Source organism: Gossypium hirsutum, chromosome D06 (genome assembly GCF_007990345.1).
Source record: "Gossypium hirsutum isolate 1008001.06 chromosome D06, Gossypium_hirsutum_v2.1, whole genome shotgun sequence".
NCBI classification, from domain to species: domain Eukaryota; kingdom Viridiplantae; phylum Streptophyta; class Magnoliopsida; order Malvales; family Malvaceae; genus Gossypium; species Gossypium hirsutum.
The window spans coordinates 55,748,356-55,892,534 of record NC_053442.1 but is presented as its reverse complement, the minus strand read 5'-3'; the positions used below and the strand labels follow the sequence as shown (position 1 = coordinate 55,892,534).

General features: G+C 33.4%; 7 protein-coding genes, 1 long non-coding RNA gene and 1 pseudogene across 18 annotated transcripts in view; 7 read left to right on the top strand and 2 right to left on the bottom strand.

Annotated features, from left to right (window-relative positions):
• Positions 1 to 1,284: 1,284 nt before the first annotated feature.
• LOC107900414 (uncharacterized) lies at positions 1,285 to 3,085 on the bottom strand. The gene is made up of 2 exons (XR_005914957.1): positions 2,952 to 3,085; positions 1,285 to 2,479 (listed from the first exon to the last, which is right to left on the bottom strand). It is a non-coding gene; the product is annotated as an uncharacterized lncRNA (long non-coding RNA).
• Positions 3,086 to 20,306: 17,221 nt separating this feature from the next.
• On the top strand, positions 20,307 to 21,187 carry LOC107900413 (NDR1/HIN1-like protein 10). Its single transcript, XM_016826023.2, has one exon. It carries the CDS (start codon positions 20,326 to 20,328, stop codon positions 21,019 to 21,021), a length of 696 nt encoding a protein of 231 aa, XP_016681512.2. The 5' UTR covers positions 20,307 to 20,325; the 3' UTR covers positions 21,022 to 21,187.
• A 592-nt stretch (positions 21,188 to 21,779) lies between these two features.
• LOC107900412 (protein NDR1) lies at positions 21,780 to 22,325 on the top strand. Its single transcript, XM_016826022.2, has one exon. The coding sequence runs from the start codon at positions 21,780 to 21,782 to the stop codon at positions 22,323 to 22,325; it is 546 nt and encodes a 181-aa protein (XP_016681511.1).
• Positions 22,326 to 49,911: 27,586 nt separating this feature from the next.
• Positions 49,912 to 70,258, top strand: LOC107901926 (flap endonuclease 1). 11 transcript variants are annotated; one of them, XR_005914953.1, is made up of 10 exons: positions 49,912 to 50,517; positions 50,641 to 50,825; positions 50,914 to 50,985; positions 51,073 to 51,340; positions 67,444 to 67,497; positions 68,713 to 68,833; positions 69,389 to 69,447; positions 69,603 to 69,662; positions 69,804 to 69,844; positions 69,940 to 70,258. XR_005914953.1 is itself a non-coding variant. In XM_041095912.1 (6 exons), exons 3-6 carry the CDS (start codon positions 69,395 to 69,397, stop codon positions 70,077 to 70,079), a joined length of 294 nt encoding a protein of 97 aa, XP_040951846.1. In that variant the 5' UTR covers positions 67,444 to 67,497; positions 68,713 to 68,833; positions 69,389 to 69,394; the 3' UTR covers positions 70,080 to 70,258. The 11 variants fall into 11 exon arrangements, 1 of the variants encoding a protein (XP_040951846.1); XR_005914950.1 differs by having other exon boundaries at positions 49,914 to 50,517; positions 50,906 to 51,340; XR_005914955.1 differs by having other exon boundaries at positions 49,922 to 50,825; positions 50,906 to 50,985.
• Positions 70,259 to 97,098: 26,840 nt separating this feature from the next.
• On the bottom strand, positions 97,099 to 100,033 carry LOC107901924 (probable UDP-3-O-acylglucosamine N-acyltransferase 2, mitochondrial). The gene is made up of 10 exons (XM_016828103.2): positions 99,636 to 100,033; positions 99,310 to 99,520; positions 99,127 to 99,203; positions 98,895 to 98,944; positions 98,465 to 98,529; positions 98,309 to 98,360; positions 98,165 to 98,235; positions 97,953 to 98,019; positions 97,555 to 97,626; positions 97,099 to 97,413 (listed from the first exon to the last, which is right to left on the bottom strand). Exons 1-10 carry the CDS (start codon positions 99,784 to 99,786, stop codon positions 97,345 to 97,347), a joined length of 885 nt encoding a protein of 294 aa, XP_016683592.1. The 5' UTR covers positions 99,787 to 100,033; the 3' UTR covers positions 97,099 to 97,344.
• An 11,003-nt stretch (positions 100,034 to 111,036) lies between these two features.
• On the top strand, positions 111,037 to 113,791 carry LOC107901922 (cysteine-rich receptor-like protein kinase 10). Its single transcript, XM_016828100.2, has 6 exons — positions 111,037 to 112,038; positions 112,131 to 112,330; positions 112,416 to 112,626; positions 112,718 to 112,955; positions 113,082 to 113,232; positions 113,312 to 113,791. The coding sequence occupies exons 1-6, from the start codon at positions 111,123 to 111,125 to the stop codon at positions 113,606 to 113,608; spliced, it is 2,013 nt and encodes a 670-aa protein (XP_016683589.2). The 5' UTR covers positions 111,037 to 111,122; the 3' UTR covers positions 113,609 to 113,791.
• LOC107901923 (thiamine thiazole synthase 2, chloroplastic) lies at positions 113,380 to 115,409 on the top strand. The gene is made up of 2 exons (XM_016828102.2): positions 113,380 to 114,977; positions 115,068 to 115,409. The coding sequence occupies exons 1-2, from the start codon at positions 114,075 to 114,077 to the stop codon at positions 115,233 to 115,235; spliced, it is 1,071 nt and encodes a 356-aa protein (XP_016683591.1). The 5' UTR covers positions 113,380 to 114,074; the 3' UTR covers positions 115,236 to 115,409.
• An 18,522-nt stretch (positions 115,410 to 133,931) lies between these two features.
• On the top strand, positions 133,932 to 136,758 carry LOC107901921 (cysteine-rich receptor-like protein kinase 25; annotated as a pseudogene).
• Positions 136,759 to 137,835: 1,077 nt separating this feature from the next.
• The window catches only part of LOC107901920 (cysteine-rich receptor-like protein kinase 10), an 8,732-nt gene continuing 2,388 nt past the window's right edge, over positions 137,836 to 144,179 (top strand). The window contains exons 1-2 of the mRNA XM_016828099.2: positions 137,836 to 139,587; positions 139,659 to 139,687. Coding sequence (XP_016683588.2) covers positions 138,780 to 139,587; positions 139,659 to 139,687 — 837 coding nt within the window. The 5' untranslated portion in view covers positions 137,836 to 138,779. The remainder of the gene's footprint in view (positions 139,588 to 139,658; positions 139,688 to 144,179) is intronic.

Genomic DNA, 144,179 nt, shown 5'->3' with positions numbered 1-144,179 from the left:
CTTATTTTAAATTCAAATATATAAAATGATAATTACAATTCAAATCAATCATACCTTACTAAGCATGTATCACAAATAAACACATTTCAAAATTCAAACTAATTCAATTTAAACATACATCAAAGCTCAATCGAACATATTCTATAATTAACAAATTCGAACCAAACTTGTATACATCAGAGTCATGTTAAATTATATAATACTTTCAATATTCGATTTCCCTAAATCCATCGTATTAATGACATTTTCATAATTAAATCATATTCAAGCATATATCTTCACTTTTCATATATAGAAAATATGTCCGTACATAATTTCACTATCTAAATATCAAACATTGCATTTCATAACTTCTGTATATGTACATAATGAAACCAATATGTATACAACTTAATGTCCAATCACATTTACAGCATTAGTAACATTATATTATGGTCGTACATACCTTTGATGTCATTATATTATACACATATGACCATTTCAATGAAATCATTCAATCATAAACTATATACGCTCAATACAAATCAACTTATCATTTAATCGACTAATCCAATAAATTTATAAAAGCTAAATTCAAACTTGTATTGCTCACTTGACTATCATTACCTAAATTTGTATGTATCTTATTCATAAATTTTAAATCTACCTTGAAATCATTTATATATATCATTTAAAAGACCAAAAACATGCATATTTATCTATTACAAGTTTGCGCATATGAATACACCATTTTAGCCATATCAAAAAAAAAAATCCATACAATTCATATCATTTTACAAAAATAAAATCGAATATTAAGTCCACTTGCATGAGCAAATCATACCTTTATTAAATACTCCACATTCCTTATTTATTTCATAACAAATTGACATCCATAAATAACCTCATAATTTGTACAAGATATAGCCATTAAATCATAAGTCAAAATATGCCATTTCCGGGTTCACTTAATTACTAAATTACATAACAATACCTTAACAAAGCATATCAAACAAGATTCACATATATTTACTTATAAATAAACCATAGCCGAAACACTAAGACTAAAACCTAACATATCACACATATCATATATATATATAACACATAACCAAGATTAATTAAGCTTGAATATCATTTACCTCATTACCGAAGCACATGACTAAAACACCATAATATATATATACACCATGGTCAATTCAGAGATTAACATATTATACCAAACTCACTTCACTTATATGCTTTAACTAAGCTCACCTATGCCGAATTATTTACCACCTTCTTAACAAAACATATCAAACATAATTCACATAAATAAATATGCCATAGCTGAAATACCAAAATCAACATATCTATCACTTGATCAAAAGTATAAAAACCATGCTTAACAAAATAAATGAGCCATTTTTGCATGGCTCATCTTTACATACCCAAAAATCAAACATATTAACTAGACTATACATGCCATAAGTTTAAATTCAAACTTAGTAAAATACCGAAAACAGTCGATAGTGTGATAGACTTCTCTGACGATTCCCGTGCTCTTAACCAACTTCCAAATCTATAAAATTGAAAGCGATTACACACAGTAAGCTATTAAAGCTTAGTAAGCCATAAGCAAATAAACATTTAATCATTTACATAAATTAAGCTAGACAATTAGTAATAAATCATTATAATTTCACATATAATTCAATTTATCAATATATATATCAAAACTTATAGAATTTGTAATAACTTCCCTCTTTACCGAATAATCAATTGAACATTAATATATCCAATCGTCACTTTCCTCAATGCACATATACATCAAAGGCTGAATACATATATATTCAAATATGCAATCACATAATTCATATTTCACATAACTTCATATCATCAATTCAAGTATACAACTTACCTTATTTTCAAATAGGTAATCAACTATCACATACCTGGTCACTTAGCCTGATTTATACATTCGTACACAACTTATCTTTGCCTGTTGAACCATTCAGAATTAAAAAGGATACTCGGATAGTCGAAAGACTCGTACAATGCCAACGTCCTAGACGTGGTCTTACATGTAATCACATATCGATGCCACTGACCCAGACAGGGTCTTACACGAATCAAATACGATGCCAATGTCCCAGACATGGTCTTACACGTAAACACAAGTCGATGCCAACGTCCCAAACGTGGTCTTACACGATAACACATATCGGAAATCCTATGTCATGACATATGTATCCTATCTATTCCTAAGGTTCGTACGGGCTCTTGGACAACGTATCTCGATCGAATCAAACACGAAATAAAACTTCCTGGCTTATCACACATTCGGCCAATACACATATATATCCACAAAATTCAATTCAACAAATAACATATATATATTTGCAAATTCAACAACATTTATATGCTAATAGACTTACCTCGGATGTCGTCGACTGTTAAATCAGCTACTCGACCACTTTTGTATTTCCCCGATCCAAATCCAATTTCTTTAATTCTTGATCTAAGCATATTCAAATTAAGTTTATTTAAACATAATTCTATTCAATTTAACCTAAAAACACATAAATAGGCAAATTATAATTTTGCCCCTAACATTTCACACTTTTTACAATTTAGTCCTTTTTGCTCAAAACACAAAATACACAAAATTTGACTTCACTCCTTAAGGGCCGAATATTCCTAGTGTCCATACAAGCCCACATATTTCATTTATTTCATATTTTAGTCCCTCAAAAATTTATTTTTACAATTAAACCCTAATTACTCAAATTCATCAAAAATTCAAAGACAAAACATGTTAATCTTTCACATATCTTTCATATTCCATCATCAACTATCACAAAGCTCAAGCATTCATCAATGGCATTTCTCAAAATCATCAACAATTCACAAAATTAAGATATGGGTTTTGAAGTATTCAAAGCAACGATCTCAAAAACGTAAAAATTATCAAAAACCGAACAAAAACCAACCTTGAATTAAGCTTCAAAATGGTCGAATGTTTCAAGCTTTCAAACCTTGTTTTTCTTTTCTACATTCGGTGAAGAAAGATGAACATAAAATGGTGGCTTTTAGTGTTTTGTTTTATTATAACATATATTATTATATTATTATTATTTTAACTTTTATTTATATATATATATAAAAATCACATATCATCATTATGCCATCCACTACCTATTATTATTGGATAAATTACAACATAAGGCCTCAAACTTATAAAGACAACAACAATTAGGCACTTTCTTAATTAACCATCAAATTTTCATTTTACGCGATTAAGCCCTTTTTTTGAAATTAAGCACACAAACATAAAATTAATTCACGAAACTTTCACATATGTAAATTCACACATAATTAACACAGAAAATAATATTAAAATATTTTTCAGACTCGAATTTATGGTCCCTAAACTACTGTTCCGATTAGGGTCAAAATCGGGCTGTTACACAAAGGATCCAATTTGAAGATATCACTTTAATAATTTCTTTCTCAATTGATATTTTAATAATTCAATCTCATTTATATAGATCATGCATATCTAATTTGAAGTAAAATAAAATTTTTAATTATTTATTTTACGTAAAGAAAATCTTCAACCGTTAAATATATACTAATTAATTTCTCATCACATGTGATGCACAAATAGTATTATATAAGTAACATGTTTGGACATATGATATTAAAATGATTATAAAATTTAAACGTAAATTCATAAAAAATTAAAAAGAATTTAGAATTAGTATTGTAACATGAAATAGATATAGTTTATACTGTAATAAACAAATATGATGATATCATTGTTCAATGGGTTTGTTTTTTAGACTTGCAATTTGTTACAAATCATGTTATTATTTAGGGTGTATATATACGGAGGTATTTAAACTTGACAATTTATATTTATTTGATATTTTAAATTTTTTGAATTTAATTATATTTAAATTTGGAAACAGTAAGTTAACTTAATTTTTTTTAAGTACATAACTAACATTGTTACGTTTTTAATTTCAACCAACCATACTATGCCACGTGTATTAAAATATATTTATTTAAATTCTTTTTTATTTTTATTAATTAAAAACTAATTAACATTTTCAATTTTTTTCTTTCCTTTTCAATTTTTCATCCTTCTCCCAAACTCCATCATCATTGTCGTTCACCATCGTCAAAACTTTTGATGTCGACAGTCGTCCTCTTAGTCAGGAGCGAAGTTAGAATTTCTTTTTAGGGGTCGGAATTAAATTGTATATTTTTATGATAGTAAAAATGTAATTTCACCATTTTAATAGTCTATATTTTTATAATTTTTAAATGATTAAATCAAACTTTTATCATTTTTGGAGAGCTGAAGTGTAATTTTACCATTACTAATTTAAAATTTTATAGATTATAAAAAAACCTAAATGAAAAAATTTCTATTTTAAGAAACCGAAACCGGGCTGGGTGGGTTTGTGCCGAAGAGAGTAAATATATGAGTGTAAGAAACCCTATTATTATGTTAAATATAATATCCATAAATTATTAAATTGTGATTATAATTTACATACGATTACAATCACAAATAGAAATATATGCTCAGTAACTAATTCTATGCATTCTGTAAGTCTATTAAGGGGTAGTTGCTGACCATGAGTTTAAAGCTGTTCCATACTCAAGACAAGGATCGAACCCTCGACCATTGATTAAGGTAGGAGAACCCGTTACCATCTCACTTAATTCCCGTGATTAATAATAGAAATATATTTTAATAAGGAAGTAGTAAAACCAATGATATATTAGTGATTAATATAGGTAGTTGAAATTTTTTTAGTCAAAAATATATTTTTTATGTATAATAAATTCATGTGCCAATAAACTAAGCTGTGCATATCAGCTTTAGGTCTTAGACCTTATAATATATATTATATAAATAATATTTAGATTTATATGAGAAAAAAATTAGATTGATTTAAAATTTTATATATATGGTAAGTACAATTATATTAATAAATTCGATAGTTGAATTGAATAAATAAATAGAAAAATCTCATCCCTTATACATTTATTTCTAAAGAAATGGTAAAGATATAGTTGACTTATAATAAAGTAGAAGAGCTTGGCCCATGGAATACCATAACAAATACGTGGAGGCAATGTTTTTGTGGCGTTGGAGAAGGCTGCTGCAAGCTCATGTACTTGGCACTATCCAATAATTTATGTCTATAATCACTCCCTTCAACATATAGTTTTGTCTTAAAATTGATTAGTTTATCCAATAAATTTATAAATAATTAAAGCGTCCAACAGTATCCACATTTAATAATGTGCCTTAATAACAGAGACATTAATGGTTCTAAATTTCTAATCCTCCGTTTCTTTATTGTTCTATCAATGGATCTCAAAGATTCAACTATGAATTTTCTTCTTCTTTTTTTTTGTTTACATCTTTCGATATTCAGTAACCATACGAATTCAATTAAATCCGAACTAAGTCAGTTGAATCTCTCAACAATGGACAATGTTGTTTCAACTTTATGTTCTCTATTTATAAAACCTAAACTCAAAACATCGACCTATTAGGGTTTCAATTTCAAAGGTAGAGAAAGGGACATGTTTTATAGGGGAAGGCTGTTTTCTTTTCTGGGCAATAATAAGGGTACAAAATAAGTAGCTGAGCTGCGCAGTGGTAAAACTTTACCCAGCAGCAAGTAGTTTAAGAATCAAAGGAGTTAATGGGTGGAGGGCTAATTGCTGCAATTTTAAGGTACAATTTCTTAAACAATTAAAGGCTTAAAGTTAGAGTAAAGGCCTAGGTTGGGGCTTTTGTCACATGTAAGGAAAGCAGCATGTTTGCTGTTTGGTTGGCTCGAGTCTGAATCAAGGCCATGGACCAGCCATTAATAAGTCATTTACATTTGAAGTTGATGACGAATGGGCATACTTGATATCCAGACAAAGGATGATTACGTTTTTGTTGGACAAAAGCTTTTGTATTTTTCTTTAAAACGTTTACTCTTTGATTTTCGGTCCCCCCTCTTTCTTGCATTTATCATCCTTGAGTGATCAAACCCAAAACATAAGTCATGAAGTCATAGATATGCTTCTTCTTTTTTTAAGTCATAGATAGTAAAAAGTTAAGGTCTGAAAACAATTTGGATTTTTTTTAGGCTCAGAATAAGTCACTTTTAAAATATCGAAATTATTATGGATAAATTTGTTATATGAATTTTTATTTGTCTAATTATACACATGAAACTTATATTTTCACTCTATTAAGTCATTAGTGACAAAATAATTTAGGTCTTTTTATAAATGGAAACCGTTGTTGACTGATCTGATCGTTAATAGATAGTGCCATGTCTGATGGAAGATAACATGTGACATGCCATGTGGGTAGTATGTCGGCATACGTCGACATATTTACAAAATTAAAAATTTATAATAAAAAAATACTAAAACCATGTGCCCAAATTGAAGTTGGACAAATGGACATTCAAGATCTTTTGAATCTAGACATCCTTTGTCTATGTTGATTTTAAATATGACTATGAATATTATAAATTTTTTTAAAAGAAGTAAAAATCATGCATTTTTATAAACATTATTAAAAATTAGAAATTTTATCACATGTATATGCGTGCGGAAACTATATATTTAAAATATAATGTGTGTTTAAAAATAACACACAATAAATAATAAAACGTATGATTTTGAAACTAACTAACAATAATAACACATGCAATTTGTACTATATTAAAATTATAAAAAAAATTAGATTAAATTGTGAGTAAAACAAAATTTAAGCATATAAATATAAACAAAATTTAAGCATATAAATATATCAGATTAAAATTATTAAATGTACTCTAATTGTTTATTATGGTGTTGTCATCAATCTTGAGTTAATATCAAGCTTACTTGCGACACTAACTCAATCAACGACATAATCTATAAACACGATGGGTGAGAAAAAACATTTTATGTGATTTTTTTAAAAATATTACTCAATAAGAATTATTGATGTGGTAAAGAATTTGTTCATAAATCCATTGAACATGTGTTTGATCTTAGGATATGTCAATTTTAATTATTTTATTTAAAGATTATATAAAAGTATGAAAAAACAAAAATATCATTAAAATAATAATAGTAATCATTTAATAAAAAGGGTAAATTAGTCATTTCTCAACTGAGTTGGTATTTGGTTAACCCGTAACACCAACTCAGTCAAGTGTTTAAATAATGGTATAAATATTGATACACAATTGATGAAGATAATAAAATGTGCATAATAAAATTAAAATATATAATAAATTAAAATAAATTATTGGTTGAGTAGTAAATTTAAAATTTTACTAATTTAATTAACATGAGTTCAAATCCCACCATACGCATATTTTTATTAGTTTTTTTTAAAATAAAAAATAAACTAAAGTACATTTGAGTAATATTACTTATTTTAAAGACTTAATCAGAAATTTGGCTATAAACGTTTACATGTTTTGTCAAAATGACCCTAATTGTATTTTTGAGCTTTTTTGTCCTTCGACCTTTGTTCTTTATTTCAAATTGCTTTTTTTTAACAGATTTGATGAAAGTACTGTTAAAAAAATTAACGGGACGATATGGAATTTCATATGTGGAATATTTTTAATGAGATATAATTTATTACTTAGATAACCCATTAAAATAATTATATGTGAAAAATAATAAAACAAATAATTCATGAAGTTAAAAAAATAACTTTTAATTTAAATAAAATAAACGTAATTATTTAAAAAAGGGTTTTAAAATGATACAACTATTAATGTGATTGTTCCAACCATAGTTAGTATCATTGTCTTACAAGTTAAAATGATAGTGGAGCTCATCATTTTTCGAGCCATTATTCATATAACTAGAATTATGATAACTACAAAAAAAACTTTCTAGTTCACTCAAAAAAGAATGATCATTGTTAAGCTCAAAAATTTAATTTTCACTATCAAAATATATGAAATAACGGTCTTGATTACTATCCCTGATTTTCAGTATTTTCGATTTGATTTATTAACTATTTTTTTGAAACCTATCAGTAAACAAATGTATGCATTCATTTTGAAATTTCTTTTAGATAATTAAGTTTATTTTCTTTAAATTAAGAGTTATTTTTTTTAATTTCATGTATGATTTATTTATTTTATTATTTTTCACATGTAATTATCTTATTGGGTTACTTAAGTAATAAATTACATATCATTAAAAAAATTCCACGTCATCCCGTTAATTTTTTAACGATATTTTTATCAAATCTGTTAAAAAAAGTAATTTGAAAAAAAGAACAAAGGTTGATGACTAAAAAAGACTCAGAAATACATTAGGGTCATTTTGACAAAAAATGTAAACGTTAGTGGACAAATTTATCATTATGCCTATTTCAACTATAAAAAAATATTTTCATAATTTATTAAAATTCGGTTGACTTGTAACCCAATCCAGTATTAAAAAAAAATACAAATACCACTTAAAAGAAAAACCTCCCTTTCTCCATCATCATCGTTGAAATTGGAAAATTAAGCCTAAAAAACCACTAATCAAATTTGTTAAGCTTTCAATCATGATATCTATAATTCATATGAAAAATAAATATGGGGATCTCTTTAAACATTTTTTCTTGCTTCTGAGACACTTTGATGAATATACAATTATTTGAATTACTATATAACTGGTCAAATAACATTAGCTTTATGTTTATTTTAAAAAGTTTAAAAAATTCTATAAGAAGAAAAATGGGATACATGAACAAAATCTAGATAAAATTTTAATTATTTTATTATTTTATACTTTTAAGATTTATTAATTATTCTTTATACATTTTAATATTTTTTTAATAAATTTTATATATTGAACCACATATAAAATGAATATGGACAAATTAGTGTCCAAATTCAAATAAACTTCCAATGTCCACTTGTCCATGTTCATTCTAGATGTGTATTTTTCGTATTTTTTTATTAATTTTCAGATTTTTATTTTTTAAATATATATTGAGATGGCACGCCACATGTTAGATTTTGTCAACCACATCTGTGTTCGTTAACGATCAAACCGGTTAACGACAATTTTGGTTAACCAAAAAGCTTAGTTGAGGACTCAATAGGGTGAGATTTTTTTAAGGCTTAATTTCATATTCATTATTTAAAAAAAACATAAGGTTAAATATGTAATTTTAAAAAAGATAGAGCAACATTTAGTTCTTGAACTTGACAAAATTTTTCAACTTGGGTTTTATACTTTTTTGGTCCATATTAGTCCTAAAACTTGGATTTTATCAAAAGAAATAGTCATTTTTTTAACATCAAGAGGTGATGCCGAGACACAATCTTAAAGTGCACAATTTAATGGAAATAAAAATAGTTAATATTATTATAAATTATCCTTATTTTCTCAACTTCTAATAGTATATACACTAAATTGCTCAATTTATCTTGAGAGGGATTAAATTACTTTTGATCTTATAGTACAAAGATCTCTTAAGTATTTATTTTAATCCCATTTGTCACATCCCAAAATTAGGCCTAAAAGTTTCAATTTAGCAAATTAGGTTTAGATGGTTTGGGCCGAAATTAGTTCTCGATACCAAAGGCTTCATGAGGTTCGGAAAATATTTTTCTAACTGGTTTTTAAAGAGAAACCATTCTTGAAAAGTAATTTAGAGGACTAAATTGTAAAAAGGAAAAAATTGGAAGTATTCATAAAGTTATTATACCTTTGTTTTAAAATCAGATTATTTATCCTAGAACAAAATAGAGTCACTCATGTAATCTCCTTCAAACTCCTGCTATGACTTGAAAATCTTTCACTCACCCAAACACTTTGATAGCCTATAAAAGCAAACTCTTCTATTATGATTGTACTCATCTTTTAAACAGCAAAAACTCTCTCAATGTTTTCAAGAGCCTTCATTGATTTTCAAGTCTATTTCTATCGAGTTTTTATAACAAGTGAACACCAAGTCACCATTCTCTAGTCTGAGGTAAGGTTTTGTTCCCTTTTGAAAACATGTTTTAAACTCATTGAAACAAAGTTGATGCGGAAATCCCGGATCTAGACACAAGAGAAACACAAATTAGAAATAAAACGAGAATAAATAAAATTAGTTAAATAATAATAATAAAAGGATAGATTTGCCCTATGGAACCCTTGGTTAACTTGTAACCAAAAACGCCAATGATTGAGCGGCTCCCTACGAAACCCCTAGAAGAAGAACCTCTAGAAACACCGATGAACAGGAAAGAAATTTGAATATTTGTAACTCCGAAATACCCTCGAAAGTAACAAACTCCAAACTAAATAGCAAGAGAAGAATCACTTTACTCTCAAAAATTTGCCTCACACAAATTTGGAAGAAAACAAATACTCTCTTTTTATTCCCCCAATGTGTAGAAAGCAAGCCTATTTATAGGCAAATTACAAGAGTAATTGAATCCTAATAAAACTCTTTTAAAAGTAATTGAATCCTAATAAAACTCTTTAAAATTATCTAAGAAAATAAATAAATAATAACCTAACCAATAAAATTACTTAACTCATAAGTGATGTGTCCCAACCAATGAGAATTAAGTAAATAATAATAATAAGATACATAAAAGATTAATCCACCAATTCATGGGCTTTCACTATTCCAAGATTGGTCAAGTGAATTACATTCCCGTATTTGTCAACGTCACGAACATGATGACTTAAATTTGTAGCAACAAAGTCTTGGACAAAAGCATTCATCTTTGATTTTAATTGTCGTGCCTTGCTTCGAGTGATTGGATCATTAGGAAAAACAACCCCTTGAGTGTCACCTCCTTGGCTCGTATCATTCTCCCCCTCTTCAAGAAGATTCGTCCTCGAATCTGAACCTATATCATATTCAAAAGGAGAAAGATCAGAAACATTGAAAGTAGCACTAACACTATACTCACCAGGAAGATCAATGCGATAAGCATTGTCATTTATTTTCTCGAGTACTTGGAATGGTCCACCCCCTTGTGCATCAAGTTTATTCTTTCTCTTAGAAGGAAATCGCTCCTTCCTCATATGTACCCATACCCAATCTCCAGGTTCAAACAAGACTTGCTTTCGCCCTTTATTAGCTCGATGTGCATTGGGCTCATTCTTTTTCTCAATGGCTTTACGAGCCTTCTCATGGATCTCTTTCACTAAATCAGCTTTCCTTTCACCATCTAAATTAGCAATCTCATTCAAAGGTAAAGGAAGCAAATCTAAAACAGTAAGTGGATTAAAGCCATATACAATCTTAAAAGGAGTAAAACCTGTGGAAGAATGAACAGAACGATTATAAGCAAACTCAACATAGGGTATCCATTCTTCCCAATATTTAACATTCTTACTTATTATGACTCTAAGCAAAGATCCCAAAACTCGATTTACCGCCTCGGTTTGACCATCAGTTTGAGGGTGGCATGTAGTAGAGTAAAGTAGTTTAGTACCTAACTTACCCCATAACACCTTCCAAAAGTGACTAAGAAATTTTGCATCTCTATCAGAAACAATAATCCTTGGGATTCCATGTAATCTCACAACTTCACGGAAAAATAGATCGGCAACATGGGTTGTATCATCAGTCTTATGGCATGGAATGAAATGAGCCATTTTAGAAAATCGATCCACAACCACAAAGATGCTATCTCGTCCATGCTTTGTCCTTGGTAAACCTATTACAAAATCCATTGAAATGTCAGTCCAAGGTGAACTAGGAACAGGAAGAGGAGTATATAGACCATGAGGCATCATAGTGGATTTAGCTTGTTTACAAGTAATGCAAGTAGAGCAAATTTTCTCAACAACTTTTCGCATGTTAGGCCAATAAAAATGCTCATGTAAAACACCATAAGTCTTAGTGACTCCAAAATGACCCATAAGACCACCACTATGAGCCTCTCGAACCAACAATTCTCGCATTGAACACTTTGGTAAGCATAGTCTATTATTTCGAAAAAAGATAGCCATCATGCTTATAAAATTAGTGAAATACACCATGTTCACATGCATCATAAATGCTTGCAAAATCAGAATTAGTGGCATATAAATCTTTGAGATACTCAAAACCTAATAACTTAGTATGCAAAGTACTAAGTAAAGTGTACCTCCTTGATAGAGCATCAGCCACAATATTATCTTTACCTTTCTTATACCTTATAACAAAAGGAAAAGATTCAGTGAATTCAATCCACCTCGCATGTCGCTTGTTCAACTTACCTTGTCCCTTTAAGTGCTTAAGTGATTCATGGTCAGTGTGAATCACAAACTCCTTTGGTAAAAGGTAATGTTGCCAAACTTCTAATGCCTTTACCAAGGCATACAACTCTTTATCATAGGTCAAATAGTTCAAATGTGCTCCACCAAGTTTCTCACTAAAGTAGGCTAGTGGTTTACTATCTTGCATGAGGACGGCACCTATACCTACACCAGAAGCATCACATTCAATCTCAAAGGTCTTTTCAAAATTAGGTAAAACAAGAATAGGAGCATTACACAATTTATCTTTAAGTTCATTAAATGCTAATTCTTGTTTATCTGTCCAATGAAAAGATACATCCTTTTTAATAAGTGCAGTCAAAGGCGAAGCAATTGTGGAAAAGTTACGAACAAACCTGCAGTAGAAACCGGCTAACACAAGGAAAGACCTTACCTCAGAAACAGTTTTAGGGATAGGCCATTCTTTAATTGCCTTTACTTTCTCTTAATCCACATGGATTCCTGTAGAACTTATCACAAAACCAAAAAAAACAAGCTTATCCATACAAAAGGTGCATTTTTCAAGATTAGCAAAGAGTCGTTCATGCCTTAACACATCCAATACTAATTTAACATGCCCAACATGATCATTCAAAGTTTTGCTATAAATCAGTATGTCATCAAAATACGCAACGACAAATTTTCCTAAAAATGGTCTAAGTATGTGGTTCATTAATCTCATGAATGTGCTAGGAGCATTAGTTAAGCCAAATGGCATGACTAACCACTCATACAGGCCATACTTAGTTTTAAAAGCAGTTTTCCATTCATCACCTTGTTTCATTCTTATTTGATGGTAACCACTTTTTAAGTCAATTTTAGAGAAAATGCATGCACCATTAAGCTCATCCAACATATCATCTAATCGAGGAATTGGATATCGATACTTTACCGTAATCTTGTTGACAGCACGACAATCAACACACATTCTCCAAGAACTATCTTTTTTTGGGACGAGAAATACAGGGACCGCACAAGGGCTTAGACTCTCACGAATCAACCCTTTCTCTAAGAGATCTTCAACTTGCCTTTGCAACTCCTTAGTTTCTTCAGGATTGCTTCGATAGATTGGTCTATTCGGAATACTCGAACCAGGCACAAAAGTCAATTTGATGTTCAATCCCTCATAAAGGAGGTAATCCCTTAGGCATTTTAGAAGGAAATACATCCTCAAAATCCTGCAAAAGATCAACAAAACAACTAGGCAAATATGTATTAGGGTTAGTCGAAACAAAGTTTTCCCTAAACCTAATAATTACAAATGTTTGTTTTGTACAAAGAGCAAATTTGATATCTCGAAACCTAGCGAATAAACTCACTTTCTCATCTCGTGACTTGTGTGTGCAATCACTTACCAATGTTGGGCCTTTAAGTTGGCTTTTAACACTAAGGGCCTCTTTACTCTCAGCCTTTTTCAATGATTTTACCTCACTTCCCTTACCCATCTCACTACCAAGTTTGAGTTGATCATTGTAGACTTCTTGAGGAGGAAGTGGAGCCGAAGTAAACTTCTTTCCAAGGAACACAAAGGTATATTGGTTAAGAAAACCATCATGATTTACTCGTCGATCAAACTGCCATGACTGTCCAAGTAATATGTGCCCAGCTTGCATTGGAACAACATCACACAAAACTTTATCAGAGTATCTACCAATGGAAAATGAAACTAAGCATTGTTTAGATACTTTTACCTCCCCACTATCATTCAACCATTGCAATCGGTATGGCCTTGGATGCTTTACACAAGGTAGGCCAAGTTTCTCAACAAGGGAAGAACTTACCACATTGGTGCAACTTCCACTATCGATGATCAATGAACTAGGTTGTCCACTAATCAAACATCTCGTGTGGAAAATGTTATCTCTTTGTTCGCGCCCTTCCTCTTTAAATTGGACATTTAAAGCCCTTCGAGCAACAAGTGCTTTCTCACCATACTCCAAGTATTCTTCATACTCATCATGAGTATGCACATCATCAGCATCTTCCAAAGGAGGCATCTCATCTTCGTTATCAGACTCAAAATCAACCTCGCCATCTTCTCGAATCACCAATAACTTTTTATTAGGGCATTCTCGAGCATAGTGACCCCTTCTTTGGCATTTGAAGCAGGTAATATCTTTTGGCTGCTTAATGGCACTAGGAGAAGTAGAAGAAGAAGATGGAGCTCGATTAGTAGAAGTAGAACCTTTAAGTGAATTAGGCATACCTATATCTTTAGAGTAAGTTTTAGGCTCATTTGGCTTGAACTGTGCATCTCTCCCATTCCACAATCTATCATCTTGTTTTTGCCAATTTCCTCTCTAAGCAGGATTAGAAACTGAACTAACAACCCTCGTTGTCCCTTTCTTTCGTAATTGCTTTTCAATGGTGAGTGCGGTTTGAAGCATCTCTTCAACATCCATGTAGTGTTGTAACTCAACTCGATTTGCAATCTCAGGCTTTAGGCCGGCAAGGAATCTAGCCATAGTCACCTCAGCCTCTTCAACAAGATTGGCTCTAATCTGAATAGTCTCCATCTCTTTGTAGTAGTCATCCACAGATCTATCTCCTTGAACAAGATGTTGGAGTCTTTGATGGAGTTCTCGATAATAGTATGGTGGAACAAACCGTTTTCGCAAGATGCGCTTCATTTCAACCCAAGTAGTAACAGGTTGCTCTCTATAAAGAATCCTGCTTTTACATAATTGATTCCACCATGTTAGTGCATAATTAATGAACTCAGCGACAGCGTATGTTACCTTTTTCTCATCAGAGTAATTGTAACAAGCAAAGACTGCTTCCATCTTTTCCTCCCAATCAAGGTAAGCATCAGGATCATTCTTCCCTGAGAAAGAAGGAAATTTTGGTTTGGGGGTGTCATTGTTTCATTCCAACCTTTCTCTAGGTACATATTCGGACTCAAAGTCATCATCAAAAACATGGTCCTCCCTTCGTTTAAAAGTTCGATCTCGCAAATTTGATCGGCTTATAAAGGCTTCGTTCAACTTCTTGTAATTATCGGCAATGTATCTCTCTTGAGTTGTAAGTTTTGTATCAAGATACTCCCTTTGCTCTTGTAACATCTGGGTCATGCGATGTTCGAATTGAGTTTGTAACTTTTTCATCTCTTTTTCTAACAACTCGACCGAAGGATCGCTCTCTCTTTTTTGCTCATCCTCTTCATTTTTACTAGTTTGGATCTAGTGAGCGGCATGGTATCTGTGAAAGATCAAACAAACAGGAACAAGAAAGAAAAAATAATAATAACCTCACTCGTTAGCTCTCAAAAGAATAACTCTCTGAATGATTCAAAACTTGTAAATATGTTTGGAGAGGGTTACTAATCAAGATCAAATAACGAAGGTGCAAACTTAAAAGAAACAATGAAGACCCTAATTGCTCTAAGAGGCCAATAAACTTGACGAGGCAATTTGTAATGGAGGCTACATGGATGAAGGAATTGTGCGTGCCTTTAATATCTGCTAACACAAGAAGAAACAAAGTGTTAGAAAGCGTAAGAGAAACAAAAAACGTTAACCTGCAACGATCCCTAACTCTAGAGTCAAAGAAAAGCTTTAATAAGAAGAACACTTAACAAAACTCTACCCAATTTAAAAAAAAAATCGGAAACGTTTGATGTCTTAAGATTTTCAAAAATTGAAGCTTTAATTATACTTGAGTCAAGAAAAGAAGAAGGAAAAGAAATTCAATTTTGGGAAAACTAAAATAAAAATAATAACAATAATAGGAAAAGAAGAAACCTACGTATGAAAGGTAGGCAACTTTTTTTTTGCGGTTTTTTTTGCGCTTTTTGCTTTTTTTTACCTTTTTTTTACGCTTTTTACTTCTTCTTTTTTAAATAAGAGGAGAAAAAAAATTGACGAAACCTATTAGAACTTTTTTTGGTATTTTGACTCGTTTTGGATATGATTTTAGCTTAAAAAATAACACCGAATGGCCTAAAACTAATACCAACTGATGCGGAAATCCCGGATCTAGACACAAGAGAAACACAAATTAGAAATAAAATGAGAATAAATAAAATTAGTTAAATAATAATAATAAAAGGATAGATTTGCCCTATGGAACCCTTGGTTAACTTGTAACAAAAAACGCCAATGATTGAGCAGCTCCCTACGAAACCCCTAGAAGAAGAACCTCTAGAAACACCGATGAACGGGAAAGAAATTTGAATATTTGTAACTCCGAAATACCCTCGAAAGTAACAAACTCCAAACTCAATAGTAAGAGAAGAATCACTCTACTCTCAAAAATTTGCCTCACACAAATTTGGAAGAAAACAAATACTTTCTTTTTATTCCCCCCATTGTGTAAAAAGCAAGTCTATTTATAGGCAAATTACAAGAGTAATTGAATCATAATAAAACTCTTTCAAGAGTAATTGAATCCTAATAAAACTCTTTAAAATTATCTAAGAAAATAAATAAATAATAACCTAACCAATAAAATTACTTAACTCATAAGTGATGTGTCCCAACCAATGAGAATTAAGTAAATAATAATAATAAGATACATAAAAGATTAATCCACCAATTCATGGGCTTTCACTATTCCAAGATTGGTCCAGTGAATTACATTCTCGTATTTGTCAACGTCACGAACATGATGACTTAAATTTGTAGCAACAAAGTATTGGACAAAAGCATTCATCTTTGATTTTAATTGTCGTGCCTTGCTTCGAGTGATTGGATCACTAGGAAAAACAACCCCTTGAGTGTCACCTCCTTGACTCGTATCAAAAGTTCATGTTTTATCTAAAATCGAGGTCATTAATGGTGAAACTTGGATTTCTAAATTAAACCATTGTTTTAAAGTATTTTCCAACTTGTTTTGAAGTGGAGAAACTGATAGTAAGTTATAAGGACAAGTTGGTTTAATAGGTTTCTCGAACTGGCAAAGTATAGGTTTAAACGAACTGTGTTATGTGTTTTGTTTGATTTTTTATGTGTTTAACATGTATGTGTTGTGAATTTTATGTGTGAAATTGTAAACCCAACAAAGCCTTCATCAAGCAAAACAAAGGGTAAGCAGAAGCTTGTATACAAATCTACAAACCCGACAAGTGAGTGTTCTAGGGTCGCCATTAGTATGTGCAAACCATAGTTTTATGGTGAGTTTACCATGTACGAACCATATGTGTTCGCAGTAAGTATGAATATGAATGGATTATGATATGTGAAAGCATGCATTGTGCATTGCGAGCTATATATGACATGTGGATGAGTGAGTATGATAATAACTGCTTATACATGTATATTTGACTTTGTGATCTCTAAAACCATTAGATATCATTGGCATGCCATAGGATTTGTGATTACTCACATATATGCTTCGTGATTTTGGTGAGAGGCCTTGGGGATATGTGAGGTGTTTGGAGAGTGTTTAACTTTATGCTACACTTGGGGAATATGTGGGGTGTGTTTGGAGAGTAATTAGCTTTGTGCCACTCTTATGGGATATGTTCGACTTTTGAGTTTTGGGGTGTGATAGAGATCCGCTTATCCAATGTGTTGTGATTAAGTCAACTCTTATGTTTCAAATTGTCAAACAAATTACTATACACAAATTGTATATATGTATGTGAACCCTTATATGTATGTGAACCATTATATGCATGCGAACCCTCATATGCATGTGAACCCTTATATGTATATGAACCCTTATATATGTATGCGGACCCTTATATGTATGCGAACCCGTTGTGAAGTAAAAGTATGAAAGTAATAGAAAACTCATTGGGTGACTTATGTTTCGTATATGCTATGTGGTTTTTCGGAACATTCACTGAGTTCATAAGAGCTTACACGCTCTTTACTAAACACTGTAGACAGCTAGGTTGCACAGTGTGTAGAGACGAAGCGAGTGATCCAGGCAAGACATAAACACTGAATAGGTGGTACAAATGAACTTAGGACTCAAAGGCAATGTGGGATTCCACTTGGACTTAGAGATATTTTTCTATCTGTTGACTTCGTTGATTATTTTAAGACTTAGTTATTTATGTTTTTTTTATTTCAAGCTTACGGACCAATAAAACTATATATATACCTAAATATTAAGTATGTTAATTCCTTGTTGGTATGAATACAATTTGAAGTCATGTTTGATGTTTCCTTAATTTTACGAGTTCATGTTTAAGTACTTAATTTCCAAACAGAGTATTCGCCATAAGTTAAGAGCAAGAAATGATCAAACTGATTAATTTATATAGATCAGTTCGCCAAAGTAGCTGCGAAGTGACAAAGTTGTCGACCTGTGCAGGATGCAAACCCTAACGTTTGGCGAATTGCTACCTGCGAACCCCTTTGTCTGCTTAAGTTAAGTATTGTGAGTCAATCACATGTTCTTATTGTATTCACATGTTTTGTGCGGTGTGTTGGAGGTTCAATTTGTGCTCGACTAGAGAGTCACTTAGGTGACCAATATGACGTTCCATAACTCGAGTCTGGCGACCGAACGAGATATGGGGTGTTACACTATCCTTAAACTCTAATCCCATATTAATCTTAAATTTAAACCTTAAATTTTATTTTTTACTATTAATGACTCATTTTTATTTAATTAATTAAGACAAATTTTTAGGGTAATTAGAATTAAAATAATGGTAGAGAGAATTGGTTTAATTATAAAGAGTTTAAATGTTTAATATATCAATTAAGGTTTTTTAAAATATATAAAGTGTATGCCTAAAAAATTATTTTAAAAGATTATTATAATACAATTTAAACTCAATACTCAATATAAACAACCATGTACCCTAATATGATCATAAAGAAAACGAAGGAAACAAAAGGGAAGATAGTTGATGGATATGGTAGAATGAATCTCATGACGTGTTAGGGAAGATAGTTGATGGATATGGTAGAATGAATCTCATGACGTGTTTAAAACAGGATCACTTTATTTTTTTTTTCCAATTTAATCACTTTAATTAAAATAATTATATAAATTAATTATCGTGTTAAAAATTTCATCAATCACTAACAAATTTAGGTTATCATAAATCTTCTCTCAATTGAAAACCCTAGCCTTCCCTTTGTGCCACCGCTGCCTTCGCCGCCTAAGCTCCAACATTATCATTCGGCCTCCAATTGTCTTCTCCAACTGCGCTTACTGTCGTTGTCCTCTTCTCTTTATTATTATTATTATTATTTTAAAACCCTCGACCGCCTCTTCCCAGCTTACTGCCGCCACTCGCTGCTTCCTAAACCATCACCACTGTGGTGAACCATCGCCCCACCAAACCCTAAATTAACCCATTGAAGTCCCTGTACCCATTATCATATCCAAACAACAAATCATTGAGCCAATTTGTTTTGAGTCCAGCAATGTTTACAATAAACAATGGGTTCCTTTTTTTTCTCTTCAAAATGGCACTGTTTTTGTCCTCTCTTGGCTTTATTGGAGCTCGATACACCACACTTTATCACTGCCTTTAATGCTTTTATACTCTTTTATGTACTCATTTTTAAGTTCTTTGAAGGTATGAACGACGATCTCCATGGCAAATAATTGCGAATAACCTATTCTTGTTTAACTTCATCAGTGGTGTCAATGGAGATTTTAGTGGAGGAGATGGAGGTGGTGGAAGTGGGAGGGGTCTAGTAGTGGAGAAAGTTCTTGGGACATGGGGATTAGTGCTCATTCTTGTCGTTCTCGGGATTGGCGATAGTATCGACGTTGAAGCAACAGTTACATGGGCATTGGAGAATAAGTTTGGGTTGTTGATGAAACAAGATCGAGGAGGAGGTGGCTGTTGAGGAGATGACGATTGACAGTGCCATTAGTAAAAAGCAAATTTTAACTGTAATGACTAATTCACATTATTAAATTGAAATTTTTTTTAAATTGATACACTCTATTTTAGATTATATATGGGCATAGTTTACCCAAGAATAAATCATTTATGAATATTGAACCATAGGATGGCAAGCCTATTGGTCAATTTATTCCTTCCTTGGCCAATGTAAAAAGACTCCAAATTCTTTAACCTTCCCCTGTCTTCCCCGTCACCTTTGGATCACATAACCACTATTTAAACACCCATTATCCAGACACAAACACTTCCATTATTGTCGAATGTCACCCAACATCTACCTGCGAAATCTTCCAAAAAAAAAAATGTGCGGTTCCAACAAGCAGGCATCCGAACACATCAAACGACAGCACACCATTCCATACTACGCGCAACGGGTTCGTGATAGCTGCACAACTAGGGTGACCAAAATACTATGTGCCATATTTTTATGTCTTATTTTAGTTGTTGGTGTTGTTTTCTTCATTTTATGGCTTAGTTTACGCCCTCATCGTCCAAGGTTTTATATTGTAGACTTTAGTATTCCTGGTTTGGATCAACACTCAGAGTTTGAGAATGCTCAAATAACATTAAATGTCACAGCCAGGAACCCGAACCAACACATTGGAATCTATTACATCTCCATGGTGGGTTCAATTTTTTACGAAGATTCAAACATGGGGTCATCTCCATTGATGGACCCGTTTTACCAGGAACCAAAGACAACTACAATTGTGTACCATACATTCAATGTGGCCACATTGGCGGTAAACAGCCGACGGTGGAAGGAGTTTATGGATAACAGGCAACAAGGGGCGGTGGTTTTTCGTATAGATATAATGGCAGCGATCCGATTTAAGGTTTCTACATGGGGTAGTCAACACCATAAGATGCACGCCAATTGTGATGTTGCAGTTGGTCAAGATGGATCGATATTGCCAGCTTGGAAGAACAAAAAATGTCCAGTTTATTTCACTTGATTCTTGCACGCATACATATATTTATGTCTTTCTTGTTTTCTTTTTATTTTGATTTATTGGAAGGGAAAGTGTAGTTCCGTTGTTGTATAATCATATTCTTATTTTATTTGATTAAATTTCATTGTAACATTATTAGTTATGCTTTATGATTATGGTGATTTTTTTTAATCTTTCAAGTTTAATTTGGATGGGACAAAAATAAAACTGTCAATTCCGTTCTTATTTATGGAGTCATTTTATGGATTGAGTTGATTTCACGAATCAACTCGAAATTAATTCAGCTGTGAAATTATTAAAATACCCTTATTTTTAAAAAATAATTAATATTATTGTAAGGATATTTTTATCTTTTATATAATATACAAATAAAACAATTAAAAAAAACACTATTTGAGATTTAAACTCAAGACCGACAGATCCTTATGAAGGACCTTTATCACCCTACTAATAATCATTTATTGACATATTTTTGTTAATATAAAATATTTTCAATCACAAAAGTTGATCATCATTCTTAAAAAAGAAAGCTTCAAGGTAAACCCTTGTGTAACAATTAGTCTTTGAAGCTTACATGTCACGTAAAGCAAAGTAACTCAAAAAGAAAAGAATACAATTGGTATCTCCCTAATGTACCTCCTTAACTTTATTCTCACTCAAACCACTGTTCCCTACACATAAACCAAATTCCATTACCGGGCTGATCAATCGATTCAATTCGTGTGGAAACCTGTGTTGTTTTTTCATTCTCAAACAATAAAATGTGTGTGACCAAAAACTTCTACTTTTGGATTCTTCAAATTCTTGGCCTGTTAGGCATCCTTGTTCTTTGCCTATGGCTAGCATTGCGTCCGGGAAGCCCCCATTTTACGATCACGAATTTTTCGGTCCCTGCGGTAAATGATAGCAATACATCTGATCATGGGATCATTCAATACCAACTTGATATCAAGAATCCGAACAAAGACTCAGGTATTTACTACGATGATATCTTGCTAATCTTTTATCACGGGGTGAATATAGTGGGGAACAATACTATCCCTTCATTTACTGAAGGGAAGAATCGAAGTCATCAAGTGCTCAACCATTTCGATGTTGACAACCCCTTTTGGGCAGCTCTTCGTAGTGCAATACTGAATGCAACAGCTGAACTAAGAGTGGATTTATCAACTAAGGTCAGATATAAAACATGGCTAATAAAGAGTAGGCACCATGGGTTACACAGGGAAGGACATATACCCATTGGTAAAGATGGCAAGATATCCAACAACAAGAAGAAAGTTAAACTTCGGGATGCATCAAAATGATTCAAAACTTGGGCCTATTAGTACCTTACCTCGGGTTTCCTCATGTATGTCTCTTCTTTTTAATGTATTCACGAGTTTCCCAATATACAAAGTTTTCATAGGTTGATGAATTTAGGTGTTTTGAATGTAATCATCAAACGCAGACATGCAAATAAAACAATATTCTTTTTTTTCTGTCAACATGTACCCGACCTTAAATGTAATATACAAGATCCTTCTTTGTTTATTCCAAAAGAAATGTTTGGAATTTTTACAGCCAATTTTTCTTAGAAATAGGAAAAAGAATAATGAAGCGGTGTAACAAGTATCATATTTATTTATATAATTAATTTTTTAATATATTTTATAATACTTTCAACCCGTTTACTAGCAATGTATGATATAACCTAATATAATAAATCGGCTAGATCAACTCAGCTAAAATCTTACAACAACCGCATCGCATTTATTGATGATGTTAGAACTTATTTTAGACTTTCAACACAAGAATATGCCAAAATTCCATTAGATGTTGGATTCCCTATATAAGGATAGAGTCACCGTATGTTGCGCTGCAATGATGGGTTAGTTTCCATGTTTCTACAGCGACTTATTTCGTAAGAAGAGTCAATTCATTGATATTACACTCTTCATGGTACACATTATTCATCTAAGTTTGGAGATCCAGTTTAAAATTTAAAAATGAATTTTAGTATAAAAATAAACATATTTAAAATAAAGTTTAGATTTCGGTTTTAATATTAAAATTAAGCTTAGTAGATTTTATACTTTTGTAATATATTTTTATATTAAGCTTTTAATAAAATTTTAAAATATAAAATATATTAAGTTGTTTAAATTTAAATTTTTAATAAAATAAAATTCAATTAAATATTAAATCATAAAAATCTTTTTTTTTAAAAATAACACGTGCGGCTTAAAACGAGCTTGAATTAGTCATTTATAATAATAGACGGGCTTGGGTAAACCTTTGAATTCATATTTCGGATCTGATCGAGCTTCAACAAACATAAAATGTATTAATATCATACATAAATCCTGCTTGAACACGACCCATACACACCTAGTTGATATCTTACACCTCGTTAAAGAGCTTCACTTTTACGCTCGTAGATTTAAAAATATTTCATTGTTGATATTATTAACAAGAAAATATACTCTCTTAAATAGAGATTTACCATGTTTACTCTTGGAAATGATAAAAAAGAAAAGAGAGACTAATTTGGAGGGAATTTTTTTTAAAAGAGAAATTTATTAATTCATTCCATTAATGGGATCATACGATTCGGAAAAAAACAATACACACCCATCGAAGGCAATAAAGTACAAGCTCCATCTATACAACAAAAGTTTTAGCTACAATATCAATAGAATATTATGACATTTGATCATTTGTTCTCTCATAACTCAAGTATGACATATTTGGAGTGATTGCAAGCACTTAATATAATAAGAAAATCAACACCAAATGGTCCAAAACGATGGAAAAAATTGGCAAAAGAACTGAGCATCTATCAAACTAGAAAGGATAGACGATAAGACCATCCCTAAAATAATTTGCAAAAGTAAGACTACATGCATAAGTAAGACTAGAAAATGTGTTATAAAAACAGACAGAAATTTCTAAAAGTGAAGGATTATTAAACAATGGAAAGCAAAACTTAAGACAACACGAATTGATTACACAAGCCCAAACCGACTTGTGAAATAATTTATTATTCTGAAATACTCTTTAAACAAAACAGATTAAAAAACCGACGGCGAGCTATCTACCTTTTAAAAAAAATACTAATGATCGATGAAATTTCAATAACGATATCCATCACAAATTGTAGGAATTCCTTAAAGATAAATATTTATTTAATTAACATTCCATTTAAGATAAACTCCAGCTAATTGCTTCACTTGTCACGTCTGTCATAAGTCTTGCTAGCGAAAGTTTCCACAACAATATTAGTCACTTCCTGAAAATAAAAAAGCATGTCCTCAAGTTGAAAATCGGGATAGGCTACTCCAAATTGCACCTATATTTCCCAAGTCGAATCCTCCACTAAAAGCACATATCATTGAACCAAAATTTCCAAGTGTCAATGATTAAGACGGGAACACAACAGTCCACAGGGAGTTCCAATTACCTTGTCATCATCAATGGCAACGTAGCGTTTGGTATATTGCTATGTTATTATTTTAATAAAATCTAATATTTTAGAATGAGAATATAATTATTAAAAAAAAGATTATTTTACAACATTTAGTATATGTTAGAAGATGTTGATTAAAATTTTAAAAAATATATATTATCACGTTTTATTCACTTTATTTTGAATGTAATGATTATTTATGATTTTAACTTTATTAAATAAAAGATTATATTTATGTATTTAATTTTCTAAGTATAATAGTGCATATAAAAAATTAAATATATAAAAATTGAGCAATAGAAAAAATCAAGTGGGAGGAAGGAGGTAGTAGTTTTTTTAATAGGCTAATACTCAAACCAATATAAAATAGGATTAATTTTGTTTTAATATTTTTTTTATCTTTCCAATCTATATGAGAAAGAAACTTTCCTACCTTTTATCATTGAAATCACATTGTTATGTTCATGGAAAGTAACTATCAATGAAAAGTTCGATTCCAAGGAAAGTAAATAAAATTTGACATATCAAACGTTAGAATCACTTTCCAATTGATTAAATTTCTAGGAAAGTGATTATTTTCCATCATACCAAACGCTACCCAAAAATATCATGGAGGCCTTTATACTAAGAGTTAGATTCCAAGGAAAGTAAATAAAATTTTACATACTAAACGTTAGAATCATTTTCCAATTGATTAAATTTCTAGAAAAGTGATTACTTTCCATCATACCAAATGCTACCCAAAAATATCATGGAGGCCTTTATACTAAGAGTTAGATTCCAAGGAAAGTAAATAAAATTTGACATACCAAACGTTAGAATCACTTTCCAATTGATTAAATTTCTAGGAAGGTGATTACTTTCCATCATACTAAATGCTACTCAAAAATATCATGAAGGCCTTTATACTAAGAGTCAAATTGAATTTTGTCCCTTATACTCAAAAATGGGTAAATTGGCCTCTGTACGTTAAGTTAAAGAGCAAATTGGTCATTTTCTAATAAAAAATCATCTATTTCTACTGTTAAACATTGACATGGTTGACGAAATAACCAAACAATTACACATGGTGTACCACGTGTACCTTATGCTAACATACATGAACCAATTTTAAGCAGTAAAAATGGATGAAATTTTTAATAGGACTAATTTTCTCTTTGATCTAATGTACAATATTAACTTATCTTTTTTTCAAGAAAAGAGAAAAAAAATGTAATAAACTCTTAGTATAAAGACTTCTATAATACTTTTACCTTGACCCAACCTTTTATATTACCAAGACCAACCATAATATTTGAAATCAACTTGTAAAAAGATAGACATGTAATTGATAAGTGATAAAAGTAACATATTTTAACACCGTTCTTAATACATTTTTGGATGATTATGTGATTTAAAATGGTGAATTTTATGCTCCTAATCTTTAAAATTCTTGTTTCTATACTTAGGAGAGCATTTGGAAGTAAAAAGAACGAAAAATGAGCGAAAATAAAAAAAAATCACAGCAAGTTTCAGGAGCTACACGGGCTGGGCACACGGGCTACCACATGGCTTACCACACGGCCTTGTGTTAGACCGTGTGGATTTCGCGAATCGCACTCCAAACATGTGGGAAAAACACAATTTTTAGGTTTTTCGGACATTTTAAGACCTATATATGACAAAAATAAGAATAGGGGAGTAAGTCATCATAGAATACTGAAGAAAACAACTCGAAAAACACCATTGATGTCGACTCAGAAGCATATTTCCATCAAGTTTGAAGATCTCCTCTTGATTCTTTTGAAGTTTATTATGGGTTTTTGTTTTGTTTTTTATGGTTATACTGTCTTCTAAATGTTTCTATTTGCCATTATGAATTAATTTTCTAAATACCTAGGGGAGATAACCCTATGATGAATTATGTCTTTTAATTTCTGTTTTACGCAAGAAATATGTAAATCTTATTCTCAATTATGTATACTTAATTCTTGGTTTAATATTTCCGGATTATTAATCCATGTTTGATGTGTTTAAATCAGAGGAGGAAAAATCCCTATTTAATAGTAGATCTAGCATAATTGAGTGGAGTTGCATGTAATACTAGAAATAGGACAACATAAATCTACCGGATTAGAATCAAATCTAATAGGGGGATCCATAGATCCAGTTAATGCAATAATAGGGGTTTTAATTAGAAAGAAATTTTTAATTAATCAACCTAGAGTCAGTTGCTCTTAGTCTCGAAAGAGATTATAACATAATTTAGGGATTTCTACGGATCAAGATACTAAGTGAAGAAATTGTTTAATTCAAATTGATAATGACAGATGAAATCTAGGTGGATTCTTTCCTGGGTATTGTTTTGTTTATTGGTTGTTAATTGTTTATTTTTCTGATTCGTTCTTTGTCGTGTTTATTAGTTAATTAATTTAGTTAATTTTAGTTTTAATTAATCTCTCCAATTTTTCGGTTAAATAATAGAAAGATAATAATTACTAGTACTTTTAGTCATCGTGGGAACAATATCTTTGCTTATCGTAGCTATACTATTAATTGATAGATATACTTGTCTTAGTTAGATTTTTAGTTAATTTATGACTGCAACTAGTAATACCCACAATTTTTAAATGGATATTATTTTAAATTTCCAATTAATTATGTGGTTTATTTGCCCATTTTATATATTTTTTATTGTGGTTTTCGCAATTTGAGAAAAACTAACTCTAGAGAAAATAAAGAATGGTAAAGGAAGGGCAAATCAATCTTAGAATTTAGAGTTTTGATTTAGATTTTTTGAAATCTTTGTGTTTTAATCTATTTTTCATAAAATCTATATATTATTTGGATTAGTTTAATAATTTGCCAAATTTTAATGATTTTCTGATCAGATTCCAATGATATTGTTGGTACAAGTGTAGCATCCATTTTGGTTGAGTAATTTAAGAACAAATAATTTTTGAAGTTTATGATATATAGATGTAACAGTCTATTTTTCATTGGTATTAGAAATAGTGGTTTTGGGGCCACAAATCTGACGAGTAAGTTCGTAAATATTATTATTTAATATTTACGTGTAAAATATGGTATTAAAATAAATTTTGAATTGACAATTTATGCTATTTGAATGAATAATTAGGTTCAAGTGGTATGACCTTAAAGTCAGTGGTTTTAGAAAAAGAGGTATCGGGACCTCGTTTCTGTAAACCATTTGTAAGACCCAAATTCTGCCCAGGCCCGCACAAACAAAAAAATATATAAATCAGATTAAAAAAATAAAAAGTCCAATAAACATAACAGTCCAGTTACAATAGGCCGTATGGCCCAAAATCCAAAGCCCAATAACCTAAACCTAAAATCTAACCCAATCCTAGACCCAATACAATCCTAGACCCAATTAGACCCTAGCCCGATTTGAAGTGGCCCAATTTGAAATCTCCAAAAACCCTAGAACAATCCGTGTCGCAGCTGGGAACTAGGCCTCCACGCATGTTGCACCTCCACATCATCGCGCCTCCATGCACCTGCAAGGGACAAACAAGCAAGCAACAAATTAGAAATAACAACAGCAAAGAAATGAGCAACGATGTATAACAGATTGACAACAAATAATAGTAGTAAATAGGAAGAAAATGTAAAAAAATAGGATTTTTGGTATTTCCATTTTTCTCTGTTTCGACTATAAAAGAGCCGATCAAAATCTGTAAAGGGGGATACGAAATCAATAAAAAAGACTTCAAAAAAAAAAGTTAAGAGGCAAATCAGAATTTTTCTAAAGGTGACTGGAGATTTTTTTCCGTTGCTCTTCTTTTCTGTGATTGATTCATTGTGTGCAAAAAAGGGAAAAGAGAAAGAAAAGGAAGCAAGAAACTTACCTGTGCGAGCACGTCGTCGGAGCTCTGTTTACCCCATCCAAATTGGAGTCAGTCAGAGTTTCGGGTTTTGAGGCGGCGGAGGGAGAAAGAGGTTTAGGTTTTTTTCTGATAATTTAATAAAATTGTAAAGTATTCTGATTTTAAGGTTTTGAGTAGCATTTATATAGGGCATAAAACGACACCGTTTAGGGCCTATGTCAGTGGCTCTAAAACGGTGCCGTATTGGCCTGTGACCCGTATATTAACCCAACCCGAAGAGAGGATTCGCACATTTTGCAGCTATTGGGAAATTTGCGCATTTGGTCCCCCTCTTTTGTAGCGTGTTCAAATCAGTTTTTTTTAAATTGACCCTGCATTTGGTTTTTATTTCATTTCGGCCCAGGTTGAAACGCCGCGTTTTGGAGGGACGAAGATTATTTCCCACTTGGTCCCCCAAGTTATTCGCGCATTACATTCGGCCCCTTTGCTTTATTTTATTTTCATTTTTTCCCTCTGATTTTGTTTTAAATCCAATGTAATCCTCATTAGCTTGATTTAATTTGCTCTTTTTTTAAATTTATTTAAATATTCATTATTCTATTTTTTTAAATGTATTTAATTTTAAATCTAACATTATTTTTATGTTTAAGCTTAATATTATTTTTAAACTTATTATCAATATTATTTTAATTTGTAACATATTATTATTTTAAATTTATCATTAACATTATTTAAATTTATCATGTATTTGTTATTTAAATTCATCATTTATTATTATTTTAAATTTTATATGTATTATTATTCTAAGTTTTCATGTGTAATTACTTTTTTAATTTATCATATATTATTATTTTAATTTCCATCTATTATTTTATATATTTTTTTATGTAATTTCAATATAATTTATATATATTTTTTGGTTTTATTTTATAATACATTTTTTAATTCACTTATATATACTTCTTTGCTTTAAAGATTTATACGATAATATTCTTATATAATACTATTTTTTTAATTTATACTATTTTTTTATTTATACATTTTTTGTACATTATCATTCCATCGCGATTTATTCGCTCAAAAAGTTACGTTTAATATGATTTAAGTTTTGAATTCATTTTATCCAAAAGCTTCCAAGATAGTATAACACTCGGTGTTTGAGATTTTCGAAAAGATCGTACCCTAACTTACGGGGTCTCGAGTTTTCAATAATTTCAAATATACGAACCTTTTTAAAAAACATATTCTTAAAAGTTATCTCGGGAATCAGAAAAGGACCGTATTTCAACTTGCGAGATATGATTTCTTCTTCAAAACCGAGATGATCAAAATTTCTAAAAAATAAATAAATTTTTGGTGTTCATTCTCATGTCGGGATTAAATATATTGTGTCCTAACTCACGGGATATAATTCTTTTTCTCGATTAAAGTGAAATACACCCTTCTTTTAAATTTTAATAAAAAGGATCATATTTTTATATATCTTTTTGAATTCTCAATTTTTCGACATTAAGACATTAATTAATTAATTAAGTACCAATTTTGGGCATGACGAGGGTGCTAATCCTTCCTTGCATGTAACTGACTCCCGAACCCGTTTTTCTTGAATTCCGTAGACCAAAATTAATTCTTTAATAAAATCAAAATGTTTTATCAAAACAATTGGATTGCAAGGTGATCCGATCACACCTCAAAAAATGTCGGTGGTGACTCCCGTTTTTTTCATTTTCATTTTCAAAATAAAAGTCGACACTACATTTTGTTTTCAAAAAGTGGTTTCGACACCAGTATTAAGGTTGTATTAAAGTTTCGTTAAGAAATTTTAATGTTTAGATAGTTAATTAATTAAAAAAAGACTTAAATTGTAAATGATGTAAAGTTTGATCACTATTAGATTTGAATGATTAAATGGCTTAATGAATATAAGTGGGAGCATTAATATGATAAATATACCATTTTTAATTTGTGGGACAGCAAGACAACTTTAAAATTTTGTTTTATTCATGGGTAAATGTTAAAATAATTAAAAAAAGTAATAAAATTAAAGTAAAATAAAAATAAATCACTATCATCTTCTTTAACAAAGTTCTCCACCGGCTGTAGAAAGAAAAACCTCCATGAAAATATTTCAAGGTTCGGCTGTTGAAAGATTTTTGCATGTAAGTCCATTTTGAACATGTTTCTAATAATTTTTATGTTTTTGATATCGTTGCAACTAGGTCTAGCTAGCCAGTACCTTCGCTTTTGAAACTGTTAAAGATTTTGAATTTTTTCATTGATGAATCCTTGTGACTTTAGATTTTAAATGATGAATTTGAAGTGTAATATCCTAATTTTTCCCGGCCCAAATCAAATAAATAAACAAAATATAAAAAATAAAATAAAATAAAATATAAATATAAATAATGAAAACCAAAAAATAATTAAATGTCCAAAAAATAATTAAATGTCCAAAAATGTCCAGTTACAAACCAAAAATTAAAGGCCCAAAATTATACCAAATCCAATTAAAACCGAAACTCATTAAGCCTAATACCCACCAGCCAATAGCCCAAATAAACCAAAACCTAATTCGGCCCAACCTAGCCCAAAACATTCCCCAATCCCCGAAACCCTAGCCTTCAACAACCAGCAACACCGCCGTCTAACCCAGGGCCTCTTCCGCACGTGCGTCTCCTCCAGCTGGCCTCCGTACACGGCACGTCTACCTCCGTACGCCAGCTAGCCTCCGTACCTGCAAGAAGATGAAAACAACGCAGCAGAGAAAACACAAAAATTGTATTTTTGATTCGGCTATAAAAATCAATAGAAAGCCATTGTATTTTTTTAGACACACAGATATTGTATGAAACCCACAAAAAAATCAATACAAAGAAAACGCAAAAAGTTTCCAAAAATAAAAAAGGATAGCTTAGGTGATTCTCCGATTTTTATATCTTTTTTGTTATTCTTCTTTTTTTTCATTTTGGGTTTTGCTTTGAATTGTTTTTTACTTAAAAAAAATTTAAAAGAAGAGAAAGGAAGGAAGTGAGAGGCTTACCTGGTCTCCGTTCGCTCCGTCGTAATCGGGGTCGAGCGAGGCTGAGGGTCCCTTAAGCAGTTGATCCGCAGATGCGGCGAGGGGGGGACATCTCTATTAGTTTTTTTCTTTTCTTTTTTAAAAAAGGGGAGGAGTCTGCTTAGGCTAGGGTTTATTTTAGTTTTTATATGGTGAAAAACGGCGTCGTTTGAGACTGAGTTTGATGGTCTCAAAACGACGTCGTGAGAGGCTGGTATTCGTGCGGTGACCCTACCCGGGGGAAGGATCCGCGCATTTTGTTTGACGGTCTATTTCCTCGCACAGTCCCTCTGCTTTTCAAGCGCACTTCAATCCAATCCTTTTACTTCTTTTTAGATTTAATCTCTCAGTTTATTTTTGTTTCATTTTAATCCGCATTAAAGCTCTGCGTTTTGGGTAAGGGATTATTTCCCTTTTTGATCCCTAATATTACGTGCGCGTTTCAACGCAACCTTTGGACATTCCGAATTGCATTTGTCATCCTTTAAATTTGGTTTTACTTTCGATTTAGTCCCTTTTTTGCCCTTTTTTATTATTATTAAATTATTTTTATTATCCTGGTTATCATCATTATTATTAGTATTATTATTTATATTAGTTTATATATTTATCTACATATTTTTTATGTATGTACATTATTATATAATATTTTATGTGTTGACATTGATATACGATATTATTTTATACATATATGGAATTTATATTAAACCATTTTGATTATATACATGTATATATAACATGTTATTGATTTTATATTATACATACATTTAAAAAAAACCTACTTTAATATTTTTTTAAATTAATATATGTATATGATTTAATGTATTTTGATTTATCTTTTTATAGTATTCATTTTGAATGTTGATGTTGATATCGGCATAATTGAGGTTATTGTTACTATGTTTGTTTGTATTTACCTATTGATTGTTTGTATTCATGGTGTATATTTAAATTTACGAATAATCAATTCGCATTGTACATTATTATTCTATTGCATTTTATTCGATTAAAAGGTTATGTTTCATATCATTTAAGTATCAAAACCAATTTATTCAAAAATCTTCAAAATACTCGGCATTTGGGATCTTCGAAAAGATTGAGCCCTAACGTATTGGGTTCCAATTTTTCCTCATTGAATATAAATAATAGAGAATATGCTTTAATCAAAAACATAAATAAAAAACTCATTCTCGGGAATTCGACACGTTGTATCCTAACGCATTGGATATGACATGTTTTCTCGAGACGAGGATCGTTATAATAAATGGAAATAAAGGCAATATTCGATATTTAGGAATTTTGGTGAAATCGAGCCCTAACTTACTGGGATTTGATTTTCTCATTTGACCCAAATAACCGGATATCCTTCTCAAAGTGCATAGGTTTTAAATATCAAAATATAAACTTATTTTTGAGGATTTGAAATGTTGTACTCTAACTTACTGAGTGTGACAATTTATTTCTTTGAAATAAGTTAGCCTTATCATCCAATTCATTTTATTCAAGATAAAAATATCGTATTTTAAAATCTTTTCAAAATTTCGACGCTAAGACATTAAACAATCAATTCGGTACCATTTTTGGGCGTCACGAGGGTGCTAGCCCTTCCTCGTGCGTAACCGACTCCCGAACCTGTTTTTTCAAAATTCGCAGACCTAAAATTATTTTCAAGGTGATCCAATCACACCAAAATAAAAGATCGGTGGCGACTCCCATTTTCATTTTCAATAAGTCGACAACCCAAATTTTTTATTTTTCAAAAATGATGTCAACAGCTTGGCGACTCCACTGGGGAGTATAAGAGAGTCAGGCCGTAAAATTGATTGTTTTTTGTCTTATTGTCGAAAATTGAAAATTTGATTTGAAAAAATTACGATCCTTTCTTTGCATTTGTTTGTATGATTACTGTAAATTGAGTTTTATACCTTGGCATCATATTGCATAAAGACTGTTAGTCTTACCCTTTTAAGTGTGAGTGAGAAGCTACTCCTTCGTGAGGTTTTCACCTCCGTGCAGGATAGTGGATCACTTTCGGGATACATCCGTACCTATGTCTTCGTGAGATTTTCATCTCCGTGCAGCCATAGGGAAATGTATTCCCCTGAACCGAACTCGGTCTGTATGAGCCTATAATAGGTGAAGATCGAGGAATCCGTTGGTTCGGGTACCTTAACTTTAGAACCAAACTGCATGTAGAAGACCTTAGGAACCTATCCAAAGTAGAGCCCCTCCAAATCTCTAGTGGTTACCCGACTAGGTACTTTTGTTTTCCTTGTCTGCTTCTATTTTGTACTAACCCCTTTTATTGAGTTTTGATTGCATTGCATTTGCATCTTAGGAAAGAGATATTGATTCAAATCTGATTACTAAATTAAAAAGCTTGTCATGGAATATGGATCCCTTGATAAAGTGGAAAACAATACGGCTGCTTGAATATATTCTGAGAAACACAAGAAGAACGATGGAAGAGTTCATGACCTTGCTTCGTGGCCTGAGGATTCAAGGCAATCGTCTAAGAGCCTTCGACGTTCCAACCCCTTAAAGAAGCTGATGAGCCTTATGAAGACGGATAGATGGTGGATCGCGACCAAGATCAAGAAAAGGAGCTAGCAATGACATCTATTGGCGGGATTACCTCAAACGTGCGGATGGAGAAAAAGATTGATATTGTCTCTTGGAATATAAGGGCGAAGCCGTACATGCCTCTGCTTTATGTAAAGGAATTTTCTTTCTAGAAAAGTTTTCTAAATGTAATTGAATCAGATTCAACGTCTCTTTAGGCATTAATTTCATGCATTTGCATTGCATGCATTAAAATCCTTTGAAAGGGTCTAATTGAGAAAATTTATTTCAGCTAATCTGGAAAACCAACCAACCAAACATCCTTATGGTACTCGTTGCAAAACTAAGGAAATGGATCAAAGATTAGAGAAATTGGAGTAAATGCAAAAGGATATGCAAGAATGATTACAAGTACAAATTCAAGAGCGGCTAGATAAAATCCAAAAAGACATGATGGAAAAATTGATCAAGGCTAAAAAAGATGCGATGGTTGAATTGACCTATCTACTGACTAAAGGAGTAAATAAGGGGAAAGGTCCTATGGTAAATGATGAAGAAGAAGACAAGGATAGACCTACCCTCTAGGCTTTATGCCTCTGCATGCACAGGTTTAGACTGAGGTACCTCCGTGCATTTCCTTTGTTTCAATTGGGCCTCAGCGGTTTCAAACCGATGTTTCAATACCAATGAACTTTCTGGCCGGATCAGGTCCTAACCCTGGTGGTAATCCGGTTAATCTTGCCATCTCGGATTTTGATGAAACAGTTGAATGAGGAAAGGCGAACGCGGAATTGCCAAAACCGTGAGAAGATAGGTACAAATGGTTGGAGGAAAAGTTCAAAGCCCTGGAAAGCGCCGATAATCACTATAGAATCGATGCAAAAGGTCTGAGCTTGGTTTCAGACTTACTACTCCCTCACAAGTTCAAGATGCCTGAATTTGAGAAGTATAGTGGGACCAGTTACCTTAAAGCCCATATCACCATGTTCTGTAGGAGAATGACTGAGTATATTAACAATGATCAGCTATTAATACATTGTTTTCAGGATAGCCTCATTGGAACAGCGTCGAAATGGTACAATCAGTTGGGCCGTACTGAGATTGGTTCATTGAGGGACCTAGCACAAGCATTCATGAAACAATACAGTCATATAACAGATATGGTTCCTGATAGAATCATTTTGCAAAACATAGAAAAGAGGCCAAGCGAAAGTTTTAGGCAATATGCACAAAGGTGGAGGGAGGTTGCAGTCGAGGTTCAGCCACCCCTCTTGGAGAAAGAGACGACAATGCTCTTCATCAATACACTAAAGTCCCCGTTCATCACGCATATGTTAGGAAGCGCAACAAAAAGCTTTTTTGACATAGTTATGAATGGTGAAATGATTAAGAATGCTATAAGAACCGAAAAAATTGAGGCGGAAGAGAGTAATAAGAGGTCAACCCCAATGAGAAGAGAAAATAAGGTGAACAACACAGGTTACTCTAAACCAGTTGCTATGAGTCAACCAGGAAAGGTGGCTGATAATCAACAAAATTCATCAAGGCAAGAATCTGGAGTGAAACCAAGTAGTGAGAAGCTCCAGTTCACATCAATTCTAATGTCGTATATGGAGCTATATCAATGCTTATTCGATGCGCACATTGTTGGCCCTTTCTACTTAAAACCCCTATAACCTCCGTACCCTAAGTGGTATGATACGAATGCACAGTGTGATTATCATGCGGGAATCGGGGGACATTTGATAAAAAATTGCACCGTCTTTAAAAAGCTTGTTGAAAGGCTCATTAACATGGGTTTTGTCAAGTTTGATGACTCTGGTGCAGAAAATCTGTTACCCAATCATAATTGATAATGGGGTGAATGCAATGCATGAAGAAGAGTGGGAAATGTTCACATCAACGAAAAGCAACTGAAGGAGGGACCTTGTTAGATATTCGCCCTTATAAATTTGGGAGTGCTCTAAGCAATTAGACTGCGGAAGAAAACCCTGTAGTTTTTAGAACTTATTTAGAGTAATGTTCAGAATATTTTTGTTGTTTTTAGCCTAAAAATGATAGAAATTTCCTTTGTGAAATGGGCTCATAACATTATTATTTTAATGAAATACATCTTTGCAATCATTGCTGAGCCAATATTTTCATTCTTTACAAACAATTTCAGATTCTTTCATTCTTTTGGATTTTCTTATTATTCATTCATTCCTAATCATATGGTACAAACAATTATTCATACATTCTTTTTCATATTCTTTGGTACTTATTATGGGTCCCCAGATATCAATTACGTGAATGACTCTGCTACGGACCCAGATTTTCCTTTTGAGCGGGGCATGTGCTTAGAGGGGTCTCATGACTTTGGGAATGACAAAGATTGTAGCTTATCTCTGGACTTGTTGAGGATAGTTGAACAAGAGGATAGACAGATCCTACCTCACAAGGAATCATCAGAAATTGTGAGCTTAGTGAAGATTAGAATTGACCTGACCGCAAAGATGAAGTGAGACCTCATTAAGTTACCTTTAGAGTTTAAAGATATCTTTGTAGGATCATACCAGGATATGCCCGGGTTAACCGCTAATAATGAAACCTGCACAACAACATAATGTCAGAAATTTACAGTATGAACGATGCAATTCTTTGCCGGGGATATGCCTTTCTCGTTGAGTCAGCATAGCTTTGCCAATTTGAAGTCGAGTTTCCATCCCTTCAAGATGTTTTCTGTCGTTGTTTCACCCCAAGATGCTCTATAAAGGAAATCCGATATTAAAGAAGATTCTTCGAAAGGGATAACAAGGACTTGCCTAATCCCAAGAGTTCAGATCCAAAAAAAATCAAAGTCAAAAGCAGAAAAGAAAAAATTAATCAAAGTCAAAATAAAATATGAAAAAGAGAAAAAAGAAAAAAGGAGAGGCCAAGGCGAAAACCCACAAAGGGCACTTTGTGACCAAAGGTGGTTTTGAGTTGAAAACCCGAAAAGGGCAACTCAAATTTTGAGCAAAATGCGGCATGACCGTTATCATCATCGGAGGTTTCTAAGAGGCATTGCTTCACTATTGAGATCATTGATTACTTCATCAAATGGGTAGAGGCTACTTCGTGCGTCAATATCATCAAATACCGATATAAAATTCCAAGAGGATGGTATTGGAAAATGCATCGAACTTGAATGATAGCACGATAGCTGAGAGCTGTAATCAATTCGAAATCGGACACCACTGTTGGTCACTGTATTGCCAGACAGTGAATTGCAAAAATGACTGAGACTTACAAAGACTGGCATGGGAAATCACCATTTGCCCTCCTTGCTTGCCGAACATCTATCAAGATTTCTATCAGAGTAACGTTGTTCTCTTTGGGTTACGGGATTGAGGTGGTTTTACCTATTGAAATCCCCTCTCTCCGGATATTAGAGTTGGAAGGATCCAATCGCGATGTGATCAATTGGACCTAGGAAAAGGGTTAAAATCTATTCATCAGGGTCGGATGTACCAGAAACAAATGATACGAGCCCATAATAAACAGGGTCATCTCAGAGTATTCCATAAGAGGGCTGGATGTTGAAAAAATCCTTCCTTAACAAAAGGATTCTAAAAGGATATGAATGCTAAGCTGGGGATGTCCCTGTGTTGTAAAGGAGACCTTTTTCAAAGGAGCACTAATCCTGAGAGAGATTGCTAATCCTATAAACTCGGATCCAGTCAAGAAACACTTCGTTTAAAGAGGAAGAAAGGACCAAGGTGAAAACCTGCGAAGGGCACTTTGAGTCAAAAAAAATGAAAAATGAAAACATGAAAATGAAAAATCAAAAATGAAAAAGGAAATGGAGAGGCTAAGGGAAAAACCCGCAAAGGGCACCTTAGGCCAAAGGGGATTTGAGTTGAAAACCCAAAAAAGAAGGCTCAAATATTGATCAGAATGGGGCACGAAGTGATCAGAGCAATTCAAATTTTGATCAGATGGGGACATGTGGTGATCTTGTTATACTTGAATCAACAAGAAAGGGTAGGCGATATCTTGAAGCATTGATCGAGTACTGCAGATCTCTCAAACGCATGTCAAATTCAAAATGGTCTTTAGAAAGTTTGTACAGAGAAGTTCAAGCTGCGATATCTGGGGCACCCAATTCCCATATTATTTATATTAAATTTGTCGCTCTTGGAATACTTTTTTCCTTTTCCAAGATATACATTCCCAATCAATTTCTTTATTATCCTTTTTTATAATTTTTGATAATTTATTCATTTTGAGCTATGCTTAGAACCAACTTTATTCTTATCCATTGTCATGACCCTTTTTGCAAGCATGTTGTATTGGAATAATGATCAATGGACTAATAAAACTTTCACAAAGGAAGTTTTGCATATTACTTTGAAAAGTTTCTAAATAATATGGGAACCTGAAACAGGACTATTATTTAGAACGCACCAAATTTAAAGGTTAGAAATTTGATAAGGAAGAGTCCAAATTTAGATTTTCTCTTTGGATTTTGTTGTCAAATGCATTGATTGACAAGATGCCATAAACGAGCAAGCAATGATCATCAGGCAATAAGAAGAGGTTACCTCGGAGAAGAGAGCCTTCATTTGCACATGAGTCTTTGGTACGACACCCTGAGAATGGTGTAAGAAACCAGAACGATTCAGATCCTGTATCCTTGAATTGTGATAAGAGAGGATTGAGGAAAAGCCACATATTTCTACCCTTGGATTGCAATTGGAGAATGATGGTACAAGTTTTGCACCCCAATGGATTAAACTTGGAGGTTTACAGTGGGGGCAACCTGGCTAAATGCTTTTACAGAAAAGCCAGTCAAGAGAGAAGGCGTTGTAGCACGTCAGTGTTAAAGCCTTAATAAACTTCGAGTAATGACAACCTAAGCGGGATCATTTTTGGAAAAATAAAATTCTGCATTCATTCAAACACCGTTCACACATGTCTAGTTAGGAGCATTTGATTCATTTTGATCATGCCATTCTAATCATTAGGCATAATTAGGTTCATTATACAGGTCATGTTCCCCAGAGAATAGATCAGTGAATATAGTAGAAATTACAGATCTTGTCTCCCTAAGCAGTAGCGGAGCACATCGAAGACGGTAAATCTTATCTTCAAGTGTAAGGAAGCAGATTAAAGCCACAGCAGTGAATCCTACTTCCCTGGCGATGCAGTGGAGCAGATTAAAGCCACATCGGTGAATCTTGCTTCCCCGACATTACAGTTTAAAAGATTAAAGCTACAACAGCAAATCTTACCTTCCAGGCGGTGCAGTGGAACAGATTAAAGCTACAACGGTGAATCTTGTCTCCCTGACATTGCAGTTTAAAAGATTAAAGCTACAGCAGTGAATCTTACCTTCAAGGCGGTGCAGTGGAACAGATTAAAGCCACAACGGTGAATCTTGCCTCCCTGACATTGCAGTTAAAAAGATTAAAGCTACAACAGCGAATCTTACTTCCCCGGCAATGCAGTGAAGCAGATTAAAGCCACAACGGTGAATCTTGCTTTCCCGACATTGCAGTTAAAAGGATTAAAGTCACAACGATGAATCTCACTCTCTCAGCCAGTGCAGTAGAGTAGATTAAAGCCACAACGTTGAATCTTGCTTTTCCGACATTGCAGCTAAAAGGATTAAAGTCACGAAGACGAATCTTACTTCCCCGGCAATGGAGTGAAGCAGATTAAAGCCACAATGGTGAATCTTACTTTCCCGACATTGCAGTTAAAATGATTAAAATCACTCTCTCAGCCAGTGCAGTAGAGCAGATTAAAGCCACAACGGTGAATCTTGCTTTTTCGACATTGCAGCTAAAACAATTAAAGTCAGAACGACGAATCTTACTTTCTCAGGCGGTGCAGTGGAACAGATTGAAGCTACAACAACAAATCTCACTTCCCCGACATCACAATCAAGCAGATTAAGGTTACGAGTTATGAATCCTATCTCACTGATGTTACAGTGGAGTGGATCGAAGCACCAATTCCTATACCTTGAAGATGCAGAGGTTGGAATAAGGCAACTCAAAGAAGAAGAGCACTAAGATCCAGCGTGACCGGGCAAAATTTGGCTATTTTTAGAGTCTTTGCTCCGTTCCCGTTACACAACAACGAGCAAAAAGGGGTAGCTGTAATACCCTAATTTTGCCCGGCCCAAATCAAATAAATAAAAAAATATAAATAATAATAATATAAATAATGAAAACCAAAAAATAATTAAATGTCCAAAAATGTCCAGTTACAAACCAAAAATTAAAGGCCCAAAATTATACCAAACCCAATTAAAACCCAAACTCACTAAGCCTAATACCCACCAGCCAATAGCCCAAATAAACCAAAATCTAATTCGGCCCAACCTAGCCCAAAACATTCCCTAAACCTCGAAACCCTAGCCTTCAACAACCAGCAACATCGCCGTCGAACCCAAGGCCTCTTCCACGCATACGTCTCCTCCTGCTGGCCTCCGTACGCCAGCTAGCCTTCGTACCTTCAAGAAGACGAAAACAACGCAGCAGAGAAAACACAAAAATTGTATTTTTGATTCGGCTATAAAAATCAGTAGAAAGCCATTGTATTTTTTTAGGCACACGGATATTGTATGAAACCCAAAAAAAAAATCAATACAAAGAAAATGCAAAAAGTTTTGAAAAAGAATAAAGGATAGCATAGGTGATTCTCTGATTTTTATATCTTTTTCGTTATTCTTCTTTTTTTCATTTTGGGTTTTGCTTCGAATTGTTTTTTACTTAAAAAAATTTTAAAAGAAGAGAAAGGAAGGAAGTGAGAGGCTTACCTGGTCTCCGTTCGCTCCATCGTAATCGGGGTCGGGCGAGGCTGAGGGTCCCCTGAGCAGTCGATCTGCAGATGCGGCGAGGGGGGACATCTCTATTAGTTTTTTTCTTTTCTTTTTTAAAAAAGTGGAGGAGTCTGCTTAGGCTAGGGTTTATTTTAGTTTTTATATGGTGAAAAATAGCGTCGTTTGAGACCGTGTTTGATGGTTTCAAAACGACGTCGTGAGGGGCTGGTATTCGTGCAGTGACTCGACCCGGGGGAAGGATCCACGCATTTTGTTTGACGGTCTATTTCCTCGCACAGTCCTTCTACTTTTCAAGCGCACTTCAATCCAATCCTTTTACTTCTTTTTAGATTTAATCTCTCAGTTTATTTTTGTTTCATTTTAATCCGCATTAAAGCGTTGCGCTTTGGGCAAGGGATTATTTCCCTTTTTGATCCCTAATATTACATGCGCGTTTCAACGCAACCTTTGGACATTCCGAATTGCATTTGTCATCCTTTAAATTTGGTTTTACTTTCGATTTAGTCCTTTTTTGTCCTTTTTTATTATTATTAAATTATTTTTATTATCCTGGTTATCATCATTATTATTAGTATTATTATTTATATTAGTTTATATATTTATCTACATATTTTTTTATGTATGTACATTATTATATAATATTTTATGTGTTGACATTGATATACGATATTATTTTATACATATATGGAATTTATATTAAACCTTTTTGATTATATACATGTATATATAACATGTTATTGATTTTATATTATACATACATTTAAAAAAACCTACTTTAATATATTTTTTTAAATTAATATATGTATATGATTTAATGTATTTTGATTTATCTTTTTATAGTATTCATTTTGAATGTTGATGTTGATATCGGCATAATTGAGGTTATTGTTACTATGTTTGTTTGTATTTACCTATTGATTGTTTGTATTCATGGTGTATATTTAAATTTACGAATAATCAATTCGCATTGTACATTATTATTCTATTGCATTTTATTCGATTAAAAGGTTATGTTTCATATCATTTAAGTATCAAAACCAATTTATTCAAAAATCTTCAAAATACTCGGCATTTGGGATCTTCGAAAAGATTGAGCCCTAACGTATTGGGTTCCAATTTTCCTCATTGAATCTAAATAATCGAGAATATGCTTTAATCAAAAACATAAATAAAAAACTCATTCTCGGGAATTCGACACGTTGTATCCTAACGCGTTGGATATGACATGTTGTTTTCTCGAGACGAGGATCGTTATAATAAATGAAAATAAATGCAATATTCGATATTTAGGAATTTTGGTGAAATCGAGCCCTAACTTACTGGGATTTGATTTTTTCATTTGACCCAAATAACCGGATATCCTTCTCAAAGTGCATAGGTTTTAAATATCAAAATATAAACTTATTTTTGAGGATTTGAAATGTTGTACTCTAACTTACTGAGTGTGACAATTTATTTCTTTGAAATAAGTGAGCCTTATCGGCCAATTCATTTTATTCAAGATAAAAATATCGTATTTTAAAATCTTTTCAAAATTTCGATGCTAAGACATTAAACAATCAATTCAGTACCATTTTTGGGTGTCACGAGGGTGCTAACCCTTCCTCGTGCGTAACCGACTCCCGAACCTATTTTCTCAAAATTCGCAGACCTAAGATTATTTTCAAGGTGATCCGACCACACCAAAATAAAAGATCTGTGGCGACTCCCATTTTCATTTTCAATAAGTCGACAACCCAAATTTTTGATTTTTCAAAATGGTGTCAACATGAAGTGTTAGTTGTTATTTATAAGTATTTTGTTAAGTGATTTTTAATGAATTTAATGATTATGGGTTAAATTGTTGAAATAGTAAAATTCAATATAAATTGTGTAAAATGAGGAAAGTATAGGCTGTTATAAGATTAAAGGGGATCTGGCTAACATGAATTTTAGCTAAAAATGGTAAATTTTCATGTTTTGGGATTAGGGACTAAATTGTAGAAAAGTAAAATGTTGGGGACAATTTTGTAAAATGTTAAAAAAGACTTAAGTGCGTTAAATGAATTGGTTTTGGCTGTTTAAGTTAATGAATTGAATGAAATTGTTAATTTAGATCAAAGAACGAGTGAAAAATCGAGGAGAAGAGAAAATTACCAAATAACCTTTGTATTTAGTCATTACTGCAATTTAGCCAGGTAAGTCTGTATGAACATTTACTGTGATATTGTTATTTAAATTGAAAGTCATGCTATGTTACTCTTAATGGAAATGGATCGATATAAATAAACGTATCAATATTTGCCGAATTGACAGTTAATGAGTCTCGGTTGAACCTTAGGAATTCGTAGGATACAAATGACATGTCATTAGGGATTTCATGTTTCGGATGCTAGTCTTGAATGCCCTACCGATGGCTGAGGTCCTGCATTTGTTACGGATACTCCACAGCTCATGTGAGCAGCATCGTGTAGCTTACATTCCGACCCACAACTTGTGTAAGCAATGATGTAAATGAAAGGTTATGGATATATGTTTAAGTACACTTCGTGTGAGCTTTCTTGAGTATTCGTTGATATTCTAATTGGTTCAGCGAGCAAGGAAAGGGATTGAAATGGTAAGTTTTCAAATGAAAATATGTTTATGTTCATGAAAAGGCTGTATGAATCAAATGATGTATTTTCTCATAAAATGACTTATCATGTGGTTGATCCCAAAAGAGTTATTTATAAATGCACTAACTTATGTATTAATGGTGATGTTTAGGCTTGTGCCGAGCTTGTGGTTATGGTTTATTTTTATGCTTATGCTTTGTACTATACAAATGAAGCGGGTAAGAAAAGGGAATGAAATGGTAAGTTCATAACTGGGATATAATATGATGATATAACAAGATTGATGGGTTAAATGTTGTACTTATATGTGAGAAATATCCTTATACTATGGATGAATTTACCTATATCATGGATAAATACACTAACTCGTGAATTGATAATGTTGTTTAGGCTTATGTTAAGCATTTGGAATGAAATGGAAAGTAAGTAATGGAATGGCTCATAATCTTATAAAAAGGTTGATGATTGCGTAATATGTCTTATAAAATCCTATTATGTTATGAATGAAAAATATATGTGCTGCTAAAGGACTTACTCATTTGTGAGTTGATGGTTATGTAGTTTTATAAATCTTATGGCATTGGTATAGGTTTATATTTATCCTATAAAGTTTATTATTGAAATAGAATATTATGTTTAAAGTTTATACGATCTTACTAAGCAATCATTTCTTACGTAATTATTTTCCTTTACTTTACAGATTATCGAAAGCTCAACCGGTTGGAAGTTTGTTGGAGATTTATCACACTATCAAAAAGACAATTCGGTAGTTTTTGAGTAATTTGGTTAAGGTTTATAATGGCATGTATAGGACGATTGTAATGGTATTATAGTGCATGTGTTAATGATGTTTTGGTATGTGTAAGCTTTGGAAAGCTATATTGGTTTGGTACATTTTGACATCTAACCAAATTATGTGATGTTGATTACTTTAAAGTGCTTGTTGATATGATTCACTTGGCATGTTGATGATAGTTTGAAAATGGTTACTTATGACATGTTTTAGTTCATAATTGAACTAGGTTATTATGTTTAAAAATGGTTTGAAGGTGATTTAGTAAGTATACGTTATGTAAGATAACTATGTTGGTACATTTGATGCCTTCTTAGTTTGTGTCATTAGTAAGTATACGTTATGTAAGTTAACTATGTGGTATGATTTGTTAGAAGTTGAATTAGGTTTGACGATGGAAATGTGATCAAATAAATGTATGTTTAGGTAAGTTTAAATGTTTGCATTTTGAGGTGCCTTGATTGACATGTTGGTTGATTGATTTGGGACCATTAAATTGATAATTATATAATAGCCCAATTTTTTAGTGGTGTCGAAAATAGTGGTTCGAGGCCACCAAATCCGGCGAGTAAGCTTGTAAATTTATTATTTAATATTTACGAATCAAATATGGTTTTAAAAAGGTTTTTGAATTGGTAATTTGTGTTTTATGATGATTAATTAGGTCAAGTGGTTTTAGAAAGTGAGGTAATGGGACTTCGTTTCTATAAACCGATCCGTAAATATTTTTATAAATATTTACTAAGTGTCATTAAGGTAGTATTAAAGTTTTGATGAAAAATTTTAACGCTTCGATAGCTAATTAATTAAAAATGACTAAATTGAAAATGGTGCAAAACTTGCTAATTATAATAATTAAGTGACTAAATGGCTTAATTAATAAATGAGGGAGGACTAAGAAACAATTATGCCTAAATTAAAAGATGAGGCGGCATAAGGAGAAAAAAGTAATAAAATAAAGCCAATTAATGGCAAATTTGTAATATTGTTGAAATTAAAACAAACAAATTGAAATTGAAGATTCTTCAATTTCGGTTCAAACAGACATAGGGAGAGCTCCTTAAGCTGGTTTTACCTATTTTTGCTTCAAGTGAGTTCAATTTTTACCTGTTTATTGTAATTTTTATGTTTTTAGAATTGTTAAAATTAGGTCCAACTAAACCATACCTTTTTTTTTATTTAGAAGTTGCCATTGATGAATATTAGGTTTTTTTTATGAATAACATATATTTAGAGCTTTGATTTTGTTGTATGATGATTTTAGAAAGTGATTTTGTTAAATATTGATTTTAAGATTAAATTGTGAAAAGGTTAAAATATTAGGGTTTGATAGTTAATTTTTGGTTTATTAAGGGTTGTATGATGGCTTAGAATATTTGGATAGATTACTGATTGAGAAAATTAGTTAATTTGATGATTAACTAGTTAAGGGATTAAATTACAAAAGTTGTAAAAGTTTAGGGTAATTATTTAAATTTGAAAAATAAAAGGGTATTAATTGTGAAATGAATTGGAAATGAAATATATGCTAATGAATGAGTAATTCTATATTTTAGATCAAGATCCCTGCAGATACTCGTGAAAAAAGAAAAATAGCGGAATAGTTCCTAAACTTCTACAATCGATACAATTCATTCCAAGTAAGTTCGTACGGTTAAATTTTAGCATTTGTATAAATTGATGATTGGTATTATGCATTTATTATATTGTTAGAAATGAATTATTATTGGAATTATGATATTGAATTGGATATTTGGATTGAATTGAATGCATGATTTGAGTACATTCGTGATTTGGCGTATGACGGTATTGGAGGATAACAAAAAATTACCCAAGTAAACTGAGGTTCAACATTTGTTGCGAACTCTCATGTTTTACTTTCTGTTCAGCTTTTACGAGCTTTTGTTTAACTCTTACGAGTTTCTGTTCAGCTCTTACGAGCTTCTATTAAACTTTTATGAGTTTCTGTTTAGCTTTTGAGCTTTTGTTGGGGCATTTGGGAGGCCTAGCTCTTATGAGCTTCTGTTAACGATGTACTCATATCCGTAAGTCATTCTTTGATATGAAAAATTTATGGTAAGGTGATTTATTTATCGAATTTGAAAGACATGTTAATTATTTTTGTAGTGATTTGAAGACGAATATATTTATCGATTGAAGTTGTGATCGAGAGGGAGTTGTTGTGAATGATTTTTATTATTTGATTTATTACAATAGGTTCGGGAAGATTTCTGTTTAACTCGTTGAACTTACTAAGCTTCATTAAGCTTATTTCAGTTGTTTAATGTTCTTGTAGACTTTTGAAGGGTTGGACGATCGGATCGACACTCAAGTCACACTATCCAGCTTATTCCGATAGTTTTTGAAACATTCATTATGGTTTATATAGCATGTATAGGCTTTTGTGTGTTTTAGTCAAAACTTGACTTGTGTAAATATTATGATTAATGTTTTGTTTATATAACCAATTTACATATTGGTATGAGAATAAGGTATATTGTGAAATGAGTATGAGTGATATATGTATGTATGGGTTTGAATTGTAGTGTATTTTGGTAATTTGGTTTGATAAATTTATTAGGTAAATTTTAATGTGGTGATAATATATGTTTAAGACTTGATTTTAGTTTATTTTGATTGCCTTATTAAGGCTTGTTGATGTGCAATATGTTGTGTCTAGGTTGGTGTAAAATTTGGGTGAGAAATGTGACTTAGAAAATGGCATATTTTTGTACACACGAGTAGAGACATGAGCGTGTGTCTCAACCGCGAGTGACACACGGCCAAGTGACACGGCCGTGTGTCCCCTGTATCTTTTAAAAATGCGAGTCAGTATGCTCACACGCCCTAGCACACGGGCATGTGACTTGGTCGTGTGACCCAAGTCAGAGAGTTACACGAGTACGGGCACGGGCTGGACACGGCCGTGTGTCCCTATTTCGAATGTCCACATGGCCTGATACACGGGCGTGTCCCTTGACCGTATGAGTCACATGACCGTCTGTCCTCTGCAACTTTGAAAATTTTCAATGTTTCCCGAAAAATTCATTGAGTACCCGATTTAGTCCAGGCTTATTTCTAATGTGTAATTTGGGCCTCAAGGGATTGTATAAGGGACAATATGTTTGATTTTGATTGGTTTCTTATATGAATGTTTTATTATATGAAATGTTTGTTTATTTGTTCTGTAAATTTTGGTAATGCTCTTTAACCCTGTTCTGGCGATGAATACGGGTTAGAGGTGTTACATTAAGTGGTATCAGGGCTACGGTTTAGCTGATTCTCAGACTGAACGTAACATGTGAAATGTCTAGAATTACATTCCATATAAATCTATGATAGTGTGATGTGTATGATCTGATCTAAGCTTTGTTTTCTTATAGATTGTAAAGATGTCATACGGATCTAATCATGCTGACAATGATGAGATTAATAGTAAAACACCGACTTCTGAACATAGAACGAGCAGTAATGTCTCAATTCCTTCGGCTCAGGAACAAGAACTTAAAAATATGTTATTTGGGTATATGAACCAGTGGTTTAGTGAGTTTATGCAAGAAAGAAATTTGGCTTAGCAACCTTTACCCTTTATTGTACCACCTATTGTATCTCCGGTTTCACCTCTACCTTCTCCAGTGATTGAACCTAATAAACGTACTCCAATTGAGAAACTTAAAAAGTGTGGTGCTGAAGAATTTCGAGGCAGATTAGAGGATGATCCGGTTAAAGTTAAGTACTGGCTTCAAAATATAATAAGGGTTTTCGAAGAAATGGCTTACTCTCCTGATGACTTTCTTAAGTGTGTTGTTTTGTTATTAAAAGAGGAAGCATATAGTTGGTGGTCGACGATAGTAGCTATGGTACCAAAGGAGAAAATTTTCTAGGAATTTTTCCAAACCGAGTTTAAAAAGAAATATGTTAGAAAAAGGTATTTGGGCAAGAAAAAGAGAGAATTTCTTGAGTTACGTCGAGGAAATAGATTGGTAGTTGAATATGAGAGAGAATTTGTGGATCTCAGTAAATATGCTCGAGAAATTGTGGCTATTGAAGAAAAAATGTGTATCCGATTTGAAAATGGTTTGAATGATGAAATTCGAATGATGATCGGAGGTAATGAAATACAAGAATTTGTTGTTCTATTTGATCGTGCACAGAAAATGGAAGAAGTGTACAACTGTAAGATGCAACGAGACAAGCGGAATCGAGAATTTCACAAGAGAGGTTTTGGCAACCAATTTTGTCGAAATTGAGGCTTTTGGCAACCAATTTTGCTGGAACAAATTTCTGAAGTTTAGCAATACATATAATCTTTACACAGTCAAAATACCAAATGAATTGCAAGTTTTTAATAGGTCGAAGAGAGCTAAAAGATCTTGAGCGTTTCCTAAATTTTTTATTTCAATTGTTTGGGGTTATTTTCAGCCCATTTAATAGCTTGAAGAGTCTTAAAAACCTGTTTGAACTACAAACCGACAAGAACTACAAACTGCTTACTGGTTGAATTGATTGTTGATCCAATTATTCATATATATGGGCTAAACAAAAAAAAAAAAATCCACCCCAAAAAGAGAAAGTAAATTAAAAATAATAACCATAAAGAAGAAAAAACAAAGTCCTCTCCTAAATCAAAATACAATTTTTTTTTTATCTTTTTTCATTTGCCTCATGACGTCTTCTACCTTGCTTATGCTCCTAAAATAAAAACTATGTTGCTCCTCTCTAATTGTTGCCTTGAAGCTCGTCGTCGTCGACTCAAATTGTTACTGTCGGTGTCATGTTTCTCTGAAGTAACTAAAGAAGATGGAATGTCTTTCGTGTATTTGAAAGAGAATTTTAATGTTCTCTTCCATTTTGTTATTTCAAGGAAAAAAGGATTAATGCATTTTCATTTATTTACTTTTTCTCGGATGAGTTGTATTGTCTTTTACTGTTGGCTTAATTTAATATTTGGTACCCGAACTTGACATTTTTTTCTTAATTTGGTATCTAAACCTGAATTTGGCTATTTTCCCTAATTTAGTACTTAATTTTTTTATTCGATTTGGTACTTGTCAAACGCTTTACAAATTACTCCAACATACAAAAAATATTTTTTTATGAAGTAGAAAAAAATAATAAAGTATGGTCGACATATGACAAATGATATGATATTTTTTTTGTATTTTATATGTTCAATTACTTTTAGTTTTATTTATTTATTTAAGTATTTTATTAATTGAAATTAATGATTTTTTTTAAAATTTGGGGTTTTAAAAAAATTTTTTCTTATTTAATATTAATTCATTAAGCATAACTCAATACCTATTTTTTAACATGAATTTTCTCTAGTAGTGACAATATCTTTGTAGGATAACAAAAAAAAAAACATCGTTTTGCGTAATTTGTATAACATTTAATAAATTTAAGTACCAAATTAAACCTAAAAAAAGGCTTAGGTACCAAATTAAACCTAAAACAAAACTTAAGTACCAAATTAAAAAAAAGTGTCAAGTTCAAGTGCCGAATATTATATTGAACCTTTACTATTCTATTTCTTCTTCTTTTTTTTAAAATTTATACATGTGTTTTATTTCCAAGGTAGAGGAACTTTTCGAGGTAGGGGTTAATGTATATTTATATTGATGTATCAAATGTTTATTTTATTTTATTTTTGATAAAAAGATAGCCAATGCATTAATGAAAGGGAAAATTAAAGGTTAAAACAATAATAAACCTAACACCAAACCCTAGGCCCCCAAACTTTACAGAGAAAGACAGGTGTCGTACACCCTCAAAGTCATTTGGGCAGTGCCTTGGGGGACCCTAAAAACAACTGGACAAAACTTAACAGAGAAGGAAAGCAGAACCAAAATAAATAAAAAAACAAAAAAACATAGAAATAGAAAAAAAAACCTAAAATAAAGACTATTAATCTTCCCTCTAAACCTTTCCCCTTCCTTGCACCGGAGAAAATCCAATTAGAGTGGACTAGTCCATAAGCCCTTAAATCTTTGATTAAATCATTTCCTTTCAACCAAACCTACCATCTACTGAGTTCCTTAGAGTAAAAAAAATCTTCCCTCAGACTTGGAATAAACAAGAACACACACTTCTTATATTCCTTGAAAAACCCTTTTTTCCTTCATGACTAGTTGTTGAATCTCTAAAGGGACCTCCTTCACCCAATAAGTTGATGTGGGAGAAATGTTCACTGCTTATATAATTCTGTTAATTTTTGTTTAGTTTTGAACGTTGGTTTTAATGAAAATGGTGCTTGTAAGGGAGGGTAGTCGACTAAGTGCCAAAAATAGGGAGTTTAGCAATATTAGTGATACAGTGTGTTTAATTCAATTCTATTTTAAACAGCCTGTCAAAACCTGCCCGTTACCCACCCTTTATGAACCAATTAGCTTGAAGGGTGAGATAGTTATGGAAATACACAAGAATTTTATGCTCTTTCTTCTATGAAATTTCATCTTCTTCTTCGATCTTCTCTCCTTTTATTTACTCTTTTTGCTAAGACTTTCTTACTTCATCAAAGGTATCAGAGCCTACACGTTCCTCATGGCCACTGATGGAATCATGACATGCCTTCAAGAGGAGATGGGTCTCCTACAACATGAACTTTCTCAACTTGACAGCAAGATGGAAGTCAAGTTAGACGCCAAGTTGGATGCTCGTTTCAAAGACTTTCGTGAAGATTTTAAGGGTGAAATATGCAGCGAGGTTAGATATGAGTTGCATTCCTTCTTTGATCAATATTTTAGGCAGCCTACCATTGGTATTCAAGGTTTAAATGGCAAAAGGTTGTTAGGTACACCTCCACCAAGGTTTCCACCCAAGGACACAGTAGTTATGTCTACAGCAATCGATGGAGGTCATTTAGGTACTTCTTCTCGTATTGGCGCGATTATTCAATGGGAAGACTCTTTCAGCTACAATGTCCACGGTTTGATGGTACAAACTTTTGTAGTTGGTGAGCTAAGCTAGAACAATTTTTCAAGGCTGAGAATGTGGGAGATCAAGCCAAAGTTCAATTACTCATGTTGAATCTTGATGGTCGAGCACTTGAGTGGCATTATTTCTTTGTACAACGAAATGGTGGACTTCAACATCTCACTTGGGAACAATATGCTCGAGCTTTACAGGACAGGTTTGGGTCTGCTCGATTTTTGGATCCCATGACTAAACTTGTTGCCTTGAAATAGATGAGCACAGTTGAGCAATATCATGACCAATTTGTAAGTCTTCTGAACCAATTGCATCTACCTGAGAGTTATGTGTTGAGTATATTTGTTCATAACCTTAAGTCCGAGATTGGTTAGTAGTTGTAGTTGTTTAAACCAACCAACTTGGAAGAAGGGTTAATTCTAGCTTTGCAAATAGAGGACATTATTAGCACAGGTTCTTCCAAAACTGTTTCTATAACAGGGAATTCAAATTATTCCAAAACTTTGTTTCCTCAGACTAAAACCTCCAATAGTCTTCGTCAAAACGTTGCCTACATAAAGGTACGGGGGCCTAGTAAGCAAGGTTAGACATGAAGGGCCTAAATTTACGTAGAGTCGCTACTAACCAATTAGGGCCAAGTTGGTTAGCCACCTACCGTCTAAAAGTCTATAATTAATACTATGAAAAATCCTAAAAGTCTAGACTCAATCTCATGATAAAATTTCGGGTTCGAGAGTGCGGTTACGTGTGGGGAAGGTTATAGCATCCCCACAACGCCTATTCGGGGATAGTCCTGCGAGGTCTTAAGAGCTAGAATTTTTTTTTATTTAAGCATATTAATGTTTTAATCTAGGCTAAAATCTTATGGAAATCTTAAATAAAAACTCTAAAAAAAAGCCTCCAATCTACTTGTAGCTCGATTAAGATGTGTTCACCAAACTTATCTAATTTGAAACTTAAATTATAGATTTTTACTTTTAACGAGAACCCTAAAGGATACATAAATAATTCTAGTAAAATACCTTCAATTCCTAAAATTAATTCTATTTTAGAATTCTAAAAAAACCTAGAAATTACCAATGAATTAAGAGAAATATTAAAATACATCTACAACTTTTTCGATCTTTTATTATTATTATTATTATTTAAAAGATTTAATTAATAACGTTGAACCTATCAAGATCTTACGAAAGTATCCTATGCCGGGTTTATGATTTATCTTACTTTAAAATTCTTGATCTAAGATTTAAATTCGTCAAAATCCTAAAATAATAAATCTTAAATAACATTTATTAGCTTTCTTAAAAAAGTTTCTAAAATAAAATACTTAGAAACACCTACTCATGATTTACAATTCACCTACAAAAATCTTTAGTTTTAATCTTGAATAAAGCCCTAAAAGATATTTACAAATTAACTTAAGATTCTAATCCTATACGATATTTAAAACTAATTTAAAACCCTAAAAAAATATCTTACATACTATTTAAAATTTTTCTAAGGTAAATGGTAGGTAAGATCTTAAGGGCTAACCTAAATCCAAATGTACAAACCTTATGGTTTCATTAAAATATAACACCTACTTAACTAACTTCATGTCAACAATTATAGGATGGAAAAATGACCTAAAGTTCCCTCTTTTAAAACGAATAGTAATAAAATAGGAAAATTAATTAAATTGGCTAAAGTTAATGAAAATTTAAAACTCTTTCAAAATGACAATAATAAAAAGAAAAATGAAATAAATAAGACATTAACATGATGATGATAATAATAATAATAATAATAACAATAATACACCTCATTCATAATACAATAAAAGACTCAAAGTAACATAAATAAATAATATTAAAATGTATGTAAGGGGAGTGTGTAAAAAAAATATAAATAGACATAAAAATAAATAAAACGAAATAAGAATAAATAAGAATACACAAGTGTGAATAAATAGAAAACATTAAAATAAAGTGCATAATTAACATTAAATATATAATGTATAAATGCAAGTGAAATGGAAGATATAAGTGTAAATTATTTATTAAAGATGGAAACAAAATGACATAGCTTGATTTTAAGACAAAAAGATAAAAAATGTTGAAGACAGAGGACTGATGTAGCAATTTATTTGCTTTTAATTTTTAAATTTTGAATTAAATCGAATGTTTAAATAAATAAAAGGGTTACGGGTGTAAATAGGTCAGTGAGCAAGGGTGGTGCTATAAAAAAGCGATTTTTTTTTAAAATTTAAAAAGTAAGGGGTGAGAATAAATTACTCATTTTTAGCACCTATAAATGAAAAAAAATATTCATTCTTTCATTTTAAACTCATTGTTTTTCAAAAAAAAACATCTTCCTCTTTTTCTTCCAACTTCTATGTTGGCTATGGCTCCACCATCGGAGAGCCGTTGGGCTCTCCGGCCTCGGTGGTGCAGCCGCCACGTACGGTGGCCGGAATTTTTATTTTTTTATTTTTTATTTTTGCAAAATCAAAGTTTTATTTAGAAAAAAAAATTAATTTTCTAAAAAATCAAAACTTTATTTCAAAATAGTTAAAAAAATCAAAACTTTATTTTAAAAATTTAAACGTTCCTCTAAAATGACTTAAAAAAACATATTTTTATTTTTCAAAATCTAAACTTTCTCTTTAAAAAAAAACAATATTTTTCTTAAAGATTAAAACTTTTATTTTGGAGTAGTTGAAAAAAATCAAAATTTTAAACTTTCCTTTAAAATAACTAAAAAACATATTTTTATTTTTCAAAATCTAAATTTTCTCCTTTTAAAAAAAAACACTATTTTTCTTAAAGATTAAAGCTTTTACTTTGAAATAGTTGAAAAAAAATCGAAATTTTGTTTTAAAAATTTAAACTTTCCTTAAAAATAACTAAAAAATACAAATTTTTATTTATTAAAATCTAAACTTTCTCTTTTGTACAAAAAATCAAAACTTTTCCCAAAATTAAGCTTTTTTTTTAAAAAGAAACCTTTATTTTAGAAATGAGAGGGAAAAATGAGATTTTTGGTAGCTCCTAGGGGCGAAAGACCGACGGTCCGGTGACTCCCCTTCATCAGAATCCAAAATTCGATCTCTTATGACATGCCTATGATAAAAATGAAAATAGAAGAAAAGAAAAAAAAATAGAATGCTTGTAGTTGTTGTGTTTTTTTTTACCTTTTCTTTTAAGACAAAAAAATGATGAAAAACTTCATCGTTTTCATTTCATTTCATGTTTATATATTGTTTTTTTAATCTCGCTTATTTGTAAAAAAATGATAATAATAATAATAATTAATAATAATAGTTGTTGTAGTGATGATAATAATAATTTGAGTATTTGACAAGACAAAAAAGGGAAGAAGAAGGAAAAAAGAAAAGAAAAACAAAGGTCTCAAATCCAAAATTGGGTGGGCTTCGAATGGCCAGAGAGAACAAAAATTTAAACGGGCCCAATCGGCCTTGGACAAAAACGGGTGTCTACAATCTTGGGAATGCTATGGTAACCAGGAGCCAACTCCCTGCTTTACCTAGTATCAAAACCCCCATTAAGGCCCTCGCTCAGTCTGAAATGGGTGATAGAAGGAAAAAAAAAGACTGTTTTTGGAGTGCTTCGAAGTATACTCCAGGACACAACTGTGTCAAATCCCAATTATACCAATTGGTAATCGAGGCATCAAGCGAACCATCCATTGAGTTAATCAGTCCTTTTTCAGAGGATTTCCAAGACTGCCCTAAAAAATTGGTCACCTTAAAAGGTGAAGTTGACTCTACGGCACTAGTAGTATCCTTACATGCTCTTAACGGATCTCAGGGTCCTAACACCATACGTTTGGCAGCTCATATTAGACAAATGGAAGTTATTATTCTTGTTGACTCGGGGAGCATGCACAATTTTATCGATTCTCGAATGGTCACTAGGTTGCCTCTTCTAGTGGAACCTTCTTATAAACTCAAAGTCATGGTTGCTAATGGGATCTATTTAGCAACTCAAGGTATCTGTCGATCTGTCAACCTTCTTATAAACACAAGGGTCTACATTTTCCACTGACTTCATAGTTTTACCTATTAGAGGGTGTGATTTAGTTCTTAGAATTCACTGGCTTTTATCTTGGTATCGATTGTATAGAATTTCTCGTCCCCAACAATGCAATTCGAGCATTCAAAATAGACATGTGTTCTTCAAGGAATTCTTCCTGGCCAGCTTCACTTGATATCGGGTGCTCAATTTTCCAAGTGTTTCAGTTTGCTAGGCCAAGGCCCTAGATGTTACTTGCTACTACTACTAAAGCTACATTGTCCTTACCATCTCAGTCTTTGCACCTGGACATTGTGTTGATTTTAGCTGAATTTGATGATGTTTTTCAAGTTCTTAAGGGGTTTCCTCCTGTTCAAATTCAAGGCCACAGAATTCCCTTGCATGATGAGTCTTAGGTGATCAAGGTTAAACCCTATAGGTACCCTGTAGTTAAAAAAAAATGAGATCGAAAGACATGTCCAAAAAATGTTGCAAGCTGGAATCATAAGGGATAGCAACAGTCCATTTGCTTCACCTATTGTTATGGTAAAAAAAAATGAAAGTTGGCGTTTATGTGTGGATTACAGACAGTTTAATCAGCTAATTGTTAAGGAGAAATTTCCAATTCCTATTATTGAGGAGTTACTTGATGAATTGGGGCAAGCTACATATTTTTTAAAATTGGATTTGCATTCGGGCAATCACCAAATTTGCATGTAGGAGGGTGACACTCATAAGAATATGTTTCACACTCACGAGGGTTACTATGAATTCTTGGTCATGCCATTTGGTTTTACCAACGCACCCTCTAGCTTTCAGTCCCTAATAAACAATGTTTTTAAGCCCTTATTGAGGAAGTTAATCTTAGTCTTTTTTTATGAAAATTTGGTTTATTCAACCAATTGGACTAAGCATTTGTGGTATTTGAAGGAAGTTTTGAGCATCCTGAGGCAACAGCTGTTTGCTAAGAAAAGGAAATGTTCCTTTGGTGCTAATTAGGTGGAATACTTGGGACATATCATTTCTGCAGGAGCAATTTAAATGGGTCTTACAAAAATTGAAGGAGTTCTTCAATGGCCTTCTCCAACTTAAATCAAGGATCCACGAGGTGTTTTGGGCCTATCAGGAAATTATAGGAAATTTATAAGATATTATGGAGTCATAGCCAAACCGTTAACATCTTTGCTAAAGAAGGAGGTACCTTGGTAGTGGTCTGACAGTGCTCAGACATCTTTTGATTAGCTCAAGGCAGTAATCACCCAAGCACCGGTTTTGATCTTCCCAAATTTTGATGAAGAATTCTATGTTGAAACAGATGTCTGTGGTCAGGGGATCGGGGTTGTCTTACAACAAAAGAGTCATCCTATTGCCTATTTCAGTAAAGGGTTAGGCATTAGGTAACAAGCCTTGTCTATTTATGACAAGGAGGTGCTAGAAATCTTGCTAGCTTGCAAAAAGTGGCATCCTTATTTGATATGGAGGCATTTTCACATTAAAATCGATCACTAGAGCTTGAGGTTTCACTCGGATAGGCAGGTCATAACCCTTTATCAGCAAAAGTGGGTGGCCAAAATGCTTGACTATGGCTACACCATATCTTATAGACAAGAAGGATAGAACGTGGTAGCTGATGCACTTCCACGACGCTACCATTCCCATGAAGGTCAAATGTTCCAATGCATTGCAAGTGTTTCCTGGTCTGAGATTTGGGGTCAAATTTTGGATGCTTGTTTCACTGACACTCAGTTGCAACAAATTTGTTTAAACTTATAGTAGGCCCCTTAACTCCACTCCAAATAGTCATGGGATGGGAAAATTTTGCGAAGGAAGCACAAAGCAGTGGTAGGGAACAATTTGGAACTCAAAAAGAAGATATTTAATATGTTCCATAGTGAAGTTGTTGGAGGAAACTTTGGGGTCAATGCCACCAAACATAGAATTTCAAGTCTGTTATATTGGAAGGGCCTTTCAAAGGATGTAAAGTAGTGGGTACGAGAATGTGGGGTTTGTCAGAGATATAAGTATGATTCCTTAGCATATTTAGGTTTGCTTCAGCCTCTCCCTATTCATGATCAAGCATGGGTTGCAGTTAGTTTAGATTTTGTTGAAATACTGCCTGTATCTAAGGGAAAAAATACTATCCTTGTTGTGATTGATAGACTCACCAAATATGGACATTTTCTAGCAACGTCTTACCCTTTTACTGCTATTATTGTGGCTCAATTATATTTAAACCAAGTATACAAGTTTCATGAAGTCCCTGAATCTCTCATATATGATCGTGATAAAATTTTTCATTAGCTCCTTCTGGCAAGCCTTATTCAAACACCTAGGGGTTAAGCTACACATGCCCACTGCTTATCACCCCCAGACCAATGGTCAAACTGAGGTGTTAAATCGGTATTTAGAAGGGTACTTGACGCATATGTCAGGGGAATAACCTTTCGAATGGGTTTTATGGCTATCATTAGCAGAATTGTGGTATAATACTACTTTTTACATGACCATCCGACTCACCCCTTAGGAGGCTTTTTATGGCCAGGAACCCCCCATCACATGTCTTATTTAGCTGGTTCTTCTTCGGTGGTTACTGTTAATCGGGGGTTACAACATCGTGAGGCAGCTAGACACATGATGAGATTTCATTTGTAAAGAGCTCAGGACAGAATGAAGTAGTTGGCTGACAAGAGGTGATCGAAATGAGAGTTTCAGGTGGGTGACTTAGTTTACTTGAAACTCAAACCTTACCGTCAACATTCAATTAGAAAATAGGGTAATAAGAAACTATCTTCTCATTATTTTGGACCTTATCTAGTTGTAGCTAAGAGAGGAAAGGTAGCATACAAACTAAGTCTACCTGCGGATGCTCGGATTCACTCTACTTTTCACGTATCCCAACTTAAGGAACACATTGGGTCTGCTCCTTGTTCCCCTACATTACCTCTTGCAGATGCCAAAAGTAACTTGCTCAAGATACCAGTTTTCATTTTGGATCGTAGGACGGTGAAAAAAAGGAAATCATGCAACCAAGGAAATGTTAGTTAAATGGTTGAACATATTCCCTGAGGATTCCACTTGGGAACGTCTGAATGAGCTACAGAAGAAATTTCCATCATTTGATCATTGAGGTCAAGGGTTGTGCTCTGGAAGGGACTACTTGATGTGGCAGAAACGTTCACTACTTTTATAATTATGTTAATTTGTGTTTAGTTTTAAACGTTGGTTTTAATGAAAACGGTGCATGTAAGGGAGGGTAGTTAACTAAGTGCAAAAAATGGGGAGTTTAGCAATATTAGTGATACAGTGCGTTTGAGTCAATTCTATTTTAAACAACCTGTCAAAATCTGCCCGTTACCCACCCTTTATGAACCAATTAGCATGAAGGGTGAGACAGTTATGGAAATACACAATAATTTTATGCTCTTTCTTCTCTGAAATTTCATCTTCTTCTTCGATATTCTCTCTTTCTCTTAACTCTTTCTGCTCAGATTTTCTTACTTCATCATAAGTCGAGAAATCATAATTGTGGCCCTATACTGCCAATCCATGGGCTACGTTGTTTACCGATCAAAGGATATGTCGAAAAGATAAGCTCCTAAATCTTGGGGTTCTTGATTTAATCTATTTTATTATGTTTGCAATCTTTGATCTATCATTACCTTCTAAAAGTAATTTCTTTATAACCGTAAGTGCATCACCCTCCACTCTTACATCCCGAAAGCCTAGTTTCTGTAACACCCTTAACCCGTATCCATTGCCGAATTAGGGTCATGAGGCATTACTAAACAAAAAAAATACAATTTCGAACATTCTCATATTCACACAAATCATAATCGTATATATAAAGCATATAGCTAATTAAATATTAAACACACATTATTAATCATATTGCAAACACGAATCGTACCTCAAGATTCAACCGAATTCATACCATGCGTATAATCAAAATTTTCATACCAATAACATGCCACAAAGCCATAGAATATAAGCTTTATAAACATATAGCATGAATCATATGCTCAACTCTCTAATGGTATTAGAATACCTAATTAGATTAAACATTTTACTTCATAATTCTATACACGCACATATTAAACTAAATAAATCGTATCACAAGGCTTTTTTGGCTATTAGCAAATGCGGCATTAAGTAACTTACCACATGGTCAATCATGCTTTTAATACCATCTATATATATACAAGCATAGTCACCATATCAAAATGAACCATTTTCGAACACCATTAATAAAAACATATCATACCTAGTTCATATGCTAAAATAATGTCTAGACCTCGTCTTTTCAAACATCCAATGAGCCATTAAGAAACTGAACCTAAACAACTAATTATTCAAGCATGAAACATGTGCATACTTATCAAATGGTCAAATATTAACATTTTGTTCATTACAAATTCATATGCATCTCTATAATATTATTAACCATATTCGGTCACAAATAGACAAATCATATTACACCCAATTCACATGCTCCAAACCGATCCAAATTTCATATACTTAACCATTCATCTCATCATCTATTCGGCCAGCAAATTCACTTATAAAATTGTTACCCGTTTCATCATAATAATATTTATCAATTAAACACAATTGACGATTCAAGCATACCTATCTCGCACGCAAATTATCATCTTTAAACCTCATATGCCAACCATTTAAACAACCACCTATTCGGTCATCCATACAACATCCAAAAATTTATACTATTTCCATATTTCAAATCTTAAGCTTAACATACACTACACCAAAACAGGCTTTTAGCAGTACATTTAGTGGCGTTTGGACAAAAAATGCCGGTAAAAATTGAGCATTAGCGGCGCTTTACGGAAATCACCGTTAAAGATCGAGCATTAGGAGCGTTTATTGAGAAAACGCCGCTAATGCTCGGGGCTTTAGCGGCGTTTCTGGAAAAGCGCTGTTAATGTTCGGGGATTTAGCGGCGTTTTTGGAAAAGCGCCGCTAATGATCGGGGCTTTAGCGTCATTTTTGGAAAAGTGCCGCTAATGCTCGAGGCTTTAACGGCGTTTTTGGAAAAGCGCCGCAAAAAATATTTTATCTTAATTGGTTTATTATTTATATTAATTAAATAAAATTCAATTTATTTCTAATTGAATATTTAAAATCTTCAGAAAAAAATAATGATACGTAGTAATAATTTGAAATAAAACACATGGAAAAATTAAAATACTATTATTTAAAATAATTTTAAAGTTTTTTGGGTACATGATTACTGATTGTTTTTTAATTTATATATTAAAAAATTTCTTATATAATCGTAAAAGAGATAGTATTAATTTTAAAATATTGAATTAATTATCACTATAGTTTAGGATTTTTGGTTTAGGGTATATGATTAATAATTTAAGATTTAATGTCGGTTTAGGAGTTACTATTTTAAGGTTAACTTAGGGAGTATATATGGATTTAGGGATTATGGTTTAAGGGTTGAGATTTAATGTTTAGGGGTTAGGGGTTAGACATTAGGGGTTAAGAGTTAGGAATTTAGGGTTTAGGGAATCAAAGGTCAGGTTAGGGTTTTGAGTTTAGATTAATTAGTTTTTTAATTTAAATTTTAAATATATTCTTATATAATTTTAAAAGAGATAATAATAAATTTGTTTAGGGTTTTTGGTTTAGGGTATATGATTAATTTAAGATTTAAAGCTGGTTTAGGATGCACTATTTTAAGGTTTAGGGGGTATAGATTTAGGTATTATGGATTAGGGATTATGGTTTAAGGGTTGGGATTTAAAGTTTAGGGGTTAGGGGTTAAACGTTATGGGTTAAGTGTTAGGGATTTAGAGTTTAAGATTTTAGGAGTCCAGTTAGGGTTTTGGGTTTAGATTAATTGATTTTTTTAATTTATATTTTAAATATGTTCTTATATAATTGTAAAAGAGATAATAATAAATTCGTTTTGACCAAAAACGCCATAAAAATGTATTAAAAGATGTATTATGAGTTGTATAAACGGTGCCGTTTTGTGTTTTTTTAGTGGCGCAGTGATTAAATCGCCGCAAATATGGGTTAGGATTTCTTAAGACGGTGAGGTATTGTACATTTTATTAGTGGCATTTTAGCCATACACGCTACAAGTTTTAGTTATGTTGTTGTGAAACGGGTGCGTTTGGACTCATATTAGTGGGGCTTATTTATAAATGCCACAAATAGGTTCATATTCATACAGTAACTACGTCATTTTTTCACCACATTTGACCGAAACTTAAACCCCAAATATCGTGAGTTATCCCCAAACTCCCATTCTCCCTCAAATCCCTAAAATTTCCCTATTTCCCCAAACTCGATCGGTCGGTCTCCTCTGCTGTATCACGTCTCCGTCGGTCTCCTCTGGCGTTGCTTCTTCTTCTTCCTGTCTTGTTCTGGTTGAGAAGCAGGTGTTCTCCTTGTTTGTCGTTTATAAATATAAGGTACGGCTTAGATTAAAATGAAACCGAACCATTTGTTTTTCATTTCCCATTCTTTGAGTTGGGTGCATGCCTTGATAATTGTTATATAAGTAATGGGTATTTAACAATTTTGATGAAATTAAGATAGTATTACTGCTGGACATTGGAAATTCCTCCCATTGATGCAAGCTTGATATATTCAATTTTGTTTGGCGTTTTTAATGATGGGTTTGCCAGTATCTTACATTCTTTTAGCTTCTTCTTTTTCAGATTGGAAACGCATGGGCCAAAAAATTGTTCTAGCAGGAAGATCTTTTGTTTTGGTGATTTACTATTTTCTAACTCGGGAAATGTCGAGAAAGAGAGAGTTGAGAAGAAATCTATGACATGTCTGCAAGAAGAGCATTTAAGTTAGGTGTAATGTAATTGGTTTTGTCTTTCTCCTAGGACCAGACACCAATAAACACAAAACATCAAACTTAAAACATATCTATGCATGAATGAAGATTGGATGAATAACCATATAACAGAACACAACTACAACCATTGACTAAACTCTAATGAACTTAAGCCAATCCCTTAGTTTAGGATCACTACAAACAATATTGAACTTAAGTATTACTATTCATATTTTTCTTATCTAAAAGAAAGGTTGATATTAAGATTCACATTTTAAGTTTATAATTTTTTTTAAAGATTTGTTAGATTTTACTCTTTAAGTGTTTGTACCTACAAATCAATTGAGTTACATTTTAATTTAAAATTTTTATGATGGATTAACAAGTCAACTCATCCCAATCTTGGCTGTTCCGTTTATGATGTAAATATGGAGATTTTGGACGCTACAAGTGTGAAAATTACATTGTACTTATCATGAACAAATGCCCTGTTTTAAGATACCTAGTCTGTTGAGCTGGAAATATCTCTTGTTGGAATCCCTATAATTAAGGATAGAAATCTGTTGGAATCCCTTGTAAATAGAAACTAATCTCAGTTACTGATTCTTAGGAAATTAGGATTTGTTCCCTTTAAAATAATTATTCCTCTCTTTATAATCTGTAGAAGCAGTAGAATAACATAGAATTTTTTCCTCTGAGTTTTTTCATGGTATCAGAGCTTTAGGATTCATTCGATCCTATTTTTTTCTCTAATTTCCCTTCCTAAAAATTTCTTCGATTTAGTCCTCCAATGGGTGATATCAATTAGAATTTCTCTGAAACTGAGACATCACAAATAACTCAGAATATCAATCAGGGAATCACTCAAGGTGAAATTAATTCCTCCCTTATAATCACCAATCATCGGCTAAATGGGAAGAACTTCTTGCAATGGTCTCAATCGGTTCTTATGGTGATTTATGGTCGTGGCAAATTAGGGTACATCAATGGAGAAATTCCATGACCAACCATAGCTTATCCTACTTATGCCACTTGGGAACTCAACAATTCAATTGTAATGGCTTGGCTAATCAATTCGATGGAAAGCCATATAAGCCGCACCTATCTTTTTTTCAAAACTGCAAAAGACATGTGGGATGCAGTCAAAGAAAACTACTCAGATCTTGGAAACGCCTCCCAAGTATTTGAGATGAAGCTTAAGTTAAAGGATATACGACAAGGAACACTCGAGGTAACTCACTACTACAACAATTTGAAAATTTTGTGGCAAGAACTGGATATGTATTATGAGGCAGATTGGGGTGAAGGCTTAGAACACAATAGGTTTATGACCCATCTCAACAATGAACGTCTTTATGAGTTTTTAGCAGGACTGAACCGTGAGTTAGATGAGGTTCGTGGCCGAATTCTGGGTAGATCACCTCTTCCAACGATCGGTGAAGCATTTACAGAAGTTAGAAGAGAAGAAAATCGTTGTCTTGTCATGATGGGAGATTCAAAGGAAACTAAACCTATGACCCCGATTTCTAACCGTCCTACTGAATCCTCTACTCTCATCTCTAAAGGTCCACAACCACAAAACCAACGTGCTGAAAATGATTCTGGATCAACAAGACCATGGTGTAGTCACTGCAATCGTGTTGGTCATACAAAAGAAAATGGTTCAAACTCCATGGCTATCCTGAAAAAAAACAGAAGGATAATAAGACTGCCATGTTATCCTCCACTACTGCTGATGATGTTCTTGATGTTCGCTTAACCAAGACACAACTTGAGACTCTCCATAAGATACTTGGTACTCCCACTACTCATGGATCTCTAGTAACTCAAGGTACTGCCCTCAACATTGCTTTTGAATCTAATAATCAATCTCCTTGGATACTCGATTTCGGGCGCCTCCGATCACATGAAAGGTGACTCCACGTTGTTTCACACCTACACTCCTTGTCATAACAAATCTCAAATCCGCATAGCTGACGATTCTTACTCACCTGTGACTGAAATAGGAGAAGTACAAATGACAGAGAGTTTTTCTCTCGATAAAGTCCTACATGTCTCAAACTTGTCCTGTAATTTACTTTCAATTAGTAAACTTACTAAGGATGAAAAAGTTCTTGCTGAATTTACTGCAATTGGTTGTGTGATACAGGAACAGAAATTGGGGAGGATGATTGGCACTACTAAAGTTGATGATGGACTATATTTGGAATAAAAACAGTACACAAGGGGGATTGGCTCTATCCACTGCAAAAGAGGACACTATTATGTTATGGCACCGTAGGTTAGGACATCCAAACTTTGTGTATTTGAAAAAACATCTTCCGCTGTTATTTCAAAATAAAAGTATTAATTCCTTGAAGTGTGAAATTTGCCAATTATCTAAACATACCCATGTGCCATACCCATTAAAACCACATATTCAGTCCCAACCTTTTTCGTTAATCCATAGTGACCTATGGGGAGCCAACCGAGTGAAAAATATTACAGGGGCTAGATGGTTTATAACATTCATTGATGATCATACTAGGGTCTGTTCGGTCTATCTACTCAAAGAAAAATTTGAAACACCCAAAGTATTCCAAAATTTTCACTCAATGGTTCGAACCCAATTCAACTCTACCATACATACCCTCCATACCGACAATGGGAAAGAATACTTCAACTCTGTCTTAAGTCCATACCTTTCTAACCAAGGCATTATACACCAAAGCTCTTGTCCTGACACTCCTCAACAAAACGGGATCTCTAAGAGAAAAATCGTCATCTCCTTGATGTGGCTGAAGCCATAATGTTCACTATGAATGTTCCAAAATACTTGTGGGGAGAAGCTGTCCTCACTACCTGTTATCTCATAAACTGAATGCCATCAAAGATCCTCAATTTCCAAACACCTCTAAATACTCTTTTAAAGGCTTTCCCTCTATTTCATGTTCCTAATCTTCCAGCCAAAATATTCGGCTGTAAAGCTTTTGTCCATAACCATCAACAAAATCAATCCAAACTTGATCTCGAGCCCACACCTGCATCTTCATTGGATATTCCCCTACACAAAAAGGCTATAAGTGTTACTCACCAACATTGCGCCGAATGTTTGTCTCTCGGGATGTTACATTCTTTGAAAATGAACAATATTTTGCAGCATCTCATCTTCAGGGGGAGATTTTTAATGAAGATGAGACCCTTAATACTCTCCTCATTATACCTCCTGATCCTACTACTACTATCACAAACAAACCTATCCTAGATTTAGTTGTTGTTTCCCCTGTGCAGCAAGAATTTAACACCGTCCTTCCCAATAACAATACCTCCACCAAAGTACAACAGCCACTTGATCAAGGAAAATAGCAAATACAGGTTTACTCCTAACGAAATCATTCTCCTGAAACTGATACAGCAGTGCCAATTACATCTCCAACCGAGGACAGTTCTGAAACAGAAGTCCCACCTCCGTCACCATCCATCTATCTTCCAATTGCAGTTCGAAAGGGTACAAGGAGCTGCACTCAACATCCTATTTCTCGGTTTGTATCCTATAGAAATTTATCTAAGTCTTACAAAGCTTTTGTGACTAATGTTGGTTCTGTAAAAATTCTAAAAAATATAGAAGAGGCTCTTGAATCAGCTGAGTGGAGACAAGTTGTGATGGAAGAAATGAAGGCCCTCAAAACAATGAAACATGGGAAGTCTCGGATCTGCCTAAAGGGAAAAAAATCGTAGGGTGCAAATGGATTTTCACTACGAAATTTAAACCCGATGGCCGTATTGACCGATACAAAGCTCGACTTATGGCTAAGGGATTCACCCAAACTTATGGTCTCGACTACAACGAGACGTTTGCACCGGTTGCCAAGCTAAACTCCATTCGGGTCCTGCTATCTCTTGCTGCCAACCTTGATTGGCACTTGACTCAATTAGATGTAAAAAATGCTTTTCTCAACGGGGAATTAAATGAGGAGGTGTACATGGATTTCCCACCCGAGTTTGAAGAAAACAATGACCAAGTGTGTAAGTTGAAGAAGTCCTTGTATGGGCTGAAACAATCTCCACGAGCGTGGTTCAACCGATTTGCAAAAGCTATGACTAGCAGAAATTACATTCAAGGATAGGCAGACCACACCATGTTCTACAAACACTCGGAAGAGGGTAAATGCTGCATCCTTATCGTTTATGTTGGCGATGTAATATTAATAGGAAATGACTCGAGCAAAATTTTGAGATTGAAAGAATTTCTTGGTACAGAGTTTGAACTTAAAGACTTGAGGAGTTTTAAATATTTTCTTGGTATGGAGGTAGCAAGGTCGAAAAAAGGTATCTTCATTTCCCAAAGGAAATATGTTCTTGATCTACTGTTGTAAGTTGGTTTGATGGGCAGCAAACCAGCCGAAACTCCTATGGAGTTTAACCTTAAATTGGGAACTGATGAGGATGGAGAAGAAATCGACAGTGGGAGATATCAACGTCTAGTAGGAAGGCTCATCTACCTATCTCACACCCGTCCAGACATAGCCTTCAGTGTGAGTGTTATAAGTCAGTATATGCATGCCCTGAGGGAGAAGCACCTGGAAGCTGCATATAAAATACTAAGATATCTAAAAGGAACTCCTGGTAAAGGCCTGTACTTCAAGAAGACTGTCAACCGAAGCATGAAAGTCTACACTGATGCAGACTGGGCAGGTTCTGTTAATGATAGACACTCTACAAGCGGCTATTGTAGTTATGTTTGGGGTAATCTCGTGACGTGGAAGAGCAAAAAATAGTCTGTGGTAGCACGCAGCAGTGCAGAGGCAGAGTATTGAGCACTATCTCATGGTATATGCGAAGGAGTTTGGATACAAAGACTTATGGGAGAACTAAAAGTGCCTTATACCAGACCTATGAAGATGTACTGTGACAACCAGGCTGCTGTCAGCATAGCACATAATCCTGTGCATCATGATCGGACCAAACATGTGGAAATAGATCGTCACTTTATAAAAGAAAAAATACATTCAGGAGAAGTATGCATCACCTACCTACCTACTAGACAACAAGTTGCAGACATGTTAACTAAAAGTTTGAACAGAAACATGTTTGAAGAACTTATTGGCAAGCTGAGTTTGATTAACATCTACACTCCAGCTTGAGGGGGAGTGTTGGAATCCCTATAATTAAGGATAGAAATCTGTTGGAATCCCTTGTAAATAGAAACCAATCTCAGTTACTGATTCTTAGGAAATTAGGATTTGTTCCGTTTAAAATAATTATTCATCTCTTTATAATCAGTAAACTGAAGCAGTAGAATAACATAGAATTTTTTCCTCTGAGTTTTTTCATCTCTATTTTATGTTTTTCTGTTAAAAATGGTAGCTTTTGCTTAATATGCAGCTTAGGGTTTTAAGTCTAACATTACCTTGTTGAATATAAATTTTGCATGTACGACAGAAGGCTTAGTTATCAAAAGGTTTATGTTGGTACTGTTTTGAGGTTATCTAAAACCATTTTTGATTTGAAAGTTTTTACTTCTGTGATTTTGTTGTAAGGACTCTTTGGAATCTTATTTTTCCACTCAATCTTATAGGTTCATTTGAAGATCAGACATCATCCATGTCGATGACTCTGTGGATCTTGTAAGGTATTTAGAGACTATTAGTGCAGAGTTAAGGTTAAAGGTGTGTTCTTGAATTCTTATGTTCTTGCAATAGGTATTTGGAACTCTGATTTCTATAATACAATTCAAATAGTCTGCTTTTTCATTTGGAGTTGGAAGATTAAGTAACACATTTAATAAGCTTGAAAATGAAATTTAAATTAAAAAGATTAATACATGTAGACATGTATGTTCGTGCACTTGTTGTCTGCACGTGGCTTTGTTTGGATTTTTTTGTATTCCTAATATTTATCATCTCCTTATTCATTATATTTATGGTGGTTTTAATATTTAAAGAAATTTAGCTATATACATATTTGAAATTTAAATTGTGGCACCATCTAAAAGATTTCACTCGGTATACTATTTTCAGCTTGTTACACTTGAAATCCTGCTGTTGATTCATTATGAATTTCCTTTTCGCTTTGATAATATTTTTTTATTCTACTTTTTACTTCAACATTGAAGAACCTCTTTGTTTTTTATAGTTTAATATTTTTTTACTCCTTATCTCTATCTCTTTGATTATCTTGAGACATGTTAAGGTTTTTAACATTTTACTCTCTCTTTGTTTGTCCTGAAACATTTTAAAATTTTAAATAATTTACTATCTCTTTATCAGTCTCGAAACATTTTAAGGTTTTCTTGAAATATTTTGAGGTTTTTTTTATAATTTACTAGGTCTTTGTCTCTGTTTTAATAATTTACTATATCTTTGGTTGTCTTGAAATAATTTACTATCTCTTTGTTTGTTTTGAAATATTTTGAGGGTTTAAATGATTTACTATATCTTTGTCTGTCTTGAAACAATTTAAGGTTTTCTTGAAATATTTTGAGGTTTTAAATAATTTATTATCTCTTTACCTGTCTTGAAACATTTTGAGGTTTTATGGTCTTCGATATTGATATAAATTAAACACCTAAGACTGATTTAAAATCATTAGTTCAAATCCTGAAGACCATGACTTTGGTGATGGTCAAATGTCACTGTTAAAGACAAGCAGTCACCATATATAAGTGTCTATGTTTATCTAATTTATATTTTTTATTGTAATTTTTAAGGACTAGTTTAGCATAGTTAAGGATTCATTTAATCAGATTATCAGGTTTTTTCTTTATGAGCTTATGCTATTGAACTAAACTTGTTTATGGGGTGGGCTATACAAATGCCAAAAAGTGATGTTGCTTGTTATATTACAGGTTAAGGCATGGCTTGCAGATGAAAAAGATGTTCGCCCCATGATTGCTAGTGAATACGTCTCTAATTCCATCAACCTGTGTGTTCTCCCCGTTGTACTTTGGTTGTTATATCCCAATATAGGTATAATCTCATGTAAGCCATTCTGCTCAGAGGATATAACCAGGCATTTCTATTTGCTACATGCAATTTGAATCATGTACCATCTGCTGTATGACATTGCAAACGTTTTTGAGTTGTTTGAGTTAAATAAATTGGACGATTTATGATTATGGATGGTACTGTTTCTCATCTTTTGCATGTTTCTAATTAATTGAAATTGATGTCGTACTTTCATGAATCATGATATCCTAGTTGAATTGTTTAGCAGTGGACTGAAATTGTCTGTCCAGTGGAATTATTAGACGATTGATATGTATAGGGTTAAGCTGTGAAATTCCCATCCCTCATTTTCGGTGCTTAAGGTTTTTAAACGTAATTTTAATATGTTAGCAAATTATTTATTTTGATTATTATGTGAGGTTCGGCAACAAGGTGAATAATTTCTGGGGTTCTCAAATCGTTCGTATATTGTTCCCTCGAAAAGAAAAAAAAAAGAAAGTTTTCTCTTTTACATCCATTTGAGAGCTAAGACTAACTAATAATGTTTTTTTTTTTTTAATTTTGGGTTGACTGTAGATTGTGATGGGTCGTATGGGGACTGAAATGCTCACCAATGAAGCCGGTGAAGTTACCAGGTTTTTAATATATTTTTCTCTTCATTCATTAATTCTTTTTTATCTTACAAAACTATCGTTAGCTGATTCTTATTTTATTTTTTTACCTTTTCAATTACATTTTCATTATTTGGTTCATAAAATGTTTACATGGGTTCTGCTGGCGTAATCCTTAGTCATTTGCAAGGCATGTTTACTCGGACAATTCGGCTTCTTGAAGCTGGGCTTAAACCTGTGTAATGTGTTTCTTTCCCTTTTCTTTTTAGAAGTTAATTAGTCAGTCATTTTAACACAGTTATTTTCTGCCTTACGCTGCCTATACGGTACCACATCCCAATGGCCTTTTATTTGCTAATGCTTGTGGTATTTTCTTTCAGCTATGTTTTTGATGGGCAGCTTCCAGATTTGAAAAAAAGCGGTACTTTATTGCAAATTATTCAAATTATTTTTTGCTGGTTTCCTTCAATATGACTGGAGCTTTTTCATAATTTTTATACTAAATTTGTCATGTAGTTACTCAAAGAAGGCAGATGCTGCTGAGGATTTACAAGAAACCATGGAGATATTTTTCTTTGGTCACACATGGAGTGATAAGTTTTCTTTTGTTGTTTCACCACTACAGAAAATTAAGGTGCTATTGTTTTTATTATTAGACTGGAAATAAGGACGACATTGAAAAATTAAATATGTAGCCAAAATTTTGTCACCTGTCAGTAGTAGATACTCCTAGAGTTCAATTAATTCAAAGCTGCAAGAAAACGAAAGCGTATGTATAATAACCGTATTTGTAGTACTAATTTTTGTTATATAATAATGAAAAGAATATATGTTCTTTTCCCGTGTAATGAAATTTATTTATTTATTTTTTGTTAGGAAATTTAACTGTTTATGTTAATATTATATGCTATATACATTATTTTATATACTTATGATCTATAATTAATTAAATAATATAATCAATTTAAAATAAGATTAAAGTGTAAATTTGTTGCCATATTATAGGTGAATGTTGAAATTTATTACTATAATTTATTTTACTTTTATTGTTAAAAGTAATACATTCAGAATAAAATTTGGCCTTTCTATTTGTTATTATAAAAATTCATTTAATAAAAATATTTTTAATAGGATCATATATTTTATTATAGTACAGGAAGGGTTGTATATGAATGGAAATTGAATCTGCTAAAGTTAATGGCGTTTTTTATAAATGCCGTTAAAGAACGGTACTTTTAGCGGCGTTTATTATAAAAGCGCCGCCAAAGATCATGTTTTATAGCGGCGTTTGTGATAAAAGCGTCGCTAAAAATCATGTTCTATAGAGACGTTTGTGATAAAAGCGCCACTAAAGACCATGATCTTTAGCGGCGTTTGTGAGAGAAGCGCCGCTAAAGATCATGTTCTATAGCGGCGTTTGTGGGAAAAGCGCCGCTAAATGTTAGGACCTATAGCGGCGTTTGTGGGAGAAGCGCCGCAAAAGTTAGCGACGTTGTAAATAGCGGCATTTTTTTGCGGCACTAGTGAAAGCGCTGCAAATACTTTTAGAGGCCCAAAAAAACGCCGCTAAAAGCCTGTTTTGGTGTAGTGATACTATCTCAAAATTATAATATCAATACGACTGTCACTTATAGCTATTCAAATGACCATCCAACTTACTCAACATATAATCATTATTTTCCATCATGAACCGTACCTAAAAACCAACCATTCACTCATAATATATGTGTATATTTTACAATTACAAATAGAATCAACATAACTAATACACAATCAAATATATATATTCATCATCTTACCTTATTAACAAGCCAAATTATACCACATTTCGTACTTCCAAAATGAGCTAACTATAAAGGCAATTATACTTCTTACTACCTTTCCTCATTGTCGAATCATATAACCAACATTAGCATCATGATCAATCCACGACCAAAACACATCCATATATCAAGATTACCAAACACATATATCATGACCAAAATTACTTAAACATTTGAACCTTAGCTTTAAGAACAAGCCATTTTCGCATGGCTAAATATATACAAATTTCAAGACCAACCAAAACAAATGCTAGCCTATACATGCCATATATTCAAAGTTTCAAGCTTTTAAAGTATTGAAATAGAGATCAATAGTATGACGGACTTCCTAGACGATCCCCGAGCTCGTAACTAGCTTTTCAAAAATCTATAAAACAACGAACAAACACACACACAGTAAGCTTAATTTGCCTGGTAAGTCATAAGAAAATAAATTATCAAATTAATATTAGCATAATTATCTCAATATGGCCGAACATGAACAATCTCATGTACATAATAATCACACCTTTAACATGTATAATTCATATCATCATATCAAGTATTATGCTTACCTATTTTCATGAACATTTAATTTCGCACGTACCTGAGCCATTTAAATCGATTTCACATTTGATCTAAACTTAACACTGCCCGCTAAACCATTCGGAATCAATAAGGATACTCGGATAACTCAAAAAGCTCGTACAATGCCTACGTCCCAGATGAGGTCTTACATGTAATCAAATATCGAGGCCACTGTCCCAAACAGGGTCTTACACGTAAATCCCAATTCGATGCCAACATCCCAGACGTGGTCTTACACAAAATCACATATCGAAATCCTATGTCATGACATATGTATCCTAACTAGTCCTATTGTTCGTACGGGGCTTTCGTACGTTGTAATTCGATCGATTCAAGCTCGTAGCTATTTCTCCCGTACTTATATCAATTCGGCTTACACATATAAAGTTACTAAAATTCAATTCGGCACAATTAAATACATTTTCATATGAATTTAACAATAATTATTTACTTATGAACTTACCTCGTACGGACACGAATGGATCGGAACAACTATTCGACAACCTTCGATTTTTCTCGATCCAAATCTGATTTCCTCTTTTCTTGATCTAAATAAATTCAAATTTGGCTATTTAATAACACATCTCATTTAATTCAATCCATAAACACCTAATTAGGGAATTACACTTTAGCCCCCAAATTTTACATTTTTAACATTTTAGTCCTTAATACAAAAATACACCAAATACACAAAATTCATCAAAACCATGCCTTAGCCGAATCTTCCTATGGTCCCTAGCAGCCCATATATTTCATTTATTTCACATTTAAGCCCTTGAATTTTCAAATTCCACAAATAAATCCCTAATTTGGATTTTTATCAAAAATTACTTAATTAAACATGATAATCAAACATCAAACATTTATTTTTCATCATCAAACAACAAATTCATCACATTATCAACAATGGCAAATCTCAAATTCATCATCAGTTCTGAAAATTAAAGTATGAGCTAGGTAATATACAAAGCAACGATCTCAAAAACGTAAAAATTATCGAAAACCAAACAAAATCCATACCTGAATTTGAGCTTCAAAGTGCCGAATCTTTAAAGCTTTCAAATGGTTCTTTTTCTCTTCAATATTCGGCCAAAAGATGAACATGCATGGCCATTTCCTATTTTGTTTTATTTTAATTACATTTTATTATCCATTTACCAATATAACCTTAATGATTTAATAATAAAACCATATAATGCATGCCATTACCGTCCATTCATGTATTCAATGGCTAAATTTCATTTTAAGGACTCCATAATTAATTAATCAAAGCAATTAAGCACTTTAACAATTAGAATGCCACTTTTACAATTTACGCGATTAAGTTCTTTTTATAAAATCGAGCATACAAACGATAAAATTTTCACACAAAATTTTCACACATATAAATTAACATGCTGTAGACACCAAAAATAATATTAAAAATATTTTTAACTCGAATTTGTGGTCCTGAAACCACTGTCCGACTAGGGTCTAAACCAGGCTGTTACAGTTACTCTGCAAAAACAACGACCTGAAGGCAGACCCAAGCTTCAGCAGTGTTAAGATCCCAGACGTTCTCCCATGGATAAGTACAAGCTCCTATTACTAACCCCTCAATATTGCTTATAATAATTCACCCAATGGCCTTTTTTAGTTGTTGCTGAAAAGATGCATCAAAATTGGCTTTGACTAGTTCGCCTTATAGGGGAACCCATTTCTCCTTTTCTTTCATGTGATTAAACTCTGTCATTTCTTCCATCTGCATTATCTGTTAAATAAGCCTTGATGAATCCCTGTTGGTGCAAGAGGCAGCAGCAGCAAGCTTCAGCAGAATGCTTGTTTGGCAAGTCTCGTGACTTGTAGGAGAAACAAAGCAGAAAACTCAAATGGATTTTTAAGCAAAACTAAAAATGGAGAGCATATGGATGAAAACTTGTTGAATTCATTCCTCAAACTTCAAAAATGGCACAAAGCCAATACATAAACAAGTTTACAATCTTGACAAAACAGTAGGTTGACCTAAACTTCACCTACTACCACTAATACACATAGTAACTTGTGCTAATTAGCTTGAACAAATAAACAAAGCTGATTTATCAGCTCAATCAACATCAAAATTACATCAAGCATAAACCTAACATAGTTATAAAGCAACTAAGTTACATTACTCTAACTTAGAATTACAAAATGAAACATAAACAGCTTGCTGACTAGGTGAACCAGCAGCTTCTGCATGTAGTGCCTTTGACAGTCTTGGTTGCTGCATGCTGACCATAACTTCAATACTCCTCCTTGGTTAGCATGTTGCAAACTCCCATATTAGCTCTCAGGTGTTGAAACTTGGAAACACTTAGTGCTTTTGTTAAAATATCAGCAATTTACTCTTCAGAACTGCAATGTATCAGCTTAACAACATGAGCCTGTTCCATTTCTCGAACTGCATGAAGTTTGATGTTGAAGTGCTTGGTCCTTCCATGAAAAACAGGATTCTTTGCAATAGCAACTGCTGATTGGTTGTCACACATTATCTCAGTTGCTTCCTTTTGCTCATGATTGATATCTTTCAAAATTTTTCTAAGCCATATGGCTTGATTGACTGCTGCAGCAGCAGCCACATATTCTGCTTCTGCAGTCGACTGAGCCACTACTCCCTGCTTCTTTGAGCTCCAGCAAATCAGAGCAGAGCCTATGTTGAATGCATAACCTGTAGTGCTCTTCATGTCATCCAAGGAACCAGCCCAATCACTGTCACAATATCCAACTAGCTTCAAGTTCTCAGCCTTGGTAAACTGCATTCCATAGGACAAAGTTCCTTTGATGTATCTCAGAACCCTTTTTGCAGCTCTAAAATGACTTTCATTTGAACAATGCATAAACCTCGAGAGTAGACTCACAGCATACATTATGTCAGGTCTAGTAGCAGTCAAATACAACAAACATCCAACTAGACTTCGATAGGTTGTTTCACAAACCTTTTCATGCTTGTCTTGGCTCGAGAGTTTTTCTCCAACAGCAACTGGTGTGCTGGTTGCTTTGCAATTCTCCATTGAGAATTTGTTGAGAACCTTCATAGCAAAGGTCTTTTGACTTAGCCAAATCCCATTCTTAGCTTGGGTTACTTCCATGCCTAAGAAGTAAGACATCAATCCCAAGTCTGACATTTCAAAGTGCTGTTGCATTTTGACTTTAAAGCTGCTTAGCATCTCATGATCTCCTCCTGTCACCAGTAGGTCATCGACATATATTGAGACAATGAGCTGAGTTTCAGCACTAGTTGATTTAACATACAGAGTTGGCTCGCTAAGACTTCTTTCAAATCCTTGACTGGTCAGATAGCCATCTATTCTGCTATACCAGGCCCTTGGAGCCTGTTTCAAGCCATACAAGGTTTTGTTGAGCTTGTACACCATTTCTTCCTTGCCAGACACCTTGAAACCTTGAGGTTGCTCCACATAAATCTCCTCTTCAAGGAATCCATTCAGAAATGCTGATTTCACATCAAGTTGGTGTATCAGCCACTGTTTTTGTGCTGCTAAGGCAACTAGCAGTCTGATAGTGTCTAGCCTGGCCACTGGTGCAAAGGTTTCCAGGTAGTCTGACCCATACCTTTGACTGAAACCTTTCACAACCAATCTAGCCTTTAACTTGTTTAGGCTACCATCAGCATTGTTCTTTACTCGATAAACCCATTTGACACCAATAATCTTCCTGTTTGTTGGTTTATCAACCAGACTCCAGGTCTGATTTTTTTCAATCATTCTGATTTCTTCAATCATTGCTTGCTTCCAGTCCTCCTGGTTTTCTGCTTCTTCAAAGCAACTTGGTTCAACAGTAGCCACTTGTGCTCTTTCATAAACATCAGCCAGTGATCGAGTGCCTCTGATTGGAACATCATCTACATCCATTTCAGGTGTGTTTTCATCATTTTCAACTTGGTCCACTGCGAGATCTTCAGCCACTGCCTCTGGTTCAGCCTTCTCTCAATTCCAGTGTCCTTTTTCATTGAAAACAACATCCCTGCTAACCAATATCTTGTTTGTAGCAGGTTCTAGGATTCTGTAGCCCTTCTTAACCAAGCTATAGCCGATCAGGATCCCTGCTTGAGCTCTTTTATCTAGCTTGCTTCTCTTCTCAGCTGGAACTTGTGTGTAGCACAGACAACCAAAGGTTCTGAGATGAGCCAGTGATGGCTTAAACCCAAACCAGGCTTCAAATGGAGTCTTCTCAGCCAGAGCCTTGGTTGGGAGCCTGTTTTGGAGATAGACTGCTGTGTTAACAGCTTCAGCCCACAGAGTTTTGGGCAAATTCTTCTCAAACAGAAGACATCTTGCCATGTTCATCAAGCTTCTGTTTTTCCTTTCACTGACCCCATTCTGTTGGGGTGTATACACATTAGTCAACTGGTGTTTGATACCTGCTTCTTCACAGTAGGCTTGGAACTGAGCTGAGGTGTACTCAGTTCCATTATCTGACCTCATTGCTCTAAGTTTGCAACCAGACTCAGTTTCAACAGCAGCTTTATACTTCAGGAACACAGATGGAACTTCTGACTTCTGTTTTAGAAAATAAATCCAGCAGTATCTTGTTAAGTCATCAATAAATAAAATAAAGTACCTGCTTCCTTTGAGAGACTCAGTCTTCATTGGTCCACACACATCTGTATGCACTAGCTGAAGCTTCTCTGATGCTCTCCATGTTGTGCTTGTTGGAAATGGCAATCTTGCCAATTTTCCTTGCTGACATATCTCACAAAGCTCATCATTCTTCACTGAATCGATGAAATTTTCTGCCAGACCTTCATTGACCATGCGGGCTATGGATTTGTAGTTTGCATGTCCAAGCCTCTGGTGCCAGAGTCTCGAGTCATCAGTGGAGGCTATGCAGGCTGAATGTGAGTCATCTGGCCAGTCTACTTCAAAACATTTATCAGTCATGGTGACTGTTATGAGGTTTGATCCACTTGGATCAAAAATTTGACATTCTTTCTCCTTGAAAACAACTGAGTAACCTTTCTCAAGTAGTTGAGTTATACTGAGAAGGTTCCTATCGATTTCAGGTACCAATAGTACATTTGAAATGATTTTGCCACCTGTAGAGGTATGAATCAGCACATCTCCTCTTCCTTCAGCATTGATTAACTGACCATTTCTAATTTTTACTTTGGTTTTGCAGGTTCTGTCCAGGGTTTTGAAGATAGTTACATCTGGTGACATGTGGTTTGTGCACCCACTGTCTAGAAGCCAGCCCTTTGAACCCTTTTTCTGATTTGCTGCACATGACACAGCAAAAACATGTTCTTCTTGATCACTGTTTTCTTCAGCTACTCGAGCTTCTACCTTTTGTTGCTGAAATTGATTCTGTCTTGGTTTGCTTCTATTCTTGCAAACTATTTCAGCATGGCCTTTTTTCTTGCAGTGTTGGCATACTGCATCTGGTCTAAACCAGCATCTATCTTCTGGATGACCAGCTCTTTTACAATGTCTGCAGAGTTGGTCACTGCTCCTAGCAGCATCAGCCTTAGGCCTGTTTTTCCAGAACTTTTTGCCTTTATGAGTTTTGATGCTCGAGGCTTCTTTGGCTTGAAAAGCCCCTTCCTGGTGCTCCTCTTGTCTGCTGGCTCTTCTTTGCTCTTGTGCATACAAGGCATTGATTAGCTCAGTTAAGGAGATAGTTGTCAAGTCCCTTGAGTCTTCTAGGGATGAAATTTTAGCTTCATACCTCTCTGGTAGAGTGGACATGACTTTCTCAACCATTCTAGCTTCACTGAATTGCTCTCCTAGGAGCCTTATGCTGTTTACAACAGCCATAATCCGATCTGAGTACTGCTTAACTGTTTCTTCCTCTTTCATTTTGAGATTTTCGAAATCTCTTCTCAAGTTGAGCAGCTGTTGTTGCCTTGTTTTCTCAGTCCCCTGAAATTCTTCTTTCAGCTTGTCCCAAGCCTCCTTTGGTGTTTCACAGGCCATGATCCTCATAAAGATCACATCTGTCACACAATTCTGTATGCATGACATGGCCTTGTGCCTTTTTGTTCTTTCATCAGTGTGTTGCCTTATTTGAGCAACTGTTGGATTAGCTCGAAGAGGTGCTGGCTCAGCATCTGAGTTGACAACTTCCCATAGGTCGAATACCTGCAGGTAAGTCCTCATCTTAACTGCCCAAATGTTGAAGCCCTCTCCATTGAAGACAGGTGGTGAAGCTGGTGAAAAACCTGATGATGCCATCGTTTTGATGCTGAACTACAACAGGTCCTCTAAGAATACGGCTCTAGATACCAATTGTTGGTGCAAGAGCAGCAGCAGCAAGCTTCAGCAGAATGCTTGTTTGGCAAGTCTCGTGACTTGTAGGAGAAACAAAGCAGAAAACTCAAATGGATTTTTAAGCAAAACTAAAAATGGAGAGCATATGGATGAAAACTTGTTGAATTCATTCCTCAAACTTCAAAAATGGCACAAAGCCAATACATAAACAAGTTTACAATCTTGACAAAACAGTAGGTTGACCTAAACTTCACCTACTACCACTAATACACATAGTAACTTGTGCTAGTTAGCTTGAACAAATAAACAAAGCTGATTTATCAGCTCAATCAACATCAAAATTACATCAAGCATAAACCTAACATAGTTATAAAGCAACTAAGTTACATTACTCTAACTTAGAATTACAAAATGAAACATAAACAACTTGCTGACTAGGTGAACCAGCAGCTTCTGCATGTAGTGCCTTTGACAGTCTTGGTTGCTGCATGCTGACCATAACTTCAATAATCCCACTATATTCTGTGTCGTGTCTTTTACCCCTTTGTGTACAAACTTGTTTCTGCTAAACCATACTACCCAGAATGCTATAGCAATGTTTATACAATCTTCAATTCTTTTGTAAGAAAATTCTGTTACTAACCAATATTTCCAAATTTGCTCTGTGTTTGTGCTCTAGAAAACCACCCGTCTCTTGAAGGACTTGTTTTGTCAGCTTGCAATCTCGAAAACGATGAGCCACTATTTCTTCTTCTTCATTTCCGATTGGACAGACTGCTTTATCTCTTAAGTCTTTTGTACTTTAGATTACTTAGGGTAGGTAAGAAATTGTTAGTTAATTTTTAGAGATTTATACGCATTTTGCTGTGTATCTTAAGGTTTCATATGGTTGTAAAGTAATTTTTCGCATTTACATTCTAAATTATGTCACTATTGCCTAGCAAATTCTGTTCTTCTATAATTAGCCATTTATACCCACTTTTAACTGTATAAGTTCCCAAAATGTCACCTCTCCACACTACCTCGTCTGGCTGTGAGATATTCACTGAAGGAATGGAACGTATCTTTTTTTGCTTGCTCTTTGTTGAACAAGTTGTTGATTTCCTCTACGTTTCAGGTAACCGATTCTTTATTAATTAAATCAAAATTGTTGAGTAGCTTACATTAATATGCTGACACTCTATTTTCCTTCTCCAGGTTTAGGCACCCACACATCATTCCAAATATTAGCCAATTCTCCATTCCCAATTTTCCACCCGGTTCCCATTTCTAGTAGTCTACGAGCTCCCCAAATGTTACGCCAGGTAAATGAAGGGTAAGAACCCAACCTTGCACTCATGAAATCCCCATGTGGGTAATACTTTGTTTTAATCACTTGTGTAAGTAGACTGTCAGGATTGACATTAGCTTCCACCCCTGTTTTGCCAACAGGGCTACATTGAACTTTGATAGATCTCTAAACCCGCTCCCTCCTTGCGCCATTGGGATGCACATATCCCTCTAATTGGTCCAATGAATGCCTCTGTTAGATTTTAAATTGCGCCACCAAAATCTACTCATTAAAGATTCTAACTCACGACCTAAAGTATTTGGTAATAAAAAATATTGAATCGCATAAATTGGAATGGCTTGCAATACTGATTTAATAAAGACCTTTTTCCCACCCATTGATAAATTTCGTATGCTCTAACTCTTTATTTTTCTCAGAAAATTTTCTTTAAATTCAACAAAAGCGTTCTTTTTTCGTCTCCCAACCATAGTTGGTAGGCCAAGATATTTCTTCGGATTATTTGTGATTCGTACCCCTAAAATATTTCCTACCTGGCTCTTGACCCCATTATCAACATTGTTATTGAAATAAATTAACGATTTATCAAAATTCACAAGTTGACCTAAAATGTTTTCATATTCGTTCACCACTGTTTCCATTGTTGCTGCTCTACCTAGTGAAGCTTCCCCAAAGAGAATATTGTCATCTGCAAAAAATAAATGGTTTATTGAAAGACCCCTTTCCTATCTTTTCCCCACCAATTTTTCTGTCCCTTTTAGCGATATTCAGTAATTTCGAGAACCTCTCTGCGCAAATTATGAACAAATAAGGACTTAGAAGATCTCTTTGTCTCAATCCTCTGGTCGGCTTAAAATTTGAACCTTGAATCCCATTAAGCAAAATCGAATAGGAAATACTTTTGATGCAACTCATTATTAGTGATATCTAATCTAAATGTTTATTTATTTTCACATTTGAACCAATTGTACTCGCAGTCGGACTCATCGCATTAATTTAATCGAAAATCAATTATCTAATCAGTTCAATTACCAGTTCAAATGTGAAAAACATTGATAATGATCGCCACGTGACCATAATATCTTAATATGACCAGCGAGATTTCGTTTGTTTTAATTTATAAAATCTTGGTTAAATTTTGATTTGGGAATATCATTATTAAAATTTATGATACTAGGAGGTTTTCTTGATCGCCTCTCAAGTCTTGGTTTAGCTAATCAAGTAAGTGATCAATATTCCTTCTACTTTGAACTCCCAAAAATCATTCTTAAAGTTTTACATTATGTACAATATATATAAATTTTATCCATGCTTTATGAAGATTGGATTAAGCATGCAAGTATGATTCTTAAATTGCCATAATTATATTTTTGTTATTGAAATTCATGCTTTCATACTTAAATTTATTTTCATGATCTATTTTTGAGAAATACATTATTGAATTTGAGTTATTGATATATGTGGTGTTGAATTATGTCTTGGTATATAGAATATGTTTTTAGAAAAATGTTATTGAATTATGTTTTAATATATTGAATAAATTTTTGTACATGTTTAAGACACATTATGGGTAATCTAATTATTTTGTATTTATGAATTTTCTCGTGAACACTATGTTCTGATCCTACCAATAAGGGATAAACTTTGGCCATATAGACATTTTTTATTATTATTAGAAATCGTTTTCAATCGTGCCACTAATTTAGAGTAGGGATTTTTGTTTCAACCCATGCTACTAGGGTAATTATGGTTTTTTTTATATCTGTCACCAAGGTAAAAATGGTCATAATTTGTAAAAGGAGATGAATTACCTATATTTATCTTTATAAATGCTTAGAAATTACGTTTTTATTTCTTTATGTTTATTAGATGAAAATTTATTTTGAAATATGATGAGATTACCCAAAATTTTGTTATACATGTTCTTTAATCAAACATTTTGACCTAAATACTTTTGTGCTTGCTTAACCCAACCGACTAGAAATTAATTAATTATTGAGTAGTTATACTCATGCTTTCCTTTAACATTTTACAGGTTTAGATTTCGATCGTGATTGCGGAAGTCTAGATAGTGACGATTTTATAATTTTTATATTTCTTTAGAGATTTCAAGAAGTTTTAAAATTTTTAAACTTTCAATACTATTAAAGAAGCTTAAGTTATATTTTTGGACTTTATTAGTCTACTACATATCTTGAAACTTTTTTTTTTACAAAAATTATAAAAGTTTAATGAGATTATGACCCTTTGATTTTATATTAAATATTTTATTTTACTTAAATTTTAGTTAATTAGTGATAACATTGCGTATTCATGAGATTATATCATTCGAATGTGCAACATCTGTTATGCCTCGATTCGGGGCATGACAAGACTAATGAAAGACTGTTGGCAATAGGGGTGCAAAAGAAGCCAAATAAGGGAACCAAACTAAATCAACATCCCAATACCCTTTATCATCAGTTGTTTTCATGCATTGCTAGGCTTGTTGTAGTTTTGCATATATGAATCATAAAGCCTCATCATGAGCTATTAATGATTGGTCCACAACATCAACCTTAGACAAACCAACATATATGAGAGCAATTGTGGAGGAGTATAACCATAAATAACTTGAAATTTCATTGTGAAAAATGAATAAAAAAAGTACTAGTGAAGTAAGATCTTGGTTACTAACAATGTGTTCGAGCAACTTATGCAAATGAACCACTTGATAGAAAAAACTGACCTAAAGAAAGAATATCATCAGGATAAGAGAGGGCAATAAAATGAGCATACTTGGAAAAGTAATCAACCACCATGAATAGGAATGTTTTTCCATGTCAATTTAGTAGCATATCAATAAAGTCCATAAAAAGGTCAGCCTAAACTTGATTTGACAGTGATAGGGGTTGAAATAAGCCCATGGACTCAACTATTCAACCTTATTCTGCTGATAAACTTTGCAAGAAATAACATAATTATGGATTACATTCTTTATTCAAGCACAATAAAAATATCAACGGTTGCACTACAAAGTCTTCTTCACTCCCTAATGAGTGATGTCATGGAAACTAGATAAAATGGAATCCACAACATGAGATGTAGGCAAAAGATATGCATGATTCTTGTAGAAAATAAAGTTGTCCTTAATAGCCTAGTCCATACCTAATTGCCCTGATTCTATATTGGACACAATGCCTTGAGGAACCTTTGATTGTTGTATATCCACCCTTATCTCATCAAGTAAGGAAACATGAGACATAGAAATAACATAAATGAACCTAATATTGTCCTCATGCCTTAAATAAAGCATATGTAGTTGCATTCAAGTGCCTAATTTTGTATTCCTCATAAAAGTTAAAACTTATGAGTTTACTAATCCAATGTTTTTACGAGGAAATTGTTAACTTTTGTTCTAACAAATATTTAAGGATGTAAAAATAGAATATCGGTAATGACAATATATCGCAAAGAAAACAAAAATAGAAATAATATAAAGAACACATAGATTTTACATGGAAACCCTTTCGGGAAAAAACCACGGGCAGAGGAGAAGAAAATTCACTATGTCGAATTCGAATTAATTACAAGCGGAGTAGACTATGTCTATTTATAGGCTTGTAAAACCATATTCTAATAGGAGTGAAACACCTTATTCTAATCAATATCAAATAGATGGAGTTTAATAAGATTTAAAAAACCTTATTCTAAAATAAAATAAAAAAAGCATAATTCTATAGGGATTTTACTTTTATTTTATTTTACCACATTATTTTATTTAAATAAGGATTCAGGTCACTTAATTCTAACAATCTCCACATTGACACGAATTCTTAATGAACAAATTCTTCATTGCAAACTCTCAACGAACAAGTTCTCCACCTCTTCCGTAAAACCCCTTAAGGGTTTATCTTTAACAATGAACACCAACCAAGTCTAAGCAATGCTCAAACTTGGTTATAGGAAGTGACTTAATCATCATATCTGCAGGATTTTCATGAGTACTTATTTTGCTCACAACAATATCACCACGAGCAATAATATCACGAACAAAATGATACCAAACATTCATGTATTTTGTTATCTCATGAAACATTTGATCTTTTGTAAGGAAGATGACACTCTGACTGTCACAAAATATTGTATTGATTTGAAGGTATTCATTGAGTTCACTAAAGAGTCCCTTCAACCAAATAGCTTCTTTATAAGCCTAGTAATTGTCATGTACTCAACTTCAGTGGTAGACAAAGCGACTGTGGTTTGCAAAGTGGCTTTCCAACTGATTGCACAACCTCCGATTGTAAAGACATAACCTGTGAGAGATCTTCTTCTATCGAGGTCTCCAGCAAAATCAACATCAACATACCCAATGACTCCATTTCTAGTTCTTTCAAACTGTAAGCAAACATCGATAGTACCTCGTAAGTATCTTAAAACCCACTGAACTGCTTTCTAATGTTCTTTACTGAGATTTGTCATGTATCTGCTAACTGCACTAACTGCATATGATAAATCTGGACGTGAACAAACCATGGCATACATGAGAGATCCCACTGCACTAGAGTATGGAACATGTGACTTGTACTCAATCTCATTATCTGATTATGGAGCAAAGCTGATGAAAGTCTGAAATGGGCTGCTAAAGGAGTATTAACAGGCTTAGCATTTTGCATATTGAATCTGCAAAGAACTTTCTCAATGTACCCCTTCTAACTTAGGTACAATTTACGTGCTTTTCTATCTCTGAAAATCTCCATACCAAGTATCTTCTTTGCTGGTCCCAAATCTTTCATCTCAAATTCTTCACTTAGTTGGGCTTTGACATTTCTTATCTCTCCTTTATATTTTGCTACTATCAACATGTCATTAACATAAAGGAGTAGATACATAAAAGAACCATTACTGTTTTTCTTAAAGTAAACACAACTGTCAAAGCTATTTCTTTTAAAATCATGAGAAGTCATAAAGGAATCAAACCTCTTATACCACTGTCTTGGTGATTATTTCAAATCGTAAAGGGACTTTTTCAACAAGCAAACATAGTCCTCTTTTTCTGAGACTGTAAAACCCTCTGGCTGTTGCATGTAAATATCCTCCTCATGTTCTTCATGCAAAAATACAGTTTTTACATCTAACTGCTCAAGCTCCAAATCATGTATGGCCACAATACTAAGCAAAGCTTGAATCGAACTATACTTCACAACTGGAGAGAACATATCTGTGAAGTCCACTCCTGGAATTTGACTGTAACCCTTTGCAACAAGCCTTGCTTTATATCTAGGTTCTTTAACTCTTGGAGTCCCCTCTTTCTTCTTAAACACCTATTTACAACGAACAACTTTTTTACCTTTAGGAAGTTTCATAAGATCCCATGTTTTATTTTTGTGTAGTGATTCCATCTCCTCTTGCATAACAAGCATCCACATTTAAAGCGTAAGCAATAAATCAGTCTCGACATATTTATTTGGATGTTTAATTTCTCTTTAGTTCTATTTTTGGCGATAGAGTACTATGGTGAAGAAGCAACTCTATTTTGAATTTTTGTACTGGCTTCAATAGTTGACTCTATTGTAGATTCTGTATTAATCTGATGCTCCACTTGCTTTTGATTTTCTTTATTGGGAGAGTCTTTAAGAGATAAGTTAGGTAGCATAACAGTTTCATCAAAAACCACATCTCTGCTAATCACAACTTTTCTATTTTTAGGACACCATAACTTATACCCTTTTACACCAGCTTTATAACCAAGAAAAACACATTTAATGGATCTCGGTTCCAATTTTCCATTATCACCATGAGCATACGTAGGACAAGCAAAGATCTTTAAATTAGAATAGTCAGCAGGATTACCAGACCATACCTCTTGTGGAGTTTTTTTCTCAATGGCAATGGATGGAGATCGGTTGATAAAAAAAATGCAGTAGAGGCTGCTTCGGCCCAAAATGAATTTGGTAAGTTGGCATTTGAATACATACATCGAACCTTCTCCATGATCATTCTGCAACGTCGTTTTGCTATGGAGTATGACGAACTGTCAAGTGTTTCACGATCCCTTTTAACTTGCACAGTTCATTAAACTCATCAGAACAGAACTCTAAGCCATTATCTGTGCGGAGATATTTTATTTGCTTTCCCATCTATTTTTCAATCATGGTTTTCCAAGACTTAAATGCGGAAAGCACATCCCTTTTCTGTTTCAGGAAGAACGCCCACACTTTTCTGGAAAAATCATTAATAAAAGTTAGCATATAATTAGCTCCACCTCTCGAAGGCACTCTGGATGGCCCCCACAGATCAGAATGAATATACTCCAACGTTCTTTTCGTGTTATGGATGCCTCTGGTGAATCAAACTCTCTTTTGCTTCCCAAAAATGTAGTGCTCACAGAACTTCAGTTTGCAAATTCCTTGACTATTAAGAAGTCCTCTTTTGCTCAATTCTGCCATGCTATTCTCACTCATATGCCCTAGGCGCATATGCCAAATTTTAGTAATATCATCATTTGAAAGGAAGAGGATGTGATAGCTACATCACCAGTAACAGTAAAACCCTACAAAACATATAATTTAGCAGTCTTTCTCTGCCCTTTCATCACAACGAGAGAACCTTTGGAAATCTTCAAAACCCCACTTTCAACTGTGTATTTGTACCCTTTTGAATCAAGTGTACTCAACGAAATTAAATTTCTCTTTAATTCTGGAATATGTTATATGTCACTAAGTGTTCTAACAACTCCATCAAACATATTAACTTTAATTGTTCCAACTCTTGTAATTTTACATGAAGCATTATTTCCCATCAAAATAATACCTTTAGATACTGTTTCATAAGTTTTAAAACAATCCCGATTGGGACTCATGTAGAAGGTGCAGCCCGAATCAAGGATTAACTTCTCGCTCACTTTAAAATTGTTGACAAAAGTGACTAGACGTTCACCATCGTTGTAGTCTTCTACAACATCAGCCTTACCAAATTTTTTTTTGTTTTCCATTTTGATTCGCAGCGTCCCTTTTGATCTTGTTCTGTAGCTTATAGCACTCAGATTTAATGTGCCATTTCTTCTTGCAAAAGTTACAAGTTTTACCTCTATTTGAAGGCTTCGATCTACCCTTAGATTTATCGCGAGGATTCCGTTCCTGTGTCCTTCCACGATCATCATCAGCATTCAGATCTTATCTCTCACGAACAATGAGAGCTTCTCCTTGAGAGTCGGTTTTAACCACAAGATGCTTCATCCTATCATACGAGGTTAAAGAATCATAAACCTTAGCAACTGTGAGAGATTCGCGGCTATATAAAATTGTATCTCTAAAGGTTGAATAAGACGGGGGCAACGAACAAAGTAGAATCAACTCTAGATCTTCCTTATCATACTAAACCTCCATGGCCTCCAAATTTGAAAGAATTTTTTTAAATACTGTCAAGTGTTCGAGCATAGACGCACATTCCTCCAAACGATGAGCATAAAGACGCTGCTTCATATGCAACTTACTAGTTAGAGTTTTTGACATACATATTTGTTCCAACCTCTTCCATAATCCAGCGGCGGTCTTCTCATTCATCACATCCTACAAAATTTCGTTAGACAAATGCAGATGTAATTGTGTTAACGCCTTTCGATCCTTGTGTTTCTTCTCTTCCTCTGTCAATGTTGAAAGCATCTTATCTACCCCTAGCAGGGCTTCCTCTAAATCTACCTGTGTAAGAATTGTCTACATCTTTATCTACCACAACGCAAATCTGGTGTTGCGATCTAACAGCAGAATTTCATACTTCAAAAACGCCATTACCGTGATTGAGATGAACAACCCAGATGCTCAGATACCAATTTGTAAAAATAGAATATCAGTAATGACAATATATCACAAAGAAAATAGAAGTAGAAATAAAAATAAAGAACACACAGATTTTACGTGGAAACCCTTTCGGGAAAAAACCATGGACAGAGGAGAAGAAAATTCACTATGTTGAATTCAAATTAATTACAAGAGGAGTAGACTATGTCTATTTATAGGCTTGTAGAACCATATTCTAATAGTAGTGACACACCTTATTCTAATCAATATCAAATAGATAGAGTTTAATAAGGTTTAAAAAACCTTATTCTAAAATAAAATAAAAGAAGCATAATTCTATAGGGATTTTACTTTTATTTTATTTTACCACAATATTTTATTTAAATAAGGATTCGGGTGACTTAATTCTAACAAAAGATGTAGAGGTTGGTTCAAAAAGAAATGAGTATCGTCACAATGAAGGCGCTAATGTTAGATTGCCTTAGTCAACCTGATCAAGTCCCATTCATAAGAAGCTAACTTTAAATGACATTTTGACAAATTTTAGCTGAAAAAGACAACCAAGTGACTTTATTGTTAAAGGACAAGTCCAATTTCACCTCTCAAAACATCACAATCTATCACAAGTTTCTCCTTAAATTTGACATTTGTATCTTTAAAGCAACAATTAAAGCCTTTTTGGAGCGTTAAATGCAACAACACCTTGTATTTGTCCATTAAAAAGCATTTTGTTTGATCATACTAGTCACTAGAGTTGCAACTTGGCCATAATTCATGATGAATTTTCAATAATACCTAACCGAATAAGAAAACCATGTAATGATGTAGTTTACTAGGTTGGGGTCAGGTGGAAATAGCCAAAAATTTTATAGGATCGATAGATGCAACGGTAGTTAAAATGATATGGCCCAAATATGCAACTTGAGTTTCACTAAAGGAGTGTTTAGATTTTTTTTTTTAAAATAATGCATTCATTGAAAATCAAACATAATTTTTAGGTGTAGCAAATGTTCCATATTTTTTTAGTACAAAGAGGATAAAAAAGAATTACAAATGAAGTTCACCTCTACCATAAGCATCAATTTATAGTAATGGGGTAATGCTCAATAGCGAAGAATCTAATAAGACTAGACCAACACTATTGTTCTGCACCATATTTACGAGATGATTTATACATTTGTTGCCTTCTCTAAAGGTATGTTTGACTTCGATAACCCAACCCTCGTTGATTAAGTTCCAACAATCCACGACCAAAGTGCTTAGTGGGTGAGCATTAAAAACAATGTGACATAAGTGCTGCTAAAATATCTCATTCATTAATGCTTGAAACGTAAAGGGCATTGGTAAGCCCAAACGACATGACTAGAAATTCAAAATGGTCATGTTGTATGCGAAGGGCAATCTTTTTAATCCATAAACTTTAGGAAAAATCTAGAACAAAGGTCCAATTTAATGAAAAATTAAGCTTCATAAAGTTCATCCAATGATTGTCTACCATGATCATAAAAAAATTGTATTTGCTGGTCAAACATCTAGAACAAAGGTCTAATTTAATGAAAAATTAAGCTTCATAAAGTTCATCCAATGGTTGTCTACCACGATAATAAAAAAATTGTATTTGATGGTCCTTGCATTGAGATATCTATAATTAAAACAAAATCATCATATGCATCATACTTTTGGACCAATAAAACTAGAGACGAGAAAATGAGATTAGAATGAGTAAACAATTCCTTATTGCAACATATATTCAAATTAGCTTTCAATTTCATCCGTTTTGTAAATATGGATACCAATAAGGTCACTATTCGTCTTGTTTTATGTCGTAAGCGTATGCAGTGATCACAACTCTGCAATAGTGTCAGCCCTTCTGGTTTATGAAATAAATCAATGAATTTTCTCATTAATTAGTCTAATTCCTTCAATAAAGTTAAGGCCTAAAGCCAATGGCATTGTAATTGGTTAAATGCAAGCTACCCATAAAACATTATGAAAGAGTTGTCCATGTTAAAATTTATAGCTTAGGTTTAAAATCTCATATGATTAGCCCCAACATTTGTAGTCATTTGATATTTAAAACAATATCAAAACCATCAAATATAATCACAAAGAAGTCATCAAGAAATGGATGGTTAATAATGAATTTTGCGTAACCCAACATGTGTTGACACTAGAAACTTTCTCTCCTTTTGCCATTGAAATCGATAGATTAGATTGAAGGATGGATGTTGAATCCCAATATGGTAGAAGTAATAGAGCTAATGAAATTGTGGTGCTTCCAAAATCAACCAAACTTAGTAAGGCATGATTATTATCATAGCCTACAATTGCATTGTATTAAACCCTTGTTTCTTTATTATTGTATGTAAAGAGGTGGTTGGTTCTATAAGTTTTCCTTGAATAGGTTGGTCTATTTTGCATTCAATTTCTATTGAAAATAGCTTCTTACATTGATGCCTTTGAACAAATACTTCTTCATAATTATAGCATAATCTCTTGAATTGCATTTTTGTCATTTCTACCCTTATTAATTTCATAATAAATGGAGAAGAAACACTCAAGAATTAGTTGAACTGTGTTTCCTTAGTGACAAATTTTGGAGATGAAGTTGTTGAGTTATTAGATTCGATGACCATCCTGGATGCTGTTTTGAAATTGCAAAGTGAACTCGCAAGAATCTATTTCCTTTTTTTTTTCTCAAAATCCTTGGCCAAGCTTATGGCTTGCACAAGGTTTGTCAACAGCTACACCTCTACATCCAAATTAATGGAGTCAACTAGTCTAGTAGTGAATAAAATACTTGTTAGTCAATTCAAAAAAAAAAAGTCATTGATACTCCTACGCATAACTTGTTTGCCTTAAATTAACAGGTCCTCAAAAATGTTACATCATACTGGAAGGCCAAAATGCAATGTTTAAAACTAAGTAAATTTGTATAAATTGATATCTAACTTTTATTGCTTGATTTTATAATACCATAATTGGGCTTCCCCAAACAAGTGGAAAACTACTAGACTAACTTGATTTGTTATAAATGTTGTTGGTTGGTAAAATAATTTTAACATTGGAGAAAACATATCAAAGGTTCCTCAAACCCATCTTAAATTGGGAAATCTAACTTGGTGAAGTGTGGTATTGTTCTTCCAGTATAGTTGCCACTACCAAGTTCATTATTTGTCATCAAGAATTTTTGTTTGCCTTCAACATGACTAGTTGACCAACACAATATTTATCAATTCCTGTCTTATTATTTGTTACACAATAAATTTGAAAGTTGAAAGAGAACTTTCAATTGGTGTTAGTTGGTGCTTCCTAACTTCCATCCTGACTTCGGATTCCAAGATAGTTGTTTGGATTGAAGCCTCCAATTTCTCACATGTTCTTTTATCACCCATGGTGTTTGGATCTAACGTCAAATTATTAGATTCCCTAGACAAGGATCAAGTCATTAATGATGCACAATTATATCTTGATTGAATTAGGGATTAGCTCCTTATTCTTGTTTTTAGAGAAACTTAATAAGAAAATTCAACTCATCAAAAGAAATTGATACCTTAGACCTTGTTAGAAGAGCTCCATTTGTAACGACCCAAAATCCGTGGGCACCGAAAAAGTGTGTGTATTATCGGGCCTCCGTCTTAGTGAATTGAGTTCGAAAATAATTATTAGAAGTATTTACGAGACTAGTTGTGTGATTAATTAGGTATTAATTAAGTGAATTTAGTCTAATTAAGAATAATTAGGAAAAATGATTAAATTGCAATAGAAGTGAAAGTTTAATTATAGATTAAAAGAAAATAATAGGGACTAAAAATGGCAATTAAGCCATTTACATGAAAAGAGGCGTCATATATGCATTAAATCCAAGATTTTGTTTAAGTTATATATAATTATTATATGTATATAATTATTGTAATTATTTATTCAAATGGTAATTTATATTAATTATATTATTTTATTATGGAATAAATTAAAATTAAGACAAATGTATGGTGAAAAGATGGTACAAGTGTAATAATATATATATACACACTTGTATTATAATTATTATTTACTTAAAATTTAAGTAAAAGATATTAATTAATTAAATAATTATATTATGAGATTTTTATTTGACAAACAAAATAAATAAAGACGAGTGTATGATGATGATTTAATACAGGTGTATTAATAAAATACATACATTTGTAATACTTATAATTAATTAATTAAACATAAAGTAAAATAAAACAAAGCAAAAGAAAAGAAAGAAACCGAATAGAAGGAGACGAAACAGAGAAGAAACAGGGGAGAAAGAAAGAAAGAAAAAGAAAAAGAGAAAGAAAGGAAAAATTTGGGTTTAAGGCTTTAAAGCTTTAAAGGTAAGTTTAATCAAGTCCTTTCCTTTTAAATTTGATATTTTTGGAATCCTAGAGTGAAATACTCTTGGATTTAAGTTGAAATTTTGAAAGTTGATAGATTTTTTTTGAGTAGGGTTTATGCTGAATAAATGATGGAATTGAGGGTTTATTTGATAGAAATTTTAATTGGAATTGAATAAAGGATTGAATTGTAAACTAAACTATAAGTTTTGAATTTTAGGAATTAAATTGAAATAAATTCGAAATTATGAAAATATGATAAAGATTAGATAGTTAAATGTGAGTTTGATAGGAAATTAAGTAGTAAAAAGGTATGAATTGAGAAAGAAAAATATATAGGTTTAGTTAGGATTAAATTAGAATTAAAGTAAAAGTTAGATAAAAATTTCAGTAGTTAAATTATATTGTATTAATGATTATGAAAATTATCTTAATTTTTTTCGTAGCTAATATCGCACCCGAGGCATCCACGAAGAAAGGAAAAGAAAAAGTGGACGAGGAATAGACACGAGAATCACGGTTTGTATCACTATAATTCAAACTTTATTATTATTAAGTATTTAATTTGCTAATTATGTGTGGTAAGTATCTTAAGGTAAGTGTTTAATAAATGATAAATTTATAATATGGTATTGAAATTGAAACTAATACTGAACTGATTTATTGGAATACTGGATATTGTTTTGAGTACTGAGTGAATTGTGAAAATACTGAATATTGTTATATATATATATAATGCATTGAATTGTGAAATTACTGAAGTAATAATTTACTGTAATACTGTGAAACTGATCGAAATAAGGAATTTATAATTGATACTGAACTAAGATGGAAATTGTATTGAAAAGTGAATTAAATACCCTATTAACTAGTTGGGCTAGTCGGATATAGTTGGCATGCCATAGGATATGGAAGAGTACGGGGTATTTACCGGCTTACTGATCAGGCACTTATGTGCCGACTACTATTACTGTTACCGATTCGGCACTTTGTGTGTTGAATATTGTTACTGTTACCAATTCGGCACTTTGTGTGTCGAATACTGTTACTATTACTGTTACCGTTACCAATTCGGCACTTTGTATGTCGAATACTATTACCGTTACTGATTACTGCTACTGGTGTGTTTGGTTGGAATCCGTGTATCCGCCAAGTCCGAGTCAAGTTAATAGGGATAAATGAAATAAATTTACTGATAAAACTAATCTCGAATGATATAGTATATGTGAAAAGTGAAATTTGAAATAAAGAAATAAGAATGATATTTATATATATAATTAATTGATAATATAAAAAGATTGAATTGTTTATTAGTAGTGATAATTGTAATAAAAAGTATGTGTGTGATTTAATGTATTTAATTATAAATTGAATTATAGTGATAACACTGAGTATATGCATACTCAGCGTACGGTTGTTTCCGTGCGCAGATTGTAGAAGTCAAGTACTGAACCAGCATTCAAAGCCAGACCCGACTTCAGCAAACTTTTGGTGAAATATATTTTCTTTTGATAATGTGGCATGTACATAGGATGTGTATAAAGTTTATTATATTTTTAATATAAATGGTTAAAAAAATGTTAGTATTATAAGTTTATGCATTAAAATGAAAGAAGTTTAATTATTTTTATTTAATTTAGTATATTGTTAAATTTAAATTGATATTATGTTGATTAAGTTGATTAGAAGGTATTTGGAATAGAAATTGAGAATGTGAAATGAATTGGTTGAATTGGTTGTGATTGGAAATGATATGGTTTTTAATTGCAGGGGGTTTTATGTGAAAAGAAGCAGAAATGCTGCCGAAATTTGGGTAAAAAAAATTTAGAGTACTTGAACGAGTTTCATTTCACTTTTATTTCACGTTTTGGATTTCAAAAGTTTATTACATGGACTTAGTTATACAATTATATTACGAATGTTATTTTATTATGAATTATCCGCAAATTGTTTGATATGTCTGGTAATGCCTCGTAACCCTGTTCTGGCGACAGTTTGGGGTTAGGGGTGTTACACCATTCTTAATCTTATTAATAAGAAAATTACCTCTGTTAATTAGAGGTTTATAATGTTTCAATTAGAAAATCATGAAAAATTGTAATTCATACCAATATAAGGAGAAAATAAATTTGAAATTTTTATCCATCTACCTTTACATCATCACAAAGGAAAAAATAGAAGACTAAATAATATAAAAAAATATCTTGATCAAATAATATCTAATCAAATCCCTCACTCATGCATTTTAGCACTACATTTCTAGTTGAGGAAAAGATGTCTTCAATTCCCTGCTTTGATATAAGCTCATGGAAACTTGAATTGTTCATCCCTTTCGTTAAGACATTTGCTAATTGAAATTTTGATTAAGCAAATAACATGCATATTATCCCATCATCTAATTTTTCTTAGAAGAAATGTTTATCAATTTCAATATGTTTTGTCCTATCATGTTGTATAGGATTATTTGCAATATTGATAGTTGGTTTATTGTCATTATAGAGCTTCATAAGACCTTTTAATTTGACTCTTGGATCATCTAGAATAATCTATAGCCATAGTAGTTTAAATCAGAATAACCCTAAATTTTGATTTCTCATATGACCTTAACACAATATTTTGTTTCTTGCTCCTTCATGTTACTAGATTACCTCCAAGAAAAGTATAATACCCTAAAATTTCTCTTTTATACACTGGGGAACCCGTATAGTCAACACCGGTGTAACCTTCAAGATTAAGAGTATCACTTTTTTAGAACAAGATTCGTTTCCCCAAATCCCACTTCAAGTAATGCAACACTCTATAAGCAGCTTGAAGATGAGGTTCTTTTGAATCATGCATGAATTGACTTATTACACTCATTGAGTAAGATACGTTTAGTCAAGTATGAGAAAGATATATAAGCCTACCAACTAACCTTTGATACATCATTTTATCAACAATTAATTATTCTTTAGCTCCTCCCAACTTAAGATTTGGAACTATTAGGGGTAGAGATTGGATTACACCCAACAATTTCCCATGTTTTATTCTTTCTAAAGCACTTATCTCCTCTCTCATGGCATCCATCCATTCTCTTCTTGACAATGGCTTAGAAACAATGAACATCTTGTAGGCTAGTGATAGGTGCTACAAGGAGACATAATAAGATAAAGGATAAAGTGGATGTTTAGTGCACTCTTTGCTACCTTTTCTAACAACAATAGGGAGGTTAAGGTCATCTGTTGGTTCAATAGATTTTTCAAGAGTTTGTGTGTATAAAGGGGGAGGGGGTTAAATCTTACCATGATTTCATTCCCAGAGCTTGAGTTGGATTCTTAAACTTGTGTCAGTTCTAAAATGATATTTCTCCTTAAATACACATAAGAATTGTGAAAGATTATGAGCAACGCTAGTTGGTAGGGAATATGACACAAGTTCAGAGGCAGGATTAGGTGACTCAGAAGTGATAGGTTTAGAGGACTCAAGTTCACAACACGAGAATCAAGTGGCTCATAATTGGTAACTTTAGAGGACCTGGGTTCAAAAGCACGAGATTTAGGCGACTTGAAAGTGATAGGTTTAGAGGACTCGGGTTTAACAACACAAGTTGAAGGAAGATCGAGGGTTTAAAATTATTCAAAAAACTCAAAAGTGCTATCTTCCATCATTGAAATTTTCCCCCGAAGATAGGACTTAGAGGAAAAAAAGGTGCATTTTCTACAAAGGTGACATCAACAAAGATGTAAACATTTTTTTATGAAGGATTATATCACTTGTATCTTTTTAGGGCGGGTGAGTAACCCAGGAAGATAGATTTGATGGCTTAAGGATCTAGTTTTTATCTATGTTGGTTTTGGGAATGAACAAAGGTAATACACCCAAATACTCAAAGTGAAAGACCATTTGAGGTTCAAAAGCAACTAAAAACTATTGAGTTCTATGGGACTTTTTTTAGGGGTCTAATACACATTAAACAAGTTTATTTATCATGTACGTGGCATTAAGAACAACTTACCCCCAAAAGGACTTGGGAACATTCACTTGAAAGGGTAAAATACGAGCGTTGTTGTGTAAATGCCTTTTTTCTTCTTTCAGCTAACCCATCTTGTTGTGATATGATGACACAAGATAAATCATGTTTAATGTCCTATGATTGAAAGTATAGTGGAAAATTTTGGTTGAAGTAATCTTTAGCATTGTCTGTACTAAAGCTTTTTATTCTAACTCCTAAATTTGTTTTGAACCATTGAGTGGTAATTAGGAATAATAATGCTGAAGTCAGATTTTTGTTTAAGGAAGAAGAGCCATGTACCTCGAGAATAATCACCAATTAAAGATACAAACCAACAAGACCCAAAAGCATTTGGTATGGTAGAAGGATCCCTTATGTCACTATGTATTAATGAAAAAGGCTAAGAACTTCTTGTGTTGCTAATAGGAAGATAGACACAAATGTGTTTTGCCAATTCACAAATATCACAATCAAACTCACCAATATCTAATCCTTGGAAAAAAAGAGAGGAAATATGACCTTTAAAACCCTAAAAGATGGATGACCTAGGCGTAGGTGATACGGCCAAATGGTAACTTTATTTGAAGAACTAAGAAAGGATAGAGATAAGTTATTTCTAATTTTCTAAGATGATTCAAGGTGATAAAGACCACACCTCCCCTTAGCAAGCCCAATCGTCTTCCCCATGCCTAGGTCTTGAAAGGCACAATAAGAAGGGAAAAAACTAGCATGACTTTTGAGATCATAAGCTTTTGAATGAAGATAAGATTGGCCAACAATATTGGTACATAGAAGACACTTTTAAGGACAAAAATAGGTGCGATATGTATGTCTCTGAATCCTGCAACAGTAGCTAAAAAGATATTGATCATTACAATTTTTTTTTTGTTGCTCGCGCATGGGGTATAGGAATGGAAGAATTGAGATGTTGGGGACATATGGTATGTGGTTCCGAAGTCTATCATCCAAGAGTTACCATAAAGTTTTTCTGAGGCATTCATGGAAAAAGTAAATGAACGTTTACTTGAAAAGGATAAAGAACAAGATGTTCCAAAAGGTTTCTCAAGAGACCCCAACGAGCTTCTCAATTTCTTTATTATTTAACCTACTCATTATCAAGGTTTCCTCATATTTAGATTGCTCATGGGCGAATTGAATTCTTCAGATTTCAATTTCGTACTAATTAGTTGATGAAGTGAAGGAATGGAAAATAGAGAGAAGAAAAGGGAAAAATTACACAACAATGACAATGATGAAGGTTGAAATAGGTTGATAAGGAAATGGGAAAAATTATGCATAAGTGGCAGGGATGAAGGCTAAAATAGTATTGTAATGGCAACAATGAAGGTTGCGCAAACAAGAACAATAAATTCGAAAAAAAATTCCCTAAAGCTCTAATACCATATTAAAGGAGAAAATGATTCTGAAATTCTTATATCCACCTTCACAATACATGATATCATATAGGGGATTACTGAGGGGAAAATAGGAAACTAAATCATAATCAAACAAAATATCCTAATCAAATCCCTCAATTTAAGGGATTTCAAACTAATCTTCCTAACCTAGTTGCAGCTCATATATGCTTTAACAACTAAATCATAAGAATTTGTAAAGAAGAATCCTTATGTAACTAATATTCCATTTAGGTAAGTTCCAGCCAATTGCTTCACTAAGTCTTGCCAACAAAAGAGTCCATAACATAGGACTCATCTACTTATCGTTTAAGCCAAAAATATAATATATTGACAGAATGAAAGTTAGCATACTATCCCCTCCCTCCAAATTAATTTCAAAAAAGTAAACGTAGTAAGTACTACTAGAAAGACAAGTATCATATGTAATTCTATGACCTAAGCTTTTAATAAACCTTAGGATTTCCTTTTTTTTGAACTCCGGCATTGAATAGCAATTTGTCTTCGCCAAACATGAATAGGAACCTGCAAAGCAGTAACACAAATATGTTTAGGCCCCTTTTTGTGTCAGCTTTGCAAGAAAAAGAATTTGGCAGATGAGTTTTTACTCGATAGTTCTACATTGATAACAGATCAAAGTTATTGAGAATGTAAATGTATCCTTACAGCAGGGAAGCCACCATAGTCCCCAGGCTCTCTGATGTCCTTAGTGACACAGCTATTAGCAGCTAGTCGCACCTGCATGACTAACTTATTTAGAAACATACCCTTCATGGAAGCATTTAAACCTTTAACTCCCTTAGCTATTACAATGGGATATAATCAAATCAATGACAAAGGAAAAACATACAGTAAGCAAGACAGCTTTGAGCTAGTATACAATCTGAAAAGTTTAACAATAGGTCCTTTTTCTTGCCAGGCATTTGCTAATATATGTTAAATAACTAAACATGCAAATTGATTGTCATACTGATCTCTTAATTGTGTCACTAAATAAAATTTTAAAGGACCCTCAACAACTCAAAGCAAGAATTAACTTTTTCTTCTCAATATCAAGTAAATACCTTTGATATGATAGAGACATGATCACGCACTGCTACTCTTCCCCCTAAGACTACATAGTCTCCTATTCTGTGGCAGTACAGAAACCAAATATGATCACAACTCCCAGAAATTTTGAAAATTTTATCAAGTTCACATACTTGAGCACACTCAGAGACATAAGAAACTAGAAGGGAAAACTGGAGAAAAGAACTAAAGGGTACTAATAACATACATCACTGAACCGGCTATGCCGACCTGTCCACAAAGCATGCAACTTTTCCCAATAACTACATTATGTCCAATCTGCATGGCCAGCATTTGGGTAAGGGCATTACCATAAGTATGGCTATCAACAAGGTCAGACAGAAAACACCACCTGAACTAAGTTATCTATCTTTGTATGGTCTCCTATTACTGTGTCTCTCCAACTGCACAACCAAATAGGTGATATACTTTCATTCAACATTGGTCTGCTCAGGAATGCAGAAACAAGTTAGAAGTGGAAAACATTCAGAGTTGATAGATAACTAGCCTGCCCCGATCAATGCATGTATTAGCTCCAATATCCACGTGGTTCCCTATCCTAACATTTAAAATCTGAGGAAAAACAACACAGAAAAAAATAATAAATGAATTTACTTGTTCAACAAATCTGAAATACCCAAGCAGCAATTCTTTACCTTTTTTCTTTTTTAAATCAACAAGAATAAATTCAATGATAATAGAAATGTTAATCATAAAACAATTCCTAAGTTATGCCTTGTAGTGCTCGAAACACAAGCAAGTTTTAAAGAAGTTCCTATGTAGCATAAGAGACAATTTCAACTATTCTAACAGCTAATAGATTGTATATATATGTTTCAAGTTATGGCCAATCATTCAGGCTGTTAAGAAATATGATCATGTTAGGATATTTTTCTAGTTGTGAATGTTGTAATTCTTAAAATCCAATAAACACCAACTTGAGGCTTCTTGACCATGTTGCCATCCTCATCGACAAAAAATCCAAATCCTGCAATGAATAAAATTAGATAAACAAATTCAACTTCAGTACAAAATTACACTTCAATAGTCCAATAACACAGGTAAGGAAGTAAAGGAGATATATGTAGACATTCTGATAGAGGATTAACTACCAAATGAATAAATCCGATGTCTTTTATAACTTTCAAGCTCAGAAGAAGCTGACCTTACCATCTTGACCGATGCAAACTCCATTATGGATTACACATGAATCACCTACATTGCAGTTACTAAGTACAGCATTATACCTGAACAAAGTTTAATAAATCAATCAGGAAACAAAGAGGCCATAAACATAAAATTAAAGCAAAACATCAAAGTTCACAACATGGGATGTCATATTGAAAGATTTACCCAATCTTTGTGAACTGGCCGATTTTAACACAAGGGCCAATAGCAGTCCCTGAACCAACATGAACATTTGCACCCAAAACGGATTTCGGATGAACTATCGCACCAATCTCGATAACCACAGTTGGATCAATACAAGCTGACTTATGAAAATGGCCACCGCCATTTTTCCATTTTAAAAACTCCTGGCCATCATCAACGTCAGCTCCAGTTTCTGTCTTGACAGAAAAAAGAATATGAAGGAAGAGCAAAGTTAACCGGTAAGTATTTGAGCAATACATATCCATTGAGACATTTTAGCAAACAGCTGAGATGCTATAGAAACTGACCGGAGTTAACCATGCTATTTGGGAATGCGGTTTGGTTAGTTGAGGACGCAGAGAAATTATAGAGAGAGCCAAAACATGAAGGAGTAGAAAGAGGAAAGTTCCTGAAAATTAAAGGAGGAATTGAGGATAATCTTTTCAGAGTAACTGCCATAACGACAATGGGATCGTTTCAGTTACTGTGACGGTTCACTGAAGAGTTGGAGAAAGAGATGAAAATGGTAAAGTTTCTTTTTCCGTTGGGTTTAAGGTTTGGGCAAAAGCATGAATGGATGGGCCTAAACCATGTTTGGGCACAAATTTAGATTAATGTACCAAAACATAAATTTTAGGGTTAAATCTCATTTTGAGACTTGAATTTGGTAATTTTTTTTCATATTAGGATCTGAATTTTTTTATCTAAGTTAATCCTTCAAATCTTAAAGTTTAAGGTTTAATACGGAAACAATTGTCAAATTCAAAAACTAATTTGGACAAAAAAATTTTAAGTCTCAATGTTGAAATTAATGCTTAGTTCAAGCTTAGTGTGAAAACAATTACCAAATTTAAAGTCTAATTTATATAAAAGAAATTTAGGCCCTAATATAAAAAAAATCCAAATTCATAGTAATCTTAAATTTAATTAATTAATTTATTTATTGTGGAATTCATGCCTCATTTAAGCCTAAATTTAGTTAATCTATTTATTGTGAACTTTGATACCATCACCTAGTATTTGACTTCATGAATACATTATACATCATTATTTAGTTTGGATAAAACTAAAACCAACTGCTAGTGCTTGTTTTTATTAGTTTATTTAATTAAATAGCCTTGGATAGATACGTTTTGGCAAGAAATCAAAGCTAAGTTTTTGACCAATTGACAATTTTATAATAGCAATGCAGTAAACTTATTTTTAAAGAATTAAATCAAAATTTAATATTTTTAAACACACTATTAAACAAGGAAAGATTATAACGGAAATATTAAATTATTGAACCATTAATTAACTCAGTCGTTATGAATGACATTTAACTAAAACAAAATGAAAAGGGATAATTAGGGAGTAATTGATTAGTCTTGAGTTATCGAATTTCCTGCCAGCTTCAATACAATGGAAGTTTCGCTCTGATTTTCCTTAGTTTTAACGTCAAACCATATCTACATTTTGTGACCACAAGCAGCCATTAAATACTTGTCTAATTAACTCAACTTCCATATTTACAATTTTTAAGCTTACCAAAAACAAATGAATGTAACTGTTGCAAATAAAAATTGAGTTCAACGTCCAAAATTCTTTTCTTTTATTTTTTTTTGTGCGAATCACTGTTGTTAAACCATATGCTAGTGTCACAAGTCATAGGCTTTGCAACAAAAGTGTCTCATGGAGATCTACATATTAAATGGGGCTCATTTAACAAGTGACGAAGCCCATCCACGTACAGTCTTAGTGACCCAACGAAGCAATTATGAAAAATTAGGGCTACCTTGGTAAATAGGGAAAGTAATTTTAGAAGATTTGATTTTGTAATCTTGAAAACTGTGTAAATCTTTTAATTCTAGATAGACTTCAATCTCGTCCGTTGATGTAACTTAATCTATACCGTCGATTTTGGGGAGCTCAACTATAAATCGAGAGTCTCCCCCTCATTTGTAATCGTCTATTGTATGCATTGTATTCTATTTTTTGCGTTAAAGAATATATTGAGAGTATTTACTCAAATACCTTGTGTGCATTGCTTTTTTGTGGCTATTATGCTCTTTTGAGCTTCTTTTGGTGCCTTAGAGGAATTCTGCGAGAATCTTCATTTTGCGAAAGTTAGGCTGACTTAGGCGCATTTGAAGCAAAAGAATCTCCTAAGGCCACACAGATTGTGAGACGAAAAGTCTAGCCCCATAACAGTTGGTGTCAGAACTAAGGTTACGAAGACACTATTCGAGATGTCGAAAGAAGTTGCCAATCATATAGAGCCAATAGAGACTCGTGGGAGGGCTAGGAAAGCAAGCCGATTGAGGGACATGCTGCCGACTTTGAAAGGATAAGTGATCAATCTTGAGAAGCCCGTGAGGGATATGAGGGAGACACTCGAGGTGGTCGAGAGATGTATCGATGAGTTGGACTCAATGAAGGAGTAGCTTAAAGATTTTGTGTTGGAGTCTCTCAACTCCAATGTGGAAAATATGCAAATGGTGCTCAATTCCATTATGGGTAAGCTCACGGAAAGAAACGATGCTTTCAAGGCCATAGTGATGGCTTTAAGAGAGGAAAAAATGGCCATGACAAGGGCTTTGAACACGAGAATTGAGAAGCTCGAGAGAGAGTTTGTTATGTGTCGAGCCGCCGTGAGTAGAGGAGTGTTGGTGCAACACTCAATCGTGAGATAAATGTCTTGAAACCAAAAGAGTTTACGGGGACAAGGTTTGCAAGCGATGTGAGCAACTTCTTGTGGGGAATGAAGCAATATTTCCGTGCCAAAGGAATCATGGACAATGCTACTAAGGTAAACATTGTTGTTATGTATTTCACTGATGTTGTTTTGTTATTGTGGCATCATAGGTCCACAAATAAGAGACGTGGTGGAACCGCAATTGGGACTTGGGTGGAGTTTCAAAAGGAATTCAAGGCATAGTTTTACCCGGAGTATGTTGAAGACGAGACTCAAGAAAAGTTGCGTCGACTTATGCAATGAGGCACAATTAGGGAGTGTGTGTAGTAGTTTAGTGAACTCATACTCTAAATTTATGATTTAAGCGAGAAAGAGATGTTTTTCTCTTTCATGGATGGGCTGAAGCCATGGGCGAATATGAGTTGTAGCCCCGAGGAGTCTAGGAACTTATGAAAGCCATGACGGTAGTGAAGTCCTTAATTGAACTTGGCCTGAGGAAAGACAAGTTCGAGTCTTCCAAGTCTAATAGGAAAGGCAATAGTAGGGAAGATGAAGGACATGATGAGTATGACAACAGTAATAGTGGCAAAAATGACAATGGGAAACCATAAATGAGAAGTGGAAAACCAACAACAACCAAAATGAGAAAGGGAACAAAATAAAAATTGCTTCCTTTGCGACGATTTGCATATGGTAAGGAACTGCCCGAAGAGATCCGTGTTTTCGGGTATCAAAGGAGATAATGAGTCAAAAGAAGAGGCTATGAGGCTTGGTTTAATAGTGAGGGTTGTCGAAGCCAAGAAAGCTAAGGAGAGTGAGAAGCTAGTGAAGTGCTTCTTGTGTTGTGGGCCGCATAGGTTGTAGGACTGCCTAGATCGATCTAAACTATCCACGATCAGTAAATGAGAGAAAACATAGTTTGAAGAGAGTAAGACTTCAAAACTTGGGTCAATGATACACATTCCTACAAAGAAGAATAACAAGAAGGTAGGATTGATGTTTGTGGACATTAATATCGTAGGCTAGAGAAAGAGTGCTCGTGTTGATATGAGGGTATTAGACTTATTCATATAGGAGAAAGTCACAAGCAAACTTGATCTCTCGATTAGAAAATCAAATAATAAGATCAAGATGGTAAATTTTAAAGAGGTCTCTACTATAGGAATAGCACGAGGAGTCGAGCTACAAATTGACGAGTGGAAGGGCAATGAAGATTTTGAGGTAATCCACTTAGATGATTACGATTTTGTTCTTGGCTTGAACTTCTTTGACCAGATTATGACTTGTCTTTTTCCTTTTGCCGATTGTATTCATATCTTTGATGATTCGCAACCATGATGTGTTGTGCTGATAAATTGAGACATGAGGGTTGGGACCAAGGTATCGTCAGCAATCTAACTAGTTGAAGATGTTTTGTATGGGAGGAATATTGACTCGATAGATCGAACTGCTAAGGAAGCCCCTTTGGAAATGCTAGTGGGCCATGAAACTAATATGAAACCTGTTAAGTTATTAGTGGAGCTACCACCTATGAGAGAGGTGGGTTGTGCATCAGACTTTGGTGATAAAGTGGTGATGCAAACTAGACAGTTGATACGAGTAAATGCTGCCAATAAGGTACATCTCAAACACTTTGGTAGTGTTTTTCATTCTAACTTGTTGGCTTGGCAAGGATACAAGAACCCTTTCAAAGTTCTTAAGCGAGGAAGCCAAGGTGTTTACAAACCAGATTTGGCACTAAAACTCAAGGTTAACCTAGTGTTTAAAGTAAGTGTGTCAAAGCCTAGTTGTGCGAATCAAGGGATAACAGGATTAGCAAGATTGTCTCTAACTTGAAAGTTTATCGGTGTTTCAGTACCGTCATGAGGCTTGATAGTAACGGAGGATTTGCACGGATATATCCCCGCTTGTTGAGAAGTAAGTCCTAAGGAATAAACAGGTCCCTCGTTGTCTCCTTCTTCAATGTTGAGCACCGAGCCCTTCCCTTTGTCAACTCCTCCAGTCAATAACTGAGTCAACTTAGCCATCATACTCCCTTGAGATTCCATTATTTTATCCATCATCTTTTGTTGAACCTTCTCTAGTTGCTCATTCATTTGCTCTTGCATTTCCTTCTGGAACTGTTCTAGCCTTTGGTCCATGTCTCTAGTTTTGGATCGAGTGCCATAGCAGTGTTTGGTTGATTGGTTGGTTTCCAGATTAGCTGAGGAGTGATTTGAATTAATTAGAATGATTTAATGTTTTTAAACGCATATGAAGTAATGCAATGCATGAATGCAAAAAGACGTCAATTTTAATTCAATTCCATATAAGAAAACCTTACTAGAAAGCAAATCTCTTTACATAAAGCGAATTACAAATAAGACTTTGCCCTAGTACCCAGAACTCTAATCTTCCTAAGTAACAAAGCTAATTCTTGCCCCTGATCCGATTCTAATTCATACTTCATACTCAGCATGTCAGCCTGCAATGCAAAAGTCTGTACGTAATCAGCTACTTCTCGAATCTGGACCACGGCTTCCTCCATAAGATGATCTCTGCTCCTAACTTGACTCTGAAAGTGGTGGAGGTGTTCATTATTACGACTTTCGTTTACTTTCAAGTGCTTGATCTGGATCTCACAATTTTGCAGCATCATTTCTAGCTCTTCGATTCTTTCCTTCATTTCTTCAATCTTGCTCAAGCTTGCTTTCAACTCTATTGTAGAGTTTCGGCTTCGATACTGACGAAGAGATTTTTCCAATACGATCACCCTATCCTTTAACTCGCCCTTTTCCTTCTGACTTTCTGATAAACTATTTTCTAAAGCCTTGTTTTGCCTTTGCATCTCTTGAAATTTCTGTTCCCATCTACCGGCCTTGTCCTTTTCTTCTTGGATTTTTGCTTGCCACTGTTTTGATGTCTTTCCTAGCCCAGCAGTTCTTATTGACAAACGCAACTTTTTATAATCCGTCTTTAGACTACCCAGTTCTTAATCAGCCTTGTTTTTCTCTTTCTTCAATCTTTCATTCTCAAGCTTCTGAACGTCTATGTCCAATCTCAAGTTCGTCTTTTCCGCCTCCATTTGCTCTATCATTTTCTCCAAATTCGCGTTCTTCCTCTCAAAATCTTGTCTTACAATTTCTAATTCCGAAGGGATGACTCGCAAATGTTCTTCTATTGACTGGCCGTCCTCATGATTTATCTTGGGTGTGTTATCATTAATCTTCCTAGCCCTCCATCCATAATACTCAGGAGTTGTCATTGGCCCTACAGCTAACCTTTTCATTCGGCGAGTCTGTTTCCATGCATTGGACATTTCTTGAATCTTCTTTCTATAACCATCATCTTTGTATGAAAATTCACAATTAGCTATCCCTTGAGTCGCAGGTATAAACTACCTTGACCTGTATTGCCTTAGCACCAATAATGGGGCATATCCGACAGCGCCCCAAATACCCAATAAAGGTACCCAATCGAAATTTCCACACCTATATAGGATCTCATCTGGTAGTAACCAAGGAGCTCTCCACTCAACATCTTCCTCTTGAAGATTTTGAAGAATGGCCATCCATTTTTCCTCTGAAATGTCTTCTCTCCTTGGCGTGGCGACTATCTCCTTTAGTCATGAATAATTTTCAGAGAAAACCCGATACGAAACTTTATCCACCTTCTAAAAGTGACTTGTGAAACCATGCGAGTAGAAACTGCGCACATCCAATAAATCTACCTTCACCCGTCTTTCGGCATGCACTCAATGACCTGAAGGTTTTCGCCAAAATTGCCAGAATCGGTGTAACTCTCTTATCAAGCCGATCGAATAAATCGGTGTCTGCTTCATCCACATGCCCTAAAGCTTTAGGGAAGACAACCAAGCCATATATACTTAAGGTGAAGACATCTAACCTCTTTCTTACATCTGGGTGGGTGAGAATTGCATCCTTCAAGCTCCTCCAAGGAATGCACTTGCTGTCCCCATTTTGCTTAACTCGTGCAGTGACCCATTGCTCACTCATCCTTGTTATTCCTATCAGCTTCTTTGAAAAGGTTGGCACATTCATCACTCTCGAGTAGACCCTATCCACTTGGAACTTTGAACATCGGAGTAAAGCCACGTACTCTTATATCGTAGGTACCAAATCAACATTCCCAAACGTGAAGCAACTGTAAGCAAGATTCCAAAACTGGGCGAGGGCTCGAAACAAATGTTTGTTTACCTTCACATCAAGCAAATAAGACAAGTCCCCATAATTGTCGTAAAATAACTGCCTAACCTCATTATTCCACTGATCCCAAATTTCTTTCAATTCCTGCAAATTGTTTTGAGTCACACTGGTGCGAGTAAAATCTCATAATTCCGATACATACCCATTGGCCAGGCTATCACCCTTTTCTTGCTGCGTTGTTTCAGACCAAGTTCGGACAGCCGCATTGTCCTCCACTTTATCAAGAAACCCTTTTTCTATGTCAAGCTTTTTATCTAGCAACTGAATCTGAACTGACGCCTTTTATGATGAAATGAAATGCCATGTCATGCAAACAAAAATAAAACACAAGAGTCAGTATCCAATAAGAGTAAAACGTCTATTAGGATATCTACTAGGGTTCAGTGTAATTCTACCTAAGGCAAGCTTCTAAGGCTCATTATATGCGGTTTGGCTCTAAAGCAAAGGTACCTGAACCAGCAGATTCCTTGATCCTCACCCATTATAGGCTCATATAGATCAAGTTCGGCTCAGGGGGACACATTTTCCTTATGACTATACGGAGATGAAAATCTCACGAAGGCATAAGTACCGATGTATCCTGAAAGCGATCCACTATCCTATACGGAGGTGAAAACCTCACGAAGGCATAACTTCTCACTCCCACTTAAAAGGGTAAAATTGTTCAACTCATGAAATGTATAATGCAAACAATATTTAAACAAGAAGATAATGAATGCAAAAGGATGTCATGAGTTTTTTTTTTTAAAATAATTTCTCGACCATAAGACAAAAATTAATCAACTTTGTGGCTCGACTCTCTTTTTTTAAAAAATGTCCCCAGTGGAGTCGCCAAGCTGTCGAAACCGTTTTTTAAAAACAAAAAAAAATTTTAGGTTGTCGACTTTAAAAAAATGAAAATTGGGAGTCGCCACCAATCTCTTATTAAGGTGTGATTGGGTCACCTAAAAAAATGATTTTGGTCTACAAATTTTAGAAAAGCGGGTTCGGGAGTCGGTTATGTACGAGGAAGGGTTAGCACCCTCGTACGCCCAAAATTGGTACCTAATTAATTAATTAGTATCTTAAGGTCGAAAAATTGAAATATATAATTTTTAAAAACTTAAAACGTTACGTATTAAGACCCTTCTCAATTCAGAGAAGCAAAAATGCCACACCCAATGCGTTAGGGCACAACATTCGAATTTCCTCCAAAATGAATTAGGCCAGAATACTCGTATAAGGGAAATAATTAAAAGAATATCCATTTATCCAAGATTTAAGAAATCGCGGCCCAATACGTTAGGGCACAATTCCTTTAAAATCCCAAACTCGGAATATTTCCTTTATTGTTTTTTTAAAAAATCTTCATTTTGAGAAATCAATGCATCACATCCAATACGTTAGGACACAACGTGTTGAATTCCCAATAATGAGCTTTTATTTTTTGATTTGAAGAGAAATGGTCGATTGTTAGATTTAACGAAGAAAATCAGAACCCAATACGTTAGGGCTCAATTTCCTTGAAAATCCTAAATACGAACATTATCTCAATTTTTAAAAAATTTTATCTTTAAAGTTGAGTAAAAAAATGATGAACGTTATTTTGTACGTACAAATGCTGTAATAATAATAACAACAATAATAAATACATCAATGACATAAAAAATAATATAAGCAAATGAATAAACGAAATAAAAAAAAGGGTAATCCATGACATGCAAAATATTAAATGTAAACACAATTATACAATGAATGGGAAAGCAAACAAATAAATAAAAAATCAAAAGACGTACATAAGGAAATTATGAAGATTAAAAATATACATATAATTTACAAAAAAAAATTTGGGTTATAGAATTTATATATAAATACAATACATAATATACTTATGAAAATAAAGGAAAAATATAATTATGCGTACATATATAAAATAATAAAAAATAACTATATTTTTTTTAAAAAAAAGAAAAAAAGTGAGTATTTAACCATTTGAAAAAAAAACGTAAATATATACATATAAATATGAAAATATTCATTAAAAAAATATAGGAAAATATTCGTTAAAAATATATATGTGTACATATAAAAGAAATATATATATAGATAAAAAAATGAGAATAAAATGATAATTACACTATTAATTAATAAAATAAATAAAAAGAACATAAAAAACTAAATTGAATCGCAATTTACAAATCTGGGGTAAATCTGCAAATAAATAAAAGTAAAAGGACTAATTTGAACGCGCGAATTACATAGAGGGGCTGGAAGGGAAATTTTCCCTTCTCCTCTAAAATGGCGCCGTTCAAATGGATCAGATTGGAATTTAAAATAAATTAAAGGCCAAATTAAAAAAATAAGAGTACTTAATTGGAAATATATAAAAAGGCGGAGGGGCTAAAAGCGCAATTTGCCCCACCGTATAAAAACACGCGGATTCTGGGTCCGGGTCGGGTCGACGCGCGGATCCTCCCCTCAAAACGGCGTCGTTTTCAATTGGCTATTTAAGCCAAAATTTAAAAAAAAATTCATTTCAAAACATTTCTAAGAAAAAAAACAAAAAAAAACCTGTAAAAAACTTTCTCAACCCCTCTGTCCTCCGGCCATTGGCTGATCATCGGACGGTCATCGGCCCTTCGCCTGCCACCGCGCCGGCCGCCAATCTCCGGCGTCGGCACCACCATATGCGGTGGCCGGAGAAAGGAAAAAAATCCCCCCTTTAGCCTTCTCGACCTCCTTTGCCCAGATCTGAGCTTAAATCCCACAAAACACCAACGAAAGTGCCCCAAAAGCACTGAAACCTTTCGGCTTCCGGTCGTCTTTCATCGGAGACGACACCCTCAGCCGTCCACGGTGATCTAGGACTCAAAACAGAGGTTGTATCTCTCTTTTCTTTATTTATTAACAGTATGTATATAATAGTAAAAAAATAACAATAGAAAATAAATAAAAACTACAAAATAACAACCTTTTGATTCGATTTTTTTGCTCTCTATATTGCGAAAGTAGTAATCTTTTTTTTTTATTTCTGATTTCGAAAATCCCAGATCCCTATTACAGTGTGTTCAAGGGCCTCTTATATCCGTAAGAAAATAAATCTAAAAAGGAAATAGATTTGTTCTTGATTTGATTTACAAATATTCTTGATTCCCTTTCCATTTTCGTGTTTTCTTGCTATGCAGGTGAATCCATGGAGATTCGGCCAAGATTTGGAGTTGCGGCGGCTGGAGCTTTACTCAGAAACCCTAGGGTTTCTTCATCTGTTTCGGTTTGTGTTTGTAACTGGGCCATCAATTGAAATTGGGCCATGTAATTTGTCTTGTAATTGGGCTTATAAAAAAATGGACTTTATTTTATTGTGGGCAGGGTAAAAATTTAGGTATTACATTAGTCATGGTTAATTTAGTAGTACTGGTAGATTTAAGTTTTCATATTGTTGGTTATGATTAATTTAAAGGAAATTGATGTTAGTTTTAACTTTTTTCGATTTCTTCCTGAGTTTCATCTCCACCCCAAGGGAGATAAGGGGTGGCAATGGAAGCACCAAGCGGAAAAGTGAATGATTTCAGATTTCCCGTTTATTAATTCGATGAAAGTGTATAAAATAATCGAATTATGTAATATGAGTGCTTAAATTACAATTTATTTTATTTGGAGTGTTTAAAATAAAAATGTTTAATTAATTGGGTGATCACCTGTATAGTTTATCCTAATATCATACTTAAATCTAATTCAAACCCGACCAAACTCAAGAACATTTCTACCACAAAACAATTAAGCCAAAAATAATAATTAATTACTAAAAAACATAATTTAAGTGATCTAACATGATTTATTCAGATTTTCAAATAACAAAACTATACAAAATTTAACAAACTGAATATTCATTAATTTTCCGCACCATACTAAAGTCACCCTAACTCTAGTGACAAATGTAAAAAATCACTAGTTGAAAACTATAATTAATATCAGTCAAAAATCATAATTAACTCTAGTGATAACGAGTCAAAATCATTTAAATCTAGTATATCATAATTTCGAGAATTTTGTAGCTTAAAATATGATTTCGATTTGGGACATGAAAACTTTACTGCAATATTGAACATCGATTGAAAGCAAGGACAATTTGGAATCTGCAGCTCTTAATGCTAACTTCTAGTTTTAATGTATCCTTTCAATTTATTTTCATCCTTGATCTTGTTATTTTTTAGCTGTTTATAAAAAGCCACAACAACACAAACCAAATGTGACATGTTATAAAATATTAGATTCTTCTTCCATTATCACTTAAAGTTTTGGCTTGATCTTCTAGTCTCCACAGTCCACATTCATTTCAGTCTCACAATCTATGCATTCAAGACATAGATTGTTTACAGACAAGTTGACAACAAGGGGTAGCTGTCGACATGAAATTGAGACTTGAGACAAGATACGGCTTGAGATGTAGCGGTTGTTGATATCCGTTAAACGCTCGGCCCGCTGATTGATTCAGCTTAAAATGCAGAAAGGCTCAAAAGTCTGAAAACCCACCAATTGAATATCAACTTTACCACCCTTTTGCCAAAAACTTCTACCTATATTCAGTGGTTGGGTCTTCCCTTTTTGTTTTTTCCTATGAATTTTCCATTGGCTTTGTTAGCAAATTAACAACCGCGTCTTGAGTTGACTTCTGCATCAAAATGTCAGTCATAATATCACTCCGATTACCATTTTTAATTATTTTCCATCTTTGTCAATACATTGGATTTCAAGTTTCAACTTATTTTACCCGTAATCTCTAATTAAGAAATTATATAGTGGAGTAGATTATTTTCGCTTGAAAGTTCTTCCCTGAAACTGCTTAGTAATATCTCCCTGTCAGTGTTTCTAACTCAGTAATATTTAAGGTTTGCTTGTAGGGTCTCAAAGCTGCAGTAGAGCCATTAAGACAAGATATGGAACATTCAACTAATTTCAGACAAAACCTTCATTTGCTTTTGCTTTGTTATTTTCTGTTCGGTCGTAATGATCTTGCTCTTGCTGATCCTCCCTATTCGGTTTGTTCAAACAATACCTATAATAATTCATTGAATACTTCATTTCAAACTAGTCTGCAAAATCTCCTCGGTTCACTGGCCTCAAAAGCTTCAGTCTCCAGATACTACAATATCTCTTATGGAAATGAAACCGATAAAGTTTACGGCCAGTTCATGTGCCTCGACTATGTTTCATACGACGATTGCCATGGCTGCATCTTAGGGGCAACACAGGCTATAATGAATCTTTGTCCCAACAAAACAGAAGCAGTCGTTTGGGAGGAAGTTTGTCAATTGCGTTACTCAAATGTTAGCTTCCTCGGTCAATTGAATGTCAAAGACAACATCGGCAAAGATAACGTAATTAATATCTCAGAACCAGTAAAATTTCAAGCTCTTGTGGAGAACAAGCTGCGAAATCTTACCAAACAGGCAGCCTTTAACTCTTCGGCAAATAAGTATGCTACTGGTGATGAACCGTATACGATAGATGACACTTTGTATGCTCTGGTGCAGTGTACCTTAGACTTATCCCCTGATGAATGTAACAAATGCCTTGAAGCTGCCATAAAAGATGTTGCATCCCAGTGCTATGGTTCTCGTGGAGCAAGGTTACTTAGTCGCAGTTGCTATCTTAGGTATGAGTTATATGCCTTTTATGAAGGTGCCAATGAAACCTCTGCTTCCCCGAAAACTCAACCCACAACAAGAAGTGGTGGAAGTGGAAGGAAAATATGGGTGATTATAGTTCTTACAATTGGATCAGCATTTTTGGTGGTAGTGCTAATGGCTTCCTTCGTATACTGTGGTGCAATGAAGAAAGGAACTCGAAAAGGTAAATATAACAATAAGATTAAGAAGTATTCTTACAAATCTTCGTGTGCCTTTTAGAGGCTAAATTTGATCCTTTTTGTTTTGATGTTCCAGGGAAGGACGAAATCCTGAGAAATCATGTTCAACTACACAATAGTGGGGACTCTGAGAACCCAGATTTCCAGGATTTTGAAGGCTTAGATGAGTTAAAAGCAAATGATTCTTATATTGATTTGGTAACCATACACTCAGCTACTAATAACTTCTCTGATTCAAACATGCTGGGACAAGGTGGTTTTGGACCTGTTTACAAGGTAATACAAATTTCTATAAGATAATTGAGATACCCAAATCAACAATTCTGCTATATATTGAAAGAAAATGGTTTTTTCTCATTAGGGGGTACTTCCTGATGGAAAGCAAGTGGCTGTCAAACGGCTTTCAAGGTTCTCTGAGCAAGGTGCCTTGGAGTTCACAAATGAAGTCCTACTGATATTGAAACTTCAACATAAAAACCTTGTCAGGCTTCTGGGCTTCTGTGTGGATCAGCAAGAACAGTTGCTTGTTTATGAATTTATGCCCAACAGCAGCCTTGATGTTGTCCTCTTTGGTATTGTTCTTGAACTCTTTATTTGTTTTGAGCTCTTTAAGTAACTGGAAATTACTCGAAGTGTTTGCTTGATACTTGTCTCTTGCATTAGATCCAAAGAAACGTGCACAACTCAATTGGAGCAAACGTTTAAACATTATTAATGGAATTGCAAGGGGAATTCTTTATCTACACGAGGATTCACGACTTAGGATCATACATAGGGACCTGAAGGCTAGTAACGTGTTGCTAGATTTTGACATGAACCCGAAAATCTCAGATTTTGGAATGGCAAGAATCTTTGCTGGAGCGGACAGTGAAGCTAATACAGCACGTATAGTCGGAACATAGTAAGGCACCGCTCTTCTAGTTTCAGTTCATTTCCTCAAAATTTAACTATTGTTCAAAGCACATAGTGTGATCTGCTAAATAATTCTTTCTCAAGCATACTAAAATCTAGTTCTTCTTTGCATTAGTGGATATATGGCTCCGGAGTACGCCATGGAGGGATTGTATTCAATCAAGTCCGATGTTTTCAGCTTTGGAGTACTCTTGCTTGAGATAATTACAGGCAGAAGGAATGCAGGGTTCAATCAAAAGAAACATGCCCAAACCCTTGTTGCATATGTAACTTTTTAATCCACAGCTTGAATTACTTGCTTTTCAATTTACTAGACACTGTTAATGACATTGAATCATGATGCAGGCATGGCATCTATGGAAAGAAGGGAATGCTCTGGAATTGATGGATCCATTACTAACTGATGGATTGATGGACGAATTTTTAAGATTCATTCATATCGGACTGTTGTGTGTCCAAGAAGATGCATTTGACAGGCCTACCATGTCATCTGTTGTGGTAATGTTAAAAGGTGAAACTGTGACACTAAGCCAACCACAACAACCTGCCTTCTCCATGGGAAGATTTACTGAGCACCATCAAACATTCACTAGAAGTTGCTCCACCAATGGTTTATCAATTTCAAGTGTTGCACCTAGATGATTGACCCCGAAACTCCAGTGATGCCAGAGATTCAATCTTTTCTTTACCTGAAGGTTTCTACATGTGATGATAACTTCATTTCACATAAATTTAGTACATACTAGTGTTATCTTCTTTAAGATATTTTGTATGTCATAATAAGTTTGTGACCGTGAATCACAATTGTTTCTAAATTCCAACTAACAAAGGCTGCCCTTGCAGTAGCCAAAGATACTATTGGGCTACTAATATCCAAGTAGATAGCAAAAACCAAGCCATCAATTATGAACCATTCAAATTCAATCATCATCAATCCTTCCCCTTTTCAGATATTTTTATACGAGATATTTTCATCAAGCTTTGACACAACATTCAGATATTTTTCAACTCTCTCCATTTTAGAAAAAAGCTTAAATACCCAAAGTTTGGATTCATCACTCTCAACTAGATCCCTTTCATCTACCACACAAACTTAGCTGAAAGATCAATGGCAGCCATGGCAACAGCTCTCACCTCACTGTCTTCAAGCCCCAAACCATCTTTCCTAGACCACAACAAGTCATCCTTCAGCGGCACTCCAATTCCTTCTCGCTTCACTCCCATCAAGTCCTCCTCACACAACTCAAACATTTCCATGTCCTTAACCCCTCCTTATGACTTACAATCCTTTGAATTCCAACCCATCAAAGAATCCTATGTTTCTCGTGAAATGACACGCCGTTACATGATGGACATGATTACCTATGCTGACACTGATGTTATCATCGTCGGCGCCGGTTCCGCTGGCCTCTCTTGTGCTTACGAGATTAGCAAAAACCCCAACATCCGTGTTGCCATAATCGAACAATCTGTTAGCCCTGGTGGAGGTGCATGGCTTGGTGGCCAACTATTTTCAGCCATGGTTGTTCGCAAACCAGCTCACAGGTTCCTCGACGAGCTCGGCATCCAATATGACGAACAAGAAGACTACGTTGTCATCAAGCATGCAGCTTTGTTCACATCAACAATCATGAGCAAGCTTTTAGCAAGGCCTAACGTGAAGTTGTTCAATGCTGTGGCTGCTGAGGATCTGATAGTCAAAGGAAACAGGGTTGCCGGTGTGGTAACGAACTGGGCTTTGGTGTCAATGAACCACGACACACAATCCTGCATGGACCCGAACGTGATGGAGTCTAAGGTTGTGGTCAGTTCTTGTGGACATGATGGACCTTTTGGAGCCACTGGGGTCAAGAGATTGAAGAGCATTGGGATGATTGACAGCGTCCCTGGAATGAAGGCACTGGATATGAACACGGCAGAGGATGCAATCGTTAGGCTTACAAGGGAAATTGTGCCTGGCATGATTGTAACAGGAATGGAAGTTGCAGAGATTGATGGTGCCCCAAGAATGGTAACTATTAACACTCCCTTTTTACTTTTTAATTGTGATTTGAGTTATTGATGTGTTATAATGATGAAATTGTGGATTTGGTTTTTTCAGGGTCCAACATTTGGAGCAATGATGATATCAGGGCAGAAAGCAGCACACTTAGCCTTGAAGGCATTGGGGCAGCCCAACGCCGTAGATGGGACCTTCAGCGAAGCTGAAAGGGTACAGCCTGAGTTTGTTCTAGCTGCTGCTGAAACAGAGGAGACTGTGGATGCTTGAAAAAATATTTGATAATTTTCTGGAAATGGAATAAATAAAGAAACATGTGGATGAAATTAGATCTTTTTGGAATGAATTGATGGATTGAATGTGAACAAAAGGTGAGCTTTGGATTTGATTAATGTCCATATAATGTTGGAAAATGAAGAAAATAATATCTAGATTGAGATTTTATTGGGCTGCAACTAGTTTGATTCATTTTTAAGCTCACCCATCTTTTTTTTTTTAATTAAAACCCATTCAACTTCAACAAATATAGTTAAGAACAAAAGAATGTAATTCCGCTGGTAATCGAAAACGAATATGAGCTCATACACTCTAAGCTTAAATGATTAAGTTTGTCTGTTAATGTATCACCTTAATAGGCTACGTAATGAAAAATAGGACAGTCGAATAAAAAGATAAAAATCTGAGCCTCATTTAACAATTGGCCCAATAAAGGTAAGTCCATACTATGAATGAATTAAGTTTAGAGACTACCAAAATACAATTACTCTCCAAAATTGTGCATAACATAACCCAACAATTACGGCATGGGCCTCCGCCTATGTTGGGTCAATAACCCCTCCAAGTTGTCGCCTAAAACCTTTATAGACCAACCCATCTCCATCTTACAATACTGCACAAAGCCCCACACGGACTCACGCCTCAGAAAAAGAAGCATCCACGTTTAGCTTCAAAGCCAAGCCTTAAGGAGGTCTCCATGGAACAACTTGTGGCACTTTCGGAATCAAGGGCCTATGAATGAGATTATGGACCTTGAACTCGCTTTGGAGCTTGTGCGCATATCACAAAGCAACATGTGCTAGAGTTTGTTTTCTTTTCAAGACCCCATCATTGCTCACATTCCATAGGGGCCAAATCAGGGACAATATGCTTGTTAATGCCTCCTTATCAAGCAACCTCATCGTATGTTCAAGCCAGTTAATACAGCTCATTACATCAACAAACAATAAAGAATTACCAATCCTAACTAGAATATAAGTATCACGAGATACCTGACAATTTCGTAAGGCATGAAGGATGGTCTATTTCCTACATCTAGCATTGTTAGACGTAGGAGTAGTGGCTATCTTGGCCACTGTTAGAACTATCTCAAGGCCTATGCACCATGCAAATAGTTTGACTTTTGGCAGGGTATTAAGCTTCCAAATAACTCTCTACTAGAAGCCACGTGGATCAAAGCTCATAGGCTTCATAAGTAACCAATAATAACATGTAACACCTCTTACTCATCCCGATGATTAGTATATGAGATATTACTAAGACAAATGCAAGACACTTATAACTTATAATCTCAAGACATCATTTTTAACTCAATTAAATAAATTCAATAAATCAAGATTAATATATTTGGAGGCTTTGAAAACATTTTAAAATCATTTAAAAACAATTCACAAGTTCCCGGAGGTGTTTGGAACCAAAAGGAGCTCTCGGAGGTTTAAAATGACAAAAATACAAAAGTTTTTAGTGTAGTGGAGTAAATCTCAAGACTTGGCTCAAAAGTATTGAGACTTAGCTCATAAGTATTGAGACTTTGCCCTTTTTACTGTGGCTTTTTAGCTACAGGCTTGCAAGTATCGATACTTGGCCCAAAGGTAATGAAACTAGGGACCCTTGGAGTAAAACTAAGCCAACTAACTTGTTAGTCTCGAGACTTAAGTGGCATGTCTTGAGGCATGAAGTATTGGATCAAAATTTCAAGTTTAAAGCACCTAGAAATCACCTTAAAAGATTAAATAAGGTGGTCTAATTCAATCTAATCTTTAAAAAATATTCTGCCAAGTGATATGATCTTTATTGATGGGTTAGATATCATCCATATAATTAGCACAACCAATAAATATTGTTTCATAAATTGCTAACATCTTAAATATGAAAATTGCTTAAAACAGCTCCTGTGGTAAATGAGTGGGCACTCCCTTGGCACTCAATTACTAGTTCCATATTTTCCAACAGATATCATATGATGATGTTTGGGGATGATTTAAGATATTTTCGAACTAATTTTTAGGTCTATTACACCCAGGTATTGATACCTAATCTTCAGGTACTGGCAGTTGCAAGTCAGTATCTAAAAAGCTATAGTAGGAGGCTTAACTCTAGATACTTACATGCTAATTCTAGAGACTTATGGGCCAAGTCTTGAGACTTGCTACCAAAGTATCAAGACTTATTGTATTGCACCTATACAACTTGTATTTTTGGTCGTTCTAAATCCCCAAAACCCTGTTTATGTTTTGGACATATCCAAACACCTAGGAATTATTTCAAAGAGATTTTAAAAATATGCTCATAGTTTTTTTTAATGTTTAAATTGATTTATCGGATTTCACCAAATGTTTAAATGATCATTTTAATGAAAAAAATTGTATAAGTTATGAAAGTATCAGTGTGACATTGCTTATTTGTGTTGATCGTTGGACCAAGTAAGGGATGTTACATCTCAAGTTGTTGACTTTTACTAGTCTTATTCTCCAAGATACCAAATTGAATTAAAACTCTAAAATAATAGTACTCTCTCTAAACTGACCACGGCACAAACTAATGTATATAACTTTTACTTGTCTTAAAAATTCACTTGAGAGAGGGTCTTCCATATAGTAACGTCAAGTGATTGGTTTTCATGAAGGTGTTTGACACAAATTCTTGCAAGTATATAGTTGATTTAACTTTGATTTGTTTAGTCTTAGATCTTGTAATTAGTCATTGTGGGAAAATTAAGCTTGTATTTGCATCTTGACTGTGTGCACATGCATCATTAAAGATATATGCTATTATAATTCATGATGCTATTGGTAAAGAAATTGGTGATAGAAAGTTTTGCATTATTGTGGATGAAGCAATAAATGAGTCAAGAAAGAAGAAAATGACAATTGTTTTAAAATTTGTCGTTAAGAAAGGATTGGTTAAAAATGATTTTTTTATATAGTCCATGTTAAAAATGCTGCAACACTAACTCTGAAGAATGGAATTTTTAGGTGAAGGCTATAATGGAGAAAGAAATATGTGTGGTGAATTCAATGGCTTGCAAGCTTAAATTTTGAATCAATTTTAATATACTTATTATGTTCATTTTTTTTCTTCTCATCTTCAATTAGCATTAGTTCCAATAGCTAGAGAAGTAATTGAAGTGCATCAATTTTTCAGAGTCTAGTCCAATATTATTATGGCTTCTACTTCTCGAAACGTCATGATGAATCAATTTGGCACTTTACAATGTCCTAGTGAGACTTGATAGAGTTCTTTTTTTAATATAATTACCGGCGTATTGTCTATATATCATGCAAGTAGCACAATTCTTCAAAATCTAAAAAACATTGCTCATAACTATTCTCCATGAGTATATGCTTATAGTGTAGATATAATAGATTGAGAGTTTTTGAGTTTATTTTTATTTTGCATATGATAAAGTTATGATGATTATTGATAATCTTTATCAAGATTTGTAACGCTGTTCTTAAGATATTGTAACGACCCAAAAGTTAGTGGTGTTGAAAATGGTAGTTTTGGAACCCTGTTCTCCGATGATCAAGTCCGTAAATGTTGTTAATTAATATTTGCAAGTTAATTATAAAATTATATTGAATTTTGGTTTGACGAATTTGTTAATTGGATAGTTAGCTAAAGTACAAGTGTTTCGACCTTAAAGTCTATGATGTTGAAAATTGAGGTATTGTGACCACATTTTCGTAAATCAATCCCATAAATATGTTTATTAAATAATTAAAGAGTTATTATATAGGTGAATTAAATTTTGGATAGGTAATTTTGTCGAATTGACGACTAATTAAGGTATAAAGACTAAATTGAAAAAGTTGTAAAATTTAATCACTATTGATTTTTATTTGTTAAAAGTGTTGAATAATATTAAACTAAGGTTCAAAGTGACAATTAGGTCATTTTTATAATGGTGGGCGGTTAGGTGCTTAGATTTGAGGAATGTACATGTTAAAATTTTAATTAAATTATATTAAATGTTAAAATAATAAAACAAATAAAAGAAAAAGGGAGCCATCATCTTTCCATTTCATTTTTTCTCATGACCAGACCTTAGAACACCATAGGAGAAACCATTTTTGAAGCTTCAACAATCGACCTATGCATGATCGGGAAATGAATTAATTGGATGATAATCTCGGAAAAAAAGAAAAATTGAATATTATTCCCTGACACCTTGTTTGTTATTGTTTTTGTCAAATAAGTTCACATGGAACTTACTACGTTGTTTATGTTATGTTTAATCTATATTATAATGTCTTTTAGTAGTGTGAAATATAATTTGATGATTTTGACATCTATGGACTAAATATTAAAGTATTAGAAATAGAATTATTATGAATGAATATGGAATGTTGATATATTTGAATGATATGTGTTTGACTGCATTATAGTTAAATAAATGAATTGTATATGATAAAAGTGCCTAAGTGAACGTATTAAAGGATATGATACGATTGGCATGTTAATAGGGTTATTTACATGTTGTGCGGGATACATGTGATTGTACGAAGATATTATGGAGTAAACCAAAATGTAACATTTTTTGCAGATTACTGAGTTATACTGGTGTGGTGGGGGGATGTATAATTACTGATTATATGATGCCTATGAGCTTTACACTTTGGTGCCTTGGTGTGTTATAGTTTGAGCTCTTATGAGCAATTTAGTGTGGTGTAGTCACCCGTGTATCCGAATCTATTTATTATAGTTCATCAAGCTACTAGATTAATGGAAAAGATAAATGACAGTGAAATGATACGAGTCTTACGCTCAAATGGTTACATGATGAATAAATGGTACAAATTGTATTTTATTGTGGAATTTATGTGTATGGTAATATATTGAATAGTATATTACATGTCATAATGCTATATTACTCTGTATTACATTGAACTTAACTTATTATTGTAAAATTCTATGTTAGACTAAATTGAATCAAGTTATTAGATTGACATGTTTACTAAATGAGAAAAGTTGAATAACATTATATAAAATGCCATGGTTGTGCTTGTATATGAATTGAGTACTAAGATATTCTTCTATTAATGGACTCACCTATTGGTGGTTTTGTGAAGTTGTATATGTATGCATAAGGATGCCAAAGGAATGTCGTGTTTTGTACAATTATGTTTTAATTTCTTAAACTAGTTAAAATGTCAAGGTAGTTAAGTTATTTTCATATGGACTTGTTTAGCATTCGATATGCTTACCCTATTACTTTTCCTAATTTCTCTGTAGATTCGATTTGTGGAACTCGCTAGTCGGTTTAACTCAAAGATCACACTATCCAACATTTGATTTGATAGCCTTTGAACATTTTATGTCCAGTTATGTAGCATGTACATAGGGTTAATATATGTGTTTCTTTTGGATGTGGTTTTAATTTTAACCTTAATAAATGTTGGATTTTGGTTGATAATGGTAATATAAACATGTGAATATGATGGTAGATATATTTGATACATGACACAAGTATTACTTGATTGAAAAATTTGGTAGTCATATGCTATGAAAAAGTTGTTGGTATGAAATTGTTTGTTTGATTATGCAAATGGAAATGTTGCGTTTAGATGCATTGCTTGAATGAATTCTTGGTTTATGTATGAAATTGACATATTTATGTGAATGTGAAATGGTGCCAAATATGGCATATTGGTTTAGCTGATGTTAGAGTTGTATATTGGATTATGGTATATGTTTTGAAATGAAATTGTTGCAGGTCCTTGGTGTGCTTAAGGCTCCATTTTAAGTATAGACTTGGTTAGGCATGAAATGGGCACAAAATGGATGTTTTTAACATTTTGGCATTGAAGTATTGGTACCCTTGGCAAAGATATCGATACTTAGTATTCTCAAATGATTTTTCAATCAAACAAAATGTCAATTTGGTATCGATACCCTACATCTGGATACCAATACTTTACAAGGGTATCGATGCATATGACTTTGGTTCTGTTTTACAAAATAATTAGATTCACAAATTAGTATCGGCACTTATAATAAGTATCATTACTTATAAGGATGTATCAGTACCTTATAATATGTATCAGTACTTGTGATTTAAAGATGAATTTTTCCAAACATCGAAGCTCAGATTGGTATCGATACTTATAAGGGGTATCCTTACCTGATCTAGAAATTTCGAAAAACTTTACACTTTGATCCTAACTTATGCTCGGGTCTACCAAAGAGCTTTCGTAAGTTCTATTAAGACTTAGATTTAATTGTGTATCGTAATATCTAGGTGCTTATGCCAAGATTGAATATTTGAATGATTTATTTATGGTGTACTTGATCTGAAATTTTATAAATGTTACAAAAGGTCCCTATTTGATATCAAGTGGACTTTAAAGCATTTGTATGCTTGTATAAGACCCGGAAAAGAATGTTCATGATATTCAATGTTGTATAATTGTTGATTGCATGATTGATGAGTTGAAATGATGATTTTAATATGATTTTGTTAGTAATTGCTCTGACAACGACTGTAGCATCCTGTAGCTCAAACCCAGTGGTTAGATCGGACAAGGGGTGTTACAGATATGTTAAATGCAATGAGTCTTGTCTCAACAAAAAAAATTTAGTTCAAAAATTGAAAGGCAATGGATGGAATGAATTGTTGAACAATATAATATCATTTTTGTGAAACTTGAGAGTTGATTATTCTAGATATGAGTGTTCAATACATAGTGGGTCATAGTTGTAAAAAGAAGGAAGATGTTATAGTAGAGCATCATTTTCGAGTGGATATATACATTTTGCTACAAGTGGATATATATATTGCTACAATAGATAATTAGTTGAAAGAATTGAATGGCATATTTAATGAACATGTGTTGAGCTACTTACTCTTATCATAACTTTAGATCCAAAGAGTTCTTCAAGTTATTTGATATTGAAAAAGGATACCCATTTATTCATAGAGTTCTTCTATGATAAATCTAAATTTATGAGCTTTTATAATATTTACTGATTGCTGTTATTGTAGTGCCAAGTTTGCAAAAATAAAAATAAAAAAGTTATTTTTAAAATAAGTACAAAATGAATCTAGACAAATGTACCCATTTATTAGATTTATCATAGAAGTATAAAAGAATATTATAAAAATTTTAAAATTTATAAAAATATTGGAAATTAATTAAAAAATAAAAATTATAACAATTAATTAAAAAACATAAAATGTTACATAATTAAAATTTATGAGCTTTATGGTTAGGGGTGATCAAAACTTGATTCGACTAGAAAAAATCGAAAAAAAAATTGAATTTCAAGTTAAAGGAATCGAGTTATTCGAGTCAACTCAAATTTTTTTTTCAAATTTTGAGTTCGAATCAAGTTTCATTTTCGAACTCGAATAATCCGAATAAACCAAATATCAAACTATAATATTTTACATTTTTGCCCCAAACCTCTAAATCTTTTTATTTTCCCCAAATACTTTTACTCCCACCCACTTCCCCCTAAAACTTTTACTCCCCAATTTTTTTTTTTGAATATTTTCCCCCCAATTGCTTTCCCCTAAAATTTTACTCCCCCAACCCTCAAAACTTTTTATTTTCCCCCTAAACTTTTACTTTTCACCCTTTACCCCCAAAATAAAAATTTCTATTAAAATTAAATTATTGATGATGCCATAAAATATTTGTGTTAAATTTTTCTGTTGGTATCAATTTTACATTTTTAATTTCAAAATACATAGTGACAAAAAAGCAGAAGATAATTGAAGCAACTGACAAAAAGCAAAGAATCTAACACGTATATAAAAGATTAATAAAATGTTAATAACAAATTTTATTATAGTGGGTGACAGAGGTAAAATTAAAATAAAAAAATATACATTTAAATTATGTTAAAGTTCATTAATATTATGATATTTCAATAAAAATATAAGAAAATACTATTATTAATATTTTGATATATGATAAATTTTAAATATTTTTAAGCAATTGATATAAATCGTTCGTAAAATTTAATTTGAATATATAAAATATATTTTAAATATTAAAAAAATAATTATTAAAAATTCTTATATATTTTGAAATAAATTTTAATATTAACATAATTGTATATCCAATATAGATATTACATAAGATACATTAGTAGTGGCATATCTAGGGGGCTAGCAGGGGCCCGACCCCCCTAAAATAAAAAATTGTTCATTTAGTCCCTTTAAAAATTTAAAAATTTTAAATTAGTAAAGGTAAAATTTCAATTTACCCCCTAAAAATGATAAAATTTTGATTTAATCCTTTAAATATTATAAAGATTTAGGCTATTAAAAATTACAATTTAATTTCGGCTCCCTATAAAATTTTTCTAGCTTCACCCCTGTACATTAGATTATAAATGAGGGTTAAAAATACCATTTGACTTTAAATGTATTTTTTTTTTCAAATGAGAAAGCTAGAATTTCTAGCTTTTGTTTTTTAGTTCAAAAGCACCTTTGAAAAACACTTTTGACTTCAAAAGTATATCATTCTTTATTATTTATGGTACCAAAAGTAATTTTGGCTCAAAAAGCACATTTCCAACACAATGAATAACCCACATTTAGTGCTATAATCACTTAATTTGGATGGACGGTGCGTTTACCTTAGGTGAGGTTAAAAATAATGGTTGCAGTGAGATAAGTTATTGTTGCAGTGAAATTAGAAACAATGATGGGTGTGTGTTTAGATTCAAATGCAGTTGTAACAATGAGGTGAGAATAGAAAATGAATATTAAGGACATTAGATTAAAAACTTTTATAAATAATTTATATATTCAAGATAATTAAAAAATTAATATATAATAATATAACTGTATTAAATAATTATATTATTAACTTTTTTAAGAAATTACATTATTAAATATTTTCTGTCAATAAATAACTTCAATGTTTTTATAAAACATACCAGAATAAAAAAAAGTAATTATTCAAAAAATATCTTAATAAAAATAAATGAATTTAAAATTTAAATGTTAATGAAATAGAAAACTAAAATATTGTCTATTATTTTAAATTAATTAATTAACAATAAATGTTATAATTAAATTATTAAAATAAATAAATTTAAAAATTATAATTGGTAAAAAAAATAACAAGTAAAATAGACAAATAAAAGATAAAATAAATTTTGGGCATAAAAAGGTAAAATAAAAAGGTTAATGATTGTAAAAACTAAGTTATAATAGGTATAAAAAGGTAAAATAAAAAGGTTAATGATTATAAAAACTAGGTTATAATAGGTAAAAGAAAAATTCACTGGCCTTATGAGTTTTCACTGGATGAAAATGATCCAGTAAAAAATGAGAGGTGAGTTCAATGCACTGCACTGTTGTTTATCCACACAGTAGCTCAACACTTTTGGCACCAATTAAGCTTTTAACTACATATCACTGAAGGTAAAAACCAATCCAAAGGTAATTACCATTACTGTGTGAATTTCTTATTATAATTTGTAAAACAATATTTCTCTAAAATAGGTTTCTTTCAAACATATATTTTAGAATTCTTTTTTACAATTCACACACCATTAGCAGGGGAAAATTATTATTACCACCCCCTCCACAAAGTAAGAAATTCTTGCGACTCGAACCCATGACATGGTTGTAAAATGAATGCCACTAACTAGTGGGCCAATTGCGAAGGTTTAGAATACATTTCTTTTTCTTGTTGAGGTCCTGTAATATAAATTTTCCATAGAATTTGCATCATTTATTGTCAAAAGAAGTATCAATGAAGTACAATCTTGGGACCTCCACATCCATGGATGTAGAGGTCCATTGTATTATTTTTAAATTTTTTAAATTTACTTTAATTCATTTCATTTATGCTTAACAAGTTTATTGAATAAATATATCAAACATTGGAGAAAAACATGAATAACAAAATTTTTACTAACATCACATTTTACATTATCCTAAACAACAAGTTCACAAAAATTAGTTAAAATAGTATAATTTACAATAGGTTACATGCTAAAAATAACTAATTGTATAATAACATAACATTAGACACAAATAATAACCTAATGCATTTCTTTAAACCTTAGAATTGCAAAATTTCAAAGGAGTATATTGCTAAAGTTTTGACCTCCAATTCCATTTGCAAAATCATATTTTCTTGATTCTTCCTCTTCCACAAATATGTCATTTCGAGTAACAACTATAAGCACCAATATCATTTTTTCTTCACTTAAATAATCATTGCCACTAAGATATTACTACCAAAAAGATCGTCCATCCCACTAGTTTGTTGGCTTGCCTCATCCTTGGTAGCTTTCATTAATTCTCGTACCAAACACAAACAAGAAAATTCTTGTCAGTGTTACAGACAAAACTTACCCGTTTCCCTAATCTCTAACATTTTACTACTTAATGACTTACGATGATCCATGCACATGAAGAAACCCACCAAAAGCTATAACCTATTACCATATTCCTTAAATCTTTTGGTTCAAGCATTGAGTAAGCTTGTAGAACCTTCCACCATTTACTTTTTGTTAACATCATTGTTATCCCGAAGCATCAACAACACTAAAGTAATTTCCCTAATCCCTAACATTAGACTATTTGAAGACCTTGTTTGGCCTTCGTAGTCGAACAAACCCACCAACATTTTCCTATATCATTATAAAGCCCTAACCCTCTCTAAACTCAAAATCTACAAGGTCATGTGTTGAGTAATAGAACATACACTGAATGAAACGTGGACACTCAAGAGATTTCTTTTTGACACTATTGCTTTCTCAAAGTAGGGAGAACCTTTACCTTATTTCCATAAATGCTAAATAATTACCTTGAACACTTAATCCTAAAACATTTAATAAATGCCCATAAAATTATTTTGAGCCACCATATTTTAGCTTCAATCCACTGTTAAGACAGGGATTTTGATTGAATGCTAACTTTAATTGAAAGCCGACATTAATTTACCTAATTTAGTTGCCATTCATGAGAATGGAATTTTGTAACTTTTGAGGGTTTAGGGCTTATTTAAAGGCCAAATTGATATAGATCGTTACACTCAATGTATTATAATTTTAAATAAGAGATATAGACATGAAACAAATTCCATAAGGAATTAACGAAAAAAATTCCCTCAACACCCTAACCCAAAAAATTAAACCCCTACAACCTAAAGTTGAAATCAATTTTTATCTAGTTTAGGGTTTAAGGTTTGGCAACTAGTAGGTTTTGAGGTTAGTTAGTTTTTCACCACTACATTTGAACCCTTATTCATATAGCTTATTAAACATTACTCAATTAGTTGTTTAAGAATGGAGTTTCAAGAAAATAACATGACCTTTGAATTACATTGCTAAAAGTTATAATTGAAATATCAATTCTGCAAGATTTTAACATTTTTGAAATGCAGTTAAAAACTTTCTTGTCAAATCCTACGTCAAACTTAACAACCTATAAACATCTCAAATTTAGAGATGTTCGGCTTTGGGCCAAACTTTTTAAAGATTGGTCGTAGATGATATATGACTAATTATATGTTCATTTTGATTGATGTGTTGTATTTCAATATGAAAAATTAAGCTCTTTAAGTTAAAGAGCTTATTTTCGAGTAATTGGTTAAGTCTTTTATTGTTTTTTCATTCTTAGGTTGGATTTTATTTTCAATTGCAATTTTTATCTTATTTTATGTTTCTTTCAATAAAAGTGTCAACTACATGTCTCAATGAACTTCGATAAGTGCTAAAAGTAACAAATTTTACCTCATTCTTAATGTATTTTTGGGTGATTATTCGATGTTAATTGTCAATTTTATACTTCTAATCCTTTAAATTCATGTTTTGATGCTTAATACAATAGTTGGGAGCAAAATGAGCAAAAACTAAAAAATCAGAGCAAGCTACAGGAGCCACACGAGTTCTAACCGAGTTTACAAAAGCCCTAAAAGAAGATTGGAATTGAATGAGGACCAAATTAAAACTTTTAAAACCAAGAAAGGCAAACATGAAAATAGATATCACACGACCATGTGGCCAGGCCGTGTAAAAGACTGTGCCTGTGTGTGCAAAATTCACACGGTCGTGTGTCCAAGCCATGTAACTAACTGTGTCCATGTGGTAAAAAATACCAAACCTACAATACCCACATGAGCGTGTGGCCAGATCGTGTGAGGTACATGCCTGTGTGGAACAATCATGTGCCATTTTAAGTGTTCATCATGTACCAAGCAAACCTATGATTCAAGTAATGCCTAAATGGCCACACAACTTGTACAAGAACCAATCAACAATCATTCCAAAACATGAATTAACCAATTACAATACTAATTATCCATATCAGATAGAATTTCCTCTTCGCCAAGTTTAATAACCTAAACATTAAACATTAATACAAACAAGTCACATACTTCATTATACCATTTCCAACTCAACTTAAAACATAACATATATCCATTTCCTAATCTTCCAACCAATATGTCTCAAGACACCATCACAAACATAAATCAATAACAAAGTACTTTCTATTTCATGCTAAGTTAGAATATAGCTATGCATATGTCATATGTACAAACAAAATGCCAAATTTCTATCACTTGTCATTAACCATCTTACCAATATAATTATCGATAAGTTTAACACCAAAAACCATTTTATGTAACACCCCAAACCCAGCCTAAACATTAGGGCCGAATCTGGTGATGTCACATTATAACACCCCTTACCCGTATTCTACGCTGGAATAGGGTACGAGGCATTACCAAAATAAATACACTTATAAACATATAAAACCGAGTTATAAAATTTCATCCAAATTAAAAACTTTCAAATTATTATCTTCGAGTTGCTAATTAGGGTTTATGAGGCCCAATACATACCCATTCATATGCTCAATATATCCGTCAAATCAATCCAATATTGAAGAATCCACTTTAAGTCAGAATCAATATTAATCACAATCATAAATCTTTTCATGTTATTTTCATATATCACTAACTGAACTTTGAATGTCAATTTACGAATATGTAATTCACTAACACATTTTGGTATACACAATGTTTAATTGATGAAATTATTTAATTGAGTTAAATTTCATATTCACTCCAAATTTTATTCTATATCCATAAATGCTTTCACTTGCCATTTACCTAACCAATTTCTTGAACCAAGCTATCACACACCAATAATACATCACCTGTGCTTCATGAATTCAATGTTCGAATCTTATCACCATCAAATCCTTGTCATTCGAATACTTAAAGTTTATTCAAGCATATATTATTACGTTTCATATACCAAGCATATGTATTACGAATACGCAATCAATTCATTTGTCATTTATTTGACTAGCAAATTAATCTCAAAATTCATAACATTGCATTACTTAAGATATGCCATAAAACACTCCTTTAACATAAACTAGCACCATGGCTGAATTTTCAGTATTCTATTTATTCCTTTTTTCCGAATCACATAGCAAAATATTCCAAATATGTATATATTTTAATACTATAATTATGCATCAACTTACCAACATGAGTTAATTCATGAGTCACTCATGACATCATTTCACGCCAAACATACTACACGTATATGCTATGAAACTTTATTTTCTCTCATGAGCTTACCATGACCAGTAATGCACCAATATAAGCATCACTCCTATTTCAACATTAATCGATTATAATTAGACATTTAACCAATTATACACAATTCATTCATATACTTTATTGTCCTCCTCCTCCTCTCCACCCCACATCCTTTATGTATATAACATGCTTAAATAGCATTATACATAATTTCACTATTTACTTATATTTAAATTCAAATCTATCTAGTCGAGTTATAGTCACTAAATTATTTTTATCCAGAGATACAGAGCTCCAAATTAAGTTTTGTTAATTTTCTCCAAAACTGGACTCACATATATTCTTACCATAAAATTTTCAGAATTTTTGGCTTAGCCAATTAGTACAGTTTATTTTTTAAAATCACTCATGTTTCACTGCTCAACATCCTTAACCTCTTTTCACTAAAAATGAATTATCTCATTGTACAGAATTTAGATGATATTTCTGTTTATTTCCTTTGAAAATAGACTCATTAAGGATTCTAAGAATATAAATTATAACTCATAATTATTTTTTTACAATTTTTAATTATTTTCAAAAGTCAGAATAGAGGATTCCGAAATCAATCCGACCCTACCTCACTAAAATTCAAATATCTCAAAATATTTAACTTTTTTGCTTACTTTGTTTCTTAATAGACTCATTAAGCTTTCATTTTGTATCTTATTCACTCTCTAATTTAATTTCCATCATTTTTGGTGATTTTTCAAATTCACACTATCATTTCTGTCTAAAACTATTTTGTTGTTAAATTTTACTTTTTCATAATGTCACTTTTTCACTTTCAATCATTATTCAATTCAATTCCACACATATATTCATCATTCAATCACACTTAATCGTTACATGATCTCATGTATTACTCAATTTACCGATGAACACTTCAGAATAATAATAGATACACGGTGGATTCAGCACACAGCAGCCACCCTTTGTAATCGATGATATCCGATGGGATCAGAACTTAACAACCACCTTATAATTAATGATACTGGTTCACATAGTAGCCTGAACATAGTACTACACATGTGACCATCACTATCCGATACACGTAGTAGCCTGCACATAGTACTACACACGTGATCGAAGCTATCCGGTATGCATAGTACTACACATGCGACCTATCATTCCGGTACACGTAGTAGCCTGCACATAGTACTACACATGTGACCATCACTTTCACTTTCACATAGTGGCCTACACACAGTCCATACTACACATGTGATCATTCCTGTCACTTCATTCGTATCCCTTTTTATTCCGAATGTTCAATCGGGAAATTTCTCACTTTTTCTCATTTTTTTTATTTTTCACTAATCAAAGTCAATTCCTTGTCTTTCTTGACTTATAATAACACATTTAACTTATTTAACACTCACATTATTCAATCCAGTCCAAAAATTACATTTTGGAAAAATTACATTTTTGCCCCTAAAGTTTCACAAAATTACGATTTTTCACCTAGGCTCAGAAATTAAAATTTATTCCTTTTTCTTATATTTTATGACATGTTGAAAATTTTTCCCTTCTATGGCAACATCAAATTCTCACTCTAACACTTACTTATGAACATTAGGTATTTTTACCGATTATGTCAATTTACTCGTTTTCACTTAAAATCGGCTAGCAAAAGTTATTTAACATAATTTCAAGCTTCATATTTTACCATAAAACATCAAAATAAATACATTTCACCTATGGGTATTTTTCCAAATATGAATCCTAGGTTAAATTATTGCTAGAATAAGCTAAATCAAGTTACCGGGACTCTAAAAACGTAAAGAACATTAAAATGGGGCTTGGAATCACTTACTATGGAGCTTGGAAGCTTGAAAACCCTAAATATGGCTCCCCCTTGCTGATTTTTTTCACCATGGAGAAGATGGATAATTTTTTGGCTATTTTAGCCTTTTTAATTCTTTTAATTACTAAATGACCAAAATGCCCCCAACTTAAAAATTTCCTATTTCACTTATCTCTTGTCCATTTTTGTCCAAAAAATTAACCAATGGTTTAATTACCATTTAAGGACCTCCAATTTAAAATTTCATAACAATTGGACACTTTTAACATGTAGAACTCAACTTTTGCACTTTTTACAATTTAGTCTTTTTGACTAAATTGAGTGCCCAAACGTCAAAATTTTCGAACAAAATTTTCGCGAAATCATTTTGTGAAATCGTAGACCATAAAAATATAATGAAAATAATTTTTTTCTAGTCAAATTTGTGGTCCCGAAACCACTATTTTGACTAGCCCAAAATTCGGGCTGTTACATTTTACATGTCATGCTTATAACATCTAATTCAAACATCAATCTATTATGCCATATACTCCAACAAAATCTCACATATTCAATCAATGCATAACATAATCAAATTTACCAAATACTCGTTTTATTTCATCACATACCAAACTTAATAACAACCTTTAAGGATATTATTTCAAGCTATGATCAAACACATCAACATACCAAAAAGCACACATACTTTTTGCAATAGAAATCACACTTTAATTTTACAAAACACTTATACACAATTCAACTCCTATTACATGCTACATAACCGAAATAAACATTTAAAAGACTATCGAAAATGGAGGTTGGATAGTGTGATATTCAAGATGATCCGACCGTTGAGTTTCACAAAGAGGGTCAACTACAGACAACATAAAATGAAACGGAGTAAGGATTAAACATGCTTAGTAAGTTCACAGGTTTATAAACAACAACTTACCTCAGTTTATCTATATCCTGTCACAACATTCAATATTTACAAATTGAGCATTTCATATATATATATACACGATTAACTATCAATTCACTTAGTTCAATTCAATTTAGTATCATTTCTGAATTACTGTCAAACACATATATGTCATTTATTCAGTTCAATCATATAACCTTTTAATAATCATATAAAGGCATCCATTCCCATGCATAACATAGAATCAATCAGTACATTTTCCTTTCAACAGTTAGCCCGATGAACCAAAATAATAAGATATAGATACACGGGTAACTACACCACACCAGATAACACGACAGAGCAACAACTACATCACACTAAAGCACCGTGGTCAAAGCTCGTAGACACAAATATCATATCATATAACATATCATCCCTCCACCACACTAAGGTCTCTATAGAGACAAAGCTCGATAATTCGCAAAAAATGCAAGATTCTAACGTAAATAGTGATATCTCAATCAAATTTTTACTCCACATATCTCGTACTAGCATGCAATCAACCCTATTGGCATATCAATTATATCTTATTCTATAGTCATTCATGCTCTATTAACACATCAATATCATTTATTTCAATTCATTCCACTCCTCACATTTTATATTGTTCTAACCACAATTCAAAATATATATACACATATCATCAATTTAGTCCACTTGATGTCCAAACAATTTATAAGTATACCATTTTAACAATATAACATTTCTATGTATATATCACACACTCGCATACTAAATTTTACATTCATCCAATACTGCACTTCTATTCGTATTGATCACAAATCTCATATTTTCCGATGTAAACCTTTTCTCACCTTTTTATACAAATTTGTATACAATTTTAAAGTGCATTCAATTATTATAATTTTATAATCCAACCAAAAGCATTACATAAATATACTTAATTATAACGTATGAACTTACCAGGTATAAACAACAGTAGAAGAAAGGTTAGGGACTAATCTGTAATTTTCTTTTTTCCTCGGTTATCTACCAATTGATTCGATTCTTTTTTTATATAATAGTTAAGTTCAAAATATCAATTCTATATACTTTTAATACTCAAATACATGCATATGAACTTTTGATTTTGTTTTATATAATTTTTCTAAACTTTTATATTTTATTCAATTTAATCCTTAAAATTAAAACTATTATATCTTTCACAATTAAACTCTAAGCTTCAAAGCTTCAAAATCTACCATTTAACATTCGAAAAACTTTTAAAATCATCAATGAAAACTCTTAAAACCTGTAACGGGTTTACAATTTAACACCCAGACTAACTAGATTAAGTTATAACGATTTCAAAAACATAAAAATTACGAAAAATAAATCTCAAGAACACTTTTATGCAAGGGCCGAAACTCAAGCTTCAAAAATGGTTTCTTTCCCATGGAGGCTATGGTGAAGAAGAAAGAAAGATGATACAATGACCACCTTTCTTTTGTTTTATGTTTTTCTTTTATTTTAATTAAAGGTTAATATTAATTTCTAACATGAAAAATCACTAATTTAACGGGCACTAACCGTCCATGATATTAAATTATGGTCTAATTATCCCATAAACCCTTACACATTCACTTTTTAAACTAATTTACCTAATAAAAATTTATAGCGATTAATTTTTACGATTGTTACAATTTAGTTATTGTACATTAATTAATTATCAAATAATCGAAATTTCCGAGCCAAAACTCAATTCACCTATATTTACAAGCTCAATCTACAAAAACAATGTTTCGATGCCTCATTTTTTAAAACCATTAACTTTAGGTTCAAATCACTTGTACTGAAAATAACTGACCAATTAATAAAATTATCCATTCAAATTTTAATATAATATTATAATTCACTCGTAAATATAATATTTGCTGAAACTATTGTTGGCAAATAGAATTCTAAAACTACTGTTTCTAAAGTCATTGAAAATGGACTTTTAGATCTTTTCCCAATAGAAATTTCAAAGTCTCGCACTCAATAAATCAACGTGCTTTCTTTTCTCCATGGAGAATTTATTTCTTGCTTACTTTTCGTTCTTTTCACACAGCAAGTGTTGAGAGGAGTTTTTTATATTTTTCTAAATTACTCTTTAATATGCATAATTAAAATTTTTGGATCAGTTAAGACATATGATAAATTGGATCAACATGAACACTAAAAGATAACTATAATGAAATATATCAAAAGAAACCTATAATGAAATATAATCCTAACATAAATAAATGATAAAAAATGCATGGTCTTAATTTAATTAACATAAATATTATTATCAATATAAGAGTAAAAAAATATGGATTCTAGTGTAATGTAAGGCATTATCTTTCGAGAAAAATGGTATTTATTTCTTTATAAAAAGAATATTAAAAATATATTAAAAATAGTAGAAAAGCGAGTTTCTATCTATATAAGCCCTTCCCAGTACCTAAAAGGCAGCAAGAGCTGATTAAGTAATAATGGTGTCATTTGATATCCCCAGGAACCTTTTATTTTACATCTTTATTTGCTTAACGCTGAGTCTGAGCAGTGAAGCAGCAGTTGTTTTCTTATATCATGACTGCAATCCAAATACGACTACTTACACTCGGAACAACCCATATCGTCGAAACCTCAATATCCTCCTTTCCTCTTTTCAATCCAACTCTACTCGCCAAAGTGGATTCTACAACCTCACCGTCGGCCAAGCCCCTCCGGATATTGTTTACGGTCTCTTCCTCTGCCGTGGTGATGTCACCAAAGAAATCTGTCGAGAATGTGTTAGAACCGCTTCTGGCCAAATACTTCAACGTTGCCCTAACCGGAAAACGGCTTTAGTTTACTACGACGAGTGCACCATACGTTACTCCAATAGTTCCTTCTTCTCTGAATGGGAACAGGAACCTGTTTTGGAACTGCTGAATACGGGGAATGTTTCGCAGCCAGAGCGGTTCATGCAGTTGCTTGGAAACACGATGAATGAGATAGCCACAAGGGCTGCTAAGGGTGACCAGTTGGGGAAAAAGTATGCCACTCAAGAAGTCAATTTCACCGCTTTCCAAACACTCTACACGCTTGCTCAGTGCACACCCGATTTATCTGTGTCCGATTGTCAAACCTGCTTAACAACAGCTATTACTTATCTCCCAAATTGTTGCCTAGGTAAACAAGGGGCAGAGTTGTATTTGCGAGCTGTAATGTCAGATATGAATTGTACCCGTTTTACCGATTCACAGCGCAACAACTGCCACCGCCACCACCACCGAAACCAGTTCTTCATTCCCCTCCAGCACTGGAATCTAAAGGTATTTATCACAGTGGAATTTTAATGAAAGCATCAATTAATTATAGTATGCCTGATCATTTGTTTGTGGTACAGGGAAAAACAAGAACTCATCAAAAACTATAATCGCCATTGTTCTACCCGTTGTTGTCTCTGTGGTGATATTTGCAGGGGCATTGATCTGTATTCTTACTAGGAAATCCAAGAAGTACGATGCTATGGAACAAGAAAATGGTAAAGAATGGTATCGTGTATTAGTCATTTATCATTCAATGCTGAGAATACAAAAGGCTAATATACAGTACTTGCTCTGTTTCTATATGGCAGGAAATGGAATTACGACAATGGAGTCCTTGCAATTCGATTTCAGCACAATTGAAGCTGCAACAAACAAGTTTTCGGTTGATAACAAGTTGGGAGAAGGTGGATTTGGTCCGGTTTACAAGGTAGAAATTTTCGCATGTAGAATTAATTAATTATGTGACTGTAGGTAATTGGAATTTGCTGAATCACCAGGGCAAACTTCCTAATGGACAACAAATAGCTGTGAAAAGGTTAGCAGTGAGCTCCAGCCAAGGTCTGGAGGAATATAAGAATGAGGTTGCATTGTTAGCCAAGCTTCAACATCGAAACCTTGTGAGGCTATTGGGATTTTGCTTGGAAGGAGCTGAAAAATTACTGGTCTACGAATTTGTCCCCAACAAGAGCCTGAACTATTTTCTATTTGGTAAGCCCATATTTAAATCATATTCATTTTTCTTAAATTATTCGTGCCCCACATATTTTATCGTCTAAAAACACTTAAAATACATCAAAAGCTTAAGTAATCAACACTAACTAGCCTTTATAATTTGTATTAAATAAGCAACTCCTACGTACTATATTTTGTTGTATCCTTCCTGTAGATCTAGAAAAACAAGGAGAACTAACTTGGACAAAGAGATGCATGATAATTGGAGGAATAGCTCGAGGGATTCTTTATCTTCACGAGGATTCTAGACTTAAAATCATACATCGTGATCTCAAAATTAGCAACATTTTACTCGACAAAGATATGAATCCCAAAATTTCAGATTTTGGCATGGCAAGAATTCTTGGAGTTGATCAATCTAAAGCCAACACAAGTAGAGTCGTTGGAACATAGTAAGTTATTTTTTTTAATTATTAAGCATTTAATTGTTTATTTCAAATGACAATATTTCTAGCTAACTTAAATAATTTTTTGGTTGTAGTGGTTATATGCCTCCAGAATATGTTATGCATGGACATTATTCTATCAAATCCGATGTTTACAGTTTCGGAGTCATAATTCTAGAGATTATTACCGGAAAGAAAAGCAGTAATTTCCAACAATCAGATGAAGATGAGGACCTCTTAACCCATGTGAGTTTGTATTTGTAATTAATATAACAAAAAGGTAAATTTGCAGAACCCTAAACATCTATCCATTCTTTTTCACATCTTCCAGGTATGGAAACACTGGAATAATGGAACACCATTGGAGTTGTTAGATCCAAGTTTGGGAGATTCGTATTCTAGAATTGAAGTGATTCGATGCATCCACATCGGTTTGCTATGCGTTCAGGAAGATCCAAGCCAGAGACCAACAATGGAAAATATAGTTCTCATGCTTAATAGCTACACTGTTACTCTTGTAGCACCTCAACGTCCAGCAACTTTCCTTATCCCTACCACTGACTCCAATTTTACAGCCAATGAATTGGTATCGGATCAATCCGGTCCAAGCAAGTCAACTCCATGGTCTGTAAATCAAGTTTCCATTTCTGATATGGATCCTCGATAGGGTTGAGACTTTGAGAGTACTATAACCAATCACAAAATGTAATATTTAAGTTATAAATTTGGTCCATGTATTTTTTAAATTTTCAATCATAACCTAAATAATAATAGTTAAATCTGTTAAGTTAAATTTGTTATTAATCTCTTACTCTTCAGATTAAGTCATTGTTCTTCAATTTGATCTTTTTAGTCTTTATAATTTTCTAAGTTTAAAATTTCAATCCTGACTCAAACGATAGTTGTTATATCTTTCTTTTTGGGTATTATATGAAAATAGGAAGCTAAAATAATATATGTGGCATACAATATTTTAGAAATAATGAAATTTAACTCAATGGATTGAATGTATACTATTTGGTCAAAAATGAATTTTACAGCTAAAAAAAATTATAAAAATATCAAATTATAGTACATAGATCAAATTTGTAACTTACACATAGTACAAAGGACTAATAACAAATTTTACTTTGTTATGAAATAATTCCAAAGCCTACTCTAGGGCACCGTCATCGCCACCCATCCCATCGATGTCGCCTTGGGGAGAAATCAGTATTGATTAAAAGATACTTAAAACTTAACGTTGAATGTAAATACAAATTAAATACAATTCAATAATTAAAAAAGGAAAAAGCTTTGTTTATGATATGAACATAAAGAAAAATAAATAAATAAAGGGCAAATTATCAAAATAATCACTTTTGTTTCCTCAGGTTATATTTTAATCACTAAGTCATTAATTGCTATTATCGGTGTAACGATAAACTAACGTGGCACGTTAAATCATCATTTCAAACAAAATTTTAGGTTACATTATACAATTGGTCTCCATATTTTCTCGTTTTGAGGAATTTTTTTTTCTTTTATGTTCTTTAAACTTCTTTTTTTTCTTTTTTTTATTTTCTTCTGCTTCTCCCTCTATTTTTTCTCCCTTCTCCATCTTTTTTAACGTAAAAGAAAAAAATTAAATTGCTCAATACGAAAAAAATATAAGGACCAATTGTATAATTTAACCTAAATTTTTGTTTAAAATGATTATTTAACGTGGCATGTCAGCTAATTACTATTACACAGTTAATAGTAATTAACATTCAATAACTAAAATTTTAAAATACAATAATATAAGTGAGTAAAAAATAATATTTTAAACATAAATGACTAAATAATAGAATTGTAAATAAATAAGAAAAAATGATAGTTAATAATAGAATTGTTCACAACTTAAAAAATGGGAGATAAAAAGTCATAAAGCTCAAGTATGAACTATAATAATACATGTTTGAGTGTCGAGTCTTGAGACTTTGTAGGCTTTGGGTCTTTGTATGTCCTCAACCAATCCAAACATGAGATTTAAATTTGAAGGAATTTTCCGCACTCCAGTCCTGTCCCTGTCCTTGTCTCGTTATCAAATTCATGGCCTTATTTTCCACAAGGTTAGACATAATTGCGTGTCTCCATCAGTATTGACTTTATAAACTTTGGGACGGTATTCTTAACCAATCCGAACCTGGCACATCTTTTCTAAATTAGACTTTTTTTGGCACTCCAATCTTTGGGTCTGCTGCTTATTTATTTTCCATAGAAAAATCAAAGTTAGCTTCTTGACTGGGTCTATGCATTACCGGATTTTCCACAAGGTAGACAATGAGCGATGCTTTAACTCTAAAACATTGGGACTTCATCTTAACCAATCCGAACATGGCAGATATTTCCTAAATTGGACTTCTTTTGGCACTCCATTCTTGAGCCTCGTCACCGTTCTTTATTATGAAGTTGCTCCTCATTTACCACAGAAAACTAACTTCTTTTTTTACTGGGCTATTTCAGCAATTGTATCGGGCCATGAATATAGTCAAACTAAAATATATATTTATATTGGTTTAGGTACAAATGCATTTGTGGGTGATAGAAGTTGGGATGCTAATGAGGATAGATTTTTCTTGATCTAGACTTGAACTTTTTCATCTCCCATAATACTGAATTCAACCCCCCCCCCAAGAAAAACCTCTTCACCTAATAACCCTTTCATCAGTGAGTACCTAAATTGATCAAAATTAGTAGAAACATTTTTTATATAAAATAAATAAATAAATAAAAGAGAAAGTTTAACTTGGAAGAGCTCTCTAAAGAAACATTGATAAAAAAAGTTCAAAGTTCACCAAATATGGTTTCCCTTTACTCCACCATAGTTTTCTTGTTTCTTTTCATGTTCCTTGGCCTTACCAGTCATGGCAAAGCAGCACCAACATACACCTCCCATTACTGTGATAATACCACTTCCTTCACGCCCAATAGCACCTACCAAGCCAATGTCAAAACCCTTTTATCCTCTCTTTCTTCCAATACCAATAGCAGTAAAAATGGGTTTTACAATACAACCGCAGGGCGAGACCCCAACTTGGTCTACGGTACCTTTCTTTGCCGGGGCGATGTATCTGCTAATCTCTGTCAAAAATGCGTGGAAACTGCCAGCAACGATATAGCTCGGCGGTGTGTTACGGAAAAACTAGGTGTGATTTGGTACGATGAGTGTACTGTTCGGTACTCTGATCAAAACATTTTTTCCATCATCCGTGAAGTACCGGGAATGGATAATAGCAGTTCAGTAAGCATCCCGGGCGACAATGATCGTTTTGATCAGTTATTATCGGACCTAATGAAAAGCTTGGTGAACCGTGCTGCGTATGATGATCAGTCGGGCAAAAGGTTCGCAACTGGTGAAGCGAATTTTACCAGCTCTCAAACACTGTACAGTTTAGTGCAGTGCACGCCGGACTTAACTGATGCACTTTGCTTTAGATGCTTTCAAAGTGCCATTGCCGAGCTTCCAATGTGTTGTGATGGGAAACAAGGTGGACGAGTTTTGCTTCCCAGCTGCAACATCAGATATGATATGTTTCCCTTCTTCAGTCGTAATGGCACAGCCACCATAGAGTTTCCTTCGCCTTCCTCACCTAACTCTACTAAACAAGGTCGGTTCCTGTATAATTGCTTGGCTAAACTATACTCTTGCCACATATATACTGATATGATTTATGTTCAGGAAAAAGAAAGAACTCTGCTCCTATTATCATTGTGTTGGAGCAAGAGGCAGCAGCAGCAAGCTTCAGCAGAATGCTTGTTTGGCAAGTCTCGTGACTTGTAGGAGAAACAAAGCAGAAAACTCAAATGGATTTTTAAGCAAAACTAAAAATGGAGAGCATATGGATGAAAACTTGTTGAATTCATTCCTTAAACTTCAAAAATGGCCCAAAGCCAATACATAAACAAGTTTACAATCTTGACAAAACAGTAGGTTGACCTAAACTTCACCTACTACCACTAATACACATAGTAACTTGTGCTAATTAGCTTGAACAAATAAACAAAGCTGATTTATCAGCTCAATCAACATCAAAATTACATTAAGCATAAACCTAACATAGTTATAAAGCAACTAAGTTACATTACTCTAACTTAAAATTACAAAATGAAACATAAACAGCTTGCTGACTAGGTGAACCAGCAGCTTCTGCATGTAGTGCCTTTGACAGTCTTGGTTGCTGCATGCTGACCATAACTTCAATACTCCTCCTTGGTTAGCATGTTGCATACTCCCATATTAGCTCTCAGGTGTTGAAACTTGGAAACACTTAGTGCTTTTGTTAAAATATCAGCAATTTGCTCTTCAGAACTGCAATGTATCAGCTTAACAACATGAGCTTGTTCCATTTCTCGAACTGCATGAAGTTTGATGTTGAAGTGCTTGGTCCTTCCATGAAAAACAGGATTCTTTGCAATAGCAACTGCTGATTGGTTGTCACACATTATCTCAGTTGCTTCCTTTTGCTCATGATTGATATCTTTCAAAATTTTTCTAAGCCATATGGCTTGATTGACTACTGCAGCAGCAGCCACATATTCTGCTTCTGCAGTCGACTGAGCCACTACTCCCTGCTTCTTTGAGCTCCAGCAAATCATAGCAGAGCCTATGTTGAATGCATAACCTGTAGTGCTCTTCATGTCATCCAAGGAACCAGCCCAATCACTGTCACAATATCCAACTAGCTTCAAGTTCTCAGCCTTGGTAAACTGCATTCCATAGGACAAAGTTCCTTTGATGTATCTTAGAACCCTTTTTGCAGCTCTAAAATGACTTTCATTTGAACAATGCATAAACCTCGAGAGTAGACTCACAGCATACATTATGTCAGGTCTAGTAGCAGTCAAATACAACAAACATCCAACTAGACTTCGATAGGTTGTTTCACAAACCTTTTCATGCTTGTCTTGGCTCGAGAGTTTTTCTCCAACAGCAACTGGTGTGCTGGTTGCTTTGCAATTCTCCATTGAGAATTTGTTGAGAACCTTCATAGCAAAGGTCTTTTGACTTAGCCAAATCCCATTCTTAGCTTGAGTTACTTCCATGCCTAAGAAGTAAGACATCAATCCCAAGTCTGACATTTCAAAGTGCTGTTGCATTTTGACTTTAAAGCTGCTTAGCATCTCATGATCTCCTCCTGTCACCAGTAGGTCATCGACATATATTGAGACAATGAGCTGAGTTTCAGCACTAGTTGATTTAACATACAGAGTTGGCTCGCTAAGACTTCTTTCAAATCCTTGACTGGTCAGATAGCCATCTATTCTGCTATACCAGGCCCTTGGAGCCTGTTTCAAGCCATACAAGGCTTTGTTGAGCTTGTACACCATTTCTTCCTTGCCAGACACCTTGAAACCTTGAGGTTGCTCCACATAAATCTCCTCTTCAAGGAATCCATTCAGAAATGCTGATTTTACATCAAGTTGGTGTATCAGCCACTGTTTTTGTGCTGCTAAGGCAACTAGCAGTCTGATAGTGTCTAGCCTGGCCACTGGTGCAAAGGTTTCCAGGTAGTCTGACCCATACCTTTGACTGAAACCTTTCACAACCAATCTAGCCTTTAACTTGTTTAGGCTACCATCAGCATTGTTCTTTACTCGATAAACCCATTTGACACCAATAATCTTCCTGTTTGTTGGTTTATCAACCAGACTCCAGGTCTGATTCTTTTCAATCATTCTGATTTCTTCAATCATTGCTTGCTTCCAGTCCTCCTGGTTTTCTGCTTCTTCAAAGCAACTTGGTTCAACAGTAGCCACTTGTGCTCTTTCATAAACATCAGCCAGTGATCGAGTGCCTCTGATTGGAACATCATCTACATCCATTTCAGGTGTGTTTTCATCATTTTCAACTTGGTCCACTGCGAGATCTTCAGCCACTGCCTCTGGTTCAGCCTTCTCCCAATTCCAGTGTCCTTTTTCATTGAAAACAACATCCCTGCTAACCAATATCTTGTTTGTAGCAGGTTCTAGGATTCTGTAGCCCTTCTTAACCAAGCTATAGCCGATCAGGATCCCTGCTTGAGCTCTTTTATCTAGCTTGCTTCTCTTCTCAGCTGGAACTTGTGTGTAGCACAGACAACCAAAGGTTCTGAGATGAGCCAGTGATGGCTTAAACCTAAACCAGGCTTCAAATGGAGTCTTTTCAGCCAGAGCCTTGGTTGGGAGCCTGTTTTGGAGATAGACTGCTGTGTTAACAGCTTCAGCCCACAGAGTTTTGGGCAAATTCTTCTCAAACAGAAGACATCTTGCCATGTTCATCAAGCTTCTGTTTTTCCTTTCACTGACCCCATTCTGTTGGGGTGTATACACATTAGTCAACTGGTGTTTGATACCTGCTTCTTCACAGTAGGCTTGGAACTGAGCTGAGGTGTACTCAGTTCCATTATCTGACCTCATTGCTCTAAGTTTGCAACCAGACTCAGTTTCAACAGCAGCTTTATACTTCAGGAACACAGATGGAACTTCTGACTTCTGTTTTAGAAAATAAATCCAGCAGTATCTTGTTAAGTCATCAATAAATAAAATAAAGTACCTGCTTCCTTTGAGAGACTCAGTCTTCATTGGTCCACACACATCTGTATGCACAAGCTGAAGCTTCTCTGATGCTCTCCATGTTGTGCTTGTTGGAAATGGCAATCTTGCCAATTTTCTTTGCTGACATATCTCACAAAGCTCATCATTCTTCACTGAATCGATGAAATTTTCTGCCAGACCTTCATTGACCATGCGGGCTATGGATTTGTAGTTTGCATGTCCAAGCCTCTGGTGCCAGAGTCTCGAGTCATCAGTGGAGGCTATGCAGGCTGAATGTGAGTCATTTGGCCAGTCTACTTCAAAACATTTATCAGTCATGGTGACTGTTATGAGGTTTGATCCACTTGGATCAAAAATTTGACATTCTTTCTCCTTGAAAACAACTGAATAACCTTTCTCAAGTAGTTGAGTTATACTGAGAAGGTTCCTATCGATTTCAGGTACCAAAAGTACATTTGAAATGATTTTGCCACCTGTAGAGGTATGAATCAGCACATCTCCTCTTCCTTCAGCATTGATTAACTGACCATTTCCAATTTTTACTTTGGTTTTGCAGGTTCTGTCCAGGGTTTTGAAGATAGTTGCATCTGGTGACATGTGGTTTGTGCACCCACTGTCTAGAAGCCAGCCCTTTGAACCCTTTTTCTGATTTGCTGCACATGACACAGCAAAAACATGTTCTTCTTGATCACTGCTTTCTTCAGCTACTCGAGCTTCTACCTTTTGTTGCTGAAATTGATTCTGTCTTGGTTTGCTTCTATTCTTGCAAACTTTTTCAGCATGGCCTTTTTTCTTGCAGTTTTGGCATACTGCATCTGGTCTAAACCAGCATCTATCTTCTGGATGACCAGCTCTTTTACAATGTCTGCAGAGTTGGTCACTGCTCCTAGCAGCATCAGGCTTAGGCCTGTTTTTCCAGAACTTTTTGCCTTTATGAGTTTTGATGCTCGAGGCTTCTTTGGCTTGAAAAGCCCCTTCCTGGTCTACTCTTGTCTGCTGGCTCTTCTTTGCTCTTGTGCATACAAGGCATTGATTAGCTCAGTTAAGGAGATAGTTGTCAAGTCCCTTGAGTCTTCGAGGGATGAAATTTTAGCTTCATACCTCTCTGGTAGAGTGGACATGACTTTCTCAACCATTCTAGCTTCACTGAATTGCTCTCCTAGGAGCCTTATGCTGTTTACAACAGCCATAATCCGATCTGAGTACTGCTTAACTGTTTCTTCCTCTTTCATTTTGAGATTTTCGAAATCTCTTCTCAAGTTGAGCAGCTGTTGTTGCCTTGTTTTCTCAGTCCCCTGAAATTCTTCTTTCAGCTTGTCCCAAGCCTCCTTTGGTGTTTCACAGGCCATGATCCTCATAAAGATCACATCTGTCACACAATTCTGTATGCATGACATGGCCTTGTGCCTTTTTGTTCTTTCATCAGTGTGTTGCCTTATTTGAGCAACTGTTGGATTAGCTCGAAGAGGTGCTGGCTCAGCATCTGAGTTGACAACTTCCCATAGGTCGAATGCCTGCAGGTAAGTCCTCATCTTAACTGCCCAAATGTTGAAGCCCTCTCCATTGAAGACAGGTGGTGAAGCTGGTGAAAAACCTGATGATGCCATCGTTTTGATGTTGAACTACAACAGGTCCTCTAAGAATACGGCTCTAGATACCAATTGTT

What these genes read in the sequence shown, in the direction of transcription:
- LOC107900412 (XM_016826022.2), top strand. Translation starts at nt 21,780, where the DNA reads ATGTGTGTGACCAAAAACTTCTACTTTTGGATTCTTCAAATTCTTGGC.
- LOC107901924 (XM_016828103.2), bottom strand. Translation starts at nt 99,786, where the DNA reads ATGGCAGTTACTCTGAAAAGATTATCCTCAATTCCTCCTTTAATTTTC. An exon ending in GGCCAGTTCACAAAGATTGG is followed by an intron (nt 99,204 to 99,309) that starts GTAAATCTTTCA and finishes AACTTTGTTCAG; the next exon opens with GTATAATGCTGTACTTAGTA. An exon ending in ATGTCTCTATCATATCAAAG is followed by an intron (nt 97,627 to 97,952) that starts GTATTTACTTGA and finishes TTAGTCATGCAG; the next exon opens with GTGCGACTAGCTGCTAATAG.
- LOC107901926 (XM_041095912.1), top strand. Translation starts at nt 69,395, where the DNA reads ATGGGTCGTATGGGGACTGAAATGCTCACCAATGAAGCCGGTGAAGTT. An exon ending in GAAGCTGGGCTTAAACCTGT is followed by an intron (nt 69,663 to 69,803) that starts GTAATGTGTTTC and finishes ATTTTCTTTCAG; the next exon opens with CTATGTTTTTGATGGGCAGC. An exon ending in TCCAGATTTGAAAAAAAGCG is followed by an intron (nt 69,845 to 69,939) that starts GTACTTTATTGC and finishes TTTGTCATGTAG; the next exon opens with TTACTCAAAGAAGGCAGATG.
- LOC107901923 (XM_016828102.2), top strand. Translation starts at nt 114,075, where the DNA reads ATGGCAGCCATGGCAACAGCTCTCACCTCACTGTCTTCAAGCCCCAAA. An exon ending in TTGATGGTGCCCCAAGAATG is followed by an intron (nt 114,978 to 115,067) that starts GTAACTATTAAC and finishes TGGTTTTTTCAG; the next exon opens with GGTCCAACATTTGGAGCAAT.
- LOC107901922 (XM_016828100.2), top strand. Translation starts at nt 111,123, where the DNA reads ATGGAACATTCAACTAATTTCAGACAAAACCTTCATTTGCTTTTGCTT. An exon ending in GAAGAAAGGAACTCGAAAAG is followed by an intron (nt 112,039 to 112,130) that starts GTAAATATAACA and finishes TTGATGTTCCAG; the next exon opens with GGAAGGACGAAATCCTGAGA. An exon ending in GTTTTGGACCTGTTTACAAG is followed by an intron (nt 112,331 to 112,415) that starts GTAATACAAATT and finishes TTTTCTCATTAG; the next exon opens with GGGGTACTTCCTGATGGAAA.
- LOC107900413 (XM_016826023.2), top strand. Translation starts at nt 20,326, where the DNA reads ATGTCACCCAACATCTACCTGCGAAATCTTCCAAAAAAAAAAATGTGC.